This window comes from Peromyscus eremicus, chromosome 9, assembly GCF_949786415.1.
Source record: "Peromyscus eremicus chromosome 9, PerEre_H2_v1, whole genome shotgun sequence".
NCBI lineage: Eukaryota > Metazoa > Chordata > Mammalia > Rodentia > Cricetidae > Peromyscus > Peromyscus eremicus.
Genome location: NC_081425.1, coordinates 42,784,524 through 42,928,702, shown reverse-complemented (window position 1 = coordinate 42,928,702; position 144,179 = coordinate 42,784,524). Strand labels below are relative to the sequence as shown.

The window sequence follows — 144,179 nt, the reverse complement described above, 5'->3', positions numbered from 1 at the left end:
CCTCCTTGAATGAATAAATAATTGCCACAGACATTCCTGACACAGGCACACACATGAACAGAAACGATTAAACGCACACACAGGACCCAGGCTGCCGGCATTTCGTGTGGAGAGCAGAGAGAAGAACGCAGCCAGGTACCGTGAGGTAAACCTGCGATCCTGGCGGTCAGGAGTGAAGAAAGTCAGGAGGAGAGCTTCAGGCCAGCCTACGATCCACAGCCAGACAGTGTCTCTAAAACAAAAGAGAACCACCACCTCGGCAACCAAACTGGGGGGGTCTGGAATGTAGGTCAGTGGTAAAGCATGGGCCTCGCATTGCAGGGATAAGGGCAGGAGGCATTTCTTGCATTGCATGAAAAGAATGCAAAATTCCCTCCTGAGGAACAACAGCCTGTTTCAGAATCCCCCAACAGAGAAAATTTCAAGATGACCATATAATTACAATGAAAAATGAGCAAGACAGAGATACGTTCTCAGTAATACGAAACAGACTGGTTGCAGGAATTCCCAGAGTATGGGAGCAAATACTTCCCACCTCCCCACCCCCACCCCCCTCACCCCCCACACTCTGTCACACTCTGCAAGGGAGAGCAGAGCTCACTACAAAGCTCCCCTTGTCTCTCCACCTGAAATACTCTCCAAGAGAACCACCTTTGGAGAAGAAAATGTAATCTAAGTTAACAACTTCTTAAACACTAAGAGCAGTTGGGGTAATTTGTCCTGGAAAAGACACAGAGACATGAAAGTCTGGGTGGCCAAAGTATAAAATGTTAAGACAAACAAACAAACAAACACCAGGTGGGCCAGGCTGTGGGGGTGCGCACCTTTAATCCCAGCACTCTGGAGGCAGAGGCAGGTGGATCTCTGAGTTTAAGGCCAGTCTGGTCTACAGAGAAAGTTCCAGAACAGCCAGGGCTACACAGAGAAACCCTGTTTCGACCCCCCCCACCCCACCCCCCAAAAAAACAACAAAAAAACCCTCCATTTCTAGCATATTCCCAAGTAAAGTAGCTGCTGCCCCAGTGAGCACAGCCTAAGACCCATAGGTAGAAACTGGATGAGTCTGTGAGCCTCAGGGGCTTAATCCTGATACTCAGAAGAGAAAGCTGTGTACAAAGTGTACAGGAAGGCCATTGTAAAACACCATTACAGTTCATTTACAATCCATATCATCAATAAGTGAACTCACATGAAAAACCCACAAGTCAGTGAAACAGCTCCAAAAATGCAGGAACTGTCCCCAAAGCAGATAAGACTAAACAGCACCAGCTGTGAACAGAGTAACACGGCAGAGAGGGCCAGACGTCAGTCAACACCACTAGTGCATTGTCACCAACCAAAACCACGAACTAGGCAGACAGCCCGAAGGAGAGAATTACTGCCTTCTCTATTCCTTAAGATGCGGAAACACAAAAAACTAAAAAGTTAAGCGATTCACTGTAATAAATATTCATAAGACAGTATGTTTTCAGTTAAAAAGCTAACCAAAATGCTGGAAATGTAGCTCAACAGTAAAGTGCTTGCCTAACGCGTTCGATCCCCGGCACCATAAAGGAAAAACCAATGAGCCAGATTAACATGCCATAGTGGGACGATGCGTTGGGCAACGCCCACCAGACGAAGCCTACATGGACACCATTTGCGAGGAAGACCAGCCTCAGCAAGCTAAAAACGACGAGAAAGTAAGGCCGAGTATTCTGTGGATAAACAGCAGGACTTGAGTATCCCGGGCACCCAGCTGTGGCCAGGGGTTGTGTTTCCCTGCCTAAAGACAGGTCCCTTGTCATGAGTTGAGCTCCCAAACCTGGAACGAGTCAGTCTGCAACAGAGACGCCCGAAACCACAGAAGGTCTGACCTGGTTAATTTGGTTTTGTTTTTTCACTTTTTGAATCTGTAAGATCACCGCAGTGTAGGGAGAAGCAGCAGAAACACAATCAGGACAAAGGCTGTTACCTCACCCCACACGTCGGCTAATACATAAGGACCCGGAGAAGAACAGAATACTAGAGTATCTAGCAAAGCCTAGCTAATAATAATGGTTTGATTCATAACAGCCCCAGACTGGAAAGCAGCCCAAAGCCTATATATAAGCAGGGACAAATAAGCAAAATTTCAACAACAGAGAGAATGAATCATTGATCTATGCTGTTAATATTCTGACCCACCCCTTGCCCTGCATCTGACTTTTCATTCTAAGAAAAAAACTCCTCCCCTTCCTCCCTCTCTCTTCCGCTTTTCCTCTCACGGGGTGTGCACCCCTTGACCTCTCTCTCTCCCCCCCACCCCTCCTCCTCTCTCTTTCTCTCTTATCCTCCTCTTTCCTTTCTCTTCATCTCTCTATTATAATAAACTTATTTCTACATGGATGCAGTGTCTGGGTTGTGAATGTCCACCCTCCACCGCAGCCGCATCCACTGCAGCATGTCAGCATGTTTCCATGCATGCCCGCGGGATACCCCCCGGGGTCCCGCAAGCAACTTCGTAACACATGCCACAGTGTCGATGGTTCTCAAAAATAGTATGAGCCAAAGGACTAGATGTAAGAGCATCATCAAGGGGCTGGATAAGCGCCTTTCCTTTCATTTGTCTGTTGAGCTAGTGAGTGACTCAGTCAATGCTTAGAAAACACCGATAAGCACTTCTTACTTAGAGTTGATAAAGACTGACGGCTGTGGGTGGCGCACGCCTTTAATCCCAGCACTTGGGAGGCAGAGACAGGCGAATCTCTCTAAGAGGCCAGCCTGGTCTACAGAGTGAGTTCCAGGACAGCCAAGGCTGTTACACAGAGAAACCCTGTCTCAAAAAAAAACAAAACAAAAAGTTGTGGTGATATTGTGTACCCTAATAAACTTATCTGGGGTCAGAGAACAGAAAAGCCACTGGATACTTAGGATAGGCAGTGGTAGCACATGTCTTTAATCCTAGTGTTCCAGAGACAGAAATCCATCTGTTCAAGGATACAGCCAAGCATGGTGACTCACGCCTTTAATCCCAGAAAGCGAGCCTTTAATCCCAGGGAGTGGTGGTAGAAAGCAGGAAGGTTTATAAGGTGTGAGGACCAGAAACTAGAAGCGTTTGGCTGGTTAAGCTTTCAGGCTTTAGAAGAGCAACACAGTTCAGCTGAGATTCATTCTGGATGAGAACTCAGAGGCTTCCAGTCTGAGGAAACAAGACCAGCTGAGGAATTGGCCAGGTAAGGTTAGCTGTGGCTTGTTCTGCATCTGATCTACCAGCATTCACCCCAATAATTGGCCTCAGGTTTGATTTTATTAATAAGAACTTTGGAGATTCATGCTACAAAAAGTTGATAAAGATTTTTGTTTGTTTTGTTATTGTTTTTTTGTTTTGTTTTGTTTTGTTTTTCAGACAGGATCTCACTGTATAGCTCTGGCTCAACTGGAACTCACTCTGTAGACCAGACTGACCTCAAAGACACAGAGACCCACCTGCCTCTGCCTCCTGAGTGCTGTGATTAAAGATGTGTTCCATCACACCCACTTTTGTTAAGGATTTTTTTTCTTTTTGTTTTTGTTTTTTGAGATAAGGTTTCTCTGTGTAACAGTTCTGGTTATCCTGGAACTCACTTTATAGACCAGGCTGGCCTCAAAATCACATTGATCCTCCTGAGTGCTGAGATTAAAGACATGCACCATCACTGATGTCCAGCATTGATAAGGATTTTAATCTATCATAAATTCAAAGTTTTGGACCAGCAAGATGGTTCAGTGGGTAAGGGTACTTTCTGCCAAACCTGACTGCCTGAGTGTGATCCCCAGAACCTAGATCATCAACTCCCGAAAGTTATCCTCTGACCTCCACATGTATACCACAGCATATACATGTACACATGTGCGCACTCACACACACACACAACAAATGAAAAATATTTTAATAGAATTCAAAAATACAAATGTATTAGTTAAGAAAGCCATATATAACTATGTGAGGAGGTATAAAGTGTCAGCAGTTCTGGGAACCAACCAAGCATTTCAAGCTCTACCAGTGGTGAGTCACACCCCAGCTCAGTGATTTTAAATTTTAATAGTTAAGGGACTGCTAACTCCTCAAAATACTTATAAGAAGAAAATATTGTATTGTTAATTAAGTCATGACTGAGGGAAGGGCTCCTCTTTGTGCAAAAGCTTAGTATAGGTGCCTTGCGAGTCAGCAGGTGTTAAACAGTAGTCACTTTCTGTCTTCCCACACAGGGACAGAGCTGCTACGTGATGATGGCACAGCCCGCCTTGGATTCTGTCATTTATACTGAATTATATTCAGTTTTACAATTTGGCCTTTCTAGATGGCCTGCAACATTGCCCTCTCGTCCTTCCTTCCTTCCTTCCTTCCTTCCTTCCTTCCTTCCTTCCTTCCTTCCTTCCTTCCTTCTTCCTTCCTTCCTTCCTCTCTCTCTCTCTCTCTCTCTCTCTCTCTCTCTCTCTCTCTCTCTCTCTCTCTCTCAAACATTGACAAGGCATGCACAGTATACCATACTTCACTGGACTTTTTCCACACTGTCTGGAATCCCATTCAGCCCCAACCCAGCTCAGAAGCCCAGTTCCATGTGACAAAGACACGTGACCTTGACCTCCTGACCTTTCCAAATGTCTTATAGGGAAAAAGATTCATCAACTATGACGTCTACAGTGCCTGGCACATAGTACGTGCTTAGATCACAGCAGGTGCTTAGATGAACACGGACTCTCCAGACATGCTCTTTAGGGCACCAATGCTTCCGGGGTGGGTTGTAATAGTGCAGGTTTCCTGCTTTGGGCTGCATGTTTTTCCCAGTCTGTTTCTCACAGCTGTCACGCCTTGCTCTCTGTAATGTCCTTACATTTTCCTCATTCTTTTGCCTTTTGTTTTCCAGGGCAGTGCTCACTGTCTCTGCCACACATCTGCCATCCCTCCTGGCCTTCCCAGCCCGCTGTGTCCTGCCACCCCCCCTCTCTTGTGGAAGTCCAACTCTTGGGCTTGTTATCTTCAGGCATCCCTTGGTCACCCTGAGTACCGTTTATAATGCACAGTCATAGGATTTGTTTCCATGCCATTAAGCAGTGTTTCTCAAAGTAGGGTGCCTACTTTGCCACGTGGTACCTATTTTATAAAAGTACCTCCCGGGATGGGATGTGACTCAGCCCAAAAGTGCTTGCCCTGAGTATGCAAGACCCTGGGTTCGATCCTGCGCACTGGATAAAAAGAAAGTCTTCACTATGGTGGGATTTGATGGTACAAAGCACGTAACCTCTGCACTGGGGAGGGGACTGAGGTTGGAGGCATGCTAGGAGTCATGGGTCAGCCTGGGCTACCTTGTCTCAAAACAATAACAAAAACAAAACAGAATAAAACCAAAAATCAATAAATAAAATGTATACATTAACAAGTTAAAATAGTCTAAAGTCACATGGCGCTGCTGCCCGGTCAGCCCTGCGGTGGCCTATCAGCACTCCTTCCTCCTTCCACACTTTGTCTTGTGGATGCCCACTAAGACTCTGTTGTCTGCCACAAGCCTCTGGGCTCAGCATAGCTTTGCTAAGACTTTCAGATTAACCCCATCTCTTCCTGCAAATGGCTGCTTTAATCTCATAGCCAACGAGACACAAAACCCAGAGGCAGAGAATTCTCTTCTATAATGTTTATTAATGTCTTAAAAGCATGCCTGTGCCCATGTGTTCTCAACCAGAAAGAAAGCAGAGTTAAGCATACAAAAAAATAAAATAAAATAAAATCCAGTGCAGTGGGTTAATCAGCTTGTTAACTAGTGCCCTCACTAGTTAGTGTTGTGCCAGTGATGTGCACAGTGGTAGGGTAAACATTTGAATACACTGAGGGAGCTGGGGGCCGGCTCAAGGGCGGAGCAGTTGTCTAGCACTTGTGAAACCCTGGTTAGACCCCAGGAGCCACAAAACCAAGAACAAATAACTGACAGAGATTCTACTTCCCTTTAGAGCTAGCCCTTGTTCTGAGTTGGGTGGATGTCTAGTTTGTAGTTTGTTTCTCTAGATGCTTGCTTCATCTTAAAGCATAAAAACAGAGATAGGAGAAAGGAGGGAGGAGAGGAAGGGGGGGGGACGGGAAGAAGGGGGAGGACCAGAGGGAGGCAAGGCTTAGAAATTATGTCTTTAAAGTATCTTGTTTTTCCCTAACATGTACTTTTTTTGTTGTTTGTTTGTTTGGGGACAGGATCCCAGTATGTAGATCAGGCTGGTCTTGAACTCACAGAGCTCCACCTGTCTCTACCTCCCGAGTGCTGGACTTAAAGGAGAGTTCAACCAAAGCACAAATGGACTAAGACCCCAAGTGTGTGCCAGAAAAGACCTGCAAAAGAAAAGATCCATTCTGTGAAATGGGAAACCCTAAACTCTGTTACGCAGGAGGCTAGGGTAATCAATGATGATACAGTCGCACTGTAAAATAATGCACGGCAGAGAAAATGAACATCCACTCACTGCAATATGGATGATTTTTAGTAATATGTAAACAGTAACTGAAGGCATAAAATGGGAAATTCTGGGAGCTGGTGTAGCCCACACCCCTGGGTGTGGGAGGCCAGGAATAGGGCTATTTATCCTCAGATGCTCTTCTGCCATCACAGAGCTGTTTGGATGGGGACCGAGCCTAGTCTCCTGCACATTACATCCTGTGCAGGGGACGGGGACCTGAGCCGGGACAGGGGGACATGACCCTGAACTGTCAGCCAGGGCAACTCATATCGTTTCCCCTTCTCGGCTTACCTCAAATGTGAAGGAGCTACTAGCATGTTCCATGAAAGATCGACAAGATGTTTAGCAAAACAAAGAAACAAAAGACGACCGAGAACTTCAAAGAGCTGATGGCACCAACTCTTCTGCCTGTGTCCTTACAGTACAGTACGGACGTCACAGGATTTTGTTAGTGCTGAAGGAGGATAACAGTGTTTTGAGTAGTTAAGTGGTTACTAACTCTGACAAATGAACAGATATTGGTGAAATTATTTAGGCCACTCCACGTAGTTAAAAGGAGATTTATTTAATGGTGTAACTTACAAATTAAGGGATAGGTAGGTCGCGGGGTCTGGGGAAGGTGTATCACAGTCCAGCGGTGTTCTCTGGAGCTCTCCTCTGTCTACCTCCACCATCCAGCGTCCTGGAACCAAGAGAGCGTTCCCCGATCCGGATCTCAGGTCCCCAGGCGCCTCCCTTGGCCCCGCCTTGTAGGCGTGACAGTTGCCGAAGTCTCAATGGGGGTTGGAACTTCCAGAACAAAGCTGGAATGGCTACCCACTACATCTCCCCCTTTTTGTCTAAATAAGAAAGTTCTAACCTAATACAAGACTATATACAAAGGAATGGTTATCAAATATTGTCCAGGAATAATGAGGGATAATGACCTAGATAAGATGGAACTACAACCAATGCAAACAATATCAAGCAAGAAACACATATTAAAATCCAGAGAAGTATAGAGCATAGATAAATGGCATGTTACAAAGATCATTCCAAAAGGTGTCCTACCCTAAAGAACCTGAATCTAATACTTAATATGTTCTATCTACTAAGTTGTAACTATAACTGCTAGTCTTCAATCCCATCAAAGACCTGAGAAGGAATATAATGGTACCTGAGAAATGGTAGATGGATGCAAGCAACTTTCGGGAATCTTGCGAGAGTAGACCGAGACAGCTGGCAGCCTGGACAATCACCTAATGTTTCTCAGCATTGTTGGTGCATTCAAATTGGCTACAGGCCTAAAGTATCTGACAGACCATTTTCAGAAGCAGGAATTCTGAAAGACCATCTTACCCTGTCTTGGCAGAGTACAGTGGTCGCTTTCCTTGTGTCCTGCTTGTCCAGAAAGGATAGCATTGCATTTGTACTGTCAGCTGTTGAGGCAAGGACAGTTCTTTGCCCAGTAGGCCATTTTGTGCCAAGAAGACAAACTTCCAAATGGAAATGTCTAGAAGCCCAACATTCTCTCGGGATCAAATTGGTGCAGCCAGGAGCAATTGTGTCTCGCATCAACAGAATTCTAAGTTATTTAAATGCCATATTCTCTAGGTCTATGAAGTGTTTGAAGATTACCTGTCCATCTGACCTATGTATCTGTAAATCTGTATAACCTGACTAACGTAACTATAGAGATGACAAGCATAGGTGACTATAAATCTACAAGTCTTATCTACTGAAATAACCTAAGGACTAAGGCTTCACGTAAACAAGGTAGACAGTCTATAAGCAAGTGTATGGTAAAGAACGATGACTTCAAAGTTGTGACAATACACAAGATGTTATAACAGAGGTAGGAGTGTATAGTGTGATATACAATATGACAATAATCTTAAATATATATCAATATTTATAACAGAGGTAAGAGTATGTAGTGGGATATGCAATATGACAATAATCTTAAATATATATCAATATACCGAATATCCTAAACAGAAGTAGAACATACATAAAGTATGACAGATATAAATTTACATTTGTATCAATATACAAACATTTCAAATAAGAGTAGAAATATATGTACATTATACCAAGTATAGTTCTGTATTTGTATCAATATACAAATTATCTTAAACAGGAATATAAAAATAGTTTACATTTGTATCAACATATAAGAATCCATAACAGTGCAAATTACAGTGCAAATTATTTAAGGCTGCTATTTTACTAAATTTGTTTACTAGTATACACAATAATCTACCATAATGTCTTATACGTATCCATTCCATTTCTTCTTTTCCTTTTTTTTTTTTTTTTGGGGAGTACTGAGTTTAATATTTCCTTCCACCCCCAACCCTATAACCATCATCCATAACCCTGAGAATTATGAAACCTAAGGGAGAAGGGGCGTCGTTTTCTTAGAATTGCTTCCTGCTGTTTAGGGGGTGATGTTATCTCTGTTGGGTACTGTGAGAAAGCGCAGATAGTTAAATTTCAGTTAGACTAACTGTAGGTTCTGCAGCAAGTCTTAGAGTAATGGGTAAGATTGTCTGAAATTCTGGTAAGAAGTGTAGTATGATGATGATTACCATGGCATCATTCTGGATTGGGTAGAGTTGTTGTTGGGGCCCCATCTTCCTTCTGGAGACTTCTGAGATTGCTATTAGAAAAACTTATTTGTTATCAAAATGGAAGATTTGGATTTAAAGAGGACATAGCATGTAAGAAAGGATTCTGAGAAATCAAGAGTAAGCATGGAGAGAATTAGAATCTAGAAGACAATGGTCCCTTTTTATTGGTTTCCTTCTGTAAGAGTCTGTGTGTTTATTTTATAAGTGGGCTCTGGGACTGGCGGGACTTGGTGGCGGGAGCTGGAGAGAAATTCTCCAGCAACAAATGGCGTCCAACGTGGTGGCAAGAGTTTCCACCTAAAAACTTAGAAAAAAGATTCTAAAACGGACCTAAAACAGCTTCCTAATTGTCTCTCTCAAATAAGCGGCAGCTGCCGGTTTGAGCTACTGGCGGGTTCCTAGCGTGCGCTCTCGACCTGCAGTATGGTGGGAATGAGGCCTCTGCAAGTAGTACATTAAACTGTGTGGTGAATTTAGCCTTTGCTAGTACAAAACAAAAAAAGAGGTTTCTGGGCTACACGCTACTTTGGTAAAAGTGTAGACCCACTATTTCTGAGAGTTATGGCTCCCAGAGCTGGCGGAAAGCGGACCGCCGCCATGTTGGGAAGCTGAAGTGGGCGGAGCCAGCAGCCACTGCGCCGTTTCAGGCTTAGAAGGCTGCAGTTTAAAAGTAATAGGCTCAAGCTAATATAAAAAAATAAGCCACGTAAAGATGACTACCACACAGAGAATCTGGATTATGTTCTCTTTGATATTCGTAACTGCAGAAAAACATTTGATTGTAAAAGCTGTTGAGTTATGCCAAAATGTATATTTTAAAGGTACCTTGACTTCAAAATTTGGATATAAGGATATGTTGCTTTGGAAAAGAGTCTCTGCTCTTGTTTCCACAGAAAGCCAGAGACTATGGATTTGTTCCAGATTAAGATACATCAGGTTTGACCAGCCAAGACCCCCTGAAAGGTCTCCAATGACACCATGGCCCAGATGATTCAACATCCAGAATGGTTTCAAGTCAACTGGCTCAGATATACAGCCTCACGGACTACTTCATGATCCTAAAATTTTCTTTCTGTCTCCAGAAGATACAGCGCCCCCCTCCAGCAGGAAGTAGTAAGAGAAGCTACGCCCAAATTCCCAAATATACCAAGCTGGCTTTAGAGATGGAATTGGCTCACTCCCCCTCTAAACCCAGACATATTGCTCAAAGAAAAAAAAAAATGGTTAAGAGATTCTTATGTCCCAAATCAGAAGAGCCCTCTGGTGTGGGACAGACAAAAACCAATATTTTTATTTAAAGCAAGTTGATTATAAATACAATCTCTTTCTAAAGAAAAAAAGGGGATAGTTTAGATATGATAGGATGAAAGGGTAGATTAATGAACCTACTTTTAAAGAGTAACAACTTGTTTAAAATGTTTTACATTGCTATAGATTTAGTTTATTGATACAAATTTAAACTTAATTTTGTTATACTGTATATATATTTCTATTCTTGTTTGAGGTATTATGTTTATGTAACTCATTTAAAATTGTAATGGATAATTAAAAAAAGATTAATAGTTAGTCATCTATGATAATATTTGTAGCCATGTTAGTTAAGTCTTCTAGGTATACATAGATATATTTCAGATAGATAGGTAGTCTTCAAACACTTCAAAGACCTACAGAATATGGCATTTAAAATGTTTTAAAAGTTTAGACTTTTTGGACAGTGAGACATGTCTGCTCCTGACAGCACAGATTTACTTCAGAGAGGAGGATGGGCATCGAAGACACTCCATATGGAGTTTATCTTCACCTTGACAAAAATAGCCATTTGGGCAAGAAACTGTTCTTGCCTGGACTGCTTGATCAACTGGACATGCAGGACCCATAGAAAGGTGACCACTGAACTTTGCTTGACAAAATGGTCCTTCAGGTTCCTGCTTTGCAGAGAAAACTGCCAGACATTCTACAAGACACAGAAAAAAGTGAATAAGAGACTCTAGGCCTGTGGGCTGAAGACAGATGCCCCAACTTTACAAGAAAACTTTGCATGACTGTCCAGGCTCAGCTGTCTCTGTCTACCCTGCAAGACTCCCAAAAGTTGCTTGCATCCTTCTCCCATTTCTCAGGCAGTGTTATATCCTTCTGAGGTCTTTGATGTGGTTAAAGACTAGATACTTACAATTTTCCTTAGTTATAATAAAAGATAAGTTAGATATAAAACCTTAAACTTACAAATAGAAGATAGATAGGATCTCTTCTTTAATATTGTAACTGTAATTCTTGCTTGATAATTGTTTTGTTATATGTAATTTTACTATGTTAAAGTTAAAACCTTCCTTTTTAAGAAAAGAAAAGGGGAAGTGCTGTGGGATGGTCTGTATGTCAAGTGTGTTGCTGATTGGTCAGTAAATAAATCACTGATTGGCCATTGGCTAGGCAGGAAGTATAGGCGGGACAAGGAAAAGAATTCTGGGAAATGGAAGGCTGAGAGGGAGACACTGCCAGCCGCCATCAGGACAAGGAAGATGTAAGGTACCAGTAAGCCATGAGCCATGTGGCAAAGTAAAGATTAATAGAAATGGGCTAAATATAAGAGTAAGAGCTAGACAATAACAGGCCTGAGCTAATGGCCAAGCAGTTTAAATAATGTAAGAGTCTGTGTGTTTATTTTATAAGTGGGCTCTGGGACTGGCGGGACTTGGTGGCGGGGGCTGGAGAGAAATTCTCCAGCTACAAACAGAACCTGCCACCCATGTGCCTTTTTGTATAATTAAACAAAGTTAATAGCTATATATTGGTTTCATACAGATATCTGACTCACAAATGGAGTAAAGAGAAATAAATGATATCCCCTAATATGTAGTATTTATCATCGGATTCATGGACTAAGAGTTCAAAAGCCTAACACAAGTTTCCTTTTATGTTGGCCATTTATGAAAACATTTAATACATGTAACTTACTTTAACTTGCTTAGAGCCTGGTGGTCTAATTTTAATTTACCTAGGGATATGAGTTCTGGAGAATTATGGAATCTCCTTGATCAATAACAAAATGTAGAATTAGGTATGGAAGTATACATGTAAAGGAAAAATTATGCCCTGTAGTCAACAAAGCACTTGCTTTGTTTTTAAATGTGTAATAGGTCGGTTTAGTACATGAATTTAGATTCTGCTACATAAGGGAATAATGCTCTCTGTCTCATCTCTCTGTCTTTCTCTGTCTCTGTGTCTCTGTCTCTCTCTCATTCACTCTTGATTGACAGGGTTTCATTATATAGCCCAGGTTGGCCTCGAACTTGTTTTTTTTTTTTTTTTAAAGTTAATTTTTTGAGATTTATTTTTATTTTCCGTACATGGGTGTTTTGTCAATTAAAGAATTTAAAAGTAGGAAGAAGTGTGGCCAGGGTCTGGGGGGTGGAGGGTGGGTTGTCACCACACATATGATACCTGGGAAATCAAGCTCCCATCTCGGGTTCCTTAGTCATCAATAGAAGAAGGAACACAAACAAGTTCTAGCACATTCAGAAGCCTGAGGACAATTCTTAGACTCTAGAAGGAAAACCTGAGGGCAGGCAAGCTGTGAGTCTTCTTGCTGCCTGGAAGGGAGGAGAGTGGAGGAGAGAGAGAGAGAAAAAAAAAATCCAAGCTGCTTGAGATGAAGCAGCCATGTCAGCCACCTGGAGGCAGGCAGCCACACACCAGGAGGGGGTCATTAGAAAAAGTTAAGGAAGCCCAAAGCTGTGGTTAGGGAGTCTAAAAGCATAGTTAGGCCTGGCCAGCGTCGCAAAGAAAACAAATAGTCTGCGTTCTGCGTCTGCCCTGAGCCTTCTGACAGTTTGGCTCACTGGTAGGGACGGCTCTGCGAGGTTGGGGGGATTCTGGAAAGAAAAAGCACATTGTCTAAGGTGGAAAGGTCCCTGACCTGATGCTGGATTAACCTTTAAGGCTGGAGGGAGACAGGGAAATGTCTCTGCCTACAGGTAGATTCCACTCTGGACACCACCAGGAACTCTTCCGTGCAATGGATTCTGCAGGATTACAATGAAACATTGTAAAAGGCGCCCTAAAATTATTTTAGGGAGCTGAGGAGTACACAGTCAATAATTTTCAAAGGAGAGGAGTCCCCGCTTTAGACACCCCAGAAAGGCTGGATTACTTGACCTAGATTCTTACTGTTTACAATTTTTTTGTGTTTGTGTTTGTTTGTTTTTTTGTCTATTTTGTTCATTTGTTTCAGTTCTAGGGTCGGAATGGAGGGATCACATGTGAGGCCAGGGCTCTACCCCTAAGCTGTACTCACACACACACACACACACACACACACACACACACACACACACTCATCCCTGGCCTTACATTTCATTTATGTAAAACTCCAATACACTAACTCTTACACTGAATTAATTCCTTGGAAATGGTATGTTTTTGAGAGGATGAACTGTGACCATCCAGAAAGATGCTGGTCTCAACCCTTCAAAGGACTCTGAGCTGACTGGTCATGGAGGGTGTGTGGCCAGCCTGCACAGTGTCTCCATGTGGCGGGATCGGCTCTGAGGGAAAAGTACTGCACACACTTCCCTGGGACATCCGTTCACCTTTCCTTCCAGGCAGTGGTCCGATGTGCATTTTGGATTTCGTTTGCACCCATCCGCACCTCTGCCTCTTACTTCACAGGCTATATTCTGCACTTATATTATTTTAAACCGGTTGAGTAACACAGCTACTGGCCTAGGCCAAAACTGGCCTGGAGTATTTGTGGCCATGAGTAACACAGCGGAGAATGTAATGGACATGGGTGCAGACAGTTTGTCTCCAAGGTGCTGGGGGCTCCCTGAGGGGCCAGGCTCCAGGTCGCTTTAGGCATGTGAGGTATTTCTGTACTATCTTCATGAGCACATGCATCTCCTTACTGCTTGGATCCTCTTAACCACTGTATTAGATATAACTCATAACAATTCCACTCCCTTTATCTAAGTTTACAACATTTCCCTTTATCTAGACATTTATTCTCTCTGTCTGTCTCTGTCTCTGTCTCTCTGTCTCTGTCTCTCTTTGTGTGTGTGTGTGTGTGTGTGTGTGTGTGTGTGTGTGTGTGTGTGTGTGTGTGCCAAAGCATGCATGTGGCCCTCAGAGAACAATATTCAGGAGTCAGTTCTCTGTTTCCATTATGCAGGTTCCAAGGACCCAAGGACCCAGCTCAGGCCACCACACTGGATGACAAGTGCCTTTAACCTGCTGAGCCCTCTTGTTGACTCCGTTTTTTAGGAAAGCTTTCAAGTCTGCCCCAGCGACATTCCCTCCCCATCCCTTCCTTCCCCATGCACACAGACCCAGCTCGTAGGAGCTGTCAATCCACCCTGTCTCCATGGATTTGCCTCCCCTGGACATTTCCTAGTCCAGAATCAGACAGTTTGGCATTGCCTTCTTTCCTTTGAGTCTTCAAGGTTCGTCCATTACGGAGCCTGTGCCAGCACTTTGTCCTGTTCACTGCAGATAACATCCCATTACAGAGACATGCCCTGACTTAATGACCTACTCATCCACTGCTGGAAATTCTGTTTTCTTTTCTTTCTTTTTCTTTTTTCTCTTTAGTTGCTACAAGCAGTGCTGCCGTGAACAACTGTGTGGAGACAGAATCTCATCTCTCTAGGAACGGAATTACTTTAGTGTGATGTTTGAATGAGATCAGCCCCATAGGCTCATATGTTTGAGTGCAAGGGCCCTCATAGAAACTGGCGGCCCCTTGGTCTTGGAATTCTCAGCCTTCAGCGTAAGAAATACATTCTATTCTTTATAAATTATCCAGTTTCTAGTATTCTGTCCTAGCCGCACAAAATGGACTAGGAGCCTTGTCCTTGTTCCCTTCTCTCGCTGTGAGAAAACACTTGGACAAACAGCAGCTTGAAGAAGAAATGGTTTGTTCAGCTTACACCTCCAGGTTACCGTCCATCCTTCAGGGAAGTCAGGGCAGGCACGTGACATTTCCAGCACGTTACATCCCCAGCCGAGAGCACATATATTCTGCAGTGTTTGGGTGGCAAGTTCTGTAGATGTCTGTCAGGTCCACTGCTGTTTCTCTGTTTAGTTTTTGCTGGCCTGGCCTGCCATTGGTGAAAGGGAGATACTGAAGTCCTCTGCTGTTATTTTGCGGGGTTAATCCGGGTCTTTACACGAAGCTTGTGTCTTGAAGCTAGGTGCCCCGATGCTCCCCCGTGGACTGTTCCCATAATCACATGAAATGATCTTCTTTTTCGACTAACTTTAGCTTAAAGTTTATTTTGTTGGTATTTGCTTTGGAATGCCTTTTTTTATTTCTTGGGACAGAGTCTTGGTACATTATGTACCCCCAGTGTGCTGGGTAATTTTATACCAGCTTGATACAAGCTAAAGTCATCTGAGAGGAGGGAACATCAATTTAGAAAATGCATTCATAAGGTCTGGCTGTAAGGCATTTTCTTAATTAGTGATTGATGGGGTAGAATCCAGCCCATTGTGGGTGGTGTCATTCCTGGGCTGGTGGTCCCGGGTTCTATTAAAAAGCAGGCTGAGCAAGCATGAGGAGTAAGCCAATAAGCAGCACCCCTCCATGGCCTCTGCATCAGCTCCTGCCTCCAGGTTCCTGCCTTGTTTGAGTTCCTGACTTGACTTCCTTCAGTGATGAACAATGCTGTGGACATGTAAACCAAGTTTCTTTGGTCGTGGTATTTTATCACAGCAATAGAAACCCTAACTAAGACAGTGTCTAAGTAGAAACACTGTCTTAGTTAGGGTTTCTATTTCTGTGAAGAGAAACCATGACCACAGAAACTTTTACAAAGAAAATATTTACTTGGGGTGGCTTACAGTTCAGAGGTCTAGTCCATTTTCATCATGGCAGGACATGGCAATGTGCAGGCAGACATGGTGCTGGAGAGGTAGCTGCTACATGTTGATATGCAGGCTACAGGAAGTAGATTGTCTCACTGGGCATGGCTTGAACATATATGGGATCTCAAAGCCTGCTTCCACAGTGACACACTTCCTCCAACAAGACCACATCTACTCCAACAAGGCCACACTTCCTAATAGTGCCACTCCCTTTGGGGGCCATTTTCTCTCAAACTATCACAGACACCCATGCTGGCCTGAAACTTACAATAACCCTCCTGCCTCTGCCTCTCAAGTAGTAGGATTACAGGTGTACACTATCATACCTAGTTGTGAATCTGCCTTTCAAAACAAGCAATTCCAGAAGGGGCATTCATTGTCTTCAGCTCTGTACCTATTGAGGCCATGCTGAGATGCCTGCCAGGCTGCAGCCAATAGTTCCAAACCAACAGTCACAGAGATGATTCTGGTTAAACTCAGTAGGTCTCTGTACTGGCTGGTTTTGTGTCAACTTGACACAGGCTAGAATCATCAGAGAGGAAAGACCTTCACTTGAGGAAATGCCTCCATGAGATCCAACTATAAGGCATTTTCTCAATTAGTGATCAATAGGGGAGGGCCCAGACCGTGGTGGGTGGTGTCACCCCTGGGCTGATGGTCCTGGGTTCTATAAGAAAGCAGGCTGAGAAAGCCATGAGAAGTGTGGTAGTTTGAAAGACAATGGCCCTCAAGTGGAGTGGCACTATTAGGAGGTGCAGCCTTGTTGGAGTAGGCATGGTCTTGTAGGAAGTGTGTCATTGTGGAGGCGGGCTTTGAGGTCTCATATATCCTCAAGATGAGGCCTAGAATCTCAGACCATTTCCTGTTGCCTGCAAGACGTGGGACTCTCAGCTGCTTCTCCAGCACCATGTCTGCCTGCATGTTGCCATATCCTGCCGTGATGATAAAGGACTGAACCTCTGAACTGTAAGCCACTACAATTAAATGTTTTCCTTTATAAGAGTTGCTGTGGTCATGGTGACTCTTCACAGCAATAGAAACCCTAGGACAAGGAGCAAGTCAGAAAGCAGCACCCTCCACAGCCTCTGCAGCAGCTCCCGCCTCCTGGATCCTGCCCTGCTTGAGTTCCTGTGCTGACTTTCTTTGGTGATGAACAGTGATGTGGAATAAACTCTTTGTTCCCTAACTTACCATTTGGTCATGGTGTTTCATCACAGCAATGGACACCTTAACAAAGACAGTCTCAAAAGCGAAAACAAAATGTCCAAGAGTCATAAATGTGGGAGAGGAGTTGCAGAGAGCAGGGGGATAGTGGAGGTGGGAGGGCAATTGGGGGTGGCTACAATAATCAGAATGCATATTCTACTTTATGGAATTATCAAAGAACAAACTCAGTAATTTTTTTTTTTTAACCCACAGGCTATTCCATTAAGATTTCACTTAAAATACAACCTGGTTACATTTTCTCCCTTTCAAAATCCAGTCTGGAACCTGATGAAGGGCCAACAAAAAGTCAACACCATTTGTCAGGCCCTCAGGCTTTGGAAGAAGGATGCCCATGTAGTGGCTTGAATTAGAAATGTCCCCCATAGGCTCATGTATTTGAACACTTGGTCCCCAATGGGTGGCGCTGTTTGAAGAGATTATGGAACATTTAAGATACAGAGGAAGTACATCACTGGGGTGGACTTTGAGAGTTTATAGCCCTGTCCCACTTCTGGCTCTCTCTCTCTCTCTCTCTCTCTCTCTCTCTCTCTCTCTCTCTCTCTCTCTCCTTCATGTTTGTGGTTGAGGAAGTGATCTCTCAGGTTCCTTCTCTGGATGTCTATTATCATGTTTTCCTCACCATAGGACTCACCCTCTGGAACCATAAGCCAAAATAAACTTTTTCCTCTGTAAGTTACTCTCAGCCATGGTGTTTTATCACAGCAACAGAAAAGTAACTAATAAACCCCATCTGAACCGGTCACCTCTTAAGAGCCTTGTCTGACTTTGAGACAGGGTCTACTTTGTAGCCTAGGCCATCATCAAACTCGTATCAATCCTGCTAAGTCCTGGCATTATGCCCAAGAACACGTTGCGGACTGTATTCAGGTTTGGTTTCAGTGTTTATTATTGTTGTCCTGGCTATTATCCAGATAATGTATTAAAATGTTTAGTACAGTGTTTGACCTACAACAGTGCTCTAAGCTATTAATATAGAGGAGATCATAATAAGTATCATTATGGAGTTTTATATATCACTTTAGTGTTTACATAATAGTTAACAATGTTAATAAAATAATATAGAAAAGTACATCAAAAGTAAGCATCAAAAGTAAGCTCCCACACATAATATATACAAAAAGATGGCAGAAATGTATAAACATATGAATAAGCATAAATGTCACATATGTTATACATAGTATGTATTTCCTTTAATAATATACCATGGAACTCTTTCTTTGTCAGAATATTTTTCATTATCTATTTTGTTTTTGAAGCATGTTCTCATTTTGTAGACTTGGATGGCCTGGAACTTACTATGTAGACCAAGGTGGCTTCAAACTCTCAGAGATCCATCTGCCTCTGCCTCTGCCTCTGCCTCTGCCTCTGCCTCTGCCTCTGCCTCTGCCTCTGCCTCTGCCTCTGCCTCTGCCTCTGCCTCTGCCTCTGCCTCCGAACTGCCCACCATGCCTGGCCTCATTATCTGTTTTAATGACTACACAGTGTTCCATTTTGTACACAACTAACTACACTAATTTCTCATTCATATACATTTTTTTTCAATTTTATAAAATTAAACATATAGGTTTTTTTGCCGTTACTTTTTAAAAACTTTATTAGCCATATTCTATTGTGGTAAGAACAATTAATCTTAAATCTCTCCTCTTAAAAAGACTTCAAGGGTACAATATACTATGGTTGACTGTAGGTATAATGTAGTAGGTAGGTTTCTAGAACGTACTAACCTTGCTTAAGCGAAACTGCATACTCATTGATTGTTTATCCCTTACTTCAGTCCCTGACAACTATTTTTTTTTTAAATCTTATGAAACTGACTACTTTTCATACCTCATGCAAGTGGAATCACCATTTTTTTTTTTCAATCATTGGCTGATTAGCACTCCACGACAGTCATGAAAGCTGTTGCCAAAATCCAGATGACGAGTGTTGCTGAGCTGGAGAGTAATCCGAGCCCTCATGCGTTGTTGGTGGGAACACAAAATGTGTGGTTGTACATCCAGAAAACAGCAGAGCAGTTCTTCAAAACTTAAAAAGACAAAGGCCACCGGATTGACCAGCAAATACACGTCTGGGTGTTTATATAAAAGAACTGCAATCAGGGCTGTGGAGACAGCTTAGCCCGTGAAGTGCTTGCCCCACAGTGAGTCTGAGCCCCAGAACCCACATGAAAGCCAGGCACAGTGAGTGACATGTGTTCCTAATCCTAGCACTGGGGAGGTGGAGACGGGTAGGTCCCTAGGGCTCTCTGGAAACCAACCTGATGGAATCAGTGAGGTCCCAGACAATGGAGAGACTCTGTATCATAAGACAAGATGGACAGCAGGATGACCTTAAGGTTGACCTATGGCCTTCACACACACTCGCATGCACACACACACACACACACACACACACACACACACACACACACACGCACGCACGCACGAATGGAAATCAAGATCCTAAAGAGATATCTGCATTCTCATGTTCAACATATTCACAAAAGTCAAGCTAGGGAAACAAACCCAGGATCTATGGGCAAACAAATAAAGAAAATGTGGAATATACACACAATAGAATATTATTCAGCCTTTGAAAACAGAAAACCAAGTATGGTGATACACACCTGTAATTCTAGTACTAAGGAAAACTAGAAGATCTTAAATTCAAAGTTGACCTAGGCTGCGCAGCAAAGACTTGTCTCAAAAAAGTAAAAAAACAACAAATTCTGCAATGAAGATACAAGATGAACGAACTTTGGAAACATCGTGCTAACTGAAATAGGCCAGCTTCCTTGTTTCTGATCAGTTGTTCAAGATAGTTCCCTAGGACGAGGATTGATAGGTCTGTTCCCCACCGCATCATTTTAGAGTTTTGAGAATGAAAATAGCTGGTGAAAAGGGCACAAAGAGTCTCTCACAATGTGTATCCATCCTGTATCTCATGGTGTGTCCATCCTGGAGATGACAAGGCAGAAAATGTCCCAGCACTGAAGCAGACAGACGTGCACACCAGCAATGTTGGCAAGAAGAAAAACATGTTGCCCCCAAGCTATTCTATTCCTACGACAGAACACCACAATCAAGGCAACCTATAAGAGAAAATATTTAATCTGGAGCTCACGGTTGGGGGCCATTCTCATTCAAACCACCACAGGTGTGAAGGCAGAAAGTGCTCCAGCACTGAGGCAGACAGGTATGTGTACACACAAGTGATGCTGGCAGGAAGGAAAGTATCTTGTCTTTGGGCTAGCTCCTAGGTTCATGTCGGTGGGAAAAAGACATTATACGCCTGTCAGTTGGGCAGATGAAAATACAGTGGATGGATGGATGCTTGCATGCATGGATGGATGGATGGATGGATGACCTAACAGCCAGCCATGCTACTAAGACAAAGAGTTGGTCTCTAGAGCTTTGCTGAGAAACAGCATTCACCTGCTGGCTTCTCAAGTTAGAACACCTGCTCTCTCAGTTCTTTCCAGTGAAAGCTAGCCCCTCCGCACCAAGTCAGGTGCATCTTGATATGCCCCTGCCCACTCTGTCACTCCAGCCTCTTCTGAGTCAGTTAATACACATTGCCAGATCCCCAGCTCCCTAATCTTAAACCAGGCTCTTCAGTTACATTTCACACAGGTGTTCACCATCATTATCGTCTCCCACGGTGCCTCCTCCTTTCTGACCTTTTCCCTTTGGAAATTCTTTGAGGTCGCCTGATGCAACAGTGAGCCCCGATTTCCTGAAACTGACTTGCAAGATGCCATTGTGTTGATACTAAGACAACCTGCAACTGGAGTTTTCCTGCTTGCCCACAGTCAGGACAAATCTCTCTCACCTGCCAGTCCCACAGCCACTCAGACCCGACCAAGTAAACACAGAGACTTATATTGGTTACAAACTGTATGGCCGTGGCAGGCTTCTTGCTAACTGTTCTTATAGCTTAAATTAATCCATTTCTATAAATCTATACCTTGCCACATGGCTCGTGGCTTACCGGCATCTTCACATGCTGTTTGTCATGGTGGCATCTGGCAGTGTCTCTCTGACTCAGCCTTCCACTTCCCAGCTTTATTCTCCTCCTTGTCCCGCCTACACTTCCTGCCTAGCCAATGGCCAATCAGTGTTTTTATTTATTGACCAATCAGCAACACATTTGCCATACAGAACATCCCACAGCAACAACCTTGTGACGGTGGTGGAAGTTTTCGCTCTCTTCTGGGCATATTTTCCAGTGTGCCGGAGTGGCTCCTACAGGGTCCAGGCAGGCCAACTTCGTGTGGAGTGCTTATACCAGAAAGCCAACCGATTCTCCCTGCCAGACCCCCATCACCCCTTATTAAAAGTGTACCCAATTGACTTTCAGCAAATCTCACCCCATTCCCTCTACCCCTTAACGTACACATGCGCTTGTTGAGAAAGGGCAGGCAAAGCCATCCAGTGACAGCGGGGGAGGAGGGGAAGTCGCAGCAGCCCCAACCTCCTCCTTCCGGCCCCTCCCAACCCAGCCAGGGAAAATCAACTCTCCTCTTCGCTCTTCTTTCCCTTCACCATTTCTAATTATAAATGTACATAGTGTGTTTGTTTGTTTATTCCTCTGTGTAGCTTTGGAGCCTGTCCTAGAACCCGCTCTGTAGCCTAGGCTAGCCTCAAATTCACAGAGATCCACCCGCCCCTAATTATATTTTTAAGGGCAAGAAATTATAAGACAGCTGGGCGATGGGTGGCGCATGCCTTTAATCCCAGCACTTGGGAGGCAGAGGCAGATGGATCTCTGTGAGTTCGAGGCCAGCCTGGTCTACAAAGTGAGTTCCAGGACAGCCAGGATTGTTACACAGAGAAACCCTGTCTTGAAAAACAAACAACAAAAAAAAAAAAAGAAGAAGAAGAAGAAGAAGAAGAAGAAGAAGAAGAAGAAAGAAAGAAAGAAGAAAGAAAGAAAGAAAGAAAGAAAGAAAGAAAGAAGAAAGAAAGAAAGAAAGAAAGAAAGAAAGAAGAAAGAAAGAAAGAAAGAAAGAGAGAAAGGAAAATAAATTATGAGACAGATGCAGTGGAATGGAGCTGGAGTGTGTGTGTGTGTGTGTGTGTGTGTGTGTGTGTGTGTGCACATGTAGGCTAGAGACCACAGCCTCTCTGAAATACAATAGTTTAATTATAGACAGAAGCAAGAAAAACACTGCACTCTGGAACCTTCCCCCAGCTTCAGCAGAAGCAGTGGGGCTCAGGAGAGCTGGGCAATGTCCACCGAGCCAGAAGCAAGCGTTCGCTTTAACGAGCAGTTGGAGAGGGAAGGCTGGAGTTGTTGCACTGACCTACATTCCCTTGGACACGGCAGGCGGGTTTGAAGCCGGCGAGCTTGGAGCGAAGCTGCCTGGAGTGCTGATGGGACAGGGATTTAGCTTTTACCATTCACATCTCAAGAATACGCAGCGCTCTTCCGTTCCCAGCTTGCCAACCGATCAACTTTTCTCATCTCTCCTCCCCTCCGTACTCCAACGTTTCTAGCTCAACTCAAGACAACTCGGAAGTCCTCTCAATGCTCCACAGAGCAGTGTTTGTAACGAGCTCATTAACAATCAGAACCCTCACGCTGGACTGTGCAGTGTGTATTGAAAAGACAGAGTTTGTATCAACAATGCTGGTGAGAAGTAGGAAATTCTAAATGAAGAAATAACCACCGACAGTAGAGCACTTGTATTTCAAACACTACAGACAGTGCACAGAGGAGAAAACCGCACACCAGAAAGCTGGTGTCTCTGGACCTTTGCTTGTTTCTATGGAGGAGTCTGAGTTCTACTCCCTCTCTCTTTTCATTTATGAAGATGTAGGCACTATAAAAATACTAAGACGTTGCTGGGTGGTGCTGTTGCACACCTTTAATCCCAACACCCAGGCAGATTTCTGAGTTTGAGGCTAGCCTGGTCTACAGAGAAGAGTTCCAGGACAGCCAGGGCCACTAAAAGAAACCCTGTCTCAAAAACTAAGATGCAAAGTACAAAGCCCTGGCTTACATTTTCCAAGATGCATCCAGTTTTTGTTAGCTTGTTTTTGTTTTGGTTGTTTTTGTTTCTGTTTTTGTTTTGAGCAGGGTCTTTCTATGTAGTACTGGCTGTTATGAAGCTCCCTATGCAGACTAGGCTGGCCTTGAACTCACAGAGATCTTTCTGTCTCTTCCTCCTGCTCCATCTGTGCTGGGATTAAAGGCATGGACCACTATGACCAGCTAGTGTTTGTTTTACAAGCCTAGGAGTCCCAGTATTTGGTCCACACATATTTACATGTGTTGCATCTTCTTGATGAACTGCTCCTTTTCCTAGTATAATATGAAGGAGATCAAACATGGCCTAGGGTAGGCAAGAGAGATGAGTAACAATAAAAATAAAATATGTATGTAGAAAAACGTCACAATGAAACCAACCCATGCCTTTGTATGACAACTGAAAAAAAAAAAGAAAAGCCAACAAATAAATGCAGTTCTGGGAAATAGCCTTTAAATAGCCAAATTAATGTTTCAATTACAAGATTTCTTACTCAACAAATATTTACACACCAGGTCGTGTTCTGTACATGGAATGAACACATAACACAAAATTACTCCTAATTAAACAAACTGCAAAATGTTGACAGTTGTGGTTTTGATCCTGGTGCTGTTTTCTGGCCCACAGCACCTAAAACCCTTGAAACACCTCAGGCCATGTTCTGGTCCATGTGCTCACAAGGTGACTGGTGGCCCAGGATCCTGAGAGCCTCAAATTGGGGCTAATGCTAGAGAAAGCCAACCACCGGGTTAGAGCTGGAGGTTTGACCCCATAACCATCTCCATCCATGGAGAGAGAAACAGGCTAAATATAAAGTTTATTACTAATGGCCATCTTTTTTTTTTTTTTTTTTTTTTTGGTTTTTCAAGACCGGGTTTCTCTGTGTAGCTTTGTGCCTTTCCTGGAACTCACTCTGTAGCCCAGGCTGCCCTCGAACTCACAGAGATCAGCCTGCCTCTGCCTCCCGAGTACTGGGATTAAAGGCGTGCGCCACCACCGCCCGGCTCTAATGGCCAGTCTTAATTCAGCCATACCTAATGTGGTCTTCATAAAAGTCAAGTTGAGGGCATTCTAGGTTCCCACAAACATCTGGAAGTGCTAGGAGAAGAGGGCACCCCAATGCACTAAGAGCTATGTCTCCACCCTCATCATTTTACTAGGCCCTCTTCCATGTGACTAAACATCTGTATCCTTTATAATATTCTTTATAATGAACACGTTATTGTATGCTTCTCTGAGGACTACAAGCCATTCTAGCAAACGATGCAACTGAAGGGGAGGAGAATTGGGGCCTGTGGTTTCCAGCCAGTCAATCAGAAGCAATGGACATTTAGACTTCAGCTGGCAGCCTTGTGGGACTGAAGCCCTTAATCCGTGGGATCTAATGCTACTAAGTTCAGGCAGACACGGTCAGAATTGAAATGAAGTATAGGACATGATGCATATAAACATTGATACGTCAGGGAACAGATATGAGCACCTTCTATAGGCTTAGCTTGGACCTGTCCTCAGAGGCTTTCTTGTCGGACAGACAAGACCTTGACCTCACACAAGGCCAGACAGATACTTAGCTGGGTGTCCTATACTAAGGACCGATCAAGGAACCGGTCCTTGTGGAAAAAATACCCAAACATCTGGTTACGGAAGTGCTGTGTGTTGAGAAACAACCACCCTTCCCACTCTCTAGAACTTACTCTGTCTGGGAAGGCCCCAGTGCAGTAACCAAAATAAGTCTCCAGTCTGAATATCACAGAATATTGTATCCTAGAAAAGCCTCCTCCCACTGCCAACAAGAAATAGAATCCCAGGAAGGGTAGAATTTGCCTGAGACCAGTCCCCATTCTTCCCTGACACCAAGACTCTCTTCCCATGCAAAGTTCTCACATTAAAATGTAACAGCCGGGTAACCAGACTTACACTTCATAAAAGCTGCGTGGAATTGTTCATCTCTACAGAAGACAGCCACCAGCACCTACTGGATCAGAAACCTACATACTGTCAAAGAGGAAAAGCGTACAAGGTCAACACAGGGGAGTGATGAAATTATCCCAAAGAACTAAAACAGAAACCAACTCAGCCTGCCTTACAGATGTTCACTCTTAAGAAATCAAAAGAGTTGGAAAGCTTGTCCTCTAGTGGCGAAATAATGAACTAACCACACAACTGCAATATTTCAGAAACCATGGTCCAGGATCACATGCTAGCGAAAGTATTAACAGCGATTGATGCATATAAACATAGATACGGGAACAGATATGAGCACCTTCTATAGGCTTAGCTTGGACCTGTCCTCAGAGGCTTTCTTGTCGGACAGACAAAAACCTTGACCTCGCACAAGGCCAGACAGATACTATGATGACTGAGCATGACCAACAAGAACGCAGTTCGAAGCTGAAAAGAACAGGTCTGGGTCCGACTCTGAGTTGAGACTTTCTGTTAGCTTCGAGTCACGTCTAATGAGGACGGTACACATGCCTCTCCCACAGTGAAGGGTGCATGAGATGAGTCAAAGGACCCAGGTGGGTGCCGGCACTCAGCAACAATTCTGAATGAGTGCTCCCTCTGTGCTTCACATTTCACAGACCAGGTTAGGGAGCCTATTAGCATCAGGCTAGATAAAAACGCAGCAGCAAGGGTTCAAGAAAGGAGGCAACTTCTCGAACACACAGCTGTCTTGCAAGGTCTGAAAAAGGTGTTCCTTTTGGTGGAGGAACTGCAACGATGCCCCTTCTGAGAACTAGTCGACAGGCACCACTGTCTAACGTCAGCAGTAGTCACCTACGGCTGCTTGGATGAAAGGGCCAGCAAGATGGCTCAGGTGGGAAAGAAGCTTGATGACCCGAGTTCTATCTCCAGGATCCAAATAGTGGAAGGAGAGAACTGACTCCTGCAGGCTGTGACTCCACATGAGTACTGTGGCACACACACACACACACACACACACACACACACACACACACACACACACACAAATAAATAAATGTTAAAAGATCTTTATGCCCTGGTGGCACAGTTCTTTCATGTCAGTACTTGGAGGCAGAGGCAAGTGGGTCTCTGCGAGTGCAAGGGTAGCCTGGTCTACATAGAGAATTCCAGGACAGCTAGGGCTACACACTCAAACTGTCTCAAAAAGAAACAAACCAAACAAAACACCTTTACATTTAAAGTTAAAATTGGAAAATCAGTTCCTCATCCTCACTAGTCATATTTCAGTGGTTAGTGGCCAGCCACACGTCACATGTGGCCAAAGTACACACAGTAAAGACTGATGTACACTTACATTTATTGTTCTCTTTTCTTTCCTTCCTTCTTTCTTTCCTCCTTTCCTTTCTTCCTTCCTCCCATCCATCTTTTCTTCTTTCCTTCCTTCCATCCATACCCTTTCTCCTTTCCTTCCTTCCTTCCTCCCTTCCTTCCTTCCTTCCTTCCTTCCTTCCATCCATCCTTCCATCCTTCTTTCCTTCCATCCTTCTTTCCTTCCTTCCATCCTGCTTCTCTTCCCTTTTTTCCTCCAGCCCTTTTTCACGCTTTCTGACTTTAGCTCAGCATTTCATATTTCACTATGCATCTTTCATCTCAGCCTTTCAGCTACACTTTTATTTTCTTAGTAGTTGCCTTGGAGTTTGCAGCATAGCCTTACAACTGATCGTGGGCCACTTTAAAGTATCACTTTACTACTTCCTAGGTCATGTAGGTGCCTTGGAACAGAGCTCCCAGCTCCTCCTATCCCATGCTCATTCCATGAATCCCTAAATTACGATCACCCAACATACTGTTGTATTCTGATAAGCTCCACGGATTAAATAAGAAAGAAAAAGAACAGTTTTGCCTTAATTTATTCTGGCTCTAGTACTCTGTACATTTGTTTGTAGCCAATCCAATCTTCCTTCTCTCTTAAGAATGCTTAACAGCTGAGCAAGATGGATCTGCTAAAGACCAACTCAATCTCTGGTTAATTTCTTATTTCTTCCAATCTGAAGGGCAGTTTTGCTGGATACAAAATTTTAGGCTGGTTTTTCTCTCAATTCTTTTAGGTATTATATTTTACCCACTCTCTTTTCTGTTTGGTTTCTGGAAAGAAATTTGGTGCTAATTATTACCTTTTTCCTCTTTGAGAAAAGTGGGTTCTGTTCATGTAAGATTTTCTCTGTCTTTGACTTTCTGTGGTTGGAACAACTTGAAAGACTTTTCAGCAAGTGAGCACATGGAAGTCAACATGGCCACATCTTCTTGTCATGTTTGGCATAAGTTTGGTTTGGACTATTTCATTCTGGTTAGTTCATTCATCTTAGCCTGTTTATTTATCTATTTCTGTTTTTTTAGTTCAAATTTTAGCTTCAGCTGCGCTTCTTATAAGCATTTAATACATCCTAAGAACCTTGAGTCTTCTAATTGATTAAACCATGAGTCTTAACCAGTAAACTACCAACAACTGTAATTAGTGTTACATTAGAACCTCTTTATTCTTTGCCTGAGTTGACTCCTGAGCTTTTCTTCTTGGGTTGCCACAGCTTGTACAATCATACTTGTCTCTCTCTACTTATTTTTATAACTCTTTTCAATCTTCATAATCATTAATTTCCTTTAAAGAAAAAACCTACAGTCAATATAAAGAACTACAGACAATGAAGGAATGCTCAGAGTTGGAGAAACAGTCTTCCCCAAGGAAGAATACACTGATGGGTTGTCCAATGCCAAATGGTCAGCCCTGAAAACATAATACAAGTAACATTATACAGACTGAGCAGGTTACATTTAATAATAGATGTATATACATAAACTTATATGCATGTAACAATTAGTAAAATTGGCCATGAATTGGAAAGACAGCAAGGAGGGTTATACGGGAGGGTTTGGAAGGAGGAAAGGGAAGGGTGATATAGAAATGTAGAATATAGATATGATAGGATGAAAGGGTAGATTAATGAACCTACTTTTAAAGAGCAACAACTTGTTTAAAATGTTTTTACATTAGTATAGATTTTAGTTTATTGATACAAGTTTAAACTTGATTTTGTTATACTGTATGTATAGTTCTACTCTCGTTTGAGGTATTATGTTTATGTAACTCATTTAGATTGTAATGGATAATTAAAAATACAGATTAATAATCTTCTATGATAGTCAAACTTATAGTCATGTAAAGTTTTCTAGGTATACATAGATATAATTCAATTAGGTAGGTAATCTGCAAACACTTCAAAGACCTACAGAATATGGCATCTAAAATGTTTTAAAAATACAGACTTTCTGGACAATGAGACATGTCTGCTCCTGGCAGCACTGATTTACTTCAAAGAGAAAGATGAGCATCGAAGACACTCCATATGGAGTTTATCTTCTTTTTGGCAAAAATAGTCATTTGGGCAAGAAACTGTTCTTGCCTGGACTGCTTGAAAAAATGTATCGACTGGACATGCAGGACCCATAGGAAGGTGACCACTGAACTTTGCAAGGCAAATTGGTCCTTCAGGCTCCTGCTTCACAGAGGAAACTGCCAGATATTCTACAGGACACAGAGAGAAGTGACTGAGAGACTCTAGGTCTGTGAACTGGAGACAGATGCCCCAAATTTACAGAGGAACTTTGGATGACTGGCCAGGATACCAGCTGTCTCTGTCTACTCTCGCAAGACTCCTGAAAGTTGCTTGCATCTTTCTCCCATTTCTCAGGTAATATTATATCCTTCTGAGGTCTTTAATGTAGTTGAAGACTAGAGTTATAATTTCCTTAGTTATGATAAAAGGTAAGTTAGAAATAAAACCTTAGACTCACAAATATAGGATAGGTAAAGACAGATATCTTCTTTAATTTTGCCAAATACAAATAGACTAGATATTATAAATAGACTAGATATTGTAATTCTTGCCTGATAATTGTTTTGTTATATGTAATTTTACTATGTTAAAGTTAAAACCTTCCTTTTTGAAAAAAAAAAAGGGGGGAAGTGCTGTGGTTATGGCTCCGTATGCTGTGAATGTGTTGCTCTGATTGATTGATAAATAAAATGCTGATTGGCCAGTAGCCAGGCAGGAAGAGAGGAAAATTCTGGGAAGTGGAAGGCTGAGTCAGGAGACACTGCCAGCCGCCGCTGCCATGAGAAACAATGTAAAATACCAGTAAGCCACAAGCCAATTGGCAACTTCTGGGTTAATAGAATGGGTTAATTTAAGATATAAGAACTAGATAACAAGAAGCCTGCCACGGCCATACAGTTTATAAATAATATAAGTTTCTGTGTATTTACTTGGGTCTGAATGGCTGTGGGCCCTGGCGGGAATGGAGAAAACTCCAACTACAGGGAATGATGTAATAATAACCTCAAAAAATAAAAATAAAATAAATAAAACCTACAAAATGGAAGAAAATGGCCCAATAAAAAAGAAAAGATCTGGCAGTGGATGATGCAGATACTATTGCTTTTATTTAGCTTTATTTCTGTTATTTGAAACAAAATTCTTCATTATATATTTTCCTATCAATGAAAATAATTTCAACCTACTTTAGTTATGATGGAAGTAGAGGAAGAAACACACTGTTTATTCATTCAGCAATCATTTTCAGAATGTATATAGGGAAAGAGAAGCCTGTGTAAGTGCCGGGAATGTAAAGGTGAATGCTAGGGTTCATAGTCACTAAGGTCTCACTGACTTGATCACTTACTTATAATTAACATACAAACCAATTCATAACTGGTGATATAGAACTGTTGTGAAAATGTGCACCAAGGGCTGAGCACTGAACCAGCCACACAAAAGACACCTGATGAATGGATATTATTTTTGTGATGGATAATGAAACAGTAATAGATATGTAAGCTGTTAGTTACTACAGACAATAGAAAATGCTTCTGGAAGAGGGATACAAATATGGAAATGAGGATTCCTCAACTGGCCTCTACCCTAGGGGTTTCCCAGGGAAAGGAATGCAGGGAAAGGCATCCTAGACGGAAGTGCAAGCTAACAAAGCATAGCAGAAGGAGAGGATGGCAGATTGAGCCAGATTGAGAATCAGAAATACCGATACTTAGAGCTAGCGAGGTGGCTCAGTGGTAAAACCATTTGCTTCACACGCCTGACAATATGAGTTTGATCCCAGGAATCCATGGTGGGAGGAGAGAATCAACACCTGACAGTCCTCTGACCTCCATACACGTGCTGTGGTACATGTGTGCCTACACACACACACACACACACACACACTCACAAAATTTTAAAAGTATTAGTATTTATTCATCAATTATGTGTCAAGAATCACTTCCACAAAAAAAAAATCTGAGGTAGATATCATAACCTCCATTCAACCAATAGGAAAACCAACACGTAGCAAGGCTAGCAAATTCCTCAGTGATCCACTGGGCGCTGCCTGGGAGAAAGACAAGACCAGAAAAGGAAAATGACTGACAAGAAGAGACAGCTCTTACAGGACAGGCCAACCATTTGCTCTTTTATGTAAAGAACAAACTTGAGACATCAAAGTCTTAAACACTTGACACCACGTTGTACTGTCAGAAGAGGTCCTGCAGGGAACCTTCAGCATCATAAAGCAGTTGACACCACCCCTGCAATTGCCCTGGCTACCTGTGAGGGTCTGGGTCAGGACACCAGGAATGGAGCATGCAGGCAGGATGACCGGCGGCGGTGGACTCCAAGAGGAAGCAAGAATGTCACGGCGTCCAGGTTTTTGGTTCAGCTTTGCCATTAGCAGGCTTGGGGAAATCACAGACTCATTAATAGGATGTGTTAGCTACTTTTTTTAATCATAGTGACCCGACTTTATTGTGGGTCCTGGTGTCAGAGAGACGTGTCTTCCACATCAGAGAACACGTGTGGAGCAGTTCATGATGGCACACAAGCAGCAGAGACCCCAGCCGACACCAGGCGTGGGTCTAGTCTCCAAAGGGTCTCAAGACTTAACTTCTGCCAACCAGGCCCCAACTCCTAAGGGCTCCTCGGCTTTGAAAATAGCACAAGCCGGGGACCAGAATCCATACACATAAGCCTGTGGGGGACGTTTCAGATTCAAACCACAGCATTCTATCCATCGCTCTCATCTCATAATGCAAATTTTGGAATGTAAGAGATATTCAGTCCAACTTCAAGTCCCCACAGTCTTAATGGTCTCAACATTGTTCAAACGTCTAAAATATCTTCTGACATTTGAAATGGTCTTAGTTGGAACTTCTATAAGATCAAAAAACAAACAACAACAACAAAAAAGTGACGTCTTCTAATAAAGAATTCCTGGTCCAAATAGGAAGGAGGAGACATAGTAAGGGAGTACTGAACCAAAGCAAGACTCAACATTAGCAGAGCAACAGGAAACCCTGTAGCTCCACATGTGACATCAGGGGCACATGGCAACACGACCTGAGCTCTGAAGTTGAGTAGCCCTACCTATCCAGATCTGCCATTCACACACAGCACACATGGCCACTCCCTTGGGGGTAGCTTCACTGAGAGTCTACAGCTTTTGGGGCATTATCTTGAGCACAGGAGACCTCAAAGCCCGGCCCCACAGTGACACACTTCCTCCAGCAAGGCCACATCTTCTAATAATGCCACTCCCTTTGAGATTATGGGGGCCAATTACATTCAAACTACTACAACGACCCTTTTTTTTCAGTAGGGCCCCATTTCGGCACTCCCGTCTTCCAAATACACTTGCATTGCCACATGATGGGAGCCTCGGCTGAGCAAACTTCTTTCCCAATGCAAAACGGGCAGTGTCTCTCCAATGGTGCTAAGTTCTAATGACTGCAACCATTTTGTACCTGCACAACCAAACTGCACATTATTCTCATTTTTTGTTTTGCTTTTTAACTCTCAATTCTCTTTATACCTCTACCTAAAAGCAACAAGAAATAATCATGCCATAGCCCGAGTATTATGCTGTCTTGGAGTTTTCCTCTGATAAATTAGTTTGTTATTACTTTTTACTTTTTTTTTTTTTTTTTTTTGGTTTTTCAAGACCAGGTTTCTCTATAGCTTTGGTGCCTATCCTGGATCTTGCTCTGTAGACCAGGCTGGCCTCAAACTCACAGAGATCCGTCTGCCTCTGCTTCCCGAGTGCTGGGATTAAAGGTGTGTGCCACCACCATCTGGCTTGTTATTACTTTTAATCCAGTCTCACTCAAATTTCCAAGCCATGGGCAAAATGCAGCCAGACTCTGCCAGAATACAACACAGGCCTCCAGCCCTGTTCCTGATAGTCACTGTCCCCCTCTGAGCTCTCATGAACCGAGCATCCACAATCTGTCTCGGTATTCTGGGCTTTCAAACTGTCACCAGAACAGTCCATGAAGCTCTGCTTATAATGTTATAGCATTTCCCAACCCACGGGTCTATAAGCCACATGGTCAGATTTAATCACAGCATAGCTACTTCTCTAGTACCAGTTTTCTATGTAACCTTTATACTGCTGAAAACAATACAATACAAATATAATACAATAGAAATACTCAACAGAAACAATTTAAAGATTCAAACCACAACCTAACATTTGATGATATCTGTGTATGAGTTACGTAGTTCGAATCTATGACTGAAGTTCCAGAAGTCAATATGACTGGAGATCTGTGATTTAAATCTCCCAGAACTGTTCAAAATCGGTATGTTCAGGAAGACTGGCAGAACTAGAAGAGGCAAGCCAGGAAACACACACACACACACACACACACACACACACACACACACACACACACACACAGAGTTCAGCCAATATTCTCTTTCAAACTGGTTACTTGACTGGAGTTTCTGTGGCATATCTGGTTAATCATAATCTTGGCATAGCCCTGGGGACCCCAATGTCAAGCACCCCTTACCCTACCTACACATCAGCTCTGGCTGAGGTACAGGTAGTTTAGGAAGTACCTCAGGCCTGTAACTGACCACATCTCACCTGCATGCACCCAGAACTCTCAGAAACACGGAATCATCCCAAGGAAATACTTTAAAATTTTAATTTTTTTTTATTGTGTGTGTGTGTGTATAGTTTGTGCATACTGATAGTCACTGCACAAGTGCCCTACAGAGGCCAGAAGAGGATGTGGAATCCTCGGGAACTGCAGCTGCAGGCAGCTGTGAGCCATCTGACTGTTGTAAACCACCCAGGGTGGGTGCAAGGACCTGAACTTGGGCTTCTGTGTACTCCCGACCACTGAGCTACCCCTTCTGCACCACCCTCCAGAGTATTTCCAGTGTAGCATCCTTCTGAAAATGGCATCCTGCTGACAGTAAGATAAAAAATTACATACTTGCCAGAATATTTCAAAACAAATATCCATTAGGTTTTTGGTTTTGTTTTTAAGTCAGTCTCACTAGGTAGCCCAGAGCAGACTGGTCTCCAACAGAAATCCACCTGCCTCTCTTACAACTGCTGGGATTAAAGGTGTGTGCCACCACGCCCAACCCTATTTCTAAATGTTTAAAACACTAAAAGGAATCCCAGTTGCTGTGGCACCAAAGCATATCTGGGAGGTTGTGGGGCATTTACCCACCATCCCCACAGCTCCCCAGAGGTTTCTTGAGTGTGAGCAGCAGGAAACATTAGATAGAAGGATTTAGATTGTGGAGATGAACAGACAAAAAATAAAGGATAGCCTTGAGAGGGCCTGGAACCTATTCTAACGGGCTCTGTCTCTGCCCCAGGGCATTTATAGAGACGCCAAGGGGTGGAGCAAAAGACTTCCCCCCAGCACAGCCAAGTGCAGACCATCTCAGACACCTGCACTCAGGCCCGTGGTCCTAATCATCCTCTCTATGCAGATCTGCTGAGTAAAGCCATGAGGAACTGAAAACGGGCTTCCACAGGAGGTGGTTTACCAATAACCACATTTTCTATAAACTTGGAAAGATTGAGATAATTACATTTCTGTTTTCCTCAAAAAATATTTTTCTAGTATGGACGCATAATAATAATAATAATAATAATAATAATAATAATAATAATAATAATAACAACAACAGATATAAACAAGCAACTTTGTACAAAATAATTTATTGCAGAATTGTCTAGGTTGGCATTATTTTACAGTTAATTTTTCTCCTCTCAGCAACTATGAATCTAGAGATAAAGGAAAATCACTTTAATTAGGACTGTCTAAATAAAATCTCCATTCTGAGTTTGTATCAGATAGATTTACAGACAGATTGACATAGCTGAGAAATAGTGATTCCATTATATGATATGGCAAAAAGGTGCCTCCCCCCCCCACCAAATACTGTTCAACAACACTGTGATTTAACAGCTTAACTAATTATAAGAATTAGTTATTCTGAGGATTCTAAGAATTCACCAAATAGTTAAAGAATGGCTTTGAGGGTGACAGTGCTTTGCTGTTTTATTTGTACTCTGCCCAATCATGCTCCCTTGAAGAAAACCTCTCAGGACAAGCTACTTGCTAACTCTCTAAGCAGTCAATCAAGAAAGCACAATTCCTCCACAATGATCTGTCTATAAGACTAGCACAGGCACACAACAAATTTGATGGTCAATTTACATAATTAAGAGGCAAACCAGTCTTCACATTCTAAATTGTCAACATAAAAACTGGAGTTCCTTTATTCAACCATAAAGTATCACTTTTATGGCTATTACAAAAGAATATTAGAGTCTAATGACACGAGGAGGAAATATAAATCATTCAAGTTAAGGTAAAAAGGGAGTGATTGCATTAAATACCAAAATGGAAAATATAGCTATTTCTTTTGTTTGTGTGTGTGTGTAAAATGGATAAGATTTTATTTCATCTTTTTCATTTTACATACAAACCCCAAGCCCCCTCTCTTCCCTTCTCCCACCCCCCAGATATGGCTATTTCTTAACATACAGCTAACACTTAAAAAAAAAAAAAGCCAATAAAGAGATCAAAACAGATTCTGAAACTAGGATCAAAAGAAAACAGCGTAAGATGGCTGTCTACACCTTATCAGCAACTCAAGTATAATACAGAAGCAACAACACTCCTAATTCAGGAGTGTAAGACTGTATAAGTATAAACAAGCAATTGTAACAGGTGTCTATGTAAATTGGAGGCCAGACACAGCATCAAACAAGCTTACACTATACTCCATTTAACACTTCTATTACTTCATTTCATGCCAATATTAAAATGCACACTGGAAAAGAAACCCTGATGTGAGCACAGCTTTGAATCTGTAGGAGCACTTTGCACAGGATTTCAAAGTTCACGCTGCAAGAGCTCGTGGTCAGCCATTTGGTTCAGGGCAGCTTCGGTCACAGCAGGCAGGAAGGCAGGTGTGAGTGGAAGCAGGCTATGGCAGGCCTTCCTGTACTCTTCATACTGGGTACTACAGTTCCCAAAGCTGCCGTCCAGCAGTGCCTCAGCAACCCGCATCAGCATCTAATGACACGAGGAGGAAGACCAGTTATACAAAGATAAACAGCAGCTTGCCAGTAGTGATTTTCATCAACAGATACAACTTATTCCTTTTCCCCGAGAAAGACTTCAGTCCCTTCTTCCTATCTATAGTGAGCAATCATTTCAAATAAAGAACGTTCAATGCCAGCATTGAGCTGGTTGTTGTGGCACTCAGGAGGCCGAAGTAGCATTCCAACTCCAAGTCCTATGAGAACTGCATAGCAAGACCTGTCTCAAAAAAAGGAAAAGAAAGGCGAGATGCCTCAGCAGATAAACGTGCTGGCTACCAAGCCTGACAATGTAAGTTCAATCCTTAGGACCCAGATGGGAAAAGTAAAACCAAATCCCAAAAGTTGTCCTATGACCTCCACATTCCTGGCATGGCACTCTCCTTCCCAATAAACAAACAAAAAAACTAAGAGGGGAAAACACTCTAAAAGCCTCAAAAAGATAATTCTAGTTTGTAGCTAGAGTTTTCCTGCCTGGCCCATAGTCAGGACAAATCTCTTTCACCTGCCAGTCCCACAGCCACTCAGACCCAACCAAGTAAACACAGAGACTTATATTGGTTACAAACTGTATGGCCGTGGCAGGCTTCTTGCTGTTTTTACAGCTTAAATTAATCCATTTCCATTAATCTATACCTTGCCACATGGCTCGTGGCTTACCAGCATCTTCACATGCTGTTTGTCATCGTGGCGGCTGGCAGTGTCTCTCTGACTCAGCCTTCCACTTCCCAGCTTTATTCTCCTCCTTGTCCCGCCTATACTTTCTGCCTAGCCAATGGCCAATCAGTGTTTTATTTATTGACCAATCAGCAACACATTTGCCATACAGAACATCCCACAGCACTAGTTTTTGTTTCATTAGGGCAGCTTAGCATCAAACTGAGTATGTAGCCAGGGCTAGCTCTGAACTTCTGAAGATCCTCCTGTTTCCACCCTTTGAGTCATGGAATTACAGGCACACACTTCATATCCAGGAAGAGTGTCTTTTATTGGTAACAGTAGTTCACATTACTAAGTGCCTCTCTATGAGCCAGGACAAAGGACTTTGTATGTTTTGTTATTTCAGTTAACTCCAACTCAACTACGCAACTTGCACATCTATCTTTGCAACAAGAAAAGAAACGGAACTTGCCTGAAGTCACACAGCTCATAATGGGTGGAGCTGAGATTTGCATCTAGGCTGAGTTCTGTAACCCACTCAGAACTATGCTGTAGAGATGCATGTTTTGTTAGATATTGCAAGATCTAGAAATCAGCCTGGGAAGAGTCTTACCTTCACATTTTTATCCTGTATAGCTTCATCCAACCTAGTGGCTATAGCAATTGCTTTCTCTTGCCTTGACTTGTCCAGAAAATACATCATTTTAGCACCTGAAATTCCAACACATTTCAATGTGAGTAACTGGGTGCTAAGGCTTACGTTTCATCTAGTTTATACTGACCAATCAGATGTGGCTTAAAGTGCTTAATCAATTAGTGGTGGGCAAGAGCTGGCATCCACCAGCTCTAGGCAGCCAACTGTGACATTTGTTCCTAACTTCCTCCTATTCAGTAACACCCCAATGAAGCACTGGACTAGATTGAGGGTATGAGTTACCACGGCAAAACTATCAGAGGAGCAGTTAAGAACACTTGCTGCTCTTACAGAGGACCCAGATTTAGTTTCCAGTACCCACATGGCAGCTCATAACCATCTGTAACTCCAGTTCCAGGCAATCTGACACCCTCTTCTGGCCTCCACAGGTACTGCACACATGTTGTGCACCAACATACATGCAGGTAAACCCCCATACACATAATATTTTAAAACAAAACACATTATCAAAGCTTTTCCTTCACAGACAACTATCAAACATTTACTGAAAGAAGGCTAACTTGACACTTCTGCGCTTAGAAACAATGTAATTCAAAATATAAATGTACAGGGCTATTTACACAATCAATATTTCAGCCAAAACCACTTTAAAAAGCATAGTGCCTTAAACTAAAGGCTCTAAAGAATAAATTACTGTCACAAAGAAATACATTTTCCATACTTACAAAGAAATTTTTAGAAGCTATTTAAAACAAAACAAAACCCAGTTCATGTGTCTTGAAAATAGTATGGTCTGTGTTCACGTTCGTACTGTATTCTTATTAGTGTACATTATTTGTTAGTAATTTGTTGAGAACCCTATACATATTAACTTACAGTTACAAAGCGGTCTTCTGACTTTTTTTTTAAAGGAGCTTTACTTTGTCTTCTGTTATGGGATATTTTGATGGTAATTGGCACTCCCAAGACTGCCAATAAAGTTTACTTTGAATCAGAGGGTAGAGCTAGCTACTAGCTGACCAAAATTAGCCATAGAAGTTTTGGAGGACATGGGACATATAGAGAGACACAAGAAGTAGTAGGGTGGGACTTAGAAAGATTCTCTGCCCTTTTGGATTGAGGAAGGAGAGAGGAGGTCACTGGTCGCTTCTCAGTCACTTCTTTGACCACTCAGATTCTTACCCGGATATCTGACTCCCGAGTTTTTATTAATAAAGAATGATTAGATAAATGCTTCATTCCTTTTTAAAGAAGATTTATTTATTTATTATGTATATAGTGTTCTGTCTTCAGCCAGCAGTGTCTGCCCAGACAGTGTCTCTACAAGACAGGGAACGGGAGAAGCGCACATGGCTCCGGTGACTGCTGGAGCAGCCCGAGCAGCCCCGAGTCTCTAGCACACCAGATGATGTAATAATGGGGTCCCCGACACACCGGGACCTACAGACCAGTGCCGCCCAGGGTGCTCCCTGCCCTTTCTTTGTCCACGGACACAGTGCCAGGATCTGCTGTCCCTCATGTACACCCTCACATGCCACGCTCTGTGTGCCACTCAGACTCACTGGACAATAGCTCGATGTGTCCTTAGCTGACTGGATAATATATGGATACGTGACAGTGAACTTTCACACTAAACTAGCTCTGCACCCCGATGCTGGTCTCCGGAGTCTGCGTCCTCCATAACTCATCATGACTCCGCTGCCCTGACCCCCTCCCCAACCTACCAAAGCAATGCCCCACAGGACACAAATACATTTCAAGACAGAAAATACGTAACGCAAGGCTGGGGACATAGCCCAATTGGTAGACTGCTTGCCTAACATTCATGAAGGCCTGGGCTCAATCTCCAGCACTGCATAAAACCACATGTGGTGGACCATGGCTCTAATCTTAGTATTCAGGATGTGGAAGTATTAAGAAGTTCCAGGTTATTCTTGGCTATAAGAGGCCAATCAAAACAACATTAAACCCTCCACCAATAAATAAATAAAAAAGCATAACAGCAATAAAAAGAGAAAAAAATTACTCATAATCTTAGTATCCAAAGACATTAAAGTTTTGGTATAAACTTCCTTTCAGAGCTTTTCCCAGGCATATTTTTACACAACTGACATTTATTGTTTGCTTCCTCTGCTTATGTATATAAAGTTATTTATAACCAGATAACCAGGTAGGTATAATCCCAGCATTTAGGTCAAAGCTGGTTCAAAGCCAGCCTGGGTTACGTCACTTCATCTCAAAAAAAAAAAAAAAAAAAGGCTGTTAATCACTGTTATTATAAATCATGTGAATAGAATTAACACTGCTTTAATGTTTAAATGACTACCTGGTATTCCAGTCTACCATTTACCACTGTTTCCCATATCACTGAACATACATCTATTTGTTCATTCTCTTTTCCTAAATTTTACATATACTTTAGTAGACAATCTTTGTACTGAAAGCTCGTTCTTTGTTTGGGTTATTTTTGTTTGAGCCAGGGTTTGTGTATGTAGCCAACTAAGGCCGGCCTCAAACTTGTAATTCTCCTGCATCAGCGTCTGGAGTCTTGGGATTACAGGTGAGAACTACTACCCCCACCCAGTGGTAGTTGTATTAAGTTATTTACAAAAGTATGACTATAGAATCAAAAGGCATAGGTAATGTGCTGCTGTGGGATGTATGGCAAACGTGTTGCTGATTAATCAATAAAACACTGATTGGCCGTTGGCTAGGCAGGAAGTATAGGCGGGGCAAGGAGGAGAATAAAGCTGGGAAGTGGAAGGCTGAGTCAGAGAGACACTGCCAGCCGCCACGATGACAAACAGCATGGGAAGATACCGGTAAGCCATGAGCCATGTGGCAAGGTATAGATTAATGGAAATGGATTAATTTAAGCTGTAAGAACAGTTAGCAAGAAGCCTGCCATGGCCATACAGTTTGAAAGCAACATAAGTCTCTGTGTTTACTTGGTCGGGTTTGAGCGGCTGTGGGACTGGCAGGTGAGAGATTTATCCTGACTATGGGCCAGGCAGGAAAACTCTAGCAACAATGTGCAACTTTTTAAAAAATATTTTTATTTCTATTTTATGTGTACTGCATGCATGCCTGTACCCCCAGAAGTCAGAAGAGAGCACTGGATCCCCTGGAACCGGAGTTAAGGATGGTTGTGCGCCACCATGTGGTGTGCTGGAAACTGAACCTGAGTCCTCTGCAAGAGCAGCACAACTCTTAACCATTGAGCCTCAATCCAGCACCTAATGTACAACCCTTCCTAAGACAGACAAATTGTGTTCCTAAGTGGCTGTGTGAATCAAATCCAAGAGTGCTGCTTACTATAGACTCAAGTATTCTCTTTCTTAACAAGAACAGTTTGGCCAGTTCAAAAACAAAACCGGTCCTGTGTTTTTTGTTTTGTTTTTTCTCCTGGTAATTAATTAGGCGGAACACTTTTCCAAATACAAACCTGAAAGTAGATGCTCAAGAGAGGTAGCATTGTGCTTGAGAAAATCTTCATTAAAGCTGTGTAAGTCTTTGTTGACAAATATTTTCTTCATTTCTTGAGCTAGAACTTGGCTCACAATGTCTGGAAGATTACTATGATTAGATACTACAAAAACAAAAACATTTGGATTTGTTTTTCATCTGTCCTTTCAGGGAAAAAAAAATCAACTGAAAGATTTTTGTATTTAATGTTAAGCTTTATTTATACACACACACACACACACACACACACACACACACACACACACAGAGTAAAATTACTCTATCACTCCTTTGAAACAAATGGTATATAGTCTAAAATGCACTCATTTACATCTTATCATTTAATTACAGGTGTACAACCATCTGATATCGGGCAAACCTTTGGTTTGATTACATCTTTGAGGTCTCCTTCCTGTCCAGCTAAATGGAGGATGGCTTATATTTACTTTTCATGGTTGCATGTACACAAACACTTCCTCCTCATACTTACCAGATTTAGAAAATTTAATCAAGCATTCATGTAACCACGCATTATTACTGTCGATGGCAAAGGCTCGTTTAACAGACTGCAACATTAGTAGAAACTTCCCTGTGCCAGAAAAACAAAACAAAAACCCAGCATCAGTAGTTATGTGGTATCTTCTTCACTTTATTTTAGCTTCACTTAAATTCAAGAACTTAATTTTTAAAAAACACTTGCTAGAAAAATTCAAAGTTAATTTGCATTATCCAAGACAATTTTTGCTTTCCTAAGAAAACTTTAAAAATTGTGTCACATAGGCCAAGCAGTGGTGTCCCATGCCTTTAATCCCAGCACTTGGGAGGCAGAGACAGGTAGATCTCTGTGAGTCTGAGGCCAGCCTGGTCTATAGAGAGAGTTCCTAGACAGCCAAGCCACACAGAGAAACCAAAGTGTCTCTAAAACCCAAAAAGGAATAAAACTGCTTAACATAAATGTCTTAGTTAGGTTTCAACTGCTGTGATAAAACACATGACCGAAAGCAACTTGGGGAGGAAAGGATTTATTTCATCTTAGAGCTGGTAGTCCATCATCCAGGAAAGTCAAGGCAGGAATTCAAGACAGGAATCCTGAGGCAGGAGCTGATGCAGAGACCATAGAGGAACTCTACTTACTGGCTTGCTCCTTACGGCTTGCTCAGTGTGCTTTCTTATACTTCAAAGAACCACCAGCCCATGGGTAGTACTGCCCAGTGAGCTGGATTCTCCCACAATAACCAAGAAATGCCCCACAGGCCAATCTGGTAGGAGCATTTTCTCAAGTAAGGTTCCTTCTTCCCAAATGTAAAACTCTAGTTTGCACGGACATAAAACTATCTAGCACATGTAAAAAATCTGTATATTGCTCCAACTATTTTCTTACTGGATTTTATTATAATATTTTAATATGTTGCCCAGCAAATTTTTGAGTAGGAAAATAAAAGGAAATTAAACCTTTTGTGGAAGGTTGACATAAAGCTCTAAAAAGCAAAAATGGATCTAAGTGACAAAATTATACTTCAAACAGTCAACATTACAAAGGTTAGAAGCTGACCTCACGGTTAAGAATGTGTAATTTAGTGAAGAAGTACATGCCTAGCCTGTGTGAGGCCTGGCCTTCAACCCCCTGCACCATGGAAAATGAAACAATAGACATACAAACCTCAATTCAAAACAATGTGTTACCTTTTCTAAAATAAATTTCAAATGCTAGCAGGTGGGTATAAATGTTATCAGCAGCAAGGGTCTTTAGAGGAGTGAGAAACTTGATGGCCTCTTCTAATGGATTGTCAACCTATTTTGAAGCAGAAAGGAAAATTTCTGTATTTAAAAAGCAGGTACACAGCCAGGTGGTAGTGGCACACGCCTTTAATCCCAGCACTTGGAAGGCATAAGCAGGCAGATCTCTGAGTTCAAAGCCAGCTTGGTCTACAGAGCAAGTTCCAGGACAGTCAGGGCTACACAGAGAAATGAACAAACAAAAAAAATTAAGTAAACAAAAGGCAGGTACACATGCCAAATTCTTCTTGTGGCCTTGTCTGACCGTACTAGGCCACGTGGACATTTCAGGCTAATCTCAATCTCTCTCTTTCTATTGAAAATAGATTTTTTTTCCCTCTCACAGAATATATGCTGAGTATAGATTCCCCTCTCAGTTCCTCCCCACCTCCCCTCCAATCTAGATCCGTCCCCTTTCTGTCTCTCATCAGAAAACAAACAAGCTCCTAAGGGATAATAAAAATATGAAATAGAGTAAGATAAAACAAAAACTAACACATTGGAATTGGACAAAACAAAAAACAAAAAACAAAAAACCCAGAAGGAAAAGAGCCCAAGAGAAGGCACAAAACACTGACCCATTCATTCACACACTCCAAGCCATAATATATACTCAAAGGACCTGCTTTGACGGCTGGAGTCTCCAGCTCCTCTCTCAACTTCAGCTAGTTACATCCTTAATTCCCTTTGTCATTATGCACATTCACAGGTTCTAGAGTTAGAACACACCTTTACAGGACGCTATTCTGGTCTATAATATTTCTACATATAATTTGCAATTAGCTAAAATTTGCATATTGCCATTCAAACAGTAACCAGTGGTTCTCATAATGACTTGAAATATCACAAGTGGTTTCTTATTTGAACATTTAAATAAATTATGGCCAGAGCAGAATCAAACAGCATGAATGACCATACAACAGTAACTGCAAACTCAACTCACCCGTTCTAGTTTTTCAGGTGTGAGTTCTTCCTTATGACCACTGGCGGCTTCGTCTTCTTCCTCTCTTTTTTTCTTCTGGCTTTTCTGCTGACGTTCCCTTTCTGTGTGCTTTCTCTCTTCTTCTAACTTAGCCTTTTTCTGGGCTCTTCTTTGCTTGCTAAGCATTTTCTTCAGTTCTTTGGCTGACAGGATTTCTGTAAAGATTCAAATGTGTGAAACATGCCACTGTCATTTTCCATGTTTCGTCTTTTCTAAAATATATACTATTAATATATTTTTCTTTTGGGGAGGGGACAGGCTAACTATGGAAAAGGTTTTAGAAAGTGTATTCCCTGTGACTAGCCAAACACAGCACACAAAAGGCAGCCATTAAATGCTGGTTACATTAATAACTAAAACGAATTCCAACTCAGCCCTGCCTCTGTGATAATTCTGCCTCTGTCAACTTGACACAATCTAGAGTCACCCTGGGAGAGTCTCAACGAGGGACTGTCTAGATGAGGTTGGCCCGTGGGCATGTCTGCGGGAAACTGTCCTGGCTATGTTAACTGATGTGGGAAGAGCAGAGCCCCTTCCTGGTTTGGGTCCCACACTCTATTAAGGAGGAGAGAGTTGAACAATGTGCATGCATACATTCTCTCTGCTCTCTGACCAGTTGCTCCAAGTTCCTGCAGCCCTGACTTTCCTGCTATGATGGACCCTGACCTGGAGCTGCCAGTTAAAATGAACCCTTTCTCCATAAGCTGCCTTTCCCACAACAGGATACACAGTCTCCCATACAATAAATAACAAGAAAATCACTTTATCCTCCTTGGTTTCAAGTTGCAAAACACGTACCAACTGTTTCAAGGGTGAGAGAATATATGTAACAAAACCTGTACTTCCTAGCTACTACATACTGGGCCTCTAGTCTGACAATGGCAGTCCAGTGACTGAAATGTAAGAGGTATTCTCACTTTCAGTAAAGCAAACACCACAAGTTGTGAAAATATTTTTCCTGAGGTACTCAAAGCTTTTTTTTCCCTTTTTTTTAGTTTTTCCAGACAAGGTTTCTCTGCCTATCCTGGATCTTGCTCTGTAGACCAGGCTGGCCTCGAACTCACAGAGATCCGCCTGGCTCTACCTCCTGAGTGCTGGGATTAAAGGCGTGAGCCACCACTGCCCGGCCACTCAAAGCTTTTTAACTTTTTTTTTTTTTTTTTTTTTTTAATTTTTCAAGACAGGGTTTCTCTGTGTAGCTCTGCGCCTTTCCTGGAACTCACTTGGTAGCCCAGGCTGGCCTCGAACTCACAGAGATCCGCCTGGCTCTGCCTCCCGAGTGCTGGGATTAAAGGCGTGCACCACCACCACCCGGCAAAGATTTATTTATTTATTATGTGTACAATGTTCTGTCTGCATGTATGCCTGCAGGCCAGAAAAGGGTGCCAGATCTCATTACGGATGGTTATGAGCCACCATGTGGTTGCTGGGAATTGAACTCAGGACCTCTGGAAGAGCAGTCAGTGCTCTTAACCTCTGAGCCATCTCTCCAGCCCTGCTTTTTAACTTTTAATAAAAAAACATTTATTAAGCTGGGGGTGGTGGTGGTACACGCCTTTACTCCCAGCACTCTAGAGGCAGAGGCAGGTGGATCTCTGTGAATTTGAGGCTAGCCTGGTCTACAGAATGAGTTCCAGGACAGCTAGGGTAACACAGAGAAACAAAACAAAAACATTTATTAATATGATTGTGGCAGGGGAGGTAGAGAGGTTAAGATTGGAGGGGGGGTGCGTGTCCTAGTGCATGTATGAAGGTCAGAAGTTAGCCTTATAGAATCGGTTCTCTCCTTCCACCTTTACATGGGTTCCAGGGATCAAACTCGGATCATAAGGTTTGTGTGGTGAAAATTTTCTCTCCTGAGCCATTGCACTGGCCTCAAAAGCTTTTCTTCAATTACCATTTAAAGAAAGAAAATAGCCCATAGACATTTATTTATGTTCTTTCTTAACTGATGTTAAGAAAACAAAACCGGGCTGGAGAGATGGCTCAGCCGTTAAAGGCTAGGCTCACAACCAAAAATATAAGAAAACAAAACCAACAAAGACTGTGCTTGATGCTGTGGTATATACCTATAACTCCACTTAAGAGGCTGAGGCAGAAACATCAAGAATTTGAGGGCAGCTGAGCAGCGAGACTGGGGGGTAGCAGGAGGCATGCAAGTTATCTCACTGGGCTGACCGAGATTATCTGTTACAGAACATCAGCCCCTCACTTTATCTGATCTCCCTGACTTTTTCCTGATGTGTCAATGAACCAACACTGTCTTCACATCCATTCGATCACATACTCTTACTGTTATTTTAGTTGTACAAACATGGGGTGAGGCAAGACAATTCGATATAGTATGTAGTGTATAACTGAGTTAACCCTTTCTTTTTTTTCCCGAGACAAGGTTTCTCTGTGTAGCCCTAGCTGTCCTGAAACTTGTTCTATAGACCAGGCTAGCTTCAAACTTAAAGATCTGCCTGCCTCTGCCTCTTGTGAGCTAGGATTAAAGGTGTGCACCACCACCATCCAGCTAACATTTTTATCTCCTTAATCATTTGACACATTTTCCTAGGCAGTATGTGGTAATATTTTGAAATTTAGTATTTTTTTTAAATCTTTTCATTACCTGAATTTACATCTTGTTGCTTGCTTTCACTGGTTAAAGGGTTATCATGTAATTTCAAATATATTTCAATTGCTGATCTAGCAGCCTTGAAATAAAAGGTGTGTCTTCTGAGAGTATCTTCTAATCTCAAGAGGTCAACATAAGCACGGAGGGTCATCTTTCTCATGCAGTATGTATGGAAGTCAAATTGATCATCGGTTATCTCAAAAAAATGCTTAAAAACAAAACCACAAGATTATCCCTTACATTTATATCAATAATAATTTTATTTTAAAAGAAAATTACAAAAAGCCCCCAAACAATACAGTCACAGTTGTACTTGGTTGCCCTTTCCAATGTCAACAATACAAAAGGCATCAAGTTCTCTGCATTCAACTTAAAGTGTCTTTTTTACAGCTGTGATATTCTGAACACACCTGAGCTCAACTTAAAGGGGTCTTCTATAACCCACCCTATTTCCTCATATCATATTTTGTGATGCTACTCTACGCTGATAAGGCAAGTATCAGGTCATCTTTTAAACCTGGAAATTAGTACATGTCAATGTAGTTTTCCTCTGTACTCCCATAAAAACCAACAAGGCAGCGCTAAGCAACTTTGAAACTGACTTCACACAGGCTCACACTAAATGTTTACAAATCTGACAAGCCTCAACGTCCGTAAGCCTCCTTCCCAGTGGAGTCTAACACAGCACAGAACCCACCCCACGTGAGGTAAAGAGCTTATGAATAGGGCATGTGAGTAAGTCTTTTATTTCTTAGTGCCTTAGTGATTTCATCTAAACTAGGAATACATCTACATAGCCAGATTCTTAACGCGATTGTTCAAGCAACACATTTTAAAGTTTATTCTTCTTAGCAAAGTACTACACAAAGATAACATGACATTTCCCTAGTGAAGAAGCTCCCATTAACATACTCATATTCCATACATTTTAAAATCTTAAGTCATAAGGTCTTCTTAACAAGCAAGCTCAATGCTTTCATCTAATTTCCAAAGGACTTATATCCCCACCCCCAAAAGGTTATGCACTAGTTCCTTTCATGAAAACAATACAATTCACCTCTGATCTACATAAAACAATTTTATAATTTAGTTTTCTCCCTGACATATATTTATACCTCTGGTTCTCCACTCCACTTTGGTTTCTCCAAATTCATATACAAAAATAAAGTACTTCATATTCCCTCAAGAGAAAAGGGTGCTGAGGGTGGTCTAGCAACTCACTGTGCAGAGGATATATTAGCAATTGTCCCTAACCACTTGATATTTTTAGTCATCTTAGTAATTAGAAACATGTTATATATACAGAATCACACTAAATACCTAAGAGTTTAAGAGAAGAATTTCAAGAATAAAAGTATAACATGGAGACAAGAAACAGAAAAAAAATAAACATTTCATATTAGTTCATAGTTATTAGAAAATCATGTTTTAATGACATTTGAAAATTGAATTTTTCCAATGAGATAAATTAGTAACGACATTAATTTGATTTATTTTTTAAAAATCAAAGGCTAACATATTTCATAAAGTTGCCAGCGCTTTTCCTTAATGTAAACCAAGCTTACATAAGAGTAATACATTAAAATTCAACACAGCTGGCTAAGGGAAACAGAAAGCTAAGTCATAGAACACACGATAAGATGAAAACATCTAAGGGACTGTAAGACATGATCTCGGGTGAGAAACACATGAGAAGGAGACGACAAGCTTCCAGAGATTCCTAGAAATATCAGTAGACACGGATTTTAAGTCACATTTCACAAGTCATCTGGAACCACACTTAATCCACCTCTATCAGTAACAGCCCACAGGCTGCCTCTCTCCAGTTGATGTCTTCTATAAACTGGGTCACCAGCTTAGCCCAGTTTACCAGAAGTCGTCTGTTTTTCAGTGAACACACTGCATCTTGGAACCACTCAACCAAAGTCAAACCTGGTGTTTACTTATTCCATATAGCTCTTGGTAGTTAAAAAAACAAAACGAAACAAAAAACAAGGCTGGGTGAAATCAGAAAAAGCAGGGCATTGCGGAATACTATACAAGCAGCTAAACTAATAAGCTTAAACCCTTTCTCCCCTGCCCAGCAGACACTGCTGGTAGGTGGTCAACAAAATTAAGCTTGACCATGAACTCTCTCAACAAAACAAAAACAAACAAAACTTGGGCTTGAATTAAGACTAGTTGGCAGAGAATTAAGAAAACCCATCAGAGCTTTAGCGTGTGACTTTCTTCTGGAATTCTGTGAGGCCCTCTCTTCTGGTCTCTTTCCTGTTTGTCATGTCTCTGAATTCTAAGAACTTATACACAGAGGAGGAAAAAATGCCTATTCTTGAAAATGGTGACTAGATCAACTTTTCCTCTCTAAAGGATCTGTCATAAAGCATGTGACAACTTAGAAAGGATGCAACAGGTTTTAGAAATCCTAGATTATATAAAGAGTTAGAAATACATATAATATTATATGCAATATATATTGCCCTGACCCAAATATAAACCAGCACACTAAAAAGAAATCCAGATCAGTATTTTAAAAAAGATAAATAATTTAGAATATTGCTATGAATATAAGCTTATGTTAGTACTTTGTTTAGTAAAACTTAAGCATCAGATTGGACTAGGCCACACAACCTTTAATGATAATCTTAAAATCCACTTAGAGGGCCAAAATGAAGACAGAAAAGGTACTGTGGACATTCCAGAATGTTAAAATTTCAAATCTAATTTCTAAGAAACCACAGGAGCATGTGAAAGTTGAAACTGCTTTCAATGAAAGTTCTTCACTGAAATCTTGAAACCAGAAAGACTTGCTCCTTAAATTTGTTTCTTAGCTTTATTTCTATTAAAAAAAATAAAATGCAAAATTTGTTTGTGATAGGTATTTATTTACTTATTAAAATATAAGAAGCCAGGCATAAAGTAACTTGTGTTAAGTAGTTAATAAATCATCTCTGAAAGCTGGATGTGGTGGTGCACGCCTTTAATCTCAGCACTCAAGTGGCAGAAGTAGTCAGATTTCTACGAGTTTAAGGCAAACCTGGTCTACAAAGAGATCCAGTAAAGTCAGGATACATGCATAGGGAGACCGTCTCAAAAAAAAATCTTTGAATTTTGTACTTTTTGTGTGCACATCTGTGTATGTGGGCATTCTTGTAGGTGCAGGAGAATATGGTGCGTGCGTGCGTGTGCGTGTGCGTGTAAGTGTGCGTGTGCGTGCGTGTGTGTGTGTGTGTGTGTGTGTGTGTGTGTGTGTGTGTGTGTAGATCAGAGAACCTCAGATGTCCGTTCTCAGGTGCTTTTGACTTTAGTTTGACACAAGGTTTCCCACTGGCCAGAAATTTGCCCTGTTGGCCAGGCTAGCTGGCCCAGTAGCTTCCAAGGATCCACCTGTCTCTGCATCCCATGTCACTGCTGGGATTACAGAAGTACACCATTCTACCTTGCTTTTTACATGGGTTCTGAGGATCCAAACTCAGCTTTTACTGAACGGGCCACCTCCCCAGGACAAACTCTGTGTACACACTGGGTGGGCTCACGTAGAGACCAGTGGTTGAAGCAGGATATTTTCATCAACTGCTTTTTTTCTTTTCGAGACAAGGTCTCTTACTGAACCTGGAGCTCACTCTTTCAGCTAGACTGCTTAGCTAGACTCCAGGAGTCTGTCTGTCTCATCCCCTCACATGTATGCTTCTATGCTTGTTTGATTTCTTTTGTTGTTGTTTTGTTTTTAAATCAGTGCTGGAGATTTGAGCTCAGAATCTCATGTGTGCACAACAAGTTCTTTAACCACTAAGCCATCTCCTCAGTTCCTAAGCCTGAACTTTATACTCAAATCTTTCCAATAACATTAAGCATTTTCTTTGAATTTAATAATTTTGTTAGAAATCAGTCATTATTTAATGTATTTATACTAAATACATTTCTACATATATGTAAAATATGCATATTATTCACAAGAGTTAAGTTTTTATTTTTAGTATAAATATGTCATTGTAAGTGGCATGAGAAGCAGCTCTTTTCTTATTTATGTTTCAGATTTTCATAGGGTTAAATGACAATAGCAAACTCTGATCAAAGACTTTTTAATAAATACAATTAAGCCATATGACCAGAGAGTGGTGATTTCTTTGTTTTTTTTTTCTTTTTTCTTTTGTTTTTTTGGTTTTTCAAGACAGGGTTTCTGTGTGTAGCTTTGGTGCCTGTCCTGAATCTCGCTCTGTAGACCAGGCTGGCCTCGAACTCACAGAGATTCGCCTGGCTCTGCCTCCCGAGTGCTGGGATTAAAGGCATGTGCCATAGCTGCCTGGTGAGAGTGATGATTTCTACATTTTGATCTCTGGTAGTCAATGTAACCCTTTCCTTCGAAGATTTTTTCCAATTAAATCATTTCTGAACTAGAAGTAGTTTACCTGCTACTAAGAATTTCATTCACACTACTCAGCCAAAGTCACTATAAATGATACACATCAACAGAAGATTTACTTATTACAGTCTGGCAATTTAGGAAATACTGCAAAAATCATAAAGCAATTCAGGCATCAACATTAAGAAGAATGGGACTTAAGTTTGAGAAGTTCCAACTATAACAATCCTAAGAACATTGGAATTAAACTTCAACAAGAAAATGAGTAGGTTTCTACCCACATCCTTGCTGAAAGTACTAATTTGCAAATGCTTTAAAGAGTTTACTTCTCATGACAACAGGGTACATGGAATGTCTTTCCTTAACCAGCAGGAGGCCTTCAAGTGGTAGACACTAGTGAGCACCAACATAAGCTACTAACATTCAGTACTTTTTGCTGCTAGCTTCTGTTCTTTATTTCTGTGTAAGGTTTGTGTTCACATGTGTATGGGATGGCATGTATGTACTATGACACATACATGGAGGTCAGAGGGCAAACTTGGCTATTAGTTCTCACCTTTCACTTCGTTTTGTTTCGCTGGTTCTTTTTATTTATTTAATATGTAGGAGTATTTTGCCTGCATGTATGTTTGTACACCATGTGCATATGTGTTGTCCATGAAGATCAGAAGATGCTATCAGATATCCTGGAATTGGAGTTAAGGGTGGTTATAAAGCACCATGTGGGTGCTAGGAATCAAACCTCCCATCCTCTGCAAGAGCAAGTGCTCTTAACTGCTGAGTCATCTCTCCAGCCCATCACCTTGTTTTATAAGGGTCTCCCTTGCAGTTTGTGTACTCCAATCTAGCTAGTCCCCAAGTTCCAGGGGACTTTCCTGCCTCTGCCTCATCTCCACCTCCCGACTCCCCAGAGGAGTCCCAGGATTACAGACACACACCACCATGTCCAGGCTGTTTTGGATTCCAGGGATCTGAAGCCAAGTTACTAGGATCGTACAAAAGCACATTTATTCACCAACCTATCTCCTGTCCCTTTTTTGTTGTGACAGGGTCTCACTATGTCACCAGGTTGACCTTCAATATCACTTGTAATTCAGGCTAGCCTCAAACTTGTGATCCTCCTGAGTTCTGGGATTTCAGACCTGCACCTCCAGTCCCAATTCTGTTCTACAATTTCACCACAGAAATAGAAGCCTGATTTAAACTACAATGTTTGGATATTTAACATATAATCCAAGAGGGTTAGAATTCTCAAAGAGAAAATGAGAAGTCTTATCCCTAGAAATACAAGTTTAAAGGACTGAAGAAACAAAAACCAAACAAAGCAAACTTCGGTGATTTCTATAGAGGTTCTGGTATAATCCTAGTTCCAGGTCCCATCAAAAGCCACCCCCTAAGACAGAGCTCTCCTCCAGGTAACCTCACAAGTTCGCATGGGAAGAAGGCCAAAGTGACTGCCACGGTGCAGACATCAGGCTCACCTGACTACGACGCCTGTGGTTTTATACTGCGTCAGCAGGGGAAGAGTGGTGCCGAGTGCCCCACAACTGAGGGCTGCTGAGGACTGCCTCAGGGGTGCATTTGCGGCTCCTTTCCTCCTGTGGTCCATGTAGAAGAAGAGTGCTTCAGAGATGACAAAGAACAGGAAAACAAAAATTCACACAAAGGAAAAGAAAAGTGCCCTCACTAAGGCATATCACACACATAATTCTAACTGCAAGTAATAAAATAAGCCTGCAAGTTGGCCAGCTGATGCACAGGGTATCAATGTGAGAACAAACATCCTGGGAAGACGAACTGGAGAGAGGCTGACTGTGGACCAGATCCTGATGTTAAAGGGGGAAGATGCTGCCACCAGCTGTGTGTCCTCCTAGGCTGCTAATGAAAATTAAATAATGGCCAGATGAAGGGAGAGAAATTGTGAATGTATGTCAATTATAGCACACACTGTTTTTACTAAATTGTTTTCCTTTTCTCTTCAGAAAAAATACATAAACATGTCAAGTATCACTGCACATTGCTCACAATACTAAATCCAAAGAATTGTTTTCAAATGAAGCTGTCAAAGTTAGAAGAGGCAGATGATCCAGTGTAGACACGTACCTGCTTTTCTTGTCACTTACAGAAGAAACTAGAATCCACATCCTAACACTTACCCTTTCCACTTCATGGCATTTTTTCAAGGCATCCCCATATCTCCCAAGGCGCTGATAGGCCAAAATACATTCTGTCTCAAACCACATACACTGCATTTCATTTAGATTTTCCACAGCAGATGTTCCTTCCTGAAATGGAAACTTGCATAAATATAAGGCAGCAAGCAATAAAACAGATCCCCCAGTTCACATTGTTTTAAAAGTACAATTAAAAGCCTCAGGTTCAAATAGCAATAGGAAAAAGTCACCTTTCCAACTATCCCCACCTCTATTATGATGAGAATAATTAGCAATCAGCAAATACATTATTCTATTACTTTATGTTGTATGTTTGTGTATGTGCATGCACAGACGGGACAGCACATTTTGAGGTCAGAGGACACCTTGTGGGAGCCAATGCTTTCCTTCACTTTCTGAGTCTCAAAGATCTAATGCAGGTCCTGGCAGCAAGCACTTTCGCCACTGAGCCATCTCTGCAGCCTCCTTAGTGTTTTAAACTGTGAAGTTTAACTGATTCAGCTCCCCTCGAGTGTTCACCACTTTGTATAGAATGAACTCCAAATTACTAAAGCTATTGCTGAGCATCGAAGCTCTTATTTTTAACTACTTAAAACAACAGTCCTGCCGGGCAGTGGTGGCGCACGCCTTTAATCCCAGCACTCGGGAGGCAGAGCCAGGCGGATCTCTGTGAGTTCGAGGCCAGCCTGAGTGAGATCCAGGACAGGCTCCAAAGCTACACAGAGAAACCCTATCTCAAAAACACCAACCAACCAACCAACCAACCAACCAAAATACACAACAGTCCTATGAATATTGCCTATCTTCTTTCCACTTTCTTTTTCTTTCTGCTAGTTAACATGTCCTTGCTGACTCAAGGTCACTGTTACAAAGATCCAGTACTGTTATGGTACTTCTCATAACGTTTTCGGTTTCTCAATCTCCCTCCAGCAGGTTAGGCTATACAATGTCACTTTCTGTGTTCACCCATCTGAGCTTAAGAGCATCTGCTGTTTCCTAACAAGTCTTTTACTTCACTGGCTCTCTGTGTCACATGATATTAAAACCAAGTAACACTGAACACAGTGGTGCATGCCTATAATCCCAGCACCTGGGAGACTGAGGCAGGAGAATTTTGAGTTCAAAACCAGCCTGAAGTACATAGCTAGACCTTGCCTTTAAGAAAGAAAGGAAAGGAAAGGAAAGGAAAGAAAAGAAAAGAAAAGAAAAGAAAAGAAAAGAAAAGAAAAGAAAAGAAAAGAAAAGAAAAGAAAGAGATCCCTGGATTTGTTACAAGTATTTGTTAGTTCACCCTTAAAGATAAGAGGAATGTCTAAGATATTAGCTCCAATGAAAGGCACCGGATTTTTGTCATCCATTGAAACAGACTTATTTTAAACAAATTTGTGTGATTTCAGAAAAGATGGGAAAGCATATTTATAAAAATATTTTCAGTGTTTGATCATTTTTTTTTTTTTTTGGTGGTTTTTCCAGACAGGGTTTCTCTGTGTAGCTTTGCGCCTTTCCTGGAACTCACTTGGTAGTCCAGGCTGGCCTCGAACTCACAGAGATCCACCTGGTCCTGCCTCCCGAGTGCTGGGATCAAAGGCGTGCGCCACCACCGCCCGGCATGTTTGATCATTTTTAAGACCACTTTCTACTATCAGTTCAATTCTTGGAATTTATTAAGTCTAAAAATTCCCAAGCTCAGGAGGTGAAGGCAAGAAGATGTCAAGTGTAAAAGGCTAGTGTGAGCTTACACAGAAAGAGTCTATCTCAAAAAGAAAAGTCTAAAAATTATCTCCAGATTTAAAAAAAAAAAGACTTATCTTATTTCTCCTTTATAGTTATGTATATTTTCCATTTTCTGATGACTGTGTCTTCACAAAAAATATGTTACTTTATCTCAAAATTTTCACCATAAAGAACTATTAAACAAAGATTTGTAACCCTCTATAATTCTTCTTTTTTTTTTTTTTTTTTGGTTTTTCCAGACCGAGTTTCTCTGTCCTGGAACTCAGTCTGTAGACCAGGCTGGCCTCAAACTCACAGAGATCCTCCTGCCTCTGCCTCTCGAGTACTGGGATTAAAGGTATGTGCCACCGCCGCCCAGCAGCCCTCTATAATTCCAAGCTGTAAACGTAAGCATTTCACTCATTCACTTTATTCTCCTGGGCTCTTGAAGTGACATGCTAGTTGTCTATGTTTAAATCACTGGACTAAAACTTAACTGACATCTTACAGACTCATTTCCAACGGTACTTCTAACCCTACCTTTACCTCCCAGATAGCATTTTTTAACCTAGAAACCCAAGGATTTGTATGACTCTCTGCTGTAGTCTCTTCTAATCTTGGCAGCTGTGATGTAGTTGAAAGGATGCTGAACCACGGTACTGGTCAGTGTGACCAAAGACGGTCCAGGTATCCTCTTCTAAGCTTCAATGACTTTCTGTAAAACATCAGAAACCTGAGTATGTCCTATGTGAACATAAACAATACTACTAGTCCTCTCTCTAGCCCCCATGTTCTTGACAAAATTTCTGTCATCATCACAGGGTGGCTACATTCTCTAATTCTCTCTCATTTCATTATGACTATTTTGCTACACATATACTTAAATTAATATAGTCAAATATATCACTGTTATTTACACTTCATCTTAAACACTTCTAGGGTGACTGAATTTGGTCAGTTCATATTATACATGTTCATGTAAATAACACACTGAATCCCACTAATATGTACTCCTGCTATATGTCAATAAAAATTTTTAATTAATAGAGCTGAGTATGCTGTAGCTCATTTGGCAGAGTGTTTGCCTACTATGAATGAAGCCCTGGGTTCAATGCACAGTATCACAGAAAACTGGGCATGGTGGGACAAACCTGTAGTTCTGACACTCAGAAAGTAGACAGGAGGATCAGAAGTTCAAGAGTGGTCTCCCTACAAAATAAGTTTAGGGCCAGCCTTGGTTACTGTCTTAAAGAGCTAAATATATAATCAAAAAAGAGGGCTGGAGAGATGGCTCAGCAGTTAAGAGCACTGGCTGCTCTTCCAGACTGGCTGCTCTTCCAGAGGACCTGGGTTCAATTCCCAGCACCCACATGGTAGCTCACAACTGTCTGTAACTCCAGTTCCAGCGATTCTAAAACCCTCACACAGATATACATGCAAGCAAAACAATAATGCACATGAAATAAAAATAAATAATTAAAACAAACAAAAAAAGATGTTCAAAGTACTAAAGACAGATGTAGAGAAAGTTAGGAAAACAGTGTATCAATAACACAGAAATATCAAGAGGTAGAAAACCTAAAAAGGCCAGGCGGTGGTAGTGCACACCTTTAATCCCAGCACTTGGGAGGCAGAGGCAGGTAGATAGATCTCTATGAGTTCGAGGCCAGTCTGGTTTACAGAGCGAGTTCCAGGACAGCCAGGGCTGCACAGAGAAACTCTGCCTCAAGAAAAAACAAAAACAAAACAAAACCACCTAAAAATTACACACACACACACACACACACACACACACACACACACACACACACACACACATTTTAAATATACCTCTTTGCTCCTTTAGAATTGAAGAAATGTTCCCCTCTAAGCATGAAGCGTTTCTGGAACCTACAGACTCCTGCTGTATTCCTTCAAATATCTGATTTGCTGTCTATATTTAGTTCTTTGGTCCTCTGAACTGGTGTGTGTGCAATGTAAGGTAGGGATGCCATTGAATTTTTCAACGTTAAGTGCCTGCCTCAGCAATTTTATCTTTAATTTTAAAAGTACTTCTGGTCATATACCAAGTTTCCAAATATATTTGAATCAATTTGTAGGCTTTCTATTCTGTTCTATGAACCTGTAATTTTAATCAAAACCAAGTATCATGTCTTATTAGGACACTATTACAGAAAAGATGAAAAAGGAAGAAAATATAGGACAAGTATTTAGCCAAACAATTTTAGATAACTTAAATTCTGAAATGTCACAGAAAATACACAGAAAGAACTCTGAGCAATTCTGAAGTAAGAGGATTTAATAGAGAATTAAAGAGAAATCATAAATTATAAAGGAAACAAATTTGGGATACAAAGTAAATTTTTTGTTTATTTATTTTAAGACAAGGTCTCATTATGTAACCTTGACTAGCTGGATCTCGCTATGTAGACCAGTCTGGCCTTGAACTCACAGAGATCGGCTTGCTTCTGCCTCCTCCATGCTGTGATTAGAGGTGTACATTACCACACTCAGCACAAACTGAAGTTTGGATAAAAGCACTTGTAGCTAGCTCTTCCAAAGGATTAGAGTTCAGAGGCTAGCAAACACACTGAGTAGCTCACAACCACCTTTAACTCTAGCTCCAAAAGACCTAACACCCTTTTCTGGACTACCTGGGTGCTTGCATTCATATGGCAGGTGTGCACACCCCCACGCACGTGCAACACCACAGTAAGAAACCATATTTGGAACATGGACTAAATGGGATTTTTTTTTTAAAGGAATTCTTATGAATTTCAACGGCAAACTTAACAAACCATCATAGAACTTCAATTTTACTAATTCAGACAATTACATACTTATACATGCTATTGCCTACCCTTGTGAACTTGGAGCACATTTCCTCTGCTTCTTTTATCAAATTTGCTCGAAGCATGTATTTTGCACATTTGGAATTGATGAATCTATCAGCTGTGTCCAAAGACTGTGCTTCATCCATCCACTTTGCAGCTTCTTTGAGATTACCTATATGCTGTAGGAGAAGAAGTATTAGGGAAATCGTTTATGAGCAAGAGAAAATGCGTGCCATAGAAATGGAAAAGAAATATAAATAAAAACAGGTTAGAAATTTGACATGATCTTGTCAGTTTACCTAGAAAACTAGACAACTATGATTCCACTTACTAAGAACTGAACCAAATAACTAACATTGTTACACAATAAAGAATTCCTTAGGATTATTAGAATATAGAAAAGATTATCAGAGAATCTTAGGAGTTACTCTACTTCAAGTCTTTTAAAAAATGATTCAATTCAAACCACTCAAAAATCAAGATTAAGATTTTACCTTGTATATTTTTGCTTTTATGTAGAATAATTCTATTAGAGTTGGAGTACTAGCAATCACAGCATTAATATACTCCAAAGCCAGCAAATACTGTCCAAGTTTATCAAAGTGCTGTGCCAGGAAATACTGGACCCAGAGTAGAGTTGTTGGAGGTTCCTTTTCCCCATTCTCTGCAATCAAACAAATATGACATTGTTATAAGAAGAATCCTAAGTAAAGCAAACCTACATGCTTTATCTGCTTAATTCAGAATGAAATCAACGATTATTATTAAGAGCAAAAGCTCAGCAAAAATGACCAATCTAACAAAAAGAGGCATGACTCTATGGCATCAAGTTCAAAAGCTAACAGCCACTCCGAGAAATAAAATCTTAGTTCAACAGGCTTCTAATCCCAAACTACCTCCAAATAAACAGTGTTAGAGAAGAACAATCTGTCTAACTCTATGGGTTCTGAAGATGAAAGCAATGTGCAGTGAACCAGAAAAATAATCAAAGACAACTTGGAGAAGAGATTACCTATCACTGCAAATCTTCAGGAGAAGCAAAAACTGCCACATTATGCATTGCCCACATGTGCAAAATATATACTTCTATCAAATATGACAACAGAAGCAGAGAAATTGAGTTCCAAGTTCACAAGGGTTAATGTAGGAGTGTGTAACTGTCTCAATTAGCATATTATACACTTTAATACAGCCAGAGCATCATCAAAGCAAAGAAGGATATGACTCAAAGAATATACCCTGATGAGACAACAATATCCCTGATACACCACAAATCTAAGATTAGGGTGCACAGCCCAAAGTCAGCTAACAAAAGCAGCCATATACACACATTATCTGAATTCTATTCTGCTTCCAATCCTGTACTAAAGAAGCTATCAAAATGGACTACAGAATGTCAGACATATCTACAGTGAGGCAGAGTGAATTACCTGTATTATATCAACAGGAGATCTCCTAGTATATGTAGCCAACTAAATAAACAAGAAGACAATAATGCAAACACACTAAAGCATAAATTAGAAAGCTGGGGTGGTCTGAATAAGAATGGCCCCTTGCCGGGCGGTGGTGGCGCACGCCTTTAATCCCAGCACTCGGGAGGCAGAGCCAGGCGGATCTCTGTGAGTTCGAGGCCAGCCTGGGCTACCAAGTGAGTCCCAGGAAAGGCGCAAAGCTACACAGAGAAACCCTGTCTCAAAAAACCAAAAAAAAAAAAAAAAAAAAAAAAAAAAGAATGGCCCCTTACAGACTCATATATTTGAATGCTTGGTCCCCAGTTGATGAAACTACTGGAAAAGAATTAGGTGTGGCCTTATTAGAGGCGGTGTGACACTGGAATCTGGCTTTAAGGCTTCAGAGCCCATGCCATTCCCAGTTAGCCCTCTCTGCCTAGGGCTTGTGGACCTAGGCATAAACTTTCAGCTACTGCTCCAGTATCATGCCTGTCTGCCTGCTGCCTGTCTGCCTGCTGCCATGCCCTCTGTCATGATGATCATGGATTCTAACCCTCTGGAACATGAACCCATATTAAATGTTTGTTGATTTTTATTATGTTTTATACGTTCCTTGGTCATAGTGTTTTTGTCATGGCAATAGAAAAGTAACTAGGATAATCCAAGTAAGAGCAAAGAATCAAACATTTATCTTTTACATACGCTATCTAATTCAAGAGGCCAAAGCATATGAAGGAAGGTTCTTTAAAATAATTTCAGAACTAGAGTTATAAGTCAGTGGCATAACACTTGTCTAGTACGCATGAGGCCCTGGATTCAACCTATAACCTACTCTGCCCAGCTAATAGATGGGGAACAAGGATGAAATAAGGAATCTAGGAAATACTACAGGAGGAACTTTTTATTAGGCACATCAACCTGCTAAGAAACCCTGTCAATGACAGCATCAGAGAGATAACCAGAGCACCTCAAGCACAAAGCACCACCTGGGAGGTATTCAAACAACTCTCAACTCTATTAGTCTCACTAAGAATGTCACGTGAAACAGGAATGACGGTGACAAACACACGTGATCCCAAGAGAATGCAGTCAGTCAGGTCTAAAGTAGGGAAAGTCCACAAAACAAGTGAGCTTTCAACAAAAGGCATTTCTTAAAGGAAGAGAGATCACTCTATATTAAAAGACCACAAAACCCTTCAAATGTAAAGCATGGGCGTTAACTAGATTTAGATTAAAATAAACCAATTAAACAAATATTTTGGACAGTGGTTGAGAAATATGTGGACAGGTATTTAGATATGAAGTTGATTTTGTGCATCTTAAAGATGCATACTAAGGTTTTTACATGTAAAATATTTGGAATTTGCTTTAAAATACTCTAACAGGGTGGACTGGAGTCTGGAGAGAGAGCTCAGAAGTTTAGAGCACTTGCTGCTCTTCCAGAGGACCTGGGTTCAAGTCCTAGCATCACATGGCAGCTAACAATTGTCTGTAACTCCAGTTCCCAGGAATCTAATGCCCTCCTCCTCTGGTCCATGGGGAACCACACATGCAAGTAGTGCACAGACACACATGCAGGCAAAACATTCATACACATAATTTTTTCCCAAAACATAAAAAACAAAAAACTCCAAACTCCAAGAGCAGTGACACAGAAAAGACACATATAGAACCTAAAGAGATTGTCTCCATACCCGAAACATCCTATAGAATTTTCTAAATTGTCTTCGTTTACACATGTCCCCACAGAGAATTAAAGGGCCAAACAGACATAATTAAAAATTAATTCAAGAATGAGCTGGGCGGTGGTGGCTCACACCTTTAATCCCAGCACTTGGGAGACAGAGCCAGGCGGATCTCTGTGAGTTCGAGGCCAGCCTGGGCTACAGGGTGAGTTCCAGGAAAGGTGCAAAGCTACACAGAGAAACCCTGTCTCGAAAAACCAAAAAAAAAAAAAAAAATAAAAAATTAATTAATTCAAGAATGAAAAAATAGAAAATTTAGGGATTCAGGAAAAAAGGTTCTAATTTAAATACTCAATCTTGGGCAAGCCATTCAACCTTTCAAATCTGTTTTCCTTGTTAAATAAGGCTAACTCTTAAGTCAAAAAGATTATGGAAATTTTAAATTAAATAATACTGAAAACACTCTCATTTCATTTACTAATTCAAAAACCAATAAGCAGCCATTTATGTAGCACACACATAATAAATGTAAACTAGTTTCTGTGATTAAAATTAGATTTAAATTAGCAATAAAATTCCAATTTAGTCTAGTTTAAACTTACCATAAGGGCTAAAAAAGCCATTCATTTTAAGAGAAGCTTCATAATTAGTAACAAGTTCCTGGATTATTGAAACCTGTTAAAGAAACATATTTTTTAATTTAAAAATGCTTCACTGAAGGTATTTGTATTTGTGGACTAATCTGATTGGAACAACAATTTATTTTTTATTTTTATTGATGTATGTGTCCGTCTGTTTATATGCAATTTGTGTGCAGGTGCTTGTGAAGGCCAAAAGAGGGTGCCCAACGCCCGAACCTGGAATTAGACGTGGTTTTTTACCTCTCTGACATGTATGCTGGGAACCAAACTCAGATCCTTAGAAAGAACAGCAAGTGCTCTCAACCACTAAACCATCTCTCTAGCCCTACAACACATTTCAAAATCACAGATTAGCTAAACTGTAGGTATCAAAATACTATTTCTCCCACTCCCAATCTGAGCATTTTAGAGGACTGAGGAAAAACAAATGTACTGCTGTATTTGTTAATGGTTTTAGGACTCAATGACTTCTCCTCTCCAGAAAACTGTGATTTTCAGTCTGTTTTGGTATTCTCTTCCCCCAGCACCAAAGATGAGGCTCAAACCCACCTTGGGCCTTCATAGTGAGCCCAGGGTCTTCAAAGCACTCTACGAGGGAGCTAGATCCCCAATCCCAGAATCCTGACAATTCTGAAGGACAAATTACCATATTTATATAATTCATCAACAGTTAAATTGTCTTTTGCTTCCCTGTTTTGTTCTGTAAAACTATAAACTACAATATAAATATTTAGATTTTTAAAAATATCACTCCTTACAAAAAAGTTAAGTGAAATGATTCAAAGTTTTAAAGATACATATTAAAAATGACAGTTCAAGGGCTGGAGAGATGGCTCAGCGGTTAAGAGCGCTGGCTCTTCTTCCAGAGGTCCTGAGTTCAATTCCCAGCACCTACATGGTGGCTCACAACCATCCATAATGAGATCTGGTGCCCTCTTCTGACCTGCAAGCATGAATGTAGGCAGAACACTGTATATATAATAAATAAATAAATCTTTAAAAAAAAAAATGACAGTTCAGTCAGTCAAGTGCTTGTCACACAAACCTGAAGACCCGAGTTCAAACCCAGCACTCACATGAAAGCTGGCACTAGCAGCACAGCTTGTATCTGTGATGGGCTGATGGGGTGGAGATAGGAGGATCCCTGAACTCACACACTGGCTAGCAGCCTAGCCAAATCAAGTAGCTCCAGGTTCAGCTAGAGTCCTTATCTCAAAACATAAAACGGAGAATAACTGAGGAAAACACCTGATATTAACCTCTGACCTTCACCTACTCACGTACACACATGCATATACCCCTGCGTGCATAGGTGCACAAACCCACAGGAACACGTACAAACACTACATACACAAACAAAAATGTTCAATGACTATATCTTGCTTTCTATTGTCAACAACCCTGGTAAAGGACAGAAAGGAGAATCTGTGCTTAATACAACTGGAGGTCTTCCTTCCTAATTCCCTCATCTAAATACTGCTAAAACAAGTTCTTAAACACCATTTACTGTTACTATTTTATGAAAACTGGAACTTTTAAAAGACTCTGATTTTCAGAACAATTAATTTATTTTCTTTCCCCAAGCCTCTTTTATGAACTAATCAAAATGTACTATTTACACATTTCCTGCCAGTGCAGATTTTGGTAGACATGGCTGTGAAAGAAACCTCTACATGCATTCCACTTAATAAAAAAAAGCCAGGGGGCTGGAGAGATGGCTTAGAGGTTAAGAGCACCGACTGCTCTTCCAGAGGTCCTGAGTTCAATTCCCAGCACCCACATGGTGGCTCAAAAACCATCTGTAATGAGATCTGGTGCCTTCTTCTGTATACATAATAAATAAATAAATCTTAGAGAAAAAAAAAAAGCCAGTATAATTTAATTGTCTTCATTTTGAATCCAAATTAATGTGTACCATACAATGTCAGAGTTAGCATCCATGAAGTCATGAACCATACGCTGCCCAGTACCAAAGTAAAACACTTCTCAGGCTTACACAATTTACACATTTTTGATATGTTGCTGCATACCACAGCACGATTCATTAGCGACTTAAACAATGACCGGCAGGGGCTAGACAGATGGCTCAGTGATTAAGAGCACTTGCTACTCTTCCTGAGGACCCAAGTTTGGTTCCCAGCACCCATGTCACAACTGTCTTTAACTCCAGCACCAAGGGATCGGATGCTTCTGGCAGCCAGGGCATCTGCACTCACATGCACATAGCCATGCCCAGATACACAACTGAAAACAATACATCTTTAACAGGAGAGATGGGGAAGGGCAATGGGGAGACGAGGAGGAACTAAGAGTAGAAAATGTGTAACAAAAAAGGGGGATGTGAACAAGATTCACACACAATGATGTCACTAAAACATAGTTAGGGTTGGAAAGATGGCTCAGTGGTTAAGACCACTGGCTACCCTTTCAGCAGTTCAATTCCCAGCACCCACTTTGTGGTTCACAACTGTCTGTGACTAATTCCAGGGAATCTGGTTCCCTTTTTCTGGCCTCTGAGAGTACTACACACACATAGTACAAATACATGCATGCAAGTAAAACACCCAGACACATAAATAAAATAAAATGAAATAAAAACAAACAAAAAACAGTCAAACATACTCAATGAAAACGTGCTATTAGTAGAAAGTGGCTAAAATGGTTCTCTAAAGACAAACAATGTTTAATTTAGTTTAAAACAGTAGTTTAAATAACTGATTGGTTTGTTTTTAAAACAGAGTCTAGGTATAGAGGGCTGGCTGGCCTGGAGCTGGCCATGCTGGCCTCAAAGTCAAGCCAACCTTCCAACTGCTGGGATTACAAGCAAGTGGCACATGTCCTACTGAACCGCAATTTAAAAAGAGACTTTGATGCTAAGGATGAGGTGCACAAACCTAATGTAGGCACTCAGGAGGGTGGTAAGTTTGAGACCCGCATGGGCTACATATACATAGTGAGTCCACATTTTAGAAAACAAAAGATGGGTTTCTCTGATGTGGAATCTAAAAAGCTGACTTCATGAGCCTACAATTATTGTCACTGGAGGCCCAGAAGGGTGAGGAGGATAGAAGGTTGATGTAACAGGTACAAAAACAAACAGGAAAGTGTAGCAGTTACCAAAACAGACAAGAAGAGTATACTGTACTGCTCTAGCGCGTCTTAAACTGTGTGCTGCAGGCTCAGGGGTCACAAACAGGGAAGACTCCAAATGTCTGGTAATATGTAAAGGTTGCTGAATGTGCAGTGACCAAGAATAGTTCAAAATGAGACACACAGTGACTACCACGTGTCTCTGGTGGCATGTAACAAGCACACTTTGTACTGCACTTGTCACTACACTACTCATGGCAACAAACGGTACCTAACACACCGTGGCTTAGATTCAAGACAAGCACACAATGAATTATAGCATTCCTACACACACAGTTTTCTGCTCTTAAGCAACACTATGGTTTAGTTGCAAAAAGCCATTTAATATTTTTCCTACCATCATTCTTCAGACTCTAAGTATCAAATTACTGTCTTTGGATTCTATTAGAATTTTTAAAAAATTTCTGTGTAAGTTACAGACATGGGTTTCATTAAAATAATCATTCAGTGGAGGTGGGAGAGATGGCTCAGGAGTTAAGAGCACTGGCTGCTCTTCCAAAAGACCGGAGTTGAGTTCCTAGTATCAGTGTCAGGCAGCTCATGGTTCACAGGTAATACATTCAGGCAAAATATCCGTATACATAAAAATAAATAAATAATCTTATCCAGGCGGTGGTGGCATACACCTTTAATCCCAGCACCTAGGAAGCAGAGGTAGGCAGATTTCTGTGAGTTCGAGGCCAGCCTAGTCTACAAAATAAGTTCCAGGACAACTAGGGCTACATAGAGGGACCCTGTCTTGAAAGCAGAAAAAAAAAAACAGTAAATAAATAATCTTGAAGAAATAATTCAGGGGTTGGGGATTTAGCTCAGTGGTAGAGCACTTGCCTAGCAAGCACAAGGCCCTGGGTTCGGTTCTCAGCTGGGGGGGGGGGGGGGATTTTAATTCAATGTATTCTGGCTTGGGATTAGGATAGAATTTCTAACAATTTCTGAAAAGTCATAAATATGCTTCTGTCGTTTTGCCCCATATATTTATATGAAGCAATATTCTAAGTATTGGCAAATATAAAACCAAAGTATCAGCTGGGCGGTGGTGGCGTACACCTTTAATCCCAGCACTTGGGAGGCAGAGCCAGGCAGATCTTTGTGAGTTCGAGGTCAGCCTGGTCTACAGAGTGAGATTCAGGACAGGCACCAAAGCTACACAGAGAAACCCTGTCTCAAAAAAAAACAAAACAAAACAAAAAACCAAAACAAAACAAAAAAAACAAAAACCTTTGTGTTGGGTTGGGGATTTAGCTCTACCACTGATCACTCAGTGGGTAAACCCCTTGCCATTCAAGCATGAGAACTCAAGGTTTTTGGGTTTTTTTTAAAGATTTATTTTATTATGCATACAGTATTCTGCCTGTGTGTATGCCCACACGCCAGAAGAGGGCATCAGATCTCATTATCGATGGTTATGAGCCACCATCTGGTTGCTGGGAATTGAACTCGGGACCTCTCAAAGAGCAACCAGTGCTTTTAACCTCTGAGCCATCTCTTCAAGCCAAGAACCCAAGTTTTAACCTCTAGAACTCACATAAAAGCTGGGCAGAATTGCATGTGCCTGTAATCTCAGTGGTCCTATAAGGAGATGGGAGACAGACAGAAGCACCCCAGAATCTCATTGGCCAGCTAGCATGGTATATGCAGTCAACAGCAAAGACAAGACACTCAAACAAGGTAGAATTCTGGCAAGGACAAACACTGACGTTATCCTCCAACCTCCAAATGCTTCTGCAGACTCACACACATCACAAGCATAAAAATCAAGTTTAGTTTAAAGGAACTAAATGTGCTCTATGTCTTGCAGAACCAAATGTGTAGCCAAGATTTAATCCTTTGGATAAAAACGGATAAGCACATCCACCATTAGTATGCAAATACACCCTTATCTTTAATAAGTGATATAACTATAAGTGGACCAAAGAAGTGTTTTAAAATAAATTTCATCATGGTTTATTATCAGTAAATGTTTGATCTACATACTTATTTCATATACTTATAGACCAAGGGGTTAATAAAAACTTCTCAGGTGAGTTCAAGGCCAGCCTCGTCTACAGAGCAAGATCCAGAACAGGCACCAAAACTACACAGAGAAATCCTGTCTCAAAGGAAAAAAAAAAACAAAAACAAAAATAAACTTCTCAGGCAAAAAGCATCACATGTGGAAAAGTTTAAGAGGCTCTGCTCTACAGTGAAATGGGGTAATAACAGTTCCTAACAATTTATATTTTTCTAAAATTACAAGACAGGAGTTCCAAATTTGCTAACACAGATTTATTTAGGAAGCCAGAGATGTTAGTTACCCTATCTGGTCACTAGATACTGTATACATGTACAGAATAGGCACACTGCACTCCATAATTATGTGTATTTTCTATCAACAAAATAAATAAAGGCCAGTCCTCAATTTTCACCATTAATTTATCAGAAAAAAACATTGAAGATTAAGTAAACTCATGAGGCTGGGTGAAGCGGCACATGCCTTTAATCTCAGCACTGAAAAAGCAGAAGCAGGTAGAACTCTATGTTTCAGGTCAGCCTTGTTAATATAGTGAGTTCTAGACTAGCCAGGGCTATTTAGGGAGACCCTATCTCAGATAAATTAGATAGATGATAGATAGATAGATAGATAGATAGATAGATAGATAGATAGATAGATAGACAGACAAGCAAGTAAGCAAACAAACTCATGATCTGGAGATTAATGTAATTGTTTTTCAAAGGAACAGTTCTGAAGGTGGGATCCAAGACCCCCAGTTTTAGACAATCCAGACAGAATCAGAAACTGGTTCTCTACAATCTCTGCTTACAAACCCTCTAGTTAACACATATACAAGAGTTCAAGAACATGGATAAAACAAAATTAAAGGTAGCAGACATCTTTTAATGTAGCATAACCATCCTATTAATCTTTCTTAGAATATTTGCAACTGAAAACTTCTTTCAGGCTTAGAAATTTAGTATTCAAATTGTTTTAAGTATGTGGCCATTATTTTTGTTTTCATTAACCTACACTGCCATCTACTGACGGTTTGCAAACACTTTAGCTAACAGTTTTTTGGGTTTTTTTTCATATTTAGTGTGTGTGTGTTTGTGTGTGTGTGCACACACACTGGTACACCCTTCCCCAGCCAGAACATCACAGCACACATGGAGGAACAGGGAAGCCTGCAAAAGTCTCCGTTTCTTCTATCATGTGAATCCCAGGAATCTAACTCAGGCTTGGTAGCAATCACCATTACCTACTGAGCCATCTTGCCAGCCCTCAAGACACAGGTTTTAAATAAGTTTTACTGTTCTGGAGTAAGCATACTTTCTGCACCAAGTTTAAATAATCAAAAGCACAACAAACTAGCTGTGTGTGGTGGAGCAGGCCTTTATTCTTGGCACTCAGGAAGCAGAGTCTCTGTAAATTCAAGGTCAATTTGATCTACATAGTAAGTTCCAGGACAGCCAGGACTACATACTGAGAGTTCATCAAAACAAAATAAATAACTAAAAAATAAGTACAACAAAACATCCACTGAAGTTACTCAAGATAGCTCAGTGGGATAGAATTTGCCTCATGAGCTTAATGACCTGAGTTCAATTCCTAGAACTCATGGTAAAAAGAGACCCAACTCCCCAAAGTTGTCCTTTGACCATCACAAGGGTGTCCTGGATGTGCACACCTGTACTCACACTTTATACACATAAAATTTTTTTTTAATTTAACAGTTTTTCTCAGTTATAGGAACCCATTTCATTTCTTACTATTTCTGTTATCAAGTAGGTAATACCTAATATGGAAAATCAGTAATATAATGTCCATCGTTCATTTCTGTTATATATTGAGAGCTAATTGTGTGTGTGTGTGAGGTGTGTATTGTATTTGTGTGGTATATGTACCTGAGTGTGCAGGTGCACATGTACAGGGCTGGGACAAGACATCTGCCATTTTTCTCTATAACTCTCTGTCTTATTACCTTCAGACAGGGTCTCTCCCTGTCAACCAGAAGCTCACCAATTGAGCTACACTGTGGGACTGAGAGGATTTTGGTAAGTACAGCCATGCCTGGCTTTTTAAGTAGGTACTAAGATTCAAACTCAGATCCTCTAGTTTAATTCCTGATGCCACTACTGGGAGACAGCAGTAATTTTAAGAGGGACCTTTTATGGGAGGAAAGTTAGGTCATGGCAAGGCATGTCTTTCAGAGTATATTGATGTTCCAGTCCTTTCTTTTCCTTTTCAATTTCTGCCTGCCACGATGTGATCAAGTCTGTTCCTCTATACATTCCCCTCACCAAGATGTTCATCTCTGCCACAGGACCAAAACAACCAAGCCCCCAAACTGTGAACCAAAATAAGCCTTTCCTGAGCTGAAGTTATTTTTTGCTGATATTTTCTCACAGTGATGGACACTAACACAATGTCTTAAAATTTTCACAATCTTTAAATCTTCCAAGTTCAACTATCTTCTCGTTTTAAATATTTTTTTTCCAAGTAGTTACATTAGCTTAGGACTAAACGGGTTCTATTATATTTTAATTATTAAAAACTCTATTAAAGCTTCATTAAAATTCAGCCTGGGAAAATACTGTGCCTGTTGCAGAGATAACTTCCTAAAGCATGGCCTTTGACCTATGATCTTTGTGATTCAAGCTCAAGCAAGTAAGTGACAGTCAGAATTCCCAATAAGCTGTGGTTCACAAAACCAGAACACGCTCACGAGTGGAACAGGAGGTGACTGTCAGGAACTCATCAACTGCTATGGTGTGAACATGGTTTGTGTGGGTCCCTCATGGCTTCCTGAACCAGTAAGATGTTCTAACCTGATCTTATTTCCAACATTTTATTATTCACAAGTATTACTTTTTAAAATAAGGGTCAAACATAAATAAACTGATAGATACTTGATGAAAATCTTAATACCCAACAGCATCTTTCAAAAACTGACTATAAAAATGACTGACCATCCAGGAAAAGGCACAAAGCTACACAGAGAAACCCTGTCTTGAAAAATGACTGACCATAATATTTTAGACCTTAATAAGTAAAAAACAATACCAGAAACAATACTTGGGAATAAAAGTGTAACTTCCTTTCAATTAACCCTTCCCCCTTTTTCATCTGGAGAGGACTCACTAGGATGCACTGGTTAAGTCTCAGATCCTGAGCTGAAGTGATCCCCCTGCCTTATCTCCCAAGCAGCAACAACTGCCAAGTGTGTGCTACAACACCTGGCTTTCCTACAAAGTTCGAATTCTGTTTATCTTTCAAATTGACAACCAAGACTTATGAACAGAGTAGATTCTTTACCATACTTACTTACAAAGGTATGCAGATACCCTGTCAATGTGTATGTTGTCATGTGCCCTGCTGTTTGAGACAGGCTCTTTCACTGAAACCTGGGCCGGGTCACTTAAGCAAGGCTAGGTGACCAGAAAGCCCCAGGGACCTCCATGTCCCCAGCACTGGACTACAAGAACACACCCACTTTTTACATGGATGCTTGTGCAGGAAGGTCTATACTGACTGAGCTATCTCCCCAACTCCTAAAACTATACCGATTAGGACTCAACCTATTAATTAAAACTAGTCTCTCATACTCCACTCACCTAATGGTATTCCCGCCCCCACCCCAGGTGAAGGCATCACACCACGCTGTAATGGAATCTTTAAAGATTTATTTATTTATTATGCATACAGTGTTCTGTCTGAATGTTATCCTGTATGCCAGAAGAGGGCACCAGATCTCATTATAGATGGTTGTGAGCCACCATGTAGTTGCTGGGAATTGAACTTAATACCTCTGGAAGAACAGCCAGTGCTCTTAACCTCTGAGCCACCTCTCCAGCCCCATCTAATAGCATTTTACTGTTACACAAATTCAACTATCCATGCTACTCTAAAACATGATAACGAAATGTAAGAAAAAAAAAAAAACCAAAGAAACAAAAAGTCTGGAACTCACTGTGAACCTCAAGCTGGTTTCAAACTCATTACAATTCTCCTGCCCCAGCATCTCAATTGTTGGGATTATAAACTACAAGTATGTTCCATCACATCCAACTGTATATCTCTTTCATCTACCTATCTATTTACATATTTTGGGGTTTTTTTTTTTTTGGTTTTTTTTTTTTTTTTTTTGAGACAGAGTCTCACTGTGTAGTCCTGGCTATCCTAGAACTCTCACTATAGACCAGGTTGGCCTTGAACTCAGAGATCTGCCTGCCTCTGCTGTAATTAAAGGTGTGTGCTACCACTACCATCACCACCTGGCATATCTCAGTGTTTTTAAAATGCCTTTCCTTGCTATTAACTTCATAGCATGGTAGTTCCTTTGTTAACATTTATACTATATGCATATACGTTTGGTATATAGTATTGGTATATTAGATAAAAAGACAAGCATTGGTATAATAGAGAAATCATTAAATTATAATTATAATTAAATCACAGCATAGTCCATGGAAATTTTCCTGTAATAATAGCAAAACTGATTAAAAGCCAAACTTACCTTTTCTCTATTACAATACAAAGATTTCAAAGTAGTGAACAGGGGTGGACATCCTTTGCTGAAGTTTGGTCTCAGGAACTTATCCATGAGTTCTCTAAATTTTTTACCTAGAGACAAAAGCAAACTTTGGTTGATGGAATCAACTGTTAAATAACTGAAGAGATAGAGCTCCTTCAGAACAACTATTCTGCAACCAGATTTTACACCCCAAAGTCAACACCATCTTGTCATACAACAAGCAGCATAACAGCATTGTTGCAGGTGACATTTCCCATAATTTCCGTTCAAAGTATCTTCAAGGAACACTTCAGAGACAAATAAATGAAAAGATTATGCAGTTTTAGATAACATAATTTACTAACCACCCAGGTTACAATCGTAAGAACAGGTATTCTTCCTAAGCTCTCCCTAACACAGACTTGATCCCAAACCCTGAAGATGGCATTTCCACATATACTATGACTGGCCCTACCTTCAAGAAGTAGGCAAATTATCTTTTTTTAAACACTAAAGTAGTATGGCCAATTTCAACATTTGTTCATTCCACAATCATGTATCAAGTACCCTACTATACCCCAACATTATTTTAGGTACTAGGGATATAGCAGTGATTGTAACAAAAATTTAAAAATATTTACCAACAGAAAACATCTGCAGAATAAGACATTAAAAGAATGTTACACATTAGATTGAGCTGAGGCATTTAGCTATGAAGCAATAAATACTCTACTTGCAACATCAAGCAAGTAATTTTCCTATTGCTACCTGTAACAAAAAATTCTAGTATTTTCGTTTTTGTTGTTGTTGAGACAGACCTTTGCTATATGTTTCAGGTTGGCTCCAACCAACCTTCATATTCTCCTAACTCAGGATCCTGAGTACTGTGATCATAAATGTACCCACCAATCAGAAGCAGTTGGTGTCACTTTTTCTGTAAGCAGAAACATTAAAAGGGGATAGAGTTGTAGCTCAATTAGTAAGAGCTTCCCTGGTATGCACAACGGCCCTTAATTCTATCCCTAGCACCACAGTAAAAAGGGTATGGCAGCAAATGCTTCTAATCCCAGGACTAGGGAGGTGGAGCAAGAAGAATCAGGTATTCAAAGTCATCCTTAGCTACATAAGCAGTTGGAGACCAGAATAGGATATGTGAGACTCAGCAAGAAGAGAAGGAGAAGGAAATGAGGGTACAGCAAAAGAGGAAGAAGATGAAAGGAAAGAGAAGAGAGAGGGAGCAAATACTGAAAGAAATCTACTTTTAAATGAAGATATAGGAACATAGTGACAGTAAGGCTTGAATTTATTCATTCATTAAAAAAACAGAAACACGGGGGTCAGCAAGATTACTCAATGGGTAAAGATGCATGGGCCAAGCCTGATGACCCAAGTTCAGTCCCTGGAACCCACATGGAAGGAGAGAACCAACTCCAAAAAGTTGTCCTCTGACCTCCACACACACACTGTGTCATATGCGCACAGACAACCCCACCGCCACCCCGATCTAACACATACACACAACAAGTGAATTTTAAAAACTTTTTTACAAGGTATCATACACCAGCATATTATTTAAATGTTTTCCTGGGTTTCTTTATGAGTAACAACACTGCACAATAAAACCTAGCAATTCCAAACCAACCCAACAAAACAGAATGGTTATCTGGTCAAGCAGACTGCACTAAGTAAAACATGAATAAGCAGTATCACTGAACATCATGAAAATGATTTCAGATTTCTAATCTCTTATGAAATCATATGCACCCATCTTTTGAAAGCCACAAAGTAATGTTTACATTTACATCTAGATCAGCAGTTCCCTTAAAACCAAAAGTAGTTTCAAAGATCCTATCTTCCCAGTACTTCCTCAGGCATACAGAGGAATTAATAATATTAAGATAAACAGTAAGAGGCTGTTGCTTAGAAGAATGTGCACGCTTCTACTTTGTGTGAGCCCCTGAACAAACGACGTGCCTACTAAACCCAGTTTCGTCACGTAAAAACTGATACTACACCTATTAGTATCAACAGCATTATGGTATGGCTCAAATAAGTGTAGAGTAAGCAGTATCTGGGGTTTATCAGTCACTCTATAAATACTGTCTATTTCACTCCTGATATCTGACAGCTATATACTTCTACATATCTGACAGCTATATACTTCTACAACTAATATTCGCTCCAGCATGAGTCCAGAAACAATGGCAGCATGGACTAAACTAAATCTATGAAACTATAAGAAAAGCAGATCTTTCCCCCTTTGTAGCTGTTCATCTCCAGTATCTCTGTCACAGGAAACAACAAAAAAAGGGACTGATACTGAGGACTTCAAAGGAATGGTGCTTTCTCAAATACTGTGAAGGGCACAAAGAGCTCACAACTCTTTCCTTGACTATATACCCTAAAAAGATAGAAGACTTGAAAATATTACTTGAAAATATTATGAAAATATCATAAATCACAACAGTTCATCTGTAATTTGTCATCGATTCTAAGAAATTTTTTTTTTTTTTTTTTTTTTTTTTTTTTTTTTTTTTTGGTTTTTTGAGACAGGGTTTCTCTGTGTAGCTTTGCGCCTTTCCTGGAACTCACTTGGTAGTCCAGGCTGGCCTCGAACTCACAGAGATCCGCCTGGCTCTACCTCCCGAATGCTGGGATCAAAGGCGTGCGCCACCACCGCCCGGCTCGATTCTAAGAAATTTTATCTTCTAAATATAGCTGCTTTTTTAAAGTCATGTTAAGAAAATCTTTCTGTACATATAGCTTACAATACTTAAAACCAATATTAATCTATATATTGAAGCATGACATTCTTATTTATATAATAAAATTTATAACTGATCATTTTTTATATACTAAAAATTGTATTTATTCTTTTTAAATTGATTACTGAAATCATATATTAGTGATCAATGTTCCCTACAATGTCTTTGATGAGAGAATAGAAATTTTACAGATTTATGAATTTGGATACATTCAGGTATAAAGGAAATACCTGTCCCCTGGTGCTATTTGACAACTTCATCTTGTGCCCAATTCTCTCTTCCATGTATACATCTGTTTTCATATTATTTGACATGTCAGTTTATTGGAGGATATCAAATATTTTACCAAACAATAGGAAGACTAGAGAAATGCCTACCAGCAGAAACCAAGGAATCCAAATACACAATGGATTAAGCCACAATGAAAGCCCCCTCAGCACAGTTGGCAAACTGTATCGTGCTCCCTATTCTTTCTCTATGCTAGCAATAATACTTCATACATCATAACATCATTTCACAGCCTCAACATAGTTTCATGTTACGAAAACTGGCATTTCTAAGCCCCTTTACACTGGGAATAGCCATTTGATTGGTAGTGACCAATGGTATTTCAGTGGGCTTGATGACAAATTGGCTTGCAATATAAATGACCACTCTTACTCATAAGAGATATTTATTTTTATATATATAGTATATATATGAAAAAAAATATATATATATACACTATATATAAACTCTAGAACACAAAGAAGAATTTAAAACATGAATGGTACCAATTAATTTCAAAAGCATTAGCATTACAGAAGATATCCTAATATTACCTGGGACAAAATTCAAGGGCAATCTTCTCGGTGAAACTGCTCTGGGGTGCTGCTTACTAATTTCTTCATAAATCTGAAGCCTCTCATCTGAAGAGCCTAGTGTCAGTAAAAATGCATGAGATTATAGCATCATAATTTTTATCTATAACAGTAACAAACTTTAAGACAAAAAATTGTATTATCACTGTCAAAGCTGCTTTCAATTTTGCCAAAAATTACATTTAAAACTGCAGTGATAAAAATACTATAATCAGGAAATCATCCTTTGTGTGTGTGTGTGTGTGTGTGTATGTGTGTGTGTATGTGTGTGTGTGTGTGTGTGTGTGTGTGTGTGTGTGTATGCGTGTGTGTGTGTGTGTGTGTGTGTGTGTGTGTGTGTTTTCAGCTCTTGAACTGACAGAGATCCACCTGCCTCTATCTTCCAAGTGCTAGGATTAAAGGCATGTGCTACATCTTAAAATTATCCTTTTAAACCAAATCTCCAGGAGAAACTCAACAGTCCTTCACTAGATTCTACATCCAACTCAAATCACTTACATCAAGTCAGAAAAGGTGCATTTCTCTTCTATCCCTTAGCTCTCAAACCATGAAAAAGAAAATCATTTTGTGATATACTGCTTATAATATATGTTATATAAATACTATAAACTAACGAAGCCTCCCCCAAAAGTCTACAATACCTGTATGCTTAAATAACTGTTTTAGGATTGTGGTTATAAATGTTTTAGTTTAAAAATGAACTATATTTCTTGATTGCTTTGACACTTGAAATCTTCACTGAAATTCCACAAAAACCCAAAAATCATTAGAAGAGATTCTTTAGGGGATGGAGAGATGGCCCAGCCATTAAGGGTACTTGATACTCTTGCAAAGGACCTGGGTTTAATTCCCAGAGCCTACACGATGGCTTACAACTGTCTGTAATTATAGTCCAGAAGATCTAACATCCTATTCTGGCCTCTGTGAGCACCAGGCACACATGACACAGAAATATATGCAGACAAACATCCATATACATAAAATATAGATCAATCTAAAAAAATAGGTTCTTTAAAGTGGCAATTATTTTTCCCAAATAAAATAACAAGTAGTAACTCCAAAGAATCATTTAACTTTTTAGTACCATAAAGAAAATCCATGAGAATAACATACTATATCCAGAATAGAATCAGTGTAATTCCTGCATAATTTATAAAGACACTACTGTGCATAAGCAATCAGATTACTTATAGCAGTATTTTAAAGAAAAAGTAAACAAAACTTTTTTAAATTGTAGGGTTTTAAGGGGATTCTAATTCAGATCACAAAAATGTAATTTTAAGAATAATCCATCGCACGAGACGTGGTGGCGCATGTCTTTAATCCCAGTACTCAGGAGGCAGAGGCAGGTGTGTATCTTTGATTTCATGGTTAGCTTTAGTCTACACAGAGTTCCAGCTTCTAAATCAATAACCAACCCTTAGTTAATGCAAAGAAGGTATTGCCACAGTAAAAGGGCTATTTGTATCAAAATTATAAAAAGATTGTAAACCACGTGGTGGTGGCACACACATTTAATCCCAGCACTAGGGAGGCAAAAGCAGGAAGGATCTCTGTGAGTTTGCAGCTAGCCTGGTCTACAGAGCGAGATCCAGAACAGCCAGGGCTGTTACACAGAGAAACTGTCTTGAAAAACAAACAAAAAAGATTGTAGTTCAAGAGGTAATGTTGGACTTTTGTGTAGACTCATACCTTCCCCTAGTACTGTGCTTTGGAGTGCCAATGTGGTTGAATTTTTAAAATGGGGATATCTGAAAAATACTTTTGTTCACATTGTTAACAATTTGGAGACTTCACAGAATATTAAGGACCTTTACTTAAAATATATAATGAAAGCTACTGGTTTTTTTTTGTTGTTGTTGTTTTTGTTTTTTTGGTTTTTCGAGACAGAGTTTATCTGTGTATCTTTGGAGCCTGTCCTGGAACTCACTCTGTAGCCCAGGCTGGCCTGGAACTCACAGAGATCCGCCTGCCTCTGCCTCCCGGGCGCTGGGATTAAAGGCGTGCGCCACCACTGCCGGCATTGATTTTTTTTTTTTTAAAGTTCTCAGCTGGGTGGTGGTGGTTCATGCCTTCAATCCCTCGGGTTTGAAGAGGCAAGAGAATCTCTGTGAGTTCGAGGCTAGCCTGGTCTATAGAGTGAGTTCCAGGACAGGCTCTAAAACTACATAGAGAAACCCTGTCTGGAAAAACCAAAACCAAAACCAAAACCAAAACCAACCAAAACAAAATTTTCATGTTACTAGTTTTAAAATAATAAACTATATTTAAAAAAATAAAATAACAAAACAAGATAACTTTGTGTTGCATTCCAGAAAAAATCAAGTCTTATGTATGTAGTTTAATTAGTATTAAGTCAAGGCAGTACTATTTTAATGCCCTACTTGAAGTCTTAAGTTGGAGCTCCAGAATACCATGGGGGAAAAACATATCAAGGAATCTAAAAAGATGGGTAGTGTAAGTAATTTTAAAATCAACGCTTTATACTATCAAGCACCTTAAAATGTAAACTATGGTACTTATTTTACTAAAATACTTAAGGACTTCATTATTAATTGCTATGTCAATGTGGAGGTTAACCTTCACTGTCAACCGGAATGGATTTGGAATCACCTAATCAGAACCTCTGGGTCTGACTTTGAGGGAGTGAACAAGGAGGTTAAACAGAGGGAAAAGATCCATATAGAATATGGGTAGCACACCCCCGGGTTGAAATTCAAAGGTAGAATAAGAGAAAAGGAGAAAGCAAGTTGAGCACCCACCTAAGTCACCTCTGCTTCCTGTTACTAACCACTTCACTGTCCCACCCCATGCCTACGGTGAGCCAAAATAAACCTTCCTCTTGTTTTGGTCAAGTAACTAACATAGCTAATAACTAGTAGTTTAAAGACAAAAGTCATAGTTATTTTACATTTCCAACATGAATACATGCAACTTTTGCCCTTTTTTTTGCTTTGTTGACTAAACAGTATTTAGTCAATATTTTAATCATTTTCCTAAAAAGAAGTATTTAAGAAAACAAAAAATGTTGTAACTTATTTCAGACATAAATAAATATGATTTTTTTGTTTGGTTTTTTTTTCGAGACAGGGTTTCTCTGTGTAGCTTTGGAGCTCGCTCTGTAGACCAGGCTGGCCTCGAACTCAGTGATCCACCTGCCTCTGCCTACTGAGTGCTAGGATTAAAGGCGTAAAGCCTTGTCTGTTAAGATTTTAAATGACCCTTACTCTCATTCCTTCACTGACTTTAGAGCCTACTCCTTCAGGATTCCGATGTATACTGAAGAACAGCTAAAATATCCAGCCTTGTGGACTGAACAACTACTGGATTCCCGGACTTTCTTTCGGAAGATAGCCATTGTTGGGTGCTAGACCACAGCCTGTAAGCCACTCTAATAAATCCCTTTATACATACACACATAGTCATACTATCAGTTCTGTTCCTCTACAGGACCCTGACTAATACAAACCCTAATACGAACACAAAATAAAAAAAAGATTTTAAATGGATGCAGGAACCTAAAATCATCTATTAGTATTATTATTAAGTATAAATATTTAGTGAACTTTCACACCCACATTTAATCTGTAACTTTGCTACATGGAAAAGTTAACTGTTAATGCTAGAATGATTTATTCTCAAGGATTACTACAGCTTCCGTTTTATCATACTTCCAAAGCTCCTTAAGGAAGAAGAGACAAACCATACATACGGAGTTGCAATGCCTTTTCCAAGCCTTCATAGTAATGCCAGTTTTCTGCATTCCGGTCAAGCAAGTTTTTGAATACGTCACTGGCTTCTTTCAATCTTCCCAATTTCAACAGCATTTCCCCTAAAATTAAGTTTCAAATCACATTCATTTTGCTTAAACATTAGTTTTTTGACCCAAGATAATTCTCTAAGCATTACTGGTGAACTAGTATTTTATGAAAACCCCAATTCTACATGTCTTCCTTTGGCCTTATTATATAAAATTTATATAAATAAATAAATTTATAGTTTGTCTTCAGAAATGAATCATATTCATTTTTGGCTCCGTCCAATTCCCTAAATATACAGATAGATACTAACTTCTTAGTGTAAAAAAAAAAAAAGTCTCTTTTCATTATTTTTATAGCCTCCTGGAGATAATTAAAGCCTACACAGTAAAATCCAACTAGCAAGTCATCCAAATGGAATATGCCAACCTTCTTACTGTAAGATTTAAATGTCTTCCATATTGACATTCCTTCCATATTAACTGTCTGTTCTCTGTTTCTTTTCTAGATTAAAATTGTGTAAGTTAACTCAGTACAATTATATAACTAAATATTATTTCACAGCAATAAACATAAGCCATGTTCACGTGTGAGTCACCTTTAAGGTTCAAATCTTTTTACTAAGTCAGAAAAACTGCAAGTGAGTCTGGGAGGCAAGGCACTGAAGCCCTCAGACACAATGGGAAGTACACTTAAACTAAGGGAAAAGAGGCTTTTCTTAAATGAATATACCATACATTCTTATTGCCAATATTTCCCATTCCCCAAGGAATCAATTTCAAACAAAGCTTTGGAATATCTCTATAATATTATTTAACATTCACCATACTGGGGTAGGTGGCATATAATATAATTTATTCATATTTTTTGTTTTATATAACCAAATTCCAAAACAAAATTAAACTGGGTATAATTACATCACACATACCAACTTTGTGAACTTGAACAAGCAATTAGACCTGATATAAAATGGCCAGATATAACTGCTGGGTAACAGAGACACGATAAATAAGCCCCAGCTACATATTAACCAATCTAGTAACTTCCCTGCCTTTCCTAGATATAACTGGAAACAACATATTTTCATTCCCATAAACATCTGTTATCTGCTGCCACCATGAAGCAAATACTGTAAGAACCCATAGAGCAAATAAGTGTACAAGCATATCAATTAAGTGAAAATCTATTAACTTTTACAATTTTTGAAAGGATCTTAGCTAATGATTGCAAATGACATAAATGTCTAAGTATCAAATAGGCCTACAAGTTCACTGGAAAAATAATACCATAGCCCACTTCTATGAGCCATACTGAGAACTGGCTATTTATTCAAGATTAGTGCTCCCCAAATTCTTGCTACCAACATAAATGAATGTGGTAATGCAACTATTTACAAGATTGTGTGTGTGTGTGTGTGTGTGTGTGTGTGTGTGTGTGTGTGTGTGTGTTTTCTAGACAGGTTTCTGTGTAGCCCTGGCAGTCCTGGAACTAGCTCTGTAAACCAGGCTGCACTAGAACTCACAGAAGAGATCTACCTGCCTCTGCCTCCCAAGGACTGGGATTAAAGGCGTGCACCACTACCTCCGACTAAGATTTTTTTTTTAAATGAAACCCATGTCCCTGTATCCCACTTACTTTGTAATGACTGCATTCTGTTAATGCTATTAAGACAAAGAAAACCTAGAGTATTGAGATTTAATCACAAAAATAGCAATAACAAACCAAGAAGGAAAAATAATTGCCATTTTCTTTTGCTTCCATCATTTACAGGCAGTGGAACAAGAAAGAAACTGAATAATTATTTTATTGATAATTTTAAAAACAGTGTTGTCGTTAATACTGATATTAATGTTAACTACAATAAAATAGTAAGTCAGGTACTAGAAAGCTGGCTTAGTGCTTAAGAAAATGCATTGCTCTTGCAGAAATTCCAAATTTATTGCTCAGTACCCACACTCAGCAGCTTACAACCACCTATAACTCCAGCTTCAGTGGTTCCAAGGCCTCTTGCACTCTTGACAGCTACATTCACCTATATACATACCCACATATAGACATACACATACATACAGTTAAAAATAATAAAAACAAACCTTACACAAACAAAAAACAACTAAAGGCTGGAGAGAGAGGCTCAGTGGTTAAAAGCACAGGTTACTCTTGGAGAGGACCTGGGTTCAATTTCCAGTACCCACATGGCAGCTTACAACCACCATAACTGCAATTCCAGAGGATCAAACACCTCCTTCTGCTTCTGAAGGCACCAGGCATGCACACAGTACACATAACATACATGCAAGCAAAACATTCATCACATAAAATAAAAAGAAAACCCAAATCAGAAAGTGCTATATATTAGCAAGAGGACAACAGCTCCCCAGTTCACCCTATGTCATCAAAAGGATGTCACAGGGATTAAATTAATAATGGTTTAGTAGCAAGTGCTTAGACAGTCACTAAATACATGGTGTTAGTTAAGTGTCAGGACAAAATTTAAAGCGCCATTAAAAAAAAAAATCAAGTCAACTTACCCTTAATTTCTTCCACCAAAAGTTTATCGCATATCTGCTTCTCATATGTTTCTATATGTTCCAAAGATTCTTGAAATAAATCTGCCTCTCTCATCACTTGATTCTGATATAGTAACAGTTCACTATATTCATAATCTATTTTGTTGGGAGGAACCTGGAAGAAAACAACCAAATCATCTTATTTGTGTTACCTATACAAGTTAGTTACAGATCTTTACATTTTTTTACTCAGGACCCATCTGCACAGACTTATGGGTCTGTGCTGACACATGATTAATTCTGTCTTTGAAGTAAAATAGGTGTATATGGCCAAGAGAAGAGGTGAACAGATCTTATATCCAGATATAAAAGTGGGTGACATCCTAAGGAATCTGCCAAAAAAATTTCAAGGAAAAACAGAACCAATAAAGGAGGAGTCAGCAAAGTTTTGTACAAAGTTTCTTCACGAAAATACTGCGAAGCAGGACAGAGTGGAGTACACCTGTAATGCCAGCACTTGAGAAGTGGAAGCAGGAAGCTCAGCCTCAGCTACAAAGCAAGTCTAAGACTAGCCTGGGCAACATAAGACCCTGTCTCAAAAAAACACAAGACAATACTGCCAAGAGTGTGTCTGTTACCCCAGTACTCAGAAGCCTAAGACAATTGAACTACCATGAATTCAAAGTCAGGCTGGGCTACAGAAAGTAGCGTGTCAGCCAGGGTTATACAGCAAATCACAGTCTCAAAAAACAAAACAGACGTGGTGACACACACACTCTAATCCCAACACTCAAAGACGCAGAGACAAGAGAATTGAGAGTTTAAGGCCAGCCTCAGAGAGAGGGGCGTGGGGGGGGGGGAGAGAAAAAAGCTCTCGTGGACATCTATTCCTAAATCATGTGGCAAGGTCTAAGGAGAACCAAAGTGATCACTCCTTTGTTGGCCTTTAGACTGTACAAAAAAACCAGGAAGACCTAAGGGAGTATTTGTAAAACCTCTTGTGGAGCGTGATAGGCATGGTCCAACATATTCATAGAAAAAAAAAAATCAACAAAACTACAAGTTGGTTTTTACCAGATCAACAAAATCACTAACTTAACCTATAATCACCAAAGGGAAAAATAGCCCAGTTATTAAAATCAGAAATTAAAGGAACATAACTATAGGCCTGAGATATTAAAAAGAGAGAGAGATTAAAATACCGTAAAAATTAAATGGGAAAAAAATTAAGATAAAATGCACTAATTCCTGCAAAAACAAAAGCTTTTATAAAAACTGACTGAAGACACACAAAAAAAACCAATCTAAATAGCAATACGGAATAAATTGACAATAAACTTCCCACAAAGACTAGGACTAGATGGCATTCTACAAAATAGTTACAGAATTAGTTCTAATTCTTCATGAGTCTTTCAAAACAGAACAGGAGCAAATACTCTGAAACTTATGCCATGGGGCCAGTATTACCCTGATACCAAAAGTAGGCATAAGCATCCAAAGAAAACTACAGACCAGTATCATTTTGCCCAGGGTTCATGCTTTGGGGGTGGTGGGGGTATATGTCTTTTGGTGGTGGTGGTTTTGTTTGGTTTGGTCTGATTTTTGAGACAAGGTCTCATTATGTAGACCAGGTTAGTATGGAACTCACAGAGATCTGCCGGCCTCTGCCTTGCTGGAATTAAAGACATACGCCACCATACTCTGAGATGTTTGTCATCATGCATGACATAATCTAGAACCACCAGAGAGAGTCACAATGAAGACTGTTTATCAGATCAGCTTGTGGCCATGTCTGTGGGAGATTACCTCATCTGATATAAGAGGACTCCCCCATCCCTGGACTTGGGGTCCTACACTACAGAAGAGTGAAAAAAGCAAGCCAAAGACATAAACGCACGCATTCATTCTCTCTCTACTCTTGACTACTGAAGTGACCAGCTGCTCAAGTTCTTGCTGCTTGACTTCCCAGCTGTAAGACTGTAACCTGGAATTGTGAGCTAAAATTAACCCCTTCCTCCCCAACTTTTGTTTTTCTTTTTGTTTTTCAAGACAGGGTTTTTCTGTGTGACAGCCCTAGTTGTCCTAGAATTTGCTTTGTAGACTAGGCTGGCCTCAAACTCACAGAGATTTGCTTGCCTCTGCCTCCCAAGTGCTGGAATTAAAGGTGTGCACCACCATGCCCAACTCCCCTAAATTAGTTTTTTCGGGGTGCCTCATCACAGCAACAGGAAAGAAGTCATCTAATATCCCTTAGCCTCATTAAGAATCAGGAAGGCCGGGCGGTGGTGGCGCACGCCTTTAATCCCAGCACTCGGGATGCAGAGCCAGGTGGATCTCTGTGAGTTCGAGGCCAGCCTGGACTACCAAGTGAGTTCCAGGAAAGGTGCAAAGCTACAGAGAAACCCTGTCTCGAAAAACCAAAAAAAAAAAAAAAAAAAAAAAGAATCAGGAAGACACAAATGGGTCAGGGAGACAGATAAGTGGGGAGGGAGTACATTAACAACCTGAGCTTAGTTCCAGGAACCACACGGTATAAGGAGAGAACCAACTCCTCCAAGCTGTCCTCTACCCTCCACATGTGCACAAACACAAAGAAATAAATACGTAATTATTATAAAGAAGAAAAAATTACAAGAGAGGTTAGCAAAACCTTTCATTCCCAGATGTAAAAACCAATAAATAACTGGCACAAGTCACAGAATTCATGTAACAGTGCCAGTGGCTGTTTAAATTAGTAAAGCTACTCCACAAAGGAATAATACCAGATCTGGCAATACTTACAATCCCAGACCAGTTACACTTCTTTAATTCCAGTTTTAGATTTACACTGAAGACAAACACAAATGTAGCCAATGAAACAGCAAACAAAGATGTTTATAATAAGTCCTGTTTTTAATAGAGACAAAGTAGAGTACACAAACTATAGCTTATTCATACAACAGAACAAGACACAGTAATTTAAAAAGGACAAATCAGCCCTAAAGAATTAACAGGGCTAAGTCTCCAAAAACGTTGAAGAAAAAAACTTATGGGCTGGGGAGACGGCTTAGTGAGTAAAAGCACCTGCTATATAAGCTGACCAACTGTTTATATCACGGGAACCAGCATTAAAAGTGACTGCATCACTGAATGCAGCTGCAGTCCCAGCACAAAGATAAGGAGAGGTGTGGTGCAGACAGAACTGCTCAGTAGTGTGCAAGCCACCTAGTCTAAAAGACACAGCACAGCAGAAACAAAACAGACCCTGCCCCATAGCAAGGTGGAAGGCAAAAACTGACTTCTGAGGGTTTTCTGCTGAACACATACACACACACACCCACAAACTCACAATACATATTTATAAACACACAAATAAAAAATAAAAACAAGGCTAGTAACAGTGATACATGCCTATGACCCAAGCCCCCAGAAAGCTAAACCTAAAGGATCTTGAGTTCAAGGCCAGCCTGGTCTATATAAGGAGATCCTGCCTTAAAAACAAACAAACGGGCTGAAGGGATGGCTCAGCAGTTAAGAGCACTGGCTGCTCTTCCAGAGGTCCTGAGTTCAGTTCCCAGCACCCACATGGTGGCTCACAACCATCCGTAATGAGATCTGGTGCCCTCTTCTGGCCTGCAAGCATACATGTAGGCAGAACACTGTATACATAATAAATAAATAAATCTTTAAAAAAACAAAACAAAAAAAAAACAAGCACACAAAACCTTTCATGTAAAAATTTAAATATATGAATAAGTCTGTATCTTTTATACGTTTATGTGTGACATAAACATGAAAAGGAATTCTCTGCACCAATTTCAATAGTGGTTACCTCTGCAAAGGTACAGGGGAGAACTTAAGCTACGTGTGTGTGTGTGTGTGTGTGTGTGTGTGTGTGTGTGTGTGTGTATACACACATATATACATGTAAGTTTTTTAAGTAAAACCGTTAATAATAATAGAAAATGTTAACATATTTAAATGCTCTAACATGCTTTATATATTTATTTTTACCTAAGTTTACCACAATACATTAATATAAAACAAAAAACATATACATCATTTCCATATTCCCAACTATATAAAGTTATATCATAGAATCAACTCCCCAACTTCCAAATTCTGTTCATTTTTACTTTTTTTCTAGTTCTGAGGCTAGATCCAGGGCTGTGCACCTAAAACACAACATACAAGACAAGCACTCCGACCTGAGCTGCATCACTAGCCATCATATTTTCTTCCCTTATCCATCTGAATACTGTTGAAATTATTATCCATTAGATTTAAATATTAGTTTATTTTACACTGTGACTCCTGCATTTTAACTTTTTCTAATTATTAAAATATTTTTCAAAATTTTCTAAGAAAAACTGAAAGCTAAAAGTCAACTATTTTAGTCTGCAATAAAAGAAAATGTTGAAGTTCTTACTTGCTGTGTCTGTCTAAATTCTTCTAGTAGTTTTAGCGCCATATCATAATCTTTCAGCAAATGGTATGCAATGGCATATCCAATCCAGGAAGCACGCTGTGTTGGGCGCAACTGAAGAAGCTGGTATCTTGTCTCCTTTGGGGTTAAAAAAAAAAAAAAAAAAAAAGTTTTTCTCTTAAAATTCTTTAAATGTTTACATTTCACTGAATTTTAATAATCTTTAATAACACTATAATTAATTCATTCAGCAAATGAGTTCCAAAATACGATTAAAATGCATTCTGCAGTTCTCTTCTAAATTGTCTCTGTATTAGTAACACTAATGTCTTGTATTGCTCACTGTGAATCTGTCACTATGAACTAGATTGTGAGGCTCGTGTCTTTGGTACCTTGTAAAAACTATATACAATAAAAATGTCTTCTGATAAAATATCTTACAGAATTAAGATTTTTTTATTATACCAGATTTTTAAAAATAAATGAAATTAGCTTATTTAAATTATTTTAAATGTTTTCGCACGTGCCACTACTTGCAGACACAGTCTCATGCAGATTGTGAACTATAAGGAAGTGTAGAAAATATCTATTTAACTTGTTGAGTCTGTTCCATGTTTCAAGAGGTGCCAGGAGAGGGCATCCTTTTCAGGTCCTCTCCGCTGTGTCTGGTCCCTTTTCACAGACCACCAAGTTCCATCCCTTTACCTTACTCAGGTCCTCTCCGCTGTGTCTGGTCCCTTTTCACAGACCACCAAGTTCCATCCCTTTACCTTACTCAGGTCCTCTCCACGTGTCTGGTCCCTTTGCACAGACCACCAAGTTCCATCCCTTTACCTTACTCAGGTCCTCTCCACGTGTCTGGTCCCTTTGCACAGACCACCAAGTTCCATCCCTTTACCTTACTCAGGTCCTCTCCAAGTGTCTGGTCCCTTTGCACAGACCACCAAGTTCCATCCCTTTACCTTACTCAGGTCCTCTCCAAGTGTCTGGTCCCTTTGCACAGACCACCAAGTTCCATCCCTTTACCTTACTCAGGTCCTCTCCAAGTGTCTGGTCCCTTTGCACAGACCACCAAGTTCCATCCCTTTACCTTACTTTCACTCTTGTTCCTCTGTCACTCACTCCACTAACATATGAGTCATGTTTTTTCCTCTGGCAAATCCAATACTGATATGGACAAGATACTAACAGTTACTAATCTAATAGCCTATCTTCTTAGCTGCAGAATTTTCTGTCTTCAATTATCTCTACCCATTTGAGGAACCCACCTGCACACCCACATTTCTCTAAACCTTTAATCAACCTAGAAATCAAATTCAAGTATCTCATCCTCTAGCCACTGCTCCTCGGCTGCCAACATTTCAGCCTGGTAACACTTCATTTCCACATTTGTTCTTTGACCTCAACAGTGTACTGAGCAGTTTTATGTCAACTTGACACAAGCTAAAGTCATCTGAGAGGAGGGAAACGAAATTAAGAAAATGCCTCCATAAGATGAGGCTGTAAGCCTGTAGGCCATTTTCTTAATTAGTGATTAATGGGGGAGGGACCAGCCCATTTGTGGGTGGTGCCATCCCTGGGCTGGTAGTCCTGGGTTCTATAAGGAAGCAGGATGTACAAGCCATAAGGAGCAAGCCAGTAAGCAGCATCACTCCATGGCCTCTGCATCAGCTCCTGCCTCCAGGTTCCTGCCCTGTTTGAGTTCCTGTCCTGACTTCCTTCAATGGTGAACAGTGCTGTGGAACTGTAAGCCAAATAAATCCTTTCCTCCCCAAGTTGCTTTGGTCATGGTGTTTCATCACAGCAATAATAAACCTAACTAAGACACCCAGTATCTCTGGTTCCACAACTGCTTTGCTTTCATGACCTGCTCTCTCTTAACTTACTCTATTTCATAATCCAGCTCAATAGCCATTGTCCTGCCAATGTTCAGTTTTTTTTTTTTTTTTTTTTTTTATAATGTTATAGGTCTTTGCCTGTGTGTGTGTATACATACTACATGTATGCCTGCAGAGGTCAGAAGAGGGCACAAGATGCCCCAGATGTGCAGTTTCAGCCAGTTGTAAACCACAGTGTGTGTACTGAGAACCAAACCCAAGGGTCTTTTGTAAAAACAACAAATGCTCTTAACCACTGAGCCATCTCTCCAGCCCCAAGAAAACTATTCCCATCACAGCCAAGCGCTGCTGGAGACAACAAACACACACTTTGAAAATGATGTGATGAAGCCAGTGAATCTGGTGAAACATGGACTTAGCTGTGAGCATGTAAATGGCAGGAAGAGGACAAAAGAAGGAAATGATTTCAAGAGAACTGCTCACAGTTCATAGTCCCTTCACATAAGAAACTCAGGGAGCCAGACATGGTGGTACACCCTCTAATATTTTAAATCCAGCACTCAGAAGTCAGAAGCAGACAGTTGTCTGTGAGTTTGAGGCCAGCCATGTCTCCATCACTTCCAGGACAGCCAGGGTGTCACAGTGAGACAAACAAAACAAAAAAGAAGCCAAGAGAATTCTCTTCTAGACAGACTGACTAAGGTACTGGCATGTGGAGCCAGATGCCCAGCAGAAAATTGTGGGTGCAGTCTGAGGAAATCTGAACTGTACGAAGATTTCCTTAGTGAGCTGGAGCAATAGCTCAGTGGCTAAGGGCACATACTGCTTTTGCAGAAGACCCAAGTTCAGTTCCCAGGACTCACAACTGCTATAACACTAGCTTCAGGAAATCCAATGCCTTCTTCTAGCGTCCACCAGAACCTAAAAATACATATGCCCAAACACACACAGAGACACAATACCTACACATAACTAAAAAGAAAAATGAATCTTAAAAAAGCACAAAATCTTTTCATGGCAATCCTTTCCACATTATTTTATACTTGCTAACCTATTAAAAAAAAAAGCTAACTAATTTAGATTTCAATCAAGCTGAATGTCAAATCTATATTCAGTTTGGCAACAATGTTCCAACCAAAAAGGTAACAGTATAATACTTGCACACCAAGATAATCAATTCTTTAAAACTGTGTATGTGTATGAGTGAGTGTGCATGCACCACAGCACACATATGGAAGCCAGAAGACAACTGTCACAAGTCTGCTCTCTCCTTCCACTGTGTAGGTCCCAGGGATGGAACTCAGATCATCAGGCTCTACAGCAAGTGTCTTTATCCATTGAGTCACCCCAATTTAGCCTTATTTAATGCTCAAAAACATGAAATTCTGTAACTACTATCATAGGAAGGTCCAAGGGTTTCTCGTCTACTACAGACTATAATGAACCAAATGCATACCATCTTGCCTTAGGCTTACTTCATTCTGAATTCACATACTTTTTTAAACATTTAATCTTTACAAGTGTGGTGGCACACGCCTTTAATCCCATCACTTAAAAAAATTAGACTTTGTATTAAAAAAGTACATTTAAGACTACTTACTCGATAACCTTCAAGGTCTCTCATCTGAATCTGTAATAGAGAGAGATCCCTCAAGATTTGCAAATTATCTTTATCTAATTTGAGGGCATTTCTGTAACACTTAATAGCTTCATCATACTTCTTATCCGAACGTTGCAGGAGGCCGTATACATGCCAACCTATAAAGTCAAGGAAATACAGACATTCACAGACACTACAATATCCTATGCAACAACATCAACAGTGTTTTGTGTGTAATTTGTTCAGAATGATCTGTAGACAGAGGGAAAAGTCAGTGAGAAACAGGCAATTTGAAAGCAGCCAAGCCTTGACTGTTCAAGCTGGGTGACCAGGACACAGTGGTTCAACATTCCATTTCTTCCATTTTGTACATGCTTGAAATTTTCCATATTTGTAAGTAACTTTTAAAAAGTTCCTGGTAAAAGTTCATAGCATTTCTCTACACTCTATCCCCTTGCTTTTTTAACCAACTCAAAATTCACTGATATAAAAATTGTGATTTTTTTTCTAAAATAAGTTTATATTTATCCAAGTCTAAGTAATATACTCAACATTTAATTCACTATTGATATTAAAAAAAATTAAGTTTTATTCTCTTAGCTTATCTTAAGGGGAAAATGCTCCAAACTAAAAACTACCATAACTTACACAGCCTCTCTCTTCACTTCGGGGTAAGCACTGGGGTAAGAACATAAGCTTCTAGTATTTTGTGGGACCCCTAAGTTAATTATATAAAAATAGGGAGACTATGCCTGTTAAATACTAGCCAGCTGCTAAGTGAATTAAAAGTCAGATACACAAGGGCACTATGAAAAAATTGAACATGAATATGGGAAAGAAATGAAAATTTTCAACAATCTTAGAAGTATTTTTTACATTTGTTTACATATTGAAACACTAGCCAATGAAAAATATAATTTTAAAGATTCAGTGAAGCAATGGCTAAGTCTCTGTTAACAGAGATCAAACTAAAGAACCAGTTTTTCCTGACACAGACTAGAACCTGGTTTCGATCTGTCAGCTTTCCAGTGCCAGGGGCCACACCCAGGGTGCCCTGCACACACCGGGCAGGCACTCTGCTACCTAGCTACAGATCCAGTCAAACTCCTTTTAAAGTACATTTCTTTTCAATTTAAAATTTCCTCTAAAACTTCTAAAAGGAAATTAAAGAAATGTAAATATTTATGTAGGTTAAATAATTAAAAATAATTATTTGAATAGGGAAGCATCAATAAATTCATGGATATTTAAGGAAAGAACTGGTCTCTGTCTGTCTGTCTCTCTATGTCTCTCTGTCTCTCTCCTTCTCCATGAAAATTTTCTTTAAAATACTCAAAAAAAGAATTAGGGAACAAAATGTTGCTAATTATGGGGATGAGTAATGGGTAGATATAGATCTTCATTAAAATTTCTAAGATTTGAAGGTTTCACAGAAATGTAAAATTCGAATTAGAAAAGACAAGTAAATGAAAACACAAATGATAATGCAAAACCATGGCAAAAGGATACAGACATGACTCTTGACATCACTTCGAAGTCCTTTACGAACAAATTCATACGCTTCTTCTCTTTTTCCTAAACAGTTCAACGTTAATCCCTTCATAGCCAAAGTCTCTGAAAAACAATTTTAACCTCTGTTTAGGAAAGAAAGGTTGGAGTTACTCTCCTAGCACAAGCTGGCACTTGAGATTAAAGCACTACTATTGCAGTGGTGGGCATGCCTTTAATCCCAGCACTCAGGAGGCAGAGGAAGGTGGATCTCTGAGTTCGAGGCCAGCCTGGGCAACAGAATGAGTTCCAGAACAGCCAGAGCTACATAGAAACCCTGTCTGAGGGAGGAAAAAAAAACAACCCCAAACCAACCAAACAACAACAAAAATGAAGAACTACTGTTGCCTCAGCGGTTTATCTTCATCACAAAGAGTAAAATCATACTTACGTATTTGCTTGAAGCATCTTTCCACTGCACTGAAACCCATTTTAACCCACCATAATCTAACTCACACCTCACAAGAAGAGTGACTACCTAAATAAAGATATACATTGTAATCATTATCACCATATTCAATAGCCTAAGTCCTATTCTAGAATGCCTTAAAACTGGAGTGGAGTTACTAAAATGTTTTCTACCTTTATAAGACTGTATAGAAAGGGATTTATATTACCCCACAGAAAAAGTAACAAAGCGGGCATCTGAGTCCTCTTGAATTAAATTTACTACAGTAGTTCCACATTTTCTCAAGGCCAATTCGTTTTTGCATGTGTCTGTGTGTGAGTGCAGGTGAATGCATGTCAGGCATGTGGAAGTCAGAGGACAGCCTCAGATGTCGTTCCTCAATGTTCACCTTCTTTAAGGCAGGGTCTCTAGGCTTTTTACCAGACTAGCTGGTCCATGAGCTTCCAGGGACTCAAGTATCTCCACCTGCCATCTCATTATAGAAGCAATGGGATCACAGACCCCCATTTCCACAGCTGGCTTTTACAAGGGTTCTGGATATGCAAATGCAGGTCCCTACAATTGCTCAGTAAGCACCATGCCCACTGTGAGCATTGTGTCCACTAAGTATTGTTCCATCCCACTGAGACCAATTCTAACCAATCACAATCTAGTTTATACTCACAAACAGCATGACTCTACTTAATTAAAAATATATGTTGTGATCATTATAACAATATTCAATATTGAACAGATTCTCTTTTTTTCAGTAAATTTATTTCAACAATTCTACTTAGTCTAATTAACGTTGGTTTGTATTTGGAGAGCATAGCATTGGACTACAGACGAGTAACCCAAGAAAATGTTAAGAAGTTAATGAAAGATGATTTACAATAAAATATTTCTCTGAAAAACCCACAAAGGAATTAGATAATAACAGTGATTTTCAAAATGATCTCTGTGGACTCTATAGTTTTCAGAACATAGTGGTCCAACTGCACATTACCACAGCCAAACATCTGTCATTTTCTCAAACTTCATAAAATGAAAACTAACTTATATTTATTTCAAAAGAAAGTCTTCTAACATTTTTAAAACAGCGAGTATTATTAGCCCATTTTCCTAATTAAATGGTTTTAAAAGTTGTCCACGACTAGTATTCTGAAAGATCTTAATTAGCTATATTATATTATGGATCACGTTCTGCAAGTTTAACCTGATCCTTTCAACAAACAATGCCTACCAGTAAAAAGGATGGAAAAAATAAATGTAGACTTTATTAGGAGCAATGACCAAAACAAACAAACGAGCAAGCAAAAAACATGTCAACAACATGATGGATCAATGGTAATATATTTATATAAAGATGAGGCAGTCAGAGCCAGCCAGAGGACTCAGTGGGTAAATACTTGCTCAAGTCTGACAACCCAAGTTCAATCCACAGGATCCACATGGTAGAAGAGAACCAATTCTCAGAAGTTGTCCTTTGACCTCCACACATGCACTGTGGAATGCATGCAACTGACACGCATAATCACACATGAAAAATAAACATTAAAAAATGAGGAAATACATAAAAAATGGCATCAAAGAATAAAACGCATGTGACTTTATCTTCACACAATTCTATACTGCAAATAACCGTCTAATTTTATATACAAGTAACTAAAGTAAAAAACTGTAGTCTAAGGCCGGGCGGTGGTGGCGCACGCCTTTAATCCCAGCACTTGGGAGGCAGAGGCAGGCGGATCTCTGTGAGTTCAAGGCCAGCCTGGTCTCCAAAGTGAATTCCAGGAAAGGTGCAAAGCTACACAGAGAAACCCTGTCTCGAAAAACCAAAAAAAAAAAAAAAAAAAAAACTGTAGTCTAGTCAAAGTGACAGACAAATGTAATCTACAAAACTGAGCATCCCTAATCCAAAGGTCCCAAATCCTAAGTGCTCCAAGATCTGAAACTAAGATTTCAGGTTTTTTGAATTGGGATATTCAACTGCTAATCTAAGCATTAATCCAAAATCTGAAAACCTCTGATATCTGAAGCACTTCAGAAAAAGATATTAACATGCACATTACCTCATCCAATTGTCCCTCATCAGGGCAACTTTCTCATCTAAAAGACACTGCATACACTACAGCATAAAACTAGCTCAGCATGATTCACTTGAAACATAAAAAAATGCTAACATTTATGCTTTCAATAGTTACAGCCTTAGAATCTGAGAATTATTCCTTCACTGCCAAGTCCTGCCTGATTTTAGAATTATATTCCCCCAAAGCAACATTGTCACAGATGAGACAGTACCTCCATGTTCAGCAAATTTTGGGTTTGAAAGAATCATCTTGCAAAACTTGAGGCCATTTTTGTACTGCTTCTGTTCATAACATTTCTAAAAAGAAACAGGAGCAAAAGTTATTTTATAAAATGGATAATGAAGCAATTTTCATTGTGTCATATAAATTCTAAATTCAAAATGCAAAGTCTAAAATGTGATGACATGCTCTTCTGTTTACTTAATGTTTACAGCATTAAGTGTGGTTATATACGCCTTGACAAACAGCATTTCCACTATTATAGAATATACAGACATAAATAAACTCAATAAATGCAGAATCATCAACCGACACTGACACAGAATTTAATGAAGAATTTTAAAACCATCTAACTGTGACTCAGTACCCAATAATTAACTTTTCCCGATCCCCTCCCGCCAATCAGTCACATCCACCTCTGGTAACCTCTATTCAACTCTTCTGGTAATGACTTTGTCATACATAAGCCCTCAAGTCCTTGAAGTATTTATCTTTCTATGCCTGGCTTGTTTCACTTAATGATGCCTAACTTCATCCATGTTGCTGAAAATGTTGTATTTTCATTCTTTTTATGGCTGATTACTATTCCATTGAATGTGCCACACTATTTTATCCATTTATCAGTTGAAGGACATTTATATTATTTCCATTGTTTCTATTTATTGGCTACCATGAATGGTGCTGAATAGTGCTGTAATAAACATCCTACAAACGTCTCTTCAACATACTGATTTCAATTCCTTTGGATATACATTCAACAGTGGTATAGCAGGATTGTATGGTAGTTCTGAGTGTTTTGATTTTACTTTTTGTTTTTAAAAAACTCTCCATACTGTTTGGCAGTGTGTGTGTGTGTGTGTAGACAACTTAGGGAGTTGGTCCTCTCCTACTTTTCCATAGGCTCCAGGGATTGAACTCTGGTCTTTAGGTTTGTATAGTAAGCACTTTACCTGCTGAGCCATTTCACGGCCCCGCCATACTGTTTTCTGTACTGGCAGTACTATCATTACAAAAAACAATGAGCAAGGGTTCCATTTTCTCTACAACCTTGCCAACACTTCCCTTTTGTCTTTTTAATCTTATTTGGTTCTTGTAAGAATTCCCTTGAAGTAGTGTTATTATCTCACTTTACCCATGTGGAAAAGTAAACCTCTAAACACACAACAAACTTACCTTTACTGCGAACTGTGGTCCAGCTACAAAGACTATCACTCATCTAACACTAACAAAAAGCATCTTTATCCAAATCACACAGGTCAGGCTAAGTGATCAATGTCTCTCCTCAGCTGTCATTGACGGGGAGCATATTGTCTTTCCACTTTCCCATCAATATACTGTTCAGATGAGGCATCCTAACCCACTTTAGGACCACTATACCGTGTTCCTTTCAACTCAAATGTTCTTCCTCCGATCTTCCCTCGGCTGTTTTTTTTTTTTTTTTTTTTCCAGAGCTGAGGACCGAACCCAGGGCCTTGCGCTTGCCTAAGCGCTCTACCACTGAGCTAAATCCCCAACCGACTGTTTCTTATGATCTAAGTCACACACCATCTACTTGACCATGCTAACTCTGCCAGTCTCCTACCCTCTGCCTACCATACTATCTATTACTCTGTTTTATCTGCTACATAGTGCTATAATTTTATGTCTGGCATTCTTATTTATTCATTTACTCATTTACTATCCGTCTTAGCCACACCATCTTGTGAGCTCTAAGAGAATGAAAATCTTGTCTAGGTTTCCTTATGCTGGAGAGCTAAGAGCTGCTCAATAAGACTACCCTCCTAAATTCAAAGCAAAATGGCACCAAACACATGGCTAATTCTTGCAGCAGAGACTGGATGTGATATATCTTCATTGAAATATATTTAAACTGAGTTTTCCTGATTGGCTCTGGGAAGAGAACCGAGTGGTTGGAAGACAAAAGTAGCAGGGAAAAAAAAAAAAAAAAACAAAAACCATGAGAATGTATTACCTATCCTGAAAGAATATACATACATACATACATTTTAATAGCCATGTGGCCAGGCCTGGCGGCTCATTTCCTACAATCAATCAATTCCATCCCTTAGGAAACTGAGACAAAAGGATGCTGGCCTAGATTACACCGTGAGCTCCACTATGGGCTAGAGTGAAACTCTGAAACCTAGTCTCAAAGTCAGTAAGAGAAAATAGGGCTTAGTAAAGATGCTTGGCACCAAGGCTGACAACCTGAGTCTCACCCTGGAAACCCCTATGAAAGGAGACAAGTGGTCCTCTGACCTCCACACGAACACCATGGCATGCACACAAATAAATGTAATAGAAGTTTAAGGTCCAACTTTGACTCTAGAGGTGCAGCTGACAAATGACAAAAGAAAAACAGTGGGAATACATATAAGCAGAAGGAACTACTGAGGAAGAGGACCAAGTGTTCCTTAAATAATAATGACTCAGCTACAGTAACAAAAGGAGTGAACGTTTTTATTTGTTGTTTATCTGCCAAGCACGCGTCACTATTAACCTTTAAGTTCCATAATGAACAGATTTGAAGTTTTCATCCCAAGGCTAGATGTGATATCCAAAACTGCAATCTCAGCACTCTCTAGACAAATGCTAAACGTGAAGTTCCTATTGGCTTGAATCAGAACTCCTACTGTAAAATTTTTTGTCAGGTGAGGGCAATCAACATTAGAGAGTAAAGCTGACCAACTGCTAACTGCTATGCATGTGCTCCCAATATCAACTCACCCTTAAACCTGAAGCTTGTTCTGCAAGTACTACGTTTTCAAATTAAAAAGGCAGATTAGAAAAGACAGCTATTAACTCATAATTCGTTTATACATCTTCGACCCCCCCCCCCCCAGGGCAGACTGGAAAATACAAAGGCATGCCACATCTCTCCTCCCTGGAAAACGGTGAAGGTGCCAAAGTGGCAGACAGGCTGGCACACATCCAGAGAAAACTTGTCCAGGCAGTGGCAAATGCCTTTTAGCCCAAAACTCGCGAGGCAGAAACAGGCAGATGGCTCCAATTTCTAGGCTAGCCTTGTCGACATACATACAAGCCCGCCAGGGCTCCCTAGTAGGCCTGTCTTAAGTAAACTTTAAAAACAAAACCGAACCTCTCTTGGCTTGGCATCGGTCTGGCATGACCATGGCATGATTTAGGGCTTGCTTCAAAGCCACAGAAACGGTCTCCAGTGCAAAGCCTGTCTCTGCAGCTTCCATCACTCGGGCGAGTTTGAAGCAAGAGTTTCTGGCAAGTCAGTTCCAAAGCCGGGCTAGCACACACATGCAAACTCTCCCGCAGAGGCACTGGCTCAATTTCCCCGCACCCTAAACAACGGCGGTCGCTCCCTCCAGACTGGGTCCCCGCCTGGACTCCAAGCAGCTTTGACTACCCGGAGGGGCGACTGGAGGGATGCGGCGAGCCCAGGGCCGCCGAGGGCACCCAGACCCCGGGACCCCGGGACCCCGGCGGCTTTACCAGAAGTTTCTGGAAAGCGCCCGCCGTGTGTGTGTGTGGGGGGGGGGGGGGGGGACAGCCCAGCCCAGCCCGCCCCAGAGGCCGGGAGGGGGAGCGCTTGGGGGCGGGGAGCCGGAGGCGAGCCCGGCGCCGAGGAGGTAAACAAAGCGCGCTGAGGTCGGGTGGGTCGCCGCCCCGCCGCTCACCAGCACGCGCTTGAAGAGGGCGCTCTCCTTGGGCGGCAGCTGCACGCTGGGCATCGCGGCGGCGGGGAGGCCTGCTGGCTGGACCAGCCGCTACCCCGGGCCGCGGGTTACCTCAGTCAGTGGGAGGCCACGGGGAACGGAACACAGCGCACTCCAGCGGGCGGCCCGGGAGGGAGTCCCGCGCGCGCCAAGATGGCGGACAGGCCCCGCCCACCCTCCCCTCCCTGCACCGCGCACGCGCAGACTCACAGCCCAGGGAAAGGCGAGCGTCTTACTCCCCGGGGAGCTTGCCAGCTGTGTGCCCGGCGGTGGGTCCTGTCACCACCCCAGCGCCAAGCCACTCACATACCTTAACCTCCGGGCACTGTTCGTCGCACGCTGGTTGTTAGGCTTCTGTCCTAGATAGTGTAAATTTTTTTTTCCGAGTTAACTTTTTATTCTTTTGTGCAGTTGAAACCCTGCATGACACAAGGTAGACTCTTGATTTAGAAGCAATTTTCATTCCTTTTCTCGCTTTATTTAAAATGACTCTTAAAAGAAGCCTTATCTTTTCAATGCATTGATCAACATGGTGATCATGACTTACGTGGGGACATGGGCAGACCTTGAAATGATGGAACTGATGTGAAAGCCCCTTTAAAAAACAGAAGGTCAATAAAAATGTGTTGCTCGCTGGGCGGTGCATGCCTTTAATCCCAGCACACGGGAGGCAGGAGGATCTCTGAGTTCGAGGCCAGCCTGGTCTAAAAAGTGAGGTCCAGAACAGGAAGGACTAAACTGAGAAACCCTTTCTTGAAAAACCAAAACCAAAACAAAACACACACACACACACACACACACACACACACACACACACAAAAATGTGTTGCGCAATGGCGCTAAACCTATACTCCCAGCACTTGGGCGGCAGAGGCAGGAGGATGGCCTAAATTAAAGGCCAACTTGGTGTACTCAGTGAAATCTAGGTCAAGGAAAGAGTGGGAAAGAGAAAGAAAATAATCTCAGCCATGTAGGGCACCCAACATTTTAAGTAAGAATTACAGTGTTTTTTATGGTTCCACTGACCTCCGGTGGGCTGCTTCTTTCTCCATATAAGCCGCCCAATAATTGAAGGAGCAGGATACAACCCTAGAATGTTCCAGAGGAGATTTCTAGGAAAATTAACGGACAATGTGTGACTAACTACAGATAGACATCTGTGACAAGAAGGACCATACACAAAATGTTGGCTTAGTATTAAGATGTATGTAAACATTGCATAAACACTTATATATAATCTGAATCCTAATTTCTGCATATTTACGAGACGATGAGGTACTTGATAATTTCATTTAACAGGGTACAAGGAGAACAGGGAAGGTGTTGTTTTTCTTCCCTGAGTTGGAGGGAAGAAAATATCATAGAAGACTGTAAAAATAACAAGAGATACTGTGATGGTATTGTGTTCCCCAAAATATTGTGCACCCTAATAAACTTATCTGGGGTCAAAGAACAGAACAGCCACTAGATGCGGAGGCTAGAAAATGGTGGCACACAGTCTTTTAATCCTAGCATTCCAGAGGCAGAAATCCCTCTGGATATCTGTGAGTTCAGGGCCACATTGGAAACAGCTAGGCATGGTGACACACGCCTTTAATCCCAAGAAGTGAGCCTTTAATCCCAGGGAGTGATGGCAAAGAAAGCAGAAAGGTATATAAGGCGTGAAGACCAGAAACTAGAAGCATTTGGCTGGTTAAGCTTTCAGGCTTTCGAACAGCAGTTCAGTTGAGATTCATTCTGGATGAGGAGTCAGAGGCATCCAGTCTGAGGAAACAGGATCAGCTGAGGAATTGGCAAGGTGAGATAGCTGTGGCTTGTTCTGGTTCTCTGATCTTCCACCATTCACCCCAATAACTGGCCTCAGGTTTGTTTTAATTAATAAGAACTTTTAAGATTCGTGCTACAAGACACACTCTGCAATTGACATCCATTTGCAAAGGAAACATTAGTTTTCTCCAGTGGAGTCTCACTGGGTATATTCCAGCTTTGGATGACCAACACAAAACTAACTCATGATATTTTTATAGACTTTTTTTCTCATATTGCTTTATTTGGACTTTGTTTGTTTTGGTCTTACTGTTCTTTTGCTATGGTTTCTGGTTTGTGTTTTTATGGGTTTTGTTTGTGTGTGGAGGGGTTTCTTTTGTTTGTTTGTCTAATTCTGATTTGTTTTTTGTATGTCTGTTTTCTAAAATGGGATAAAGAAAAGCTATGGAGTTGGGTGGGTAAGGAGGTGGTTAGATTTGGGAGGAGCTGGGAGAGGAAAGTGTGGTCTGAATATATTGCATGAAAAAAAGTCAATAAAAATTAAAATATGAAGGAAGGTATATATATGCGGCACTAATTTGGCTCAGTGGAATATATATATATGTGTGTGTGTGTGTGTGTGTGTGTGTGACACACACACACATTTATTTGTATATACATACACATATATCAAGGATGAAGATGACATGAAGCTAGGATGGAAACATGTTGGAGGGGGAAGTGAGAAGTAGATATGGTCAAAATACATTGTATACATATATGGAATTCTCAATAGATAAAGGTATATTTTAAAAGAAATACAGGGTCAGGAAGATGGTTCAGTGGTTAGGAACATGCACTGTTTTTGCAAAGGCTTGAGTTGCATTCCTCAGACCCATATCTGGCAGTTCACAACCTCCTGTAACCACAGCTCCAGGGAGTCATGGCCTCTTCTGGCCTCTGTGGTACCTGCATTTACATGTATACATATACACAATTAAAAAATAAAGCCCAGCATGGCAGTACACACATTTAATCCCAGCACGTAGCAGGCTGATCTCTGAATTTGAGGCCACACTGTTTTCTATACAGCTAGTTCCAGGCCAGCCAGGGCTACATAGTAAGACACTCTCTCAAAATAATAATAATTAATAAATAATATAAATAAAATAGGAAGGGAACTATTACTAAAGATGAAGTCCACCAGTAGTTCAGGAAATAAATTCTAATCATGGCATTGCATGAAATTAAAAACCTTCTTCAGAGCAAATAAAACAATCAATAGGATGGCAAAAGCCTACAAAATGGGAGAGAAATCTTTGCTAATTATACATAGTCAATTGAATTCTCAAAGGAAAAAAACAACCAATAAGTATATGAAAAAGCATCCCACCTCCATAGCTCTCAGGAAATTATAATTCAAAACTGCACTTGAGGCACACAGGCATAGGGAGAGCTTAACAACTTGTGACACCACTTGGCTTGAGCTCCACATATGCATCCCCTTCCCAGAATGCATTTGGCAACCCTATTGAACTGCAAGTACACCCCCATATCAAACAATGAAGTGAAGTGCTTTTCCTTGACAACTCTATAGCAATGCCCCGTTTTTCAAATATGTCTCAGAACACATCTGAGAACAGGCAGCAGGGGCTGATCCAGCTTCAGCTGGTTTGGGGTACATGCATAGTAATGTGTACTCAGGGACAGAAGTGTACTCTGAGTGGATTTCTAGGGGCAAAATTCTATTTACCATCTTATACCTGTGCATAGTTGGGAGTGCATATAAGTAAAATCAGAGACATCATGGGAGTGGACATACATAGTAAAGAAAAGCTTATGAAATCCAAGCTTATCAATGAAAGAGAATAACTCATACACAACTTTTAGCAATCAGTTCCTCTTCCTAGACCCCATAAAGGTAGCTTCAAATAATAACTTACGTCCTTGAGAACTCCAACTCCACAAACCTGCTCACTCTCAGGGAATCTGGTGTGTACTGTTGCGTTGCTTCTAAATAAAGGTTTTTGCTTCTTCAGGAGCTTCTTCAATTCTCTGAAAAAAATGCCAAGATCCTGCAAAGACCTAGTCCAGACTTAGACCCTCCCGTACACATCTCCATAACTGAGGTTCCATTTTACGTAAGTCAGAATGTCTATCACCAAGGAAACAAATGACAACAAATGCTGGAGAGAACCCTCACACACCACTGGAGAGAACCCTCACCACTGCTGGAGAGAACCCTTATACACCGCTGGAGAGAACCCTCATACACCGCTGGAGAGAACCCTCACACACCGCTGGAGAGAACCCTCACACACCGCTGGAGAGAAGCCTCACTCAATGCTGGAGAGAACCCTCACCACTGCTGGAGAGAACCCTCACCACTGCTGGAGAGAACCCTCACACACCGCTAGAGAGAACCCTCACCACTGCTGGAGAGAACCCTCACACACCGCTGGAGAGAACCCTCACCACCGCTGGAGAGAACCCTCACACACCGCTGGAGAGAACCCTCACCACTGCTGGAGAGAATCCTCACCACTGCTGGAGAGAACCCTCACCACTGCTGGAGAGAACCCTCACCACTGCTGGAGAGAACCCTCACACACTGCTGGAGAGAACCCTTACACACTGCTGGAGAGAACCCTCACACACCGCTAGAGAGAACCCTCACCACTGCTGGAGAGAACCCTCACACACCGCTGGAGAGAACCCTCACCACTGTTGGAGAGAACCCTCACCACTGCTGGAGAGAACCCTCACCACTGCTGGAGAGAACCCTCACCACTGCTGGAGAGAACCCTCACACACCGCTGGAGAGAACCCTCACCACTGCTGGAGAGAACCCTCACACACTGATAAGAAGAACCCTCACACACCGCTGGAGAGAACCCTCACACACCGCTGAAGAGAACCCTCACACACCGCTGGAGAAAACCCTCACACACCGCTGAAGAGAACCCTCACACACCACTGGAGAAAACCCTCACACGCTGCTGGAGAGAACCCTCACACACCGCTGGAGAGAACCCTCACTCAATGCTGGAGAGAACCCTCACTCAATGCTGGAGAGAACCCTCACACACTGCTGGAGAGAACCCTCACTTAATGCTGGAGAGAACCCTCACACACTGATGAGAAGAACCCTCACATACCGCTGGAGAGAACCCTCACTCAATGCTGGAGAGAACCCTCACTCAATGCTGGAGAGAACCCTCACTCACCGCTGGAGAGAACCCTCACCACCGCTGGAGAGAACCCTCACACACCGCTGGAGAGAACCCTCACCACCGCTGGAGAGAACCCTCACCACTGCTGGAGAGAACCCTCACACACCGCTGGAGAGAACCCTCACTCAATGCTGGAGAGAACCCTCACACACTGATGAGAAGAACCCTCACACACCGCTGGAGAGAACCCTCACTCAATGCTGGAGAGAACCCTCACTCACCGCTGGAGAGAACCCTCACCACTGCTGGAGAGAACCCTCACTCACCGCTGGAGAGAACCCTCATACACTGCTGGAGAGAACCCTCACCACTGCTGAAGAGAACCCTCACCACTGCTGGAGAGAACCCTCATACACTGCTGGAGAGAACCCTCACACACTGCTGGAGAGAACCCTTACACACCGCTGGAGAGAACCCTCACTCACTGCTGGAGAGAACCCTCACACACCGCTGGAGAGAACCCTCACCATTGCTGGTAGGAACATAGCCTGATCGTGATGATTAGTGTTAACGGTCAACGTGGCTGAGTCTGGAGATGGAAGATGAGCCTCTGGCCATGTCTGTGGGAGATTGTCTTGACAAGGCTACTTAAGCAGGAAGCTCCAGTCACTGTGGGTGGCACCATAACCAGGGCTGTTATCCTGGATGTATAAAATGAAGAGATCAAGCTGAGCACTAGCAAGCATGCTTGTACTAATTGTTCTCTGTCCTTGATTGAGACTGTGATAGAACTAACTCCCTCACTTCTGCCGCAGTGAGTTCCCCAATATGATGGACTGTAACCTGGAACTGTAAACCAAAATAAGCCTTTTCCCCCTTAACTTGCTTTTGCCCAGAGTATTTTTATCACAGTAATGACAAAATAAAAAACAAAAACAAACACATAAAAAACCTAAAATACTAGGATAGCCACTATGGAAATCGATATGGAGGTGCTTCAAAAACATAAAAAACTCTCTAATCTTTATCTAACTCCTGCATATGCACCGGAAGGAGTCTAAGCACACTACAGGGATAACTTGCATATCCATTGTCACACTATTTACAATGGCCAAGACATAGAAGCAGCACCAGTCAACAAACAAACAGGTAAAGAAAATGTAGCATGTACACATTATGGAATTTGACTCAGCTGTAGGGAAAAATGAAATGATGCCATTTACAGGAAATGGATAGAAATGGAGATCATGTTATGTGAAATAAACTAGACTCAAAAAGACAAATACGACTTTCCTTGCATGTGAATCTAGGTTTAAATATGTACACTTTCACACACACACACACACACACACACACACACACACGTATATGACATGAAAGTAGGAAGGTTATTTGAGGAGAGGAAGAGGTAAAAAGAGAAAGTAATAAGTGAACAAGAGAGGGCAATGGAGAAGGAAAACACACATCATATATGCTTTCCCATACTCAGAACCTAGGTTTAAAAGCAGACATATATGTGTATGTGTGTATATACATATATATGTATGCTCATATACATATATATGACATGAAAGCAGAATGGTGACTATTTAGAGGAGGAAAGGGCCAGTGGGGAAAGGGAGGTAGGCAAAAGCAGATAATGGGGAGATTAGTACAAGTAAAATATAATAATAGTAATGTATGCAAATATCATAAAGAAAGCTATTGTTTTTAACTCTTACTAGAGAAAGTTAATCACAATAATTGCAAGACTAACCGGGAAAAGGGGAAGGAGAAAATAGTTGCAAGTCTAACTGTAAAGAAGTGGGATGGGGCTAGAGAAGTCTTCTCTACAGAAAATAGGCATAACCAGAAGTTAGAGAAGAGGTAGATGAGAAGGACCACATCGGATGCTTGGCCAAGTGCAGTCCCTGCCACAGTGTCCTCTCAGCCAACATCTTTTCACAGGCCCTGTGATGTTTGTTCACTAGGTATTACTAAGGCCTGAAAATTATTCAACTCCCAATTCATCGGCATCCTCAAGATTAAAGGGTTCATCTCGGGAAGACCAAAGCCGCAGAGAAAAAGTTGGGCCATCCCTTGACTCTCCTAGGATAATCTTCTGGAATGTACCAGAGCTGAGTCAAGACATTCGGCCTCCCTTCAAGGCCTGATTTTAAGTGCCATGGCATTTTTAAGAGAAGCCTGGGCTGGCAGCACATGACTGTAATAATAGCCCTGGAAAATCAAGGGCAAGAGGATTACAGGTTCAAGGCCAGCCTAGGCTATGTAGTGAGACCCTGTCTTTTTTAAAAGGGGGACAGGGAGGAGGCTATAGGAAATGGGAACTGGCTCAGCTTGTAAACATGAGATCCAAGTTCACTCTCCAGAACCCATGTTAAAAAAAAACAAAAACGCCAGACAGAACTGAGGAGATGGTTCAACAGTCAAACACTAGCTCTTCAAGAGGACCAGAGTTTGGTTCCTAGCACTCAGCAACCACCTCTAACTCCAGCTCCAGAGGACCCAATGCTCACTTCTAGCCTCCTCAGGCACCTGAACATGTGTACACACACACACACACACACACACACACACACACACACACACACACATACAAATAAAAATAAATCTTTTGAAAAGGAAAAAAATGCATGGTGGCACACATTTGTAATCCCAGTGCTGGGAAGTAGGAAACAAATCCCTTCAGGCTAGCCTACCTTACCTGGTGAGCTCTGGTCCAGTAAAAGACCTCGTCTCAAAAACCAAGGTGGACAGCTCCTGAGTAGCAACACTAATGTTGCCTTCCGGCCTCCACACACATGCACACACTGGTACACCCATATATGCATACACACCAGTACACACATGAACAGAAAAAAGTTAAATTACATGAAAAGGATAGTCCTACAAAATATTTTTGGAGAATTTTCTTGTTATGGAAAGGGTCCTCTGGCCCCATCCCGCCTACTCACTGTAGATCTTTAACTATTTCAGCTCTCTGTGGTAGTTGCCAAACCTTGCCCTTCATTCACCATGGCTTTCTCCCACCTTTCAACAGGGCTCATCATTTGCATTTTGTCTACAAAGGAAACTTACCATCCCAAACACTAGGAAGTGGGGTGATTACAAACACTCCAGTTTACCATTGTCTCCATCCCTCTTCCATGTGTCCCTTAGTTGTTTAGGCCACAGTGGGGTAAGACAGAAGGGCAGGAATTAGAAACAAAACCTCCACTAATTGTGTTGCTGGCTGTTCTAAGATCCCAGAACAGGTAAAAGATACAACGTTGGCACAACCAGAAAGCCTAAACAAAGCAGTAGCTGCAATTTTATTACTGGCTTCCTGTTTTATCTGGAATGAATCTTATTTCTACCTTTCAACAGGAAATGGAGTTATAACATTATTGTAATCTGTTTTACAGGAGATTTATATGAATTTAATGCTTGGTCATTTCAAAGCCAAAATTAAAAGAAAAATGCTGTGTAAATCAGAACCCAGTGTTTCTCAGAAGGAAAACCCAATCCTGTTTGGGAGCATCTGGGATTTCTAGCTAAAGGTTCTTTCCTGGTGCTTCAGACAGACTGTACCTCCTTTAGAATCTTGCATTAAGTAAAATAATAGCTATAGCAACGATGAGGGCCTCCAAAGCTCCCAATTTATTTTTACATATATCATATGGACCATGATTCTCTTTGGTATGCCTAGTAGAGTCAAGGAAGACAAAATAATTGAAAAAGGATGTTTTTCTCTGCGCCATGTACATGTTTTATGTGACTAGCTGGCACGGTAACATCTAGCAGTTTGATACTTTTCCCGCAACCAGCTTAGCCATGCTATTAAAGGAGACAACTGTGGTGGTGCTCCTACTCCTATAGACTCATGTATTTGAACACTTGGTCCCCAGTTGGTGGAACTGTTTGGGAAGGATTAGGGGGTGTGGTCTTGTTAGAGGAGGTGTGTCACTGTCACTGGTGGGGTGGGGTTTGAGATTTCAAAAGCCCATGTCATTCCTAGTTAGCTCTCCCTCGGCCCCATGGTTGTTGTCTCAACATGTAGACTCTCATCTTCTGCTCCAGCGCCATGCCTGCCTGTCTCCTGCCATGCTCCCCACCATGGTGGTCATGAACTCACCCTCTGAAACTATAAGCAAGTCCCCAGTTAAATATTTCTTTTAAAGCTTGACTTGGCCATGGTGTCTCTTCACAGCAATAGAAAAGTAATTAAAACAACAATTTACTAGGTTGCATAATGCATATTGCATTCTACCATACTTGGGAATGGTGGAAACTTCTGGAGAAATTTAGATCTAGGGGTATATTCTAGAAGGAAATACTAGAGTGCTGGCCCCTCTTCTCTTATCTTTGCTTCTCAGTTATTATGAGAACAGACTTAACATACTCCCTGCTATAATGTTCTGCCTTGCCACAGGCCCCAAAATAAGGTGGCCATGAACTGAAACTTTGAAAACCACCTCCCGCCAGCAGATATCAAATTCTTAAGTTCTATGTGTATGTTCCTGAGCTTGTGTTTTTTTGAGACAAGGACTCTCTGTTGCCCAGGTTGGTCTGACACTATGTAGCCCAGGACGGCCTCTAGCCTCCTACCTCCCTCAGCTCCTGAGTGGTAGGATTTCAAGTGTGAGTCATCACACTGGCCTATTTAAACTCACTGTGCTTTAGTTTGCTCTCATGCAAATAGGCAAATGGGTTTTGTTTTGTTTTGGTTTGGTTTGGTTTTGGTTTTTCGAGACAGGGTTTCTCTGTGTAGATTTGCGCCTTTCCTGGAACTCGCTTTGTAGACCAGGCTGGCCTGGAACTCACAGAGATCCACCTGCCTCTGCCTCCTGAGTGCTGGGATTAAAGGTGTGTGCCACCACCGCCCGGCAGGCAAATGGGTTTTTAAGGTTGTTGTAGAAATACATACATTAATAGGTTTAAACCATTTAGAGTAGTGACTAGTATAGAAAAGGTAGAAGTAACTACTTTGAGCTGGGCTGTGGTGGCACATGCCTTTAAAAAAAAAGTAATTACTTTGAAGTACAAACTAGTAAATGTTAAATAGTGTTTTGTTGTATGTTAGTTTTCTATTTTTTCCTTTCCCTCCACCTTTCTTTCTTTCATTCATTCATTTATTCATTTATTTATTTATTTATTTATTTAGTGCAAGTCTTGTTATGTAATTCCGGCTAGCTTTTCTTTTCTTTTCTTTTTTTTTTAAACATTTAAAAATGATGTAGACTTTAATAAGTCTACAGGTCAGCTTGTGGAGAAGCTGACTAAAATACTTAAAGGAGGAGATACAAGTGGCCATCCAGAGGGTCTATACATCATTTTTTTTGCAGAATATTTACTAAGGGTTTTTTTTAAATATATAATTTTCATTTGCCATTTTGAAAGTCCTTTATTGTAAAGATAATCCTTTTGTCTGATTACAAACAGCAGTCACAATGATCATTCTGGACTTCCATGCTGGATAAATTCCATTTCTTCTTGAGACATAGGTTTCCTTTGGTATTTCTGAGGTACCGTTTTTTTATTATGTCTACTTGTCTGGTGGTCCCTGATGCATCAGCAAATCTGGGGATATATTTCCTTTAGAATGCTGTGGAATTATAGATAAGTGAGAGAGTAGCCCCCCTGGATACCAAAGCTTCTGCAACAGAGTTTAGGATTGTCTCTTCTGTCAGGAAATCTTATTGATAGAGCATGTGGCTTTATTACCTACAAGACCCTACCGGTGGAAGCCATCTTGCTGCCCATCATGAACCTGGACCCTGGCTACCTTTATAACCTAATATTTAGCCCAGGTTGCCACAAACTAATTAAAGACTTCCCTCCCTCAGCCTCCCAAGTGCTGGGATTATGAGTGTAATCATACCTGCCTCTAATTTCCTTTTTTTTTGTGTAAGTGGTCACAATTTAAGAAAATATCTACTATGCTAGGCAAGGGTGGCAAATGCCTTTAGATCTTGGATTTGAGGCCAGTCTGGTCTACAGAGTGAATTCCAGGACAGTCAGGGCTACACAGGGAAATTCTATCTAGACACCCCACCCCCAAATCTACTAAAGCCAGAAATATGGTATACATTTACCTTCACATTTTAGTGTAGCTGTGGAATCATAGAGATTATCTTATTACTTGTAAATGTGACAGCTAAGAACTATATCCTACTGTTTTTACATGTTTGGATTTCCTGTCTTTATTTTTTTCTTTCTTTCTTTCTTTTTTTCTTTCTTTCTTTCTTTCTTTTTTTCTTTCTTTCTTTCTTTCTTTCTTTCTTTCTTTCTTTCTTTCTTTCTTTCTTTCTTTCTTTCTTTCTTTCTTTCTTTCTTTCGAGACAGGGCCTCATGTAGCTCAAGCTAGCCTTGAGTCCCAAAACACATGTGAATGCAACCTCATCTAAAAAATCTGTAACTTGTAGTTATAGTCACCTATCTTTTGGGTCCTATCATGAATTTTAAAAATACAAATTTATAGTTTTCTTTACTCAGTGTTTTAAACAATACTGACTGAAAGTGTGACAATTGAAATGCAGAATCGCCTAAAATTTTTTTTAAGATCCATTTATTTATTGTGTATATATACAGTGTTATGCTTGCGTGTGTGCCTGTATGCCAGAAGGCACCAGATTTCGTTTTTTTTTTTTTTTTTTTTTTTTTTTTTTTTTTTTTTTTGGGGGGGGGAATGTTTCAAGGCAGAGTTTCTCTGTGTAGTTTTGGCGCCTCTCCTGGAGCTTGCTCTGTAGACCAGGCTGGCCTCGAACTAACAGAGTTCCGCCCAGCTCTGCCTCCCTAGTGCTGGGATTAAAGGCGTGCGCCACCACCGCCCGTCCAGATTTCATTATTGATGGTTGTGAGCCACCATGTGGTTGGTAGGAATTGAACTCAGGACCTCTGGAAGAGCCATCTCTCCAGCTCCTTGCCTAAAATTGTTAATGATTGAGAAAAAAAAAAGTCCCATTTAAAAAACAAACCCTCAAGTCTGTGGATATAGCTCAATGATAGCGCTCTTGTCTAGCATGCAAGAGTTGCTAGCTTCAACCTCCTGCACTCTTAAAAAAGAGTAACTTGCTAACTTTAGGGGGCTGGAGAGATGGCTCGGAGGTTAAGAGCACTGACTGGTCCTTCAGAGGTCCTGAGTTCAATTCCCACCTACCACATGGTGGCTCACAACCATCTGTAATGAGATCTGGTGCCCTCTTCTGGTCTGCAGACATACATGCAGGCAGAACTCTGTATAGTAACTTAGAAACTACTGCTTTAAGGGATCGTAACACGTAAATAAATTCCCGTGATCTCAGGTAGAATTTATTGTTTACATTAGGATAAAGTCTCCCTTCTAGGTTTGCAAGTAACTGAAAAACCTAAGCTTATAGTGGAGGATGGAGCAAGGGGCTTGGGTGGGATCAAGGGGCCCTGGGGAAGTATAAACTACAACTCCCAGGATTCAAGGGGCTTGGGTGGGATCAAGGGGCCCTGGGGAAGTATAAACTACAACTCCCAGGATTCCTTGGTTAGGGAACAAGAGAGGGTGATCTGCTCCCTTCGCTCCTTCTGGCCGTCACACCTCCTGGGCTACAGCTCCAAGTAAGTTCGGCGCGTGGGCTTTCCACAAGAATCTCCTTCTCGCTTCATCATTTCATTCTTGTTTACTGATACGGACACCTAAGAACGACTATTCTGCAAGAAGCGTCAAAATGGAGGAGGAGCTAAGTATAAACGTAACCCGGAAGCAGTAGCCTGGAAATGAGCGTGTTTGCAGTACCTTGAGCTGAAATGTTGCGGACACAGAAGGTTCAGTTATCAGTAAGAAACGAGAACGTCGTTTTTCTTCTTCTACTTAGGTATTCACAATTCTTCCTTAGCCTTAAGAGGACTTTATTCTTTTCCCACTGCCCACTTGGGCTACTTCCGTGTAGAATCGCTCCATAATACTGACGTATGCAATATGATTTTCCAATCCTGCTCCTGGCTCCCGTCTAGTGTCACTTTTAACATGCCAGAAACTATGAGTATTATTGTGTTGTGTTGTGGGGATGATGTCGAAGCCTTGCTCTTTCTAGGTTTAGGTAACCTTAGAAAGTGACATTAAGGCTTCTGACCTTGAGAGTTACTCATTCCACAGCTGCTCCCAAAGTGGAAATTTTAACCAGAACTGTTATTACAAAAATCTGCCATCCCTTTATTCTTCTCACCGTCCAATGGACACTCCTGATGTATTCACCAGTTCCCGCTGTGATTAACTAATAATTTGTTAAATTTATTAGTAAAACCCAGCAAACGCTGAATATTCTGAATATTTAATTTTTTAAATGATAATGATGTTGGATTTAGTGAGATCAGGGGGGCTTATAAATAAATGGGTAGCCCAGCACAGCAACAACACTTGTAGTAAAGGCTGCTTATGGTAATTTTTTTGTGCATGTTAGGCAAGTGGTCTACCACTGAACTACAGCCCCAGGCCATTCTGCTACATTTCAGCCCTTATTTCCAGTTTTAATTTCAGGAGGCAAAACATTTTTCTTAGAAAACTTTGTGTCCCATCTCCTGCTCGATAAAGTCTTAGTATTCTTCTGTTAGCTCCTGATTATCTGAGGGAAGAGCACATAATTTATTGTACATAGCCAATTTCACCTAACCTGTCATTTAGAATAAAATATTTTTGTCTGTTTGAGTACCAGCATGTATGTATGTGCACCACATGCATGCTTGGTGCCCAGGCAGAAGCAAGAAGAGGGTGTCAGATCAATCTCCTGGAATAGGAGTTACAGGCAGTTGTGAGCCACTGTGCAGGTGCTGGCCTTGGTCCTGTGCATGAGGACAATTTTTTAATTATCAAAAATCTCTCCAGCCGGGCGGTGGTGGTGCACGCCTTTAATCCCAGCACTCGGGAGGCAGAGCCAGGTGGATCTCTGTGAGTTCGAGGCCAACCTGGGCTACCAAGTGAGTCCCAGGAAAGGCGCAAAGCTACACAGAAAAACCCTGTCTCAAAAAACAAAAAACAAAAAACAAAAAAAAAAAAAAAAAAAAAAAAAAAATCTCTCCAGCTTGGTAGTCTTATGTAATGCTTAAAATTATGAAAATACTGTGTACTGTGTAAAAGACTTGGGAAAGTAGGAAAACTTAAAAGGTACCTGTAAATCACAACCTGGCCTTTTAATATTTAAGGATCTGTTCCTTTAGGTTCTCAGCTAAAAGAGAAGCATCCTCAAGAAGCAATCACAGGGTTGAGAATGAAAAACCCTGATCTTGGAATAAACAGCCTATGTTATAACACAGGCTCTGCTTCTATCCAGTGAGTGAAGAGTTGTGATTAAGTTACCTGACTTTCTTTTCCATCTGAATGCCCTGAAATTAAACAGTTAAAACAAAGTGCTTTCCTAGCATGTGGAAGGTCCTGGGGTCAATCACTAATATCTCTCTTCCTCCCTCCCCCTCCTCATTCATACACACACACACACTTTCTATGATAATAATAATAATAATAATAATAATAATAATAATAAAATTAATCAGTACAGTAAAATTGCCCATTTAAGTTTATCCAGACATGTTGATCTGCATTTGTGATCCAGCATTTAGGAAGCTGAAGCAGGAGGCCCCCAGTTTGAAGCCAGCCTGAGCGATATAGCAAAACCCTTTTATAAACAATTAAACTAGATAATAGTTGACATATTAATATATTCCTTAAACTTGAGAAATCTATGACTATGAACCACCTAAAGACTGCATCATTATTTTATAGCTTTTGTTTTGTTTTTTTGAGACAGGGTTTCTCTGTGTAACCTTGGCTGTCCTGGAACTCACTCTGTAGACCAGGCTGGCCTCGAACTCACAGAGATCCACCTGCCTCTGCCTCCCAAGTGCTGGGATTTTTTTTTTTTAAGATTTATTTTATTTATCATGTATACAGTGTTCTGTCTGAATGTTTGCCTGCATGTCAGAAGAGGGCACCAGATCTCATTATAGATGGTTATAGGCCACCATGTCGTTGCTGGGAATTGAACTCAGGACCTCTGGAAGAGCAAAGTTCTTAACCTCTGAGCCATCTCTCCAGCCCGCCAAGTGCCAGGATTAAAGGCATGTGCCGCCAACGCCCAGCTATTTTGTAGCTTTTATTTTTTATTTTTATTTATTTATTTATTTGGTTTTTCAAGACAGGGTTTCTCTGTATAGCTTTGCGCCTTTCCTGGATCTCGCTCTGTAGACCAGGCTGGCCTCGAACTCACAAAGATCCGCCTGCCTCTGCCTCTGAGTGCTGGGATTAAAGGCGTATGCCACCACCACCCGGCTATTTTATCGCTTTTAAATGTTTGTTTATATACTCATTTAAAGTTAAAACTTCCCTCACCCATTGTGGTGATGTGTTTGTTAGTTATACCCCTACTCGCTTGTCCTAGTGGATTGCATATGTAAGGTTACTCTTTTTGTGTGCATGTGCGCATGTGTGGGCTGTGCATGCCACAGCACAGGTATGCAGGTCAGCAACTTTCAGTAGTCAGGTCCCTCTCTCTGTCATGTGTGTCCAGGGATTGAACTCCGAGGCTGTCAGAATTGGCTCTCAGTACTTCTCTGGGCTATCTTACCATCCCCTCACTTGTTTTAATGTACTGTTATTTAGAGGTTTCAAGAGTTTTCTTTGTAGGCTCAGCCTGGTGGCATTTCCCTTTAATCCCACCATTTCGGAGGCGGAGGCAGGCAGATCTCTGAGTTCAAGGCCAGTTTGGTCTACGGAGTTCTAGGGCAGCCAGAGCTACATAGTGAGACTCATTCTGAGAATGAATAAATAAATAAGTAAAAAAAATTTTAAACTATATATATTTATATACATATACACACACACACACACGTACATTTATGCGTGTGTGTGTGTGTGTGTGTGTGTGTGTGTGTGCGTGTCTGTGTCTTTCTGAGTTATTGACTGTCTTTGGAGCTAAATGAGGCCATGAACTAAAGGTTCTGAAACCTTTAGTTTTATTATAGCGTATATCTTTGGAGTTGCTCTTTTCAAACTGTACATCTTACATTACAGCTGCTGAGATGAGTCGTCACCTGTGCATGTGGCTTTTCCGGCATCCATCTCTTAATGTTTGCCCCCAGAGACACGTCTTCCTCTGTTGTCAGCCGTTTAGACAGGTCAGTCTTGATACAAGGCTGTGGAATTTCAGACAAAACAAGAGTCACGTTCTCCATCAGCTATTAAATAAGAGTTGGTCCAGGGGCTTCTGTCATCAAGATACAAAGATGCTTTGGAAACATAAAGCCCTACAGAAGTATATGGAAGACCTGAATAAAGAGTACCAAACCCTTGACCAGCGTTTGCAGGAGATCCCTGAGAGTGAAGGAGACCGAAGGGCCTTGCACAGAAGGCATGCTGAGTTGGCGCCACTAGCTGCTGTTTATCAAGAAATTCAGGAGGCCAAACAAGCCATTGAAGAGCTAGAGTCAATGTGTAAAAGTAGGTAAATGACGTCCGTGTGTGTAGAAGTGTGTAACTGAACTTTGAACTCTGTCTTTTAAAAAGCCTGCAGAGAATAAGCTCAAGACTTGGCAAGAGAAGGACTGTATCCTCACTCGGTGTTTGACATATTTCAGTTGCTCAGGATCTGGTAAGAGTCCAGGTTCTTTATGGTACTTAGCAAGAGGTTTAGAGTCCGAGAGACTTGGTATCATCATCATAAGTTAATTTACTGAGCACTGTTCTTCATACAGGAATACAGAATGATAGTTCCTCTCTCATTCAGGGCTTGTATGGTGTGATATGAGAGAATACATGTTATTGATGATGTGATCCCTAGTCTACTAAAGAAATACACAGGGATAGATGGAAGCTGCCTGTTGACACTACATATTGTAAGAACCTCAAAGAAAGCTTTGTATTTAGTTGTGATATCTACTTTCTGTTTTGTTTGGTTATTGTTAATAACTTGGTGACCTTTGCTATACTTAGGGCCAGGCCTCACCCAAATCCCCCAGAATGTTTATGCCACAGTCTCCCTCCCTAGACCTTTATCTTTAACTTTGTTTCTCAGTCACTAGAACCCATGATTAGAGGAGATACCACATGTATTTTATAGTCTGCTGACTCCTACGTTATCTGCATGATCACGTGATCGAGACCCTTAATCTATAGAACCCATGTTATTTTGTAAGATGTATTTATGCGTGTTTTGCAAAAAGAGTATTGATATAGTCATGCCTTAAGCTTTATTGTCCACATGGGATTGGGATAATTGTTACCAGAATTGTACTGTAGCTAGCATTTTCCTCTCCGGGTTCCGCCAAGCCCTGGCAGTCCCATAGCCCACTTATAAAATAAACATGCAGATGTTTATATTATTTAAACTGCTCGGCCATTAGCTCAGGCCTACCATTGTCTAGCTCTTACTCTTATACTCAGCCCATTTCTGTCAATCCATATGTCGCCACGTGTTCTGTGGCTTTACCTGCTGCCTCTACATGATGCTCCCTGGATGCAGGCTGGTGTCTCTTCCCCTCTGCCTTCCTGTTCTCTCAATTCTCCTCTCTGCTAGTCCTGCCTATATTTCCTGCCTGGCTACTGGCCAATCAGTGTTTTATTTATCAATCAATCATCCATAGCATTGTACTGTACTTAAATATGACTAAAATAAACTGGCCTGGTACCAGACTCCAGAAGTTGAACCAGCCTGGCTAACTCAGTCATGCTGAACCAGGTTTCCTTCTTGCTTCTCTCAGTTTGTTTCTCCATCAGCTGTAGTATTCGCAGGGACACCCCCTCACCCCCCCCATAGGGTTTTAGGAGGCTGAGACAGGAAGACAAGGAGGTCAAGGCCAGCCTGAACTACATAATGAGACTCTATCTCAAGACAAACAAAAAACTTTGTAGACATTGGTGAGGTAGTTGTTTAATACTTTCTCTGTAAGAATTTTTAAAGAATTTACTATTTTCCTTGTTGTTGGTTTTAGATCTAAATAAACAAGATGAAAAGCAGTTGCAAGAACTTGTATCAGAAGAAAGGCAAATCATTGATCGGAAGATCAACACACTGTATAGTGAGGTATGTTTCAGGCAGCATACTAATCCCAATAGAGCTAATATGAAGGAATAGTATTTTTTCTAGATTATGTTTTGATGCTCAAAGTAACTTCCCCTAACAGTGTTCTTTTAACACGATGGGTAATTAAGCTATACTCAGTATAGTTTGCTGAAGGATAATTGGAAGAGAAATTGAGGTGTTAGTGAATGGGGACTTCTGTAGGGAGAGAAAATTCATAGCAGAATCTATTGACTTGTTAGACAGGAAAACGTAATACTGTGGTAAGGAAATTTAGGAGACCAATGAGATGGCTCAGCAGATGGTCTGTGTACACCTGATCTGACAACCTGAGTTCTAGTGTATCAGACCAGACGACAGGAGAGAACTAACTCCCTTGTGTTGTCTTCTGACATCCACATGGAATGTGTATGCAGTGGGGACACACACAGATAAAAATATAAATGGGTAAAATCTTAAAAAGAAATGTAGTCACCATGGGGAGAAGTCAGATGGTTTTAAGTGTTGGAAGTGAATAGGTAGGTTCATGGTGACGGTCAGATTGAAAACTTGCATGCTGAATATGATGGAGTGAATCTAAGTGTAGTGCCAGCTAGTTAGCACAGGTCTTTAGTGGGGACTGTGGCATGCTGGGGACTCTCAGGGTTCATGATACTGTGTCCGCTGTGGCTGATACTCCAGATTTTATAAAAGGGAAAATTCTGCAAAGTGGCCTCTTTTCTTCTAGTTCAGCAGGTGGCTTGTTTTTAAAGACAATGAAGACATAGTGCCGTGTACCATGTTTCCCTCTGTGGTAGCCATCATCATTGTCCCCCAACTTTCTTACTGGGGATCCAGTTTCTGGGGACTTAGAGGGGTGTCTAGAGAGATCACCTAGTGAACCACAGGCAAAACATGTCTAACATTCTCTCCCACAGACTGTCATTTCTAGCAGAAATGGAGTGTCTCAGAAGTTGGCAGTAGGGAGGAGAGTCGTAACGTGTAGGTACTTTTTTAGTTTGATTTGAAAGAACTTTAATAATCAGGAGGTTGTTTTCCTATTCTTCCTAAGAGGAAAACTCTTTACTAGGAAGTCAGGACCCCACCCCACCCCCACCCTTTTTTTCTTGTTACATGTGAGAAACTATTTGAATCTTATCTTGAGTCCCCTTAACATAGTCTTTAAACAGAATGATCCCACCAAGAATGCAAGGTGTGGCATGTGCTGACCAGCATTTATGACAGGGGAGACTATGTAATTATTTGTTAAAAGTCTTCATTTGGAGTAAATGAAGATTTCAAAGCCTTGCTTCATTCATCAGATGAAAGATGCCACTGTTTAGAACTAATTTAAGAGGCAAAATCTGAACAAAGTTGAATGGAACACTCTGAACTTTGATCTTAATTAACTTCATTTTAGAAAATTAGGATAATCTGATAACATTACAGAAAATACTCAGACAAGTAACTTCATTGTTATGTGAATTGATTATCTAATTAGGTTATTTAAGATCTGGTTTTATGACTTACCTTCTTGGGATATTACATGGTTTTGTTAATTATTGACTTCTAAAATATACTTTGAGGGCTTTGATTTAACTTGAAGTGATAATATACCAGAGAAAATAAACACATCAGTGATTGCATTTCCCATCTTTTCCAGCTTCTGGAGCATCTAGTGCCAAAGGAGAAACACGACAGAAGTGACGTTATTTTAGAAGTGACATCTGGGAGAACTACTGGAGGTCAGAAACATCAGCTTATTGTAGATGCGTTTTAAAAACAAAATTTTACTTGGTTTGACATCACTGTACTTGAAAAGCCCATTGCATGTGTTTAGTTTTGGAAATATTTCCAGATTGCTTTTATCTAAGGATGTGCCCTTTAATATTTGTGCTTACTGAATATTTTGTGTATTTTCTTTTAGGTGATATCTGTCAACAGTTTACTAGAGAAATATTTGATATGTACCAGAATTATTCATACTATAAACACTGGAAATTTGAGCTGCTGAATTACACACCAGCAGATTATGGTAAGCATAAATTGAAGACTTTGTCAATAGAAGTGCTAAAACTTATTTTACTTGTAATGCTGGGACTAAAGGTGTGTGCTACCACATCTGCCCTACAGTAAAGTTCTTAACTAAATCGAAGAGATCAGGAAGGGAACTGTGCTCCTAAGAAGGAATATGTGAATTAAAGAAAAAACTCCTGTGGAAACTAGATATCTACCTCTCCTAAACTAAAGCAAAGAACCAGGCATGCTGGCCCACATCTTTAATTTCAGTACCCAGGAGACAGAGAAAGGCAAATCTCTGTGAGTTTGAGGCTAGCCTAGTCTACATATCAAATTCTAGGTGAGGCAGAGCTATATAGTAAGACCATGTCTCAATAAGTAAAAGATTAAAAAAATAAAAATAAAAACTTTAAAACTATAAAAAAAAGCTTTTATAAAATACAATTGAGGAGCTAGAGAGATGGCTCCGTTGTTAAGAGCACTTACTACTCTTTATAAAATACAGTGTGGGTGATGCTGGAGAGAGACTTCAGGAGTTAAGAGCACTAGTTGTCTTTCAGAGGACGGGGTTCAATTCTCAGCACCCACATGGAGATTCACAATTTACAACCATCTGTAACTCCAGTCCCAGAGGATCGACACCTTCTTCTGGCTTCTAAGAGCACCAGGCATGCACGTAATACACAGACAGACATAAAAGACAAAATACACATGTACATAAGATTTTTAAATTTTAAAAATAATAGTACTAATAAAATACAATTGAAAGATGACCTTTAGAAAAGGATTAATTAAGGTAAACAGCAGAGGGAAATGGAAATTAATATGCTGCATTAGTAAACTGTGATTGGTACAGATTGGGAAGTCCAGCAATGTACCTTCATTACCTTACTCTAGACCAGTGGTTCTCAACCTTCCTAAGGCTGTGACCCTTTAATACGGTTCCTCATGTTGTGGTGACCCCAACCATAAAATTATTTTCATTGCTGCTTCATAACTGCAATTTTGCTACTGTTATGAATTGTAAATATCTGTGTTTTCCAATGGTCTTAGGCGAAACCCATGAAACAGTTGTTTGATCCCCAAATGGGTTGTGACCCACAGGTTGAGACCTACCACTGTAGGGTGTATCAACTTTTCAGCCACCTTTTGAAATTTATGTAGCAGGAATCTTGTTAGCCTTTTCTTCCAGAAGATAGCATATTAGTCCAGGAGAGCCAGTGGATGATCTGTTTCACAGCTAAATGTCAGCATTTATTTAATGCTCTAAATATGCTTCTGTTTTCCCCTGCAAAAATCTCTTGATAAGTATATTGAACTAAAAAATATGTCATATGCCTACACATTCCTTAAGACCCCTCAATGGTCAGGTAATCAGTTGAATAGTTCCTCTATCTGTATAGTGCCATAGATGTAGATGATGGTGGTGGTGGTGATGATGATTTACAAATAAGGGAACCTGGCTGGAGAGATGGCTCAGCCGTTAAAGGCTAGGCTCACAATCAAACATACAAATAAGGGAACCAAAGCATGGACTAGTTATGTAAAGCTAGCTGACTGCGTATGGCTAGGAAGAAAGGAATTTAATTGAAACTCAGTCAGCCTGATACTGGCCCTCTTCATTGATACAGGTAAGTTGTAGGAGTCTCCAGGTACATAAATTCAAGTGTTTGATTTAGGAAAAAGTACAGGGTAGCTAGGGAATGGTGCTACCCACCTTCAGGCCAGGTCTCCCTACATCAGTTAAGGCAATCAAGATAATCACCTACACATATGCCTACAGTCCAGTCTGATCTGCACAGTCCTTCATTGAGACTCTCTTCCTAGTGATTCTAGGTTGTGTCAAGTTGACACTTTAATCATCACAGTGAGTTAGTTACTCATGGTCACTTTCTACTTTCTTCAATTTACCAGGTAAAGGAGCTGATGATACACACTAGTGGACAGATGATATCATATAAAAACGTGAACATTCCCATTCAGTGTTTTAAGGTTGTACTGTAAAAGATAGCCAGGAACTGAAACAGAGTGAAGCCATGACAAATTTAAATTTCCTATCTCAAATTCACTCTTAAAATTATTTCCCTTGCCAGGCATGGCGGCACACACCTTTAATCCCAGCACTCAGCAGGCACGAGCAGGTGAATTTCTATGAGTTTGAGGCCAGCCTGGTCTACATAGTAAGTTCCAGGATAACCATGGCTATGTAGTGAGACCTAAACAGAAAGAAAAAAAAAAGATAAAAAGAAAGAAAAGGAAAAAAGGAAAAAAAAAGTCTTCTTATATCATAAAAAAAAATTAAAAACTGTTAGATAAGAAGCTAAGGCCAAAGCACTAAGATGTTTTGTATGTGTGAGAATATTTCCACATCACAGGTAAGTATTAACTTTTAATTCTTGAAACTTAGAAGGGCTAAAGATATTCAATAGTATGAAATTATGTTATGGAGCGTTTTTTAATGTATGCACATATTTGCCTAAAAATTTACAGGTAACTGAATGCAGAAAATGTCCCAGTAGTCCATTTTTCTTAATATTATAAAAGTAAAAGTTGCTCTTTATAGAAAAGTTTGAATCCAAAAAGTACAAGCCAGATGTAATCCCAGCATTCCAGAGGCTGAAGCAGTATTGTGAGTTTAAGGCCAGCCTGGGCTACATAGCAAGACCCTATCTCAAAAAAAAAAAGGTACAAAGAGTAAAATATAAAATGCACTATTTATTATTCACCTCCCCAGAGATAACCACAAGTAATATCTTTTATGTTTTGTTTTACATATTAATATGTTCTACATTGGACAGTATAGCTGGTTTCTATTTCAGGTTCCCACTTCAGGTTCTGTATGCACAGTCAGGCCTTAGATTACGGATAGCTACAATCCCAGTCTCTTTCCAAGTAGACTGCACTAGTATTTATGAATGTTTTCTCTAGGTGGACTGCATCATGCAGCTGCCCGCATTTCCGGAGACAGCGTCTATAAGCATTTGAAGTATGAAGGTGGAATCCACAGAGTTCAGCGAATCCCAGAGGTGGGCCTGTCGTCAAGGATGCAGCGTATTCACACAGGAACGATGTCAGTTATTGTCCTTCCTCAGCCCGATGAGGTAACTTCACCAGGGCCCAGGGAAACTGGCTCCGTGGGATGTATATTGTGCTGAGAAACCCTAGAAGACTTTCCTTCTAGGAAAGTCTGTTTTCTTGGTTGACAATTGAACTTAATAGTCTTTATTGAGAATCTTTAACTCGGGCTGGAGAGATGGCTCAGCCGTTAAAGGCTAGGCTCACAACCAAAAATATAAGAGAATCTTTAACTCTTCCCCAGGTAAATCAGCCTTATTATCCCTATAACGTTTTGTTTATTTTCTTTCATTTAAAAAAGAAGTCACAGGGACTGTCGAGATAACTCACTAGCTAAAAGTACTTGTTGCCAAGCCTGATGACCTGAGTTTAATCCCTGGAATCCACATGGTGGAAGGAGAGAATTAACTCCCACAAGTTGTCCTCTGACTTCTACAAGTATGCCATGGCACACACATGCTGTTGTGCACACACACACACACACACACACACACACAAATAAATACAATAAATAAATAAATAAAAACAGCAACAATTTACTTTCACAATCATAGAGGCGTATGGTCCAATATCAAGGTGACAGCATGATCTTAATCACTCTGAAGGGATAGTATCCTTTGTGCTTCCAGCTTTAAGAAGCTCCTGGTGTTCTTTTGGCTTGAAGATGGACAGCTCTAGCCTCTACTTTGAATTCACGTGGTCTTCTCTACTCTTCTCTACACAGGGAACTCTGGGTCTTGTCAGGACACTTAGGATTGTATTTAGAGTCTATCCAGATAATCTAGTATGGTCTTTTAAAAAAAGTTTTTATTTACATTTACATATTTGTGTGTCTGTATGTGAGTGAGCACATGTGTCCCATAGCTTGCATATGGAGGTCAGAGGACAACTCATGAAGTTGATTCTCTCCTACTATGTGGGTCCCAGGAGTGGAGTTCAAGTCTTCGGCCTCAGCAGCAAATGCCTTTATCTGTGGAACCATCTCACCAGCCCTGTACTCTTCTTCTGAACTCAGTTATGTCTTCTTAGATCTGCTTTTTAAATAAAGTTTAAGGAATTAAAATGTGGCCCACCAGTAAACACACTCAAACAAAGGGGAGGGGACACAGAGAGAGAAATAGGTCATTTATGGTTCTTTCTTTGGTATCATTTCTTTTTCTTTATGTTTTTAATTAATGGTTTCATAAATATTTAGTTTACTTGAAAAATCTCAGAATAAATTATCTGTGGAATTTAATGATGCTATATATTTTGTCCTAGGTAGATGTGAAAGTGGATCCCAGGGACCTACGAATAGACACATTTCGATCCAAAGGAGCAGGAGGGCAGCATGTTAACACAACAGACAGTGCTGTGAGGCTTGTCCACATCCCCACAGGTGAGCAAGTCCTTTGCTTTTGTCTTAGTTACTTTCTATTGTTGTGATAGGACACCATGACCAAGGCAACCTATAAAAGAAAGTGTTTGATTTAGGCTCATGGCATCAGAGGGTCAGAGTCCATGACCATCATGGCCGGGAGCATGGCAGCAGGCAGCAGGCAGCAGGCATGGCACTGGAGCAGTAGCTGGGAGCTCATGTCTTGATCCACAAGCACAAGGCAGAGAGCTAACTGAATGGTGTGGGCTTTGAAACCTTAAAACCCACCCAGTGACACACCTGCCCAATCAGGCCACACCTCCTAATCCTTTCCAAACAGTTCCACCAACTGAGAACCAAGTATTATATATTAGAATAGATTTACAGTTCTTTGCACAAAACTTTTAAAGATAGCAATGGCATTGTGGCTCTGTTTTCTCCTTCTGTTTAGAAACAGTTCCTCCTTTGAAGGATGCAGGTGCAAGCATATCTGTCCAGGAAAGGTGCTTGGATATGCTGGACAGCCCTGCTCCATGAGCTGTGTTCCATGAGCCGTGTTCAGTTCTGAAGGGAACAGATATAGCATGGACATGCCATTGCTGTGGATCCTGTCTCATCTTGTAGATGAATTGCTAGTGCCATGAGGCTCTGCTGCCCTCAGTATTGGCCACTTGGTCACCTTGATAAATTGTATGCTTTCTTTTTAATTTGTTAAGGTGATTTTAGATACATTGGTTCACAATAGGGATACATTCTGAGATGCATCATTACACAGTTTTACCACTGGGTGAAATTATAAATGATCACAAACTAAGATACCTCTTTCTGGTAATAAGATTTTATAGGACAACTATTGTATGTGCAGACTGTCATTGGCCAAGTTGTTATGTAGTGTATAAGCATCATTTTTCAGACTAAAACAATTTTTCTTTTTAAATTTTCATTTCTTTTTAAGTTACTAACAAAAGTAATAATTGTGTGTGTGTGTGTCTGTGTCTGTGTGAGTGTATGCAGGTATGCATGTCTCTGCATGCATGAAGGCCAGAAGGAGTCTGTCTGATCCTAAAGAGCTGGAGTTACAGGTGTTTGCGGGACACCTGGCTCGTTATATGGGTGCTAGGATCCAAACTCTGGTCCTAACGCTTGATGAGCAAGCACTGAAGCGGGATTCTAATTAGTCTTGACAAAAAACCCAGAGTCGGATAGTGAGGGTGAAAGCTGAAAGATCAGAGAAGCAGAGCAGCCCTGCTCTGAGCCCTTACCTCTAAGGAATCTCAGAAGGAATGGGAGGGTGAACCTGTCTCGTCTCTATGAATCCTCAAACAGCATGGGCGCCAAGATCCTGTCTCCATTTGCCTTATATTCCTGTCTCTACCTCCCTAGTGCTGGGATCAGAGGCAGGAGTGTTGTGCCCAGATCGTGACCCCCAGAGAGACCACCAAAGACGAGCATTCTGGAATGCAAAAGCAAGGTTTAATTCTGGGATATCCAAAAGCAATATAAGCCTAGGCAGGGACTTCGTCCAATACACCCAACGCAGTGGAGGCTGGAGGAAGTGCCCACCTATCTGCAAGCTCAGCTTTTAAAGGGAAAAATCACAAGGTTACATCGTTTAGGGGTGCTAGTATGGGTACAATTCTGATTGGCTCGCTTCTAGGGGCTTTCTAGAAATCATGGTTTAATCTTACTTCTAAGGGAGTGGTTGCCCGCCACCATTTCTCATTGGCTGCCCTCAGGTGGGGGCATTTTTATGGTCAGTTACCCTGGAAACCAGGGAGAGGACATTCCATAGTCCAGCAGGTATTACCTTGTGACTATCTTGTGACTCTGTACTTTTACACTTCCTGGTTTCTGGAATCTGAACTGACTGGTTTCAGTAACTAATGGCCTATTCCCAAAAGGAGAAATCTTGGGCCTTAATTTTAGGGTGAGAGCATTTTGGTCTTATTTCTAAGATGGCTCATTTTGGTCTCACAGAGATCCTAAGTGCTGGGATTAAAGGGATGAGATCCCAAGTGCTGGGATCAGAGGCAGGAGATCCCAAGTGCTGGGATCAGAGGTGTGAGCCACCAGCTCTGTTTCTCTTTTAGACTGGTTCAATCTCGTATAGCCCAGGGTGGCCTTGAACTCCTCATCTTCCTGCTTCCTCCTCCCAAGTGCTGGGATTAAAGGTGTGTGCCACTGCCTGTCCTCTATGGTTAACTAGTGGCTAGCTTCACCCTCTGATCTCTAGGCAAGCTTTATTTGTCAGAACACACACAATTGGAGAGAGCACACACTGTTCTTGCAGAGGACCTCAGCACCTCCATCAGGGGTCTCACATCTGCCACATCTGTTTTTGTTGGGGGCAGAGAGTGCAGTGGTGGTAGTTACACTCAGGAGTGAACCCCAGGCTTCACCCGCGCCTGGCAAATGCCCTGTCATTGAGCTATGTCCCCAGATTGCATAAAGGTGTGTTTTCCACATCAGCCCTCTTTCTGTGTGTCTGTGACTGAACAAGGAAAGGCCAAGTGCTTCCTGGATAGGACAGGGTGGACAGCAGTCCCTGGAGGATGACAGAAGTTTACTTGTGGAAGAGCAAACAAGGAGAGGAAATGCCTGGAGAAGAAAAGTAAACACAGCACCTGCTGCCTCAGTGCCCTCATCTGCAGATCTCAGTCACACCTCTTAGCACACCCTGTGATCCCGATACTCTGTAAACACAGCACTGAGGGGCGATGTCTGCTCACCAGCTTAAGGCTGCCTGGACTGCAGGGAGACCTTGTTTTAAAAAAAAAAAAAAAAAAAAAAGGCAGGTATCGTGTGATATACATCTTTACTCCCAGCACTTAGTTGGGAGGCAGAGGCAGGCGGATCTCTGTGAGTTCAAGGCCAGCCTGGTCTACAGAGCCAGGGCTATACACAGAGAAACTGTCTTTAAAAAACAAACGAAAAAAACCCAAAAAAAACCAAAACCACAAACAAACAAGACTACATAGTGAGTACCTGTCTTGAAAACAGAAAAGAAATAAGAAAAAGGTGAAATATGTCATTTAGATATCAGAATCTAAGCAGGCCCATACGGTTATTACCAACAATTTCCAAAGTGTGCTAAATCTAAACTGTTGTTTACCTTTCGTCATATTTCCTGATTGACCTTTCCTCTTACAGTGTTCCTCAGCCAGGTGTGGTGGTCCACACCTTTATTCCAGAATTCCTGAGGTAGAGCCGGGGCTGCTCAGTGAGACCCTGTCACAAATAGCAATCAATAAAATGTTCCTCGTTTCCGCTTTATTTGACCTGTGGGAAGGACAAGTGATACTTTACTTGATTCCTGTTGTTTTCCAGGACTGGTAGTAGAGTGCCAGCAAGAACGATCACAGCTAAAAAACAAAGAAATAGCTTTGCGTGTGTTGAGAGCTAGACTCTACCAACGGATAGCTGAGAGAGACAAGTGTCAGCAACAGAGTGCTAGAAAACTGCAGGTAAGACACGGTAACAGTTGCAACACTGTAGCAGAGTCATCTCAGGGAAAAAATGCACTGTGTGTCCTGACGTGAGTGGACGTGTCTTAGAATGTGGGGAAGTGTGCTTGTTTGTAAATGCGGAAGAGCTTAAATCCTCTAAATGTAGCCTGAGGTGTTGGGATTGCATTTAGTCATGGCCAGTTTTCTTTCCAAAGGAGTAAATGAATGAAGTATTTCCTAATGGTGTTTATGTTGTAACTGTCGTAAAAGGAAATTGGTGGCTGGGCCGTGGTGGCACAGGTCTTTAATCTCAGTGCTTAGGAGGCAGAGACAGGTGGATCTCTGAGTTCCAGGACAGCCAGGGCTGTTACACAAAGAAACTGTCTTAAAAAACAGAAATAAAAACAAACAAACAAAAAAAGAAAATTGGTGTTTGTTTTTTGAGACAGGGTTTTTCTATGTAGCCTTGGCTGTCCTAGAACTAGCTCTCTAGACCAGGCTATCCTCAAAATCAAAGAGATCCATCTGCCTCTGCCTCCCAAGTGCTGAACTTAAAGGCATGTACCACCATGGCCCTGCGGAAATTGATTTTAAGACACAATAATTCTCTGGAAAGATTAGAAGATTTTAAGATACTTAAAGGCCTGTGGTGTTTTTTTTTATTAGAACTCTATATAAATCAAACATAAATGGTGCTTCAAGAAACAAGGAAGGGAGATTACTGCTGGAGTCTGGGGATAAATAAAAGGAAGATTGACTTTTCATCTCATGCCCTTTGATACTTCTTGAATTTTGTTTAATATATATTTAAAGTATTAAATATACTTTGCAAAGCTGGGCATGCTGGCATATGCCTTTAATCCCAGCACTCAGGAGGCCAAGGCAGGAGGATTCTATAGTCTACTTAGTTGACACCCTATTTCAAAAAAATATGTTACATACAAAATGTGTTACGTATAAATGTAAGTTATATATTACAAATATGTAACTCAGTATGTTCTAAGCAATAAATTCCACTGCTTTAAGTAAACAAAGTATAAATTAAAAACAGTAAAGTTCCTCTTTGAGAGAGGCTAGAAGGAAAAGTAGAACTCAGAAGGAAGTATGCATAGGATTGGGTATGTAGATCACTGGTAGAGCACTCAACCTAATGTGCAGGGGCCTAGCTTTGACCTCAGTACTGTAGGAAGAAGTTTAAAAAAGAGAGGGAGAGGAAGGAGAGAAGGCAGGCGGAAAAAAATGTGCTTTGATGTGTTATTTACATATAGACATGCTACAATAAATCAAACTTGGAAGACTTCTGTGGCCTTTTAGGAAAATGAATTGCATGAATAATCATTCTGCTCATCGTGATATATCATGATATGACCCTTTCCCTGTTTGTCTGTCTGGCTTTCTTTGCCCACGTTCCAGCTTGTAGCAGAAGTGAAAGGAGAGACAGTGTATTAGGTCTCGTTTGAGTGGCCAGAAAGTACTCTCCACTACCTTGTGTACCCATGAGCTGTTTTAGTAGCAATTTCTACTGTTTAGAACTTTTTCTTCAACCATACAGTGGTCATATGCAGTGCCCAGTGCTCAACCCTGGTCCCTCATCACCCAGGAAGTTATGCAGATGTGTCACCCCCAGCCTCCCACCTCCACTCCCCAGGATTCTGATCTAACTGATCTAGAGTGGAGTCCTAGTGTTTGTTTTCCAAACCCAGCTTGGCAGAAGGAACAGCTGAGGGACTGTTTCAGAACACACAGTCCCTGGTTCTGTATGTTTATGAGTGAATGTAGAAATTTGTAACTTTTCAAAATTATCTCCATGAGAAGTTTCATTTCATATTGTTTGCCTCAGGCTTGAAGAAAATGAGTCAGTATTTGGGAGGCTGAGGCAAGAAGATTGCCAGTTCCAGATCAGCCTGTGATGTACAGTGAGAGTCTGTCTGAAGAAAGGACAAGAGAGCTGGGGCAGTGGGAGAGACTGAAGAAAAGATACAGAAATGTGCTTCTTTAATCTTAAGAAGTGAAAGCAATTGATAGTGCTGTGGAGCAGCACAGGAGCAGACTGAGCATACAGGGAACCATTGCCTGGGGTGATCTGTGGAGATGCCAAGCTGTAGGTTTAAGGAGTCAGGGAACATATTCCAGTTTCTGGGTGGGGTAGGAGTGGAGTGGTAGGGAAGGGCATCCCTTAACATAATGAGCTAGACAACACTGCATACGACATGATATAACAAGTGGCATTGGAAAGGTTCACGTGATTCTCAGAAATAATGTTGGGAAGCCTGTCCATGTTAAGAGGTGTCTTGAATGCTGAGTTCAAGTGTGTGCTCTTAGCAGGCAAAAAGGATCCACAGGGGGCTGGAGAGATGGCTCAGCGGTTAAGAGCACTGGTTGTTCTTCCAGAGGACCCAGGTTCAATTCCCAGTACCCACATGACAGCTTACAACTGTCTGTAACTCCAGTTGTAGGGTACCCGACACCCTCATACAGATATACATACGTGCAGGGAAAACACCAATGCACTGAGATAAAAATTAAAACAAAAAAATAGCTGGGGTCTTTTGATGGGTAAGCATGCATTCTCCCACTCAGCTGCTTCCCCAGCCCCAAACCCACAGTCTTAAGATTTTCTTCTGCCTGTTCTTGTCTTGGTCTATGAATATAGGGGTTTTTAGTAGATACTTAAGCCCTTCAAACAGGAAAGTCATGTATAAGGAATTTATTAAGATTTAATAAATACTGTAATTTTTAATTCTAAAATTAAAACTATGACTTTCTTTTTGTCACGGGACAGGTGGGAACAAGAGCACAGTCAGAGAGAATCCGGACATATAATTTCACCCAGGACAGAGTCACTGACCACAGGATAGCGTTTGAAGTTCGGGACATTAAGGTAATATTGCTGACTATGCTTTATGTACTTTGCTTTGTTAAAAAGTATAATCAGGCAGGAGGCATGGCTCACTGGCTAAGAGCACATTCGCAGGGTTCACGTGGAAGGTGAGAACCAACTCATGCAAATTATCCTTGGATCACTCATGCACAGTGACACACATACACAAAAAACGAATTGTAATAAATTCTAAATCCTTTGTTATGCTATCACATTGTGTTATTATAAAACAGATATACACATTTACATGTATTTATTAGTAATTGCCACAAAGTTAGCAGCTTAAAACAAAACCTTTTGTTATGAAGTTTTTGTGATGCTATAAGTCGAACCCAGGATCCCACACATGCTGGATAAATGCTCTACCACTTGGTGAGACCCCCACCCTGTCTTAGATTTCTGTAGGTCAGAAGTCCAGGCACAGCTGAGCTGTTCTCTGCTTGGAGTCTCACAAGGCTGGAACAAAGGCAGTGTGGCTATCTACTCACTTTTCTGAGCTTCTTCCTCTTCCATTGTCCAAGCTGCAGGACTGGCATGCTCTTGCTCACAGCCACGTGCAAGCTGCTCTTAGCCCTTAAATGTTGCTGTAAGTTGCTTCCCAAGTGGCTCCCTCCAAACACCCTCTGCTCATTTTTAATCCTTTCTTACAGGAATGGGCAGGCCTTTGTACGGGTACATCTGATGAGGTGAAACCCACTAGGGTGACATTGTCTTTTATTATCTCAAGGTTACCTTATTAATTACCTGGTCACAGAAGTACTATTTCTTTATTGTCACAGGTTCCATCTGTAAGAGAGAATTATATATGGTAATTACACTAGGAACATCATAGAGTTAGACCTACTACAATGTGTGTGTGTGTGTGTGTGTGTTGGTTGATTTTTTTTTTTATTTGCTCTTATTTTGACACCAGTCTCACTATGTAGCCCTGGCTGGCCTAGAACTCACTATGTAGCCCAAGCTAAGCCTCAAACAGATCCATCTGCCTCTGCCTCCAGGTGCTGGGAATAAAGGCATGCACTGTCACACCCAACTAATACATATTCTTTCGATGTAGGAGGTATAGCCAAGATGTTGGAGAAAACATCCTGTCAACATTTCTTGAGCACCATTAGCTAAAATCCTTCTAGCTAGGACTACTAACATTAATGCATTAATAAAGAAGTATAGTAATTCTTTTCCTGTGCTGCCACTGAAGCAAAAATAAACCAGTTTCCATAAAGGACTATGTGAAAAAGCCAAGACCCTTTTCCCTGGTTCATGGGATACCTAGCTTATTAATCCTGATCTGTCCACTTTGTTCCTGTCTGAGTTAGGGTTTCTATTGCTGTGAAGAGACACCAAGACCATGGCAACTGTTATGAGGAAAACATTTAACTGAGGTGGCAGCTTACAGTGTCAGAGGTTCTGTCCATTACCATCATGGTGGGGCATGGCAGCGTGCAGGCAGACATGGTGCTGGAGAGGTAGCTAAGAGTTCTACATCTTACAAGCAACAGAAAGTGGTCTGGGACACTGGGTGTGGCTTGAGCATACATGAGACCTCAAAGCCCACCCCCACAGTGACACATTTCCTCCAAGAAGGCCATACCTATTGCAACAAAGCCGTACCTCCTAATAGTGTCACTCCCTGTGAGCTTGTGGGAGCCAATTACATTCAAACTACCACAGTCCCCAAAACTAAATTCTTGATTTTACAGGAGAGACATCTGTTTTTGATGTTTTAGAGTTTGTGTATCTTAGGCCTCTTTCTCTGTTATCTTGTAGCACACAGCTATCTTGCATATGACCATGGAATGAGAAAAAGTTTTTACTGTTGTTTGTTTTAGATAGGGTCTCACTCTGTAGCCCAAGCTGGCCTGGAACTTTTGCCTTAGACTTCTGATTCCTTGAATTACAAGAGTGAGACACCATACCTGGTAGAGGGAGAGAATGCTAACTTCTCTTTCCTTAGATGAAAGACATAATATAAAAGCGAACATATTTGACAATATTGTTCAATTATGCCAAACTTTTTCAGTTGTTTTTTAGTACTTAGGAGGCTGTGGGAAGAGAATCACAGTTAATTTTGAGGCCAGCTTGATAGCAAGGCCTTTCTCAAAACCAAAAAGTGAAAACCACATTGCTGCCAGGTCAGAAGGAAAGATAGCAAGTAGACTAACAGGGGTGAGGAACTTAGAAATGATATAGAAGAGGCTGGAAAAGGCAGAAGGATCTTGGCTGCAGGGCAGCAGCTGGTGGACAGAGTAGAAAGGGTAGAAAGGAGGAGACGGAACATCTAGGGACTCTTCTGCCCAGCTTTCCACCCCTTTCAAGAACTCAGGCTTCTTCTGACTCCATCCACAGAACTCGTGATGGAACAGCTGTGCCTGGGCATGATCATGACCCCGACAATAATTGATTTGTTTGGCTCAGGCACCTAAACAAGCCCCAGCCACCAGTGAGTGCCTCCCAAGAATTCTAAACTAGGGATAAAGAGAGCTGTGCTCTCTTCTTGGTGGCTAAACCTGAAATATAAAAAGCTTAGAAGAGGTCAAAAGGCACATTTCCCAGCTTGGCAAGTAAAAGATGGAGGCAAGACTACAAATGAGAAGAATGTATCCTAATGACGTAAATGCCCACATTCATTTATTGTAGGCCCAGTCTCAGTCCAGGGAAGCAGCAGCAAGCCCAGGTGCTCCAGTTCCTGGGTTCTGTGAGAACACCTGGTAATCTTAGTGTTCCTTTGTAGGTGGCTCTTCTGCAGACAGTATCTCACTCTACAGAAAAGGCTAAGCTTGGGGTTCCTGATCTCCTGCCTCTGCCTCCTGAGTAGTTGGAATTATGTTTGTCACCACACTCAACTCAATTTTATGGAAATTTATTTATGTAACAGTCTAACATGGAATATTTAGTTCTTAACGTTCTGTAGATTAATACCAATCTTATCTCCTACTCTGTATTCCAGTCAGTTTGAATGTTACCCTTGCCCTGAGCTCTAGCTGTACTTCATTTCTCTGTCTCTCTTCATTTGAAATGCCTGCTGCTTGGGGAAGACCTATTTCTTTTAAAGAGTAATTGAAACGCCTTCTTCCTAATCAGTCCTTTCCAGCTGCCTTCCTGTTCAATTAACAGGTCCTTTGAGTCTCTTCCTGCCTAGCTATTGGCCATTTAGCTCTTTATTAAACCAATCAGAAGGTACCTTGGCAAAGACACATCTTCACAGTGTAAACAAATATTCCACAACATTTCCCCCTTTTCGCCTAAATTAAAAGGAAAGGTTTTAACTTAAACATAGTAAAACTATATACAATAAGAATAATTATCAGCCGGGTGGTGGTGGCGCACGCCTTTAATCCCAGCACGCAGGAGGCAGAGGCAGGCGGATCTCTGTGAGTTCGAGGCCAGCCTGGGCTACAGAGTGAGTTCCAGGAAAGGCGCAAAGCTACACCGAGAAACCCTGTCTCGAAAAATAAACAAACAAAAAAGAACAATTATCAGGTAAGAATTACATTTACAATGTCCAGTCCATTTGTATTTCACATATTGGGAGAAAATACTCTAATATCTATTCTATCTTGATGAATCTAAAGTTTTATACCTAAACCATTGTTATCATAACTTGTATTAGCATCCTAAAAATATCTTTTTAGACTTCGAAACATTTTCTTAGTTAAACAACTTATGTTTTTATGTCTTTTAACTCTATACACTTTACACCTCTTTTGTGAGTTTCTTTTCTGAATTTGGTAACAAGGAAAACTGTAACTATAACTATCTAGTCTTCAACCCTATCAAAGACCGGAGAAGGATATAATGTTACCTGAATAAGCAGGAAGTACAGAGCAAGCAACTTCCAAAACTATAGAAATGACAGAAACATCTGGCTGTCAGGACAGTCATCCAAGGTTCTTCTGCAGTCTTGGGGTATCCATCTTTGGAAGCCTACAGGCCTAGAATATCTGAGAGACTTCACAGTTAAGAAGGAACGTTGGAGGACTGTCCTACCTTGTCTTGGCAAAGTTCAGCAGTCAATTTCTTTTGTGTTCTCTTGTCCAATTTAGACAGCAACTGTTAGTAGTCAAGGCAAGGGCAGTTTCTTGCCCAAACAGCTAGCTTTGCCACAGTGAGAGCAAACTCCAAATGGAGGTTCTTTGATGCGCATTATCCTTTTTTGAAGTAAATTGGTACTGTCAGGAGCAGATGTATCTTACTGTCATGAAAAGCCTTATGTTATTATAACATTTTAAATTTAATATACTAATAAATAAAAATATAAATTAATAAATGTTATTATAACATTTTAAATGCCATATTCTGTAGGCCTCTGAAGTGTTTAAAGACCATCTATTTAAAATATATTTGTTTGACCTTAAAAACATAACCTGCTGGGCGGTGGTGGTGCAAGCCTTTAATCCCAGCACTCAAGAGGCAGAGGCAGGCGGATCTCTGTGAGTTAGAGGCTAGCCAGGTCTACAAAGCAAGTTCTAGGAAAGTCGCAAGGCTGCACAGAGAAACTCAGTCTCATAAAAAACCAAACCAACCAAACAAACAAAAAACCTAACATGACTACAAGTTTGATATATTATAGATGACTACTAACCTGTATTTTTTTTAAATATATCCAAAATGTGTTTATTGGGATGGTTCCCACTCATCTTGAATCAGGTGTTTTCAGTGATGCTTCCTCCTGAAGGAGCATCCTTCTGTCAGCCATGCTTTTCCAAAACCTGTAGGCTGACGGAGGACAGTGGAGCAGCCAACACACAAGACTACCAATTGTGCATGGCTAAAGACCGTGGTGATTTTATAGCATCCTGGGCATTTCACATCCATGAAGTAAGAATTGGGGCTCTGTACCAGATGCTTTTTCTTTTGTTTCCTCTTTTCCTCTTCTGGAGAGTATGGAAGACCAGCCCCCACACTTATTTACCCCAGGAACTCTTGAGGATTGAGGGATAAGAGACTTAGTTAGAAATAGTGAGGAAGAGAAACAGAGAGAAAACACAGGATAGACTCGAGTGGGCCTGGATCCTTATCCACCGGCCCAGAACTTTATTCCAAAGGTCTATTTATAACAATGCCCATGGGTGGAGCAAAAGACCTCCCCCTTGGCTACTTAGACACTTACAAACACCTGGTACCCAGGCCCGTGGTCCAATCAACCCCCATGCAGTCCTGCTGGGTACAGCCACTAGGAAACCTAGTGGGCTCCAACAGGAGAGGGGAGATCCTTTGCAAGAGGCATGTTCTCAAAGGGAGGTCGTCACCACCAGAAAGGCTAACCTGTATTTCTTAATTATTCATTACTTTTTTAAATGAGCTGTAATACCTTAAGAAAGAGTAGAAACATGTATACAGTATAACAAAAAAAAATTTAAATTTGTATCTATATATAAAAATACCTTAAGAGTAGGAACATATATAGAGTATGTTCTAAACACCAGAAAGGCTAAGCTGTATTTCTTAATTATACATTACTTTTTTAAATGAGCTATAATACCTTAAAAAAGAGTAGAAACATATATACAGTATAACAAAAAGAAACTTAAATTTGTATCAATATATAAAAATACTTTAAGAGTAGAAACATAGAGAGTGTGTTCTAACAATAATAACCTTAAATTTGTATCAATATATAAAAATCTATACCAATGTAAAATATTTGAGACTAATAATTACTTTTTAAATTTAAAAGTAGATTCAATATTCTACCCTTTTTCATATCATTTCTTTACTATATACCCCCTTCAGAAAGAGATCCCTGATTCTAATCTCCTTCATTCAGTTTTCTCCCTGACCATGACCAACAACAACTTGCAACCAACCCCCTTCCCAAATGATGATAAACATCCGTAATCCATTGAATGACCAAAAACACCACCTTTGGGGAATGTGGGCATCATGTTCTCTAGACTGCTTCCTGTTGTCTGTGAGTGATAGCATCTCTAGGGGACCCTGAGAAAACTGGACAATGGTAAAATTCTGGGAGAGCTAGCTATATTATTTTTTATTTAGTGTCTGTGTGGTAGGAAAGTGCAGAGCTTGTCTGAAGTCCTGGCTGGAATAGTGCATGAGGCTAGACCATCTCGGCCAGCTCACAACATGGAGACTTATTATTAACTATGAAAGGTTAGCCTTAGCTTAGGCCTTTTTCTTTCTTTTTTTTTTTTTTTTTTGGTTTTTTGAGACAGGGTTTCTCTGTGTAGCTTTGAAGCCTGTCCTGGAACTCGCTGTGTTGACCAGGCTGGCCTCAAACTCACAGAGATCTACCTGCCTCTGCCTCCCCGAGTGCTGGGATTAAAGGTGCGCACCACCACCGCCCAGCAACTTAGGCTTTTTTCTAACTAGTTCTTATAACTAAATTAACATGTTTCTATTAATCTATGTTCTGTCAAATGGCTTGGTTAACTTTCCTCTGTTCCATATGTCCAACCTGTTTTGTATCCCCTGGTGTCTTCCTCAGCCTAGATTGATCCCTCTAACTTCCTCTCTCTCTGCCCAGAAGTCCCGCCTATTCTCTTCCTGCCTGGATATTGGCCATTTAGGTCTTTATTAAACCAGTCAGAAGGTACCGTAACAAAGACATAGCTTCACAATGTAAACAAATATCCCACAACAGGGAGATGCTTTCTCGGAGCCACATAGGGAGTATTTGGCAGGGAGCAGTGCACACTAATGTGGCCACAGATTCTGGAAGGCCTGCCATTGTGGAAATAGTACAATATGAATGAAAAGGGTTAGTTTTCAGGACAGGAATATGACTTTTTTTTTTACGATGAGCACACTCTTTTTTAACTAATAGAAGGATCACAGGGAATGTTTCCTTTCGGAGACAGTGTGCTAACGGAGGCTGGTGTCATAAAAACTCAGCAAAGGGTCTTTAAAGACAGGCAGTTGGTCAATTTCAAAAGCTCATTCAGCTTTCTTTGTCTTATCTCTAGAGTCACTGGAAAGATTGAAGTCACAGAATATTGATTTCAAAGTAAAATGCTAACTTAAGCAATTAAAGGAAGTAGAATTCTATTTGTTCTTTTTACTTAAGACACTTTTTACTTAAGACCAAAAAAGCACTGAACCTGGGATTCTCCATCTATTAGCAGTCTGTTCAGCGTCGTTGCTGTGTAAAGACTATAAAGAAATAGACGATACCTTTCTTTATTTTTGATTATCAGGTGTGTCTGCCAGCTTTCCATCAATGTAACGGTTACCTGAGAAAACCAACTTAAACATAGAAGAGATGATTTTAGCGCACAGTTTTAGAGGTTTCAGTTCACGTGTCTTAGTTACTGTTCAATCGCTGTGAAGAGACACCGTGATGAAGGCAACTTTAGAAAAGCATTAGTTGTGGGCGTCCTTACGGTTCCCAAGGAGAAGCCCATGACCACAGTGGTGGGGAGCATGGCAGCAGGCAGGCAGCATTAGCTAAGAGCTTACTTCTTACCTGAGAGGTGGAAGCAAAGAGTGAGAGACTGCGCCTGGCTTAGGCTTCTGAAACCTCAAAGCCCATCCCTAGTGACACGCCTCCCCCACCAAGGCCACACCTCCTAGTCTCAACCAGCCCCCAACTGGGAACCAAACATTCAAACGTACAAGCCTGTGGGGGCTGTTCTCACTCAGAGTACCACACCAGGACTCCCTGGCCCCTTGTTTGGGCCTGTGACAGCACAGTCAGTACATCGAGGCAGGAGCAGGAGGCAGAGGAAGCCATTCGCCTCATGTCCTAGAAGTAAAACGGAGAGAACAGATTGGCATCCTTCATTTCCATTCAGGGCACACCTTCCATTAGGCCCGCCTCTTTTAACTTTTTACCACTTTCCAATAGCAACAGGCTGAGGGCCTAGCATTTACCACATGGGCCTTTGGGAAACACCATCAGATTTGGGAAACATCATCAGATTTCATAATAACGCCATCTTTTTTTTTTTTTTTTAAATCAGGAATTTTTACGTGGTGAGAAATGTCTGGATCAGCTAATTCAGAGACTGCTTCAATCAGCAGATGAAGAAGCCATAGCTGAATTTTTGGATGAAAGCCTTAAATCAGTGAAATAAATGTGGTTTATTATTTATTATTAAATAAATGAAAGAGACTTTGATCAAGAAACAAACAGGTGTGGGAATCTTAATGAATATTCATAAAGTATAGATATACATACAGAGTTTTTATAGAAGTCATTTTAATGAATGAAAGTCACATTTTGGGGGGTTTTGTTTTCTGATTTTTATCTTTTCAAGACAGGGTTTCTCTGTGTAGCTTTGGAGCCTGTCCTGGAACTCACTCTGCATACTAGGCTGGCCTTGAACTCAGAGAGATCTGCCTGCATCTGCCTTCCAAGTACTTGGACTAAAGGCCTGCGCCACTGATGTGCCTGCATCAGGAGACCCCCGAGCAAGACCACCTCAGAGCCGATATCTGATGCAAAACACACGGGTTGGTCTATGTCCAACACTCCGACACAGCGGGTGGAGGAGGACGGCCCTGAGCTGTCAGAGTGAAGGGTTTTTAAAGGGAAAAACTGCAAGCAGGGTGATACAAGACTTTGCATGAGATGATTTGGGTGAGGGTGTGTAATCTTTGAATTTACTGGTTGGGGGCTACAGTTATCATTTTTGGGCAGGCCTGGACAGGTCCCAGGCTTTGTCCTTGAAGCTGCCATGGGGGCTGGCTGGCCTCACACGTTCACATTGACCCATGCACGTAGCTCTAAGTTGGTGAGGGGTCCCAGACAGTAAACAACTGACTGAACCTTGAGCAGTCAAGAGTACGTGCAGAAAGGGAGCTACTGCAAGGACTATGTCTTTTGTTCAAGGCCCTCCCAGAAACTGCTTGCTCAAGTCTCAGGAAACTGAAATTAAGGCCTGATCTCTGAGAGAAGACTGAGCAGCCTGTCATGGTGTAGACTTGGTCCTTTCACTACCACCGCCCGGCACGTGATGTAAGCCTTTTAAAAACCATAAGCATTTTTCTTCCAAGTAAGGAGATTATAGGTGTGAGTCACCAGGCCTAGCTTATATAGAATTACAGTTTTTAAAAATTACACAACAGGTTGAAGACAAATTAGTATCTACTAAATGCTTGAAACAGAAGGGATGCTTGCAGGCAGTTCACGTCCCAGGCACTCTTCAACGAGGGGAGAGTGGCCTTATTTTAACTCTCATGGCAGTTCATGACTAAAAGGCAATGGAGAATCATGTTGAATATGAAAATGAACAGTCTATGGAGGCGATCAGAATATCAGAGTGAAAACAGTCAAGATGAGCCAGGCTGTAGACACGGCATCGCCTGGTGGTGCTGCTGACACTGAGTTGTCGGGAACAGGAGTGGAGTGGGTGTCAGATGGAGTCGGAGGAGGGGGTGTGGTGACTCACGTGTACACGGCACAGAAGCCTGAGTTCTGGGATGAGCAGGTACTGTGCTTTTTATGCAGCCTTTTAATGAAGTATATATCCTGTCCCTTGCCTTAAAGGCCAAACAAATAAGACATGCTATACATTAGAGTGCTTAGAATAAAAACTAGGAAAAGAAGTTGCAGAAAGCTGAGTCCAATGTGTAGAAGGAAGGGAGCCTAGGGAAGCCAGTCAGGAACAAAATCATAGTGGAAGACAAAAGGGTCTGTCCCAGGAAAGACATCAGGAAAGAGAGAAGGAACTAAGTCAACCAGCATGGAAATAGTGAAAATAAGAGACATTTGACCTTCTCAGGAGGGCCTTGGGTTGATCCTGCTGTTGAAAACATTCATGAACCGAGATGGATAAGGATTCTGTTATAGGTGATTATGTCAATTACAAGAAAATGTGAAGCATTGAAACTGAGGAAACGTGATAAGGAACGTACTAGTGATAAAGTTGGGGCAGGAATGAAAGGATGCCATGTTAAGTGCCATGTTGGCATTCTGCTACTTTGTTTTGCAAAAGCCTAGTATGCCGATCATTGAGAATCACCTAGGGATGCAGAAGACCACATCTGCAGCGATCATCTGTATGAGCTACAACAATGCTGACTTCTGAACTTCTAGTTGAAGAGAGCCTTGTTTTATGACCGAACTATGCTCCTGATGATTTCCTAGAAAAGAGTTTCACAACTGTTGTGGAATATTCCTTTACACTGTGTAAAGATGTATCACTGTGATTGATTTAAAAAGCTAAATGGCCCATAGCTAGGCAGGAGGTATACGTGTGACTTCTGGGGACAGAGAGCTCTGGGAAGAAGAAAGGCAGAGAGTCTCCAGCCAAAGGAGGAAGAAGCAGGATGGGCAGTACGGAGAGGAGGTAACAAGCATGTGGAAGAACGTGGATTAAAAATTAAGAGTCAATTTAGGTTATAAGAACTAGTTAGAGCTGGGTGGTGGTGGCGCATGCCTTTAATCCCAGCTCTTGGGAGGCAGAGGCAGGCCTGGTCTACAGAGTGAGTTCCAGGACAGCCAGTACTACACAGAGAAATCATGACTTGGGAAAAAAAAAAAAAAAGAAAAAGAAAAAGAAAGAACTAGTTAGAAACAAGCCTAAGTTAAGGCCAAGCTTTCATAATTAATAAGAAGTCTCCATGTCATTATTTGGGAGCTGGCTGGTGGGACAGAAAAAGACTTGTTACACACACCTTGTTTAGTGCCAACAATTACGAGGAAACTCCTTACATTTGATATAATTTATTGTGCATGGAAAGCTCAAATATGAATATAGTTCACTGAGTTTGCCAGTTGCAGACACCTGTGCAAACACCTGCTCAAACAGAAGAAAACATTTGCCCCAACTCCCAAAGTTTTCTCATATTTCTTTCCAATCTAGCAACCCACCAGCTCTCCACCCTTCATCCAAGACTGGCAGCTGTCATGATTGTTGTTCACGGAAGTTTATTTTCACTGGGCTGGGAGTCCACCATCTGGATGGACAAGTCTTTATCTGCCTTCTTTTATTCTGTGTAAAAAATTTGAGATTTGCCAGGCAGTGGTGGTGCACATCTTTAATCCTAGCATGTGGGAGGCAGAGGCAGGAGATCTCTGAGTTCCAGGCCAGCATGGTCTACAGAGTGAGCTCCAGGACAGCCAGGGCTACACAGTGAAACCATGTTTCAAAAAAAAATAAATAAATAAATAAAATTTAAAAAAAAATTTAAAAATTGAGGCTTGTCTACATTATTGTAAACATTAAAAGACATTTCTTTTTTGATTTCTGAGTTGTGTTACACTGTATAAATATACTATTTATTCTGTTGATGATTGTTGGATTGTTTGCAGATTACAGCTACTCTGGGTACAGTTATTATGAAAAATTCTAACACAACTCTTTTTGTAGATGTTCCCATTTCCCTGGGGCCTAGCAGTGAAATTACCTGATGTTCAAAAGAAACTACCAAAGAGTTTTCTAGTGTAATCACTGTTGTGTGATATTTTGTTTGTGTTCTGACAAATAAAGCTTGCCTGGCCATCAGAGGGTGGAGCTAACCACTAGTTAACCTTGGAGGCCAGGCAGTGGTGGCACACACCTTTAATTTCAGCACTTGGGAGGAAGAAGCAGAAAGATCAGGAGTTTAAGGCCACCCTGGGTTACAGTTCTAAGACTGAACCAGTCTAAAAGAGAAACAGAGTCAGTGGTGGTGGCTCACACCTTTGATCCCAGCACTTGGGATCTCATGCCTTTGATTCCAGCACATGGGAAGATCAACGCGTTTAATCCCAGCTCTAGGGAGCCGAAGACAGGAATATAAGGCGGGTGGAGACAGGATCTCATGGCCCATTCAGTCTGAGGATTCGTAGAGACAGGATCTCACCCATTTGATCTGACTCTAGGTTTTTATTGTTAAGACTAATTAGAATCGCGCTTCAAATCATAGCCGTTTCCATTTGTATTATTAGTATGTAAGATTCCAGTGGCATATATCCTCACCAATATTTAGCATTGTTTCCTCTTTTAATTTTAGATATTCCAGTGAGTGTGTGGTGAACCCTTATTGTGAATTGATTTGCATTCACCAGATGATAGATGACATGGGCAATTTTGCAATTTTGCAAGCCTTTTTATTTTGTTTATTTAGGTTTTTGGTTGTTGTGTCCCCCCCCCCCCCCCCCCCGCCCCGACAGGATTTCTCTGTGTAACAGCCCTAGCTATCCTGAAACTGACTATGTAGACCATGCTGGCCTCAAATTTACAGAGATCCGCCTGCCTCAGCCTTCTGAGTGAGGGATTAAAAGCGTGGATCACTAGGCAAGGCTAAAACCTTTATAAACAGCAAATTCTGGATACTGTTTTCCACCTGTGACAGGATTCAACAACAGAAAACACCCAAACTACAACTCCCAACATGCAAAGCTGCTTCGGCCCGTCTGTTTTGGCCCGCCAGCCTCGATGATCCCGTCATGCATCGAGGCGCGCGAAAGGCAACCTGGGAAGAGTAGTTCGTCCGGGCACCTACCGGTATCGCCAGCGCGGCAGAAGCTGTTCTGGCGGCTGGAGCCCGGGGTCGTGTAAGGGTGAGCGGAGAGGAGAAAGGGCGCGAAGGGAAACGGTGAGTCAGGCGCGGGCTACGCGATAAAGGGAGGCGGCACCGCGGCGAAGGCCGGGTGGAGTCATTGCGGCCGCGAGCGTAGTCTGTTCTGGGACGCCTCTGCGTCGGCGTCGGCGAGGGAGGCGTGAAGAGGAGCCGGGCGTCTGCAGCCGTTCTCGCCCTCGGCGCCCCGCCGCCATCTCCACCATGCAGTCCCGGGAAGACGCCCCGCGCTCTCGCCGCCTCGCCAGCCCCCGCGGCGGGAGGCGGCCCAAGAGGATCTCCAAGCCCTCGGTGTCGGCCTTCTTCACGGGCCCGGAGGAGTTAAAGGACACGGCCCATTCCGCAGCCCTCCTGGCCCAGCTCAAGTCTTTCTACGACGCGCGGCTGCTGTGCGATGTGACCATCGAGGTGGTGACGCCCGGCAGCGGGCCTGGCACGGGGCGCCTCTTCTCGTGCAACCGCAACGTGCTGGCGGCGGCGTGCCCCTACTTCAAGAGCATGTTCACGGGCGGCATGTACGAGAGCCAGCAGGCCAGCGTGACCATTCACGATGTGGACGCCGAGTCCTTCGAGGTCTTGGTCGACTACTGCTACACCGGTCGCGTGTCCCTCAGCGAGGCCAACGTGCAGCGCCTGTACGCGGCCTCAGATATGCTCCAGCTGGAGTACGTGCGCGAAGCGTGTGCTTCCTTCCTGGCTCGGCGCCTTGACCTGACCAACTGCACTGCCATCCTCAAGTTTGCAGATGCCTTTGACCATCACAAGCTGCGCTCCCAGGCCCAGTCCTTTATCGCTCACAACTTCAAGCAGCTCAGCAGGATGGGTTCCATTCGGGAGGAGACGCTGGCAGATCTGACCCTGGCGCAGCTGCTGGCCGTCCTGCGTCTGGATTGTCTGGATGTGGAGAGTGAGAAGACAGTGTGCCATGTGGCCGTGCAGTGGCTCGAGGCTGCACCCAAAGAGCGGGGCCCCAGCGCTGCAGAAGTCTTCAAGTGTGTTCGTTGGGCACACTTCCCCGCTGAAGATCAGGACTACCTGGGAGGGCTACTGACCAAGCCTATTGTGAAGAAGTACTGCCTGGACATTGTTGAAGGGGCCCTCCTGCAGCTGCGTTTTGGTGATCGGTTGTACAAGTCAGTGGTATCCAAGCCAAATAGCAGCAGCAGCAGCAGCAGCAGCCACAGCAGCAGCAGCAGCAGCAGCAGCAGCAGCAATAGTAGCAGTAGCTCTGTTGTATCTGTAGCAGAAAATCCACCCCAAAGGTTGGGCATGTGTGCCAAAGAGATGGTAATCTTTTTCGGACACCCCAGAGATCCTTTTCTCTGCTATGACCCTTATTCAGGAGATATTTACACAATGCCATCTCCTTTGACCAGCTTGGCACACACCAAGACCATTACCTCCTCAGCTGTTTGTGTCTCTCCAGACCATGACATCTATCTTGCTGCCCAGCCCAGGAAAGACCTATGGGTGTATAAACCAGCCCAAAATAGTTGGCATCAACTGGCAGACCGCTTGCTGTGTCGGGAGGGCATGGATGTGGCATACCTGAATGGCTACATCTACATTTTGGGTGGGCGAGACCCAATTACTGGAGTTAAACTGAAGGAAGTGGAATGCTACAGTGTTCAGAGGAACCAGTGGGCATTGGTGGCGCCTGTACCCCATTCCTTTTATTCCTTTGAACTAATAGTGGTTCAGAACTATCTTTACGCTGTCAACAGTAAGCGCATGCTCTGCTATGATCCTAGCCATAATATGTGGCTGAATTGTGCATCTCTTAAACGAAGTGACTTTCAGGAAGCCTGTGTCTTCAAAGATGAAATCTATTGTATTTGTGACATCCCAGTCATGAAGGTCTACAACCCAGCTAGAGGAGAATGGAGGCGGATTAGTAATATTCCATTGGACTCAGAAACCCACAACTACCAGATCGTCAATCATGACCAAAAGTTGCTGCTCATCACTTCTACGACCCCACAGTGGAAAAAGAACCGTGTGACAGTATATGAATATGACACTAGGGAAGACCAATGGATTAATATTGGTACCATGTTAGGCCTTTTGCAGTTTGACTCTGGCTTTATTTGCTTGTGTGCTCGAGTTTATCCTTCCTGTCTTGAACCTGGTCAGAGCTTCATCACTGAGGAAGATGATGCAAGGAGTGAGTCTAGCACCGAGTGGGACTTAGATGGATTCAGTGAACTGGACTCTGAGTCAGGAAGTTCAAGTTCGTTTTCTGACGATGAAGTCTGGGTTCAGGTTGCACCTCAGCGCAATGCACCAGATCAGCAGGGTTCTTTGTAAATATTTTGAGACAGTAAGCTGTTTCTACTGTATGGAATGTATCTTAAAGTGATGTCCTTTTTCCTGAAAAAGACAAAGTTGATTAGGACTGGAGATTTGGTTTAGAAAGGGTAGCAATTTGAAATATTAATACAATATACAACATTTATACATTTGACCTGAAATCTACTTATTTCGATAATTTACTGTGCTGAAAGTCCATGATTAAAATATGCGTAGTGAGCTGTGTAATGGATTTTGTTGCTGTTAATTAGTATGTTTATATTTTGATTTTCCTAATTTAGTTAAATTTTGCCTGGTGGTTCAAGATCTTAACTTGTAATTTATTACTAGGAAAACTAGACTGAGAATTTTTGGATTTTGAAGGCGTTTAAGTAAATTTTTAGTATCCTCAGCTATAGTTGTTAAAATTTAGTATGCTCTCCTTTCTGCAAAGAAAGAAATACTAAGGTTACTAAATAGTGATTTCATGTTGATAATGTGTTCAGTGGGCTTACACAGTCACAGAAAATTTTAAAAATCAGGATTCCACTGTTTTCATAGAATTTCAGTTTTTACTTTAAAATATTTCCTACCTAGTAGTGTCATCAATTTAAGCACCCTTCTAAACCAAAAAATGAACAAGGTAACTTGCTTTATAAAGTCACAGTTTTGATCTGTACTTGTTAAATGCTTTGTTGACTCAGAGGAACAATCCTTTTCTTCACTGGACATGATTAAATAATGTAAATTTTTCTTCATTGGTCATGCACTGTCTTAAAAAGTTTGTTTGCTTCCCTAAAATATTTTGGCTATATAATTTTAGTATTCATCTTAGAGGTTTTATCAGCAGAAAGTGATTTATTCTTTAATGTTTGTGAAGTAATATTGGTTTTGAAAATATGTATAAGCTAAAAGGCAGTATTTTATTGAGATCAGTAGTTAAACACTATAATTTTATCAACTCAAGTTAAGTGCCAGCAAAGAACTTTAAAACTTCAAGCTGTGTATAGAACTGTTTTGTGTAATATTGAAATATTGTCCATTTTTTAAGTTACTGTAAATGTTCTTGATTTTCAGCTTGAAGATATTTTTGTATTAAAAGTTAAGAGTTTAAGAACTTAAGTGGATGGTGGGTGGCATTTGGGGCCAGTAGTTAAAGTGTATTTCTTCAATTTTTTCCCTAAACAGTGGTATACATGACCATTTTATTATGGTGTCTGTATCTAGTTTGTATTTCTCTGTGAGCTGTACTGCAGTTTCTGTTTCAGTCACCATATGTAAGGGAAAGTCCAGAAATAGTAAACCACATAAAACTGGCATTGTTACATTATAGGTGCTTACCTTTTGAAGGCTTATTAATACATATGGTTGTCATAATACATATACATGACAAATGGTGTACATGTACAAATGTTTTATGCTATATAAAGTTTTCTATACTCTTTTAGAATTATATTCCTGAATGTTCAGTAACATACAAATTTCGCTTTGTTCTCTAGTGACAAAATGCTAATGGTTCTTACACTCTGGGTAGAGGACAAGAAGAATCTGGTCCAGGATGGGGAAGTGATTTTTTTTTTTTTGAATGAAAAATAAAATGACAAAAGCAAAACAAAACAAAAGGCCACAGATAATGTACTATTCATCATTTTGATTGTGTGAAGAGTCTGTAAAACACTCAGCTCAACAGTATTTCTGTGGAAGTGAGCTTCCTGACTCTTCAAAGTGTAGTTAGGCATTAGTAGCCTAAGTCTACATTCTGCTCCATCTGTATTGGGAATGTTCTAAGAACTACTCTTTACTTAGAAAGCTGTTTTTCCCAGTGTGGGGCCAACTTTTTCTTCCCCAGGAACTTCTGTTGATAGCTTTTGATTTGTAAGGTGGAAACTTGGTAATACTTATCTCAACCAGATTATTCATCTGCACAATTAAGATCTGCAATTGATGTATAGAAGGCAGATTCTCAAATTCGTCATTCTCAACTCTTGAGTTAAAGCTTAGGCTAAAAATTAGTAATATCTTGGCTTACAGTCACATTTTCTTGGGAAGGATTTTGATTTTGTGAAACATTTGTAAATTAGGGAATAGATGCTATTATTTTATAGATAAATGATTTGTATGTTGCTAGTTACAAATAAAGCTGGTTTTAAACCGCAGGCTTCCTGGCTTTATGCTTTATTTAGTTGTCTGTTAAGTGTATAAAATCATTGCTTGTTCAATGACACAGCTAGCTTTTTAAGTGGAAGCTAGGGATGGTGGTAGGGCAGGTCTTGCCCCAGCACTAGGAAGGCTAAGGTAGGAGGATTGCAAGTTTCCCATCACAGTAAGACCCTGTTTCAACCAAAAATGGGACAAAATAAAAAGTTATTGGTGTTTTCAAAATAATAGAAGGCTGAATGTTGTGTGATAGTTTGTGTTCTGACAAATAAAGCTCCTTTAATCCCGGCGCGTGGGAGGAGGAAGCAGGAAAATCAGGAGTTCAAGGCCATCCTGGGCTACACAAGATTGAACCAGTCTAAAGGAGAAACAGAGCTGGTGGCTCACACCTTTGATACCAGCATTTGGGAGGCTCATACCTTTAATCCTAGCACGAGGGAGGTAGAGACAGGAGTATAAGGTGGGTGGAGACAGAATCTTGGCACCCATTTGGTCTGAGGATTCATAAAGGTAAGAAGTTTCTGGTGTCTGGCTGCTCTGCTCTGTTTAGCTACCTTCTATCTCATCTGGTTGGACAGCTTTTCCCCCCTATTTTGGACTTAAGTTGTATTTGAGATTATGTATGATAAGAGCTTTTGGGTCATTCACTAGGGAATTGCATATGTTTATCTTTTCACAATTTCAAGAGTATAATGACACCTACTTCTGGTG

The 144,179-nt window shown here is 41.0% G+C and overlaps 4 protein-coding genes, 1 long non-coding RNA gene and 1 pseudogene across 9 annotated transcripts; 2 read left to right on the top strand and 4 right to left on the bottom strand.

Moving 5' to 3' along the window:
- Positions 1–35,217: 35,217 nt before the first annotated feature.
- On the bottom strand, positions 35,218–99,755 carry Naa16 (N-alpha-acetyltransferase 16, NatA auxiliary subunit). Of its 4 annotated transcripts, XM_059273289.1 has the most exons (21): positions 99,552–99,755; positions 96,173–96,281; positions 92,166–92,250; positions 89,438–89,542; positions 87,929–88,086; positions 84,494–84,628; positions 80,107–80,260; positions 77,530–77,649; positions 73,779–73,874; positions 70,196–70,302; positions 60,516–60,588; positions 57,272–57,441; positions 56,804–56,956; positions 52,213–52,341; positions 45,691–45,904; positions 43,038–43,231; positions 42,002–42,110; positions 40,809–40,907; positions 40,299–40,442; positions 36,812–36,909; positions 35,218–35,512 (listed from the first exon to the last, which is right to left on the bottom strand). In XM_059273289.1, the coding sequence occupies exons 3-21, from the start codon at positions 92,200–92,202 to the stop codon at positions 35,330–35,332; spliced, it is 2,478 nt and encodes an 825-aa protein (XP_059129272.1). In that variant the 5' UTR covers positions 92,203–92,250; positions 96,173–96,281; positions 99,552–99,755; the 3' UTR covers positions 35,218–35,329. The 4 variants fall into 4 exon arrangements, 2 of the variants coding, with proteins under 2 accessions (XP_059129272.1, XP_059129271.1); XM_059273288.1 differs by lacking the exons at positions 96,173–96,281; positions 99,552–99,755 and adding an exon at positions 95,824–95,996; XR_009381191.1 differs by lacking the exons at positions 35,218–35,512; positions 36,812–36,909; positions 40,299–40,442; ... (3 more) ...; positions 96,173–96,281; positions 99,552–99,755 and adding exons at positions 51,538–51,679; positions 95,824–95,996 and having other exon boundaries at positions 45,790–45,904.
- Positions 99,756–106,214: 6,459 nt separating this feature from the next.
- LOC131919156 (alpha-ketoglutarate dehydrogenase component 4-like) lies at positions 106,215–106,523 on the bottom strand (annotated as a pseudogene).
- Positions 106,524–108,273: 1,750 nt separating this feature from the next.
- Mtrf1 (mitochondrial translation release factor 1) lies at positions 108,274–134,620 on the top strand. 2 transcript variants are annotated; one of them, XM_059273285.1, is made up of 10 exons: positions 108,274–108,607; positions 111,796–112,221; positions 113,712–113,803; positions 115,443–115,524; positions 115,707–115,814; positions 118,727–118,899; positions 120,134–120,251; positions 123,558–123,694; positions 126,459–126,557; positions 134,477–134,619. In XM_059273285.1, the coding sequence occupies exons 2-10, from the start codon at positions 111,804–111,806 to the stop codon at positions 134,588–134,590; spliced, it is 1,341 nt and encodes a 446-aa protein (XP_059129268.1). In that variant the 5' UTR covers positions 108,274–108,607; positions 111,796–111,803; the 3' UTR covers positions 134,591–134,619. The 2 variants fall into 2 exon arrangements, with proteins under 2 accessions (XP_059129268.1, XP_059129269.1); XM_059273286.1 differs by lacking the exon at positions 108,274–108,607 and adding an exon at positions 109,930–110,058 and having other exon boundaries at positions 134,477–134,620.
- On the bottom strand, positions 131,138–131,664 carry LOC131919200 (small ribosomal subunit protein eS27-like). Its single transcript, XM_059273287.1, has one exon. It carries the CDS (start codon positions 131,370–131,372, stop codon positions 131,211–131,213), a length of 162 nt encoding a protein of 53 aa, XP_059129270.1. The 5' UTR covers positions 131,373–131,664; the 3' UTR covers positions 131,138–131,210.
- LOC131919201 (uncharacterized) lies at positions 133,679–134,254 on the bottom strand. Its single transcript, XR_009381190.1, has 2 exons — positions 134,130–134,254; positions 133,679–133,980 (listed from the first exon to the last, which is right to left on the bottom strand). It is a non-coding gene; the product is annotated as an uncharacterized LOC131919201 (long non-coding RNA).
- Positions 134,621–138,896: 4,276 nt separating the features above from the next.
- Positions 138,897–143,467, top strand: LOC131919198 (kelch repeat and BTB domain-containing protein 7). Its single transcript, XM_059273284.1, has one exon. The coding sequence runs from the start codon at positions 139,227–139,229 to the stop codon at positions 141,327–141,329; it is 2,103 nt and encodes a 700-aa protein (XP_059129267.1). The 5' UTR covers positions 138,897–139,226; the 3' UTR covers positions 141,330–143,467.
- Positions 143,468–144,179: the final 712 nt, after the last annotated feature.

What these genes read in the sequence shown, in the direction of transcription:
- Naa16 (XM_059273288.1), bottom strand. Translation starts at nt 95,877, where the DNA reads ATGCCCAGCGTGCAGCTGCCGCCCAAGGAGAGCGCCCTCTTCAAGCGC. An exon ending in GCAACAAGATGTAAATTCAG is followed by an intron (nt 43,232 to 45,690) that starts GTAATGAAAAGA and finishes GAATCTTTACAG; the next exon opens with AAATCCTGTCAGCCAAAGAA. An exon ending in GATTAAATTTTCTAAATCTG is followed by an intron (nt 40,443 to 40,808) that starts GTAAGTATGAGG and finishes TTGTTTTTGTAG; the next exon opens with TATCTAATCATAGTAATCTT.
- LOC131919200 (XM_059273287.1), bottom strand. Translation starts at nt 131,372, where the DNA reads ATGGATGTGAAATGCCCAGGATGCTATAAAATCACCACGGTCTTTAGC.
- LOC131919198 (XM_059273284.1), top strand. Translation starts at nt 139,227, where the DNA reads ATGCAGTCCCGGGAAGACGCCCCGCGCTCTCGCCGCCTCGCCAGCCCC.
- Mtrf1 (XM_059273286.1), top strand. Translation starts at nt 111,804, where the DNA reads ATGAGTCGTCACCTGTGCATGTGGCTTTTCCGGCATCCATCTCTTAAT. An exon ending in TCAACACACTGTATAGTGAG is followed by an intron (nt 113,804 to 115,442) that starts GTATGTTTCAGG and finishes CATCTTTTCCAG; the next exon opens with CTTCTGGAGCATCTAGTGCC. An exon ending in ATCTGGGAGAACTACTGGAG is followed by an intron (nt 115,525 to 115,706) that starts GTCAGAAACATC and finishes ATTTTCTTTTAG; the next exon opens with GTGATATCTGTCAACAGTTT.